Here is a 144179-nt window from a genome sequence, read left to right on the forward strand (position 1 = left end):
TCATTCCAGTCAGGGGCCTGTCATTCCAGTCGCCGAGCCCTTCTGGCACACCGAGGGCCCATCATTCCAGTCAGGGGCCTGTCATTCCAGTGCCCGAGCCCTTATGGCACACCAAGGGGCCGTCAATCCTGTCATGGGCCTGTCATTCCAGTCCCCGAGCCCTTCTCTCACACGCAGGGCCCTTCATCGCAGTCAGGTGCCTGTCATTCCAGTCCCAGAGCCCTTCTGGCACACCCAGGGCCCTTCATTCCAGTCAGCGGCCTGTCATTCCAGTCCCAGAGCCCTTCTGTCACACCCAGGGGCCGTCATTCCAGCATGGGGCATGTCAATCCAGTCCCCAAGCCCTTCTGGCACACCCAGTTGTCGTCATTCCAGTCTGGGGCCTGTCATTCCAGTCCCCGAGCCCTTCTGGCACACCCAGGGCCCGTCATTACAGTCAGGGGCCTGTCATTCCAGTCCCAGAGCCCTTCTGGCACACCCAGGGCCCGTCATTCCAGTCAGGGGCCTGTCATTCCAGTCCCCGAGCCTTTCTGGCACACCCAGGGGCCATCATTCCAGCATGGAGCCTGTCAATCCAGTCCCCGAGTCCTATTGGCACACCCAGGGGCCGTCATTCCAGGCAGTGGCCTTTCATTCAAGTCCCCGAGCCTTTCTGTCACACCCAGGGGCCATCATTCCAGCCAGGGGCCTGTCATTCCAGTCTCAGCGCCCTTCTGGCACACCCAGTGGCCTTTATTCCAGTCAGGGGCCTGTCATTCCCTTCTGGCACACCCAGGGCCTGTCATTCCAGTCAGGGTCCTGTCATTCCACACCCCGAGCCCTTCTGGTGAACCCAGGTGCCGTCATTCCAGTCAGGGGCCTGTCATTCCAGTCCCCGAGCCCTTCTGGCACACCCAGGGCCTGTTATTCCAGTCAGGGGCCTGTCATTCCAGTCCCCGAGCACTTCTGGCACACCCAGGGGCCTTTATTCCAGTCAGGGGCCTGTCATTCCAGTCCCAGAGCCCTTCTGGCACACCCAGAGGCCGTCATTCCACCATGGGGCCTGTCAATCCAGTCCCAAAGCCCTTCTGTCACACCCAGGGACCATCATTCCAGTCAGGGGCCTGTCATTCCAGTCCCAGAGCCCTTCTGGCACGCCCAGAAGCCGTCATTCCAGCATGGGGCCTCTCATTCCAGTCCCCGAGCCCTTCTGTCACACCCAGGGGCTGTCATTCCTGTCATGGGCCTGTCATTCAGTCCCCGAGGCCTTCTCTCACACCCAGGGCCCTTCATTCCAGTCAGGGTCCTGTCATTCCAGTCCCAGAGCCCTTCTGGCACACCCAGGGCCCTTTATTCCAGTCAGGGGCCTGTCATTCCAGTCCCCGAGCCCTTCTGGCACCCCCAGAGGCCGTCATTCCAGCATGGGGCCTGTCATTCCATTCCCCGAGCCCTACTGTCACACCCAGGGCCCGTCATTCCAGTCAGGGGCCTGTCATTCCAGTCCCCGAGCCCTTCTGGCACACCTAGGGGCCGTCATTACAGCATGGGGCCTGTCAATCCAGTCCCCGTGCCCTTCTGGCACACCCAGGCACCGTCATTCCAGTCAGGGGCCTGTCATTCCAGTCGCCGAGCCCTTCTGGCACACCGAGGGCCCATCATTCCAGTCAGGGGCCTGTCATTCCAGTCCCCGAGCCCTTATGGCACACCCAGGGGCCATCAATCCTGTCATGGGCCTGTCATTCCAGTCCCCGAGCCCTTCTCTCACACCCAGGGCCCTTCATTCCAGTCAGGCGCCTGTCATTCCAGTCCCAGAGCCCTTCTGGCACACCCAGGGCCCTTCATTCCAGTCAGGGTCCTGTCATTCCAGTCCCAGAACCCTTCTGGCACACCCAGGGGCCGTCATTCCAGCATGGGGCCTGTCAATCCAGTCCCCAAACCCTTCTGTCACACCCAGGGCCCGTCATTCCAGCATAGAGCCTGTCATTCCAGTCGCAGAGCCCATCTGTCACACCCAGGGGGTCGTCATTCCAGTCAGGGGCCTGTCATTCCAGTCCCAGAGCCCTTCCGGCACCCCCAGAGGCCGTCATTCCAGCATGGGACCTGTCATTCCAGTCCCAGAGCCCTTCTGTCACACCCAGGCGCCTTCATTCCAGCATAGAGCCTGTCATTCCAGTCTCAGAGCCCATCTGTCACACCCAGGGGTCGTCATTCCAGTCAGGGGCCTGTCATTCCAGTCCCAGAGCCCTTCTGGCACACCCAGGGGCCGTCATTCAGCACAGAGCCTGTCGTTCCAGTTCCAGAGCCCTTCTGGCACTGGCATTCCAGCATGGGGCCGGTTCGGATTCGGTTTCGTTTTCTCAGCCATGCCGGACGCTCCTCTCGGCTGGTCCGGGAGGAAACGACCGGGCACCCTGACCGGCGGCTGATCCGCAAGGATTAGCCCCCAGGACTCCCAGGGAGGGAGCCAGGGTCCGGGACGCGGCGGGAAGAACTCCCCGAAATCAATGCGGGGGGGGAATTGCCCGTTTGTCCCTATGGAGGCCGGCAGATGTGCGCGGCGCCTCGAGTGCCGCCGGGCAACGAGAAACGGCAAGTAAAAGAAACAGGCGGAAGCCTGTAAACAAGCGAATCCCTTCTGTTTTACAAGCGTTTGTGAAGGAGAGGTTGATCTGAAGAAGACTCGCTCTTCCCCTTCGTTGAGTTCCAGAATTTTGTTGGCGCCCCCCCCCCCCAAAATGGCAGCAAGAAAGCAAAGTCCCGCTCTCGGTAAGTCAATCTCGGCTACTTTGAAGGGGGAGTCGCTCGAAGAGTTGGTGCGCAGGGCGTTGGTGGAAGCCATAAAACCCTTTGTTGACAAGCTGAACGAAACTGATCAAAGGGTGGGCTTAATTGAAAGCGAGGTGAAAACCATTAAGGCAGCAGCGGGGGGGGGCAGAAAAGTCTGCTCTGGAAAGTGCGTCACTTGTGAAGGCTACAAAAAAGGAGCTGAAGTTGGTGGAGAACCAGCTGATCGGGCTACAGGTGGAACGAACGCAGACAATTTTGCGTCTCCAAAACATGAAAGAGGAGGAAAATGAGGATCTGTGGGATTTGGTCTCGGAACTACTGGCGACACCCGCGAGGACGACTAAAGAAGAGGTTAAAAGCGCCATTTTGGAGGTCCGTCGGGCTTCTTCAAAATATGCAACAAAGCGACAGTTGCCTCGTGAGATCATTATTGACTTTTCATCTAAAAAGATTCGGGACACCATCCTATATAACTCATACAATGCGGATTTGGACTTTATGGGTTTGAAAGTCAAGATCTTGAAGGACGTTCCATTTCTAGTCCGGAAACGGCGTTTTAAATATAAAAAGTTTGCAGCTCTTCTGAGGGACGATGGAATAAAGTACAAATGGTTATTCCCGGAAGGAATATGGTTCAGATATAAAGATCAGGCCTATAAGATATTATCAGAAGATCAACTAAAGGATTTTGAGAATAAAAACCCAGAACTCTGCTGCACCGAGAACGTTATTCCCGTCCCCGAGCCCTTCTGTCACACCCAGGGCCCGTCATTCCAGCATAGAGCCTGTCATTCCAGTCCCAGAGCCCATCTGTCACACCCAGGGGTCGTCATTCCTGTCAGGGGCCTGTCATTCCAGTCCCAGAGCCCTTCCGGCACCCCCAGAGGCCGTCATTCCAGCATGGGGCCTGTCATTCCAGTCCCAGAGCCCTTCAGTCACACCCAGGTGCCGTTATTCCAGCATAGAGCCTGTCATTCCAGTCTCAGAGCCCATCTGTCACACCCAAGGGTCGTCATTCCAGTCAGGGGCCTGTCATTCCAGTCCCAGAGCCCTTCTGGCCCACCCAGGGGCCGTCATTCCAGTCAGGGGCCTGTCATTCCAGTCCCCGAGCCCTTCTGGCACACCCAGGGGCCGTCATTCCTGTCAGGGGCCTGTCATTCCAGTCCCTGAGCCCTTCTGTCACACCCAGGGGCCGTCATTCCAGCACAGAGCCTGTCATTCCAGTCCCAGAGCCCATCTGTCACACCCAGGGGTCGTCATTCCAGTCAGGGGCCTGTCATTCCAGTCCCAGAGCCCTTCCGGCACCCCCAGAGGCCGTCATTCCAGCATGGGACCTGTCATTCCAGTCCCAGAGCCCTTCCGTCACACCCAGGCGCCGTCATTCCAGCATAGAGCCTGTCATTCCAGTCTCAGAGCCCATCTGTCACACCCAGGGGTCGTCATTCCAGTCAGGGGCCTGTCATTCCAGTCCCAGAGCCCTTCTGGCACACCCAGGGGCCATCATTCCAGCACAGAGCCTGTCGTTCCAGTCCCAGAGCCCTTCTGGCACACCCAGGGGTCGTCATTCCAGCATGGGGCCTGTCATTCCAGTCCCAGAGACCTTCTGGCACACCCAGGGGCCGTCATTCCAGTCAGGGGCCTGTCATTCCAGTCCCCGAGCCCTTCTGGCACACCCAGGGCCCGTCATTCCAGCACAGAGCCTGTCGTTCCAGTCCCAGAGCCCTTCTGGCACACCCAGGGGTCATCATTCCAGCATGGGGCCTGTCATTCCAGTCCCCGAGTCTTTCTGGCACACCCAGGGGTCGTCATTCCAGCATGGGGCCTGTCATTCCAGTCCCTGAGCCCTTCTGGCACACCCAGGGGTCGTCATTCCAGCATGGGGCCTGTCCTTCCAGTCCCAGAGACCTTCTGGCACACCCAGGGGCCGTCATTCCAGTCAGGGGCCTGTCATTCCAGTCCCCGAGCCCTTCTGGCACACCCAGGGCCCGTCATTCCAGCACAGAGCCTGTCGTTCCAGTCCCAGAGCCCTTCTGGCACACCCAGGGGTCATCATTCCAGCATGGGGCCTGTCATTCCAGTCCCAGAGCCCTTCCGGCACCCCCAGAGGCCGTCATTCCAGCATGGGGCCTGTCATTCCAGTCCCAGAGCCCTTCAGTCACACCCAGATGCCGTTATTCCAGCATAGAGCCTGTCATTCCAGTCTCAGAGCCCATCTGTCACACCCAAGGGTCGTCATTCCAGTCAGGGGCCTGTCATTCCAGTCCCAGAGCCCTTCTGGCCCACCCAGGGGCCGTCATTCAAGTCAGGGGCCTGTCATTCCAGTCCCCGAGCCCTTCTGGCACACCCAGGGGCCGTCATTCCTGTCAGGGGCCTGTCATTCCAGTCCCTGAGCCCTTCTGTCACACCCAGGGGCCGTCATTCCAGCACAGAGCCTGTCATTCCAGTCCCAGAGCCCATCTGTCACACCCAGGGGTCGTCATTCCAGTCAGGGGCCTGTCATTCCAGTCCCAGAGCCCTTCCGGCACCCCCAGAGGCCGTCATTCCAGCATGGGACCTGTCATTCCAGTCCCAGAGCCCTTCTGTCACACCCAGGCGCCGTCATTCCAGCATAGAGTCTGTCATTCCAGTCTCAGAGCCCATCTGTCACACCCAGGGGTCATCATTCCAGTCAGGGGCCTGTCATTCCAGTCCCAGAGCCCTTCTGGCACACCCAGGGGCCGTCATTCCAGCACAGAGCCTGTCGTTCCAGTCCCAGAGCCCTTCTGGCACACCCAGGGGTCGTCATTCCAGCATGGGGCCTGTCATTCCAGTCCCAGAGACCTTCTGGCACACCCAGGGGCCGTCATTCCAGTCAGGGGCCTGTCATTCCAGTCCCCGAGCCCTTCTGGCACACCCAGGGCCCGTCATTCCAGCACAGAGCCTGTCGTTCCAGTCCCAGAGCCCTTCTGGCACACCCAGGGGTCATCATTCCAGCATGGGGCCTGTCATTCCAGTCCCCGAGTCCTTCTGGCACACCCAGGGGTCGTCATTCCAGCATGGGGCCTGTCATTCCAGTCCCAGAGACCTTCTGGCACACCCCAGGGGCCGTCATTCCAGTCAGGGGCCTGTCATTCCAGTCCCCGAGCCCTTCTGGCACACCCAGGGCCCGTCATTCCAGCACAGAGCCTGTCGTTCCAGTCCCAGAGCCCTTCTGGAACACCCAGGGGTCATCATTCCAGCATGGGGCCTGTCATTCCAGTCCCCGAGTCCTTCTGGCACACCCAGGGGTCGTCATTCCAGCGTGGGGCCTGTCATTCCAGTCCCCGAGCCCTTCTGGCACACCCAGGGGCCGTCATTCCAGCATGGGGCCTGTCATTCCAGTCCCCGAGCCCTTCTGTCACACCCAGGGGCCGTCATTCCAGCATGGGGCCTGTCATTCCAGTCCCTGAGCCCTTCTGTCACACCCAGGGGCCGTCATTCCAGCACGGAGCCTGTCGTTCCAGTCCCAGATCCCTCCTGGCACACCCAGGGGTCGTCATTCCAGCATGGGGACTGTCATTCCAGTCCCCGAGCCCTTCTGGCACACCCAGGGGCCGTCATTCCAGGCAGGGGCCTGTCATTCCAGTCCCCGAGCCCTTCTGGCACACCCAGGGGCCGTCATTCCAGTCAGGGGCCTGTCATTCCACTCCCCGAGCCCTTCTGTCACACCCAGGGCCTGTCATTCCAGTCAGGGGCCTGTCATTCCAGTCCCCGAGCCCTTCTGTCACACCCAGGGGCCGTCACTCCAGTCAGGGGCCTGTGATTCCAGTCAGAGAGCCCTTCTGGCACACCCAGAGGCCGTCATTCCAGTCAGGGGCCTGTCATTCCAGTCCCCGAGCCCTTCTGGCACACCCAGGGACCATCATTCCAGTCAGGGGCCTGTCATTCCAGTCCCAGAGCCCTTCTGGCACCCCCAGAGGCCGTCATTCCAGCATGGGGCCTGTCATTCCATTCCCCGAGCCCTTCTGTCACACCCAGGGCCCGTCATTCCAGTCAGGGTCCTGTCATTCCAGTCCCCGAGCCCTTCTGTCACACCCAGGCCCCGTCATTCCAGTCAGGGGCCTGTCATTCCAGTCCCAGAGCCCTTCCGGCACCCCCAGAGGCCGTCATTCCAGCATGGGGCCTGTTATTCCCGTCCCCGAGCCCTTCTGTCACACCCAGGGCCCGTCATTCCAGCATAGAGCCTGTCATTCCAGTCCCAGAGCCCATCTGTCACACCCAGGGGTCGTCATTCCTTTCAGGGGACTGTCATTCCAGTCCCAGAGCCCTTCCGGCACCCCCAGAGGCCGTCATTCCAGCATGGGGCCTGTCATTCCAGTCCCAGAGCCCTTCTGTCACACCCAGGTGCCGTCATTCCAGCATAGAGCCTGTCATTCCAGTCTCAGAGCCCATCTGTCACACCCAAGGGTCGTCATTCCAGTCAGGGGCCTGTCATTCCAGTCCCAGAGCCCTTCTGGCCCACCCAGGGGCCGTCATTCCAGTCAGGGGCCTGTCATTCCAGTCCCCGAGCCCTTCTGGCACACCCAGGGGCCGTCATTCCTGTCAGGGGCCTGTCATTCCAGTCCCTGAGCCCTTCTGTCACACCCAGGGGCCGTCATTCCAGCACAGAGCCTGTCGTTCCAGTCCCAGATCCCTTCTGGCACACCCAGGGGTCGTCATTCCAGCATGGGGCCTGTCATTCCAGTCCCCGAGCCCTTCTGGCACACCCAGGGGCCGTCATTCCAGGCAGGGGCCTGTCATTCCAGTCCCCGAGCCCTTCTGGCACACCCAGGGGCTGTCATTCCAGCATGGGGCCTGTCATTCCACTCCCCGAGCCCTTCTTTCACACCCAGGGGCCGTCATTCCAGTCAGGGGCCTGTCATTCCAGTCTCAGCGCCCTTCTGGCACACCCAGGGGCCTTTATTCCAGTCAGGGGCCTGTCATTCCAGTCCCCGAGCCCTTCTGGCACACCCAGGGCCTGTCATTCCAGTCAGGGGCCTGTCATTCCTGTCCCCAAGCCCTTCTGGCACACCCAGGGGCCTTTATTCCAGTCAGGGGCCTGTCATTCCAGTCAGAGAGCCCTTCTGGCACACCCAGAGGCCGTCATTCCACCATGGGGCCTGTCAATCCAGTCCCCAAGCCCTTCTGTCACACCCAGGGACCATCATTCCAGTCAGGGGCCTGTCATTCCAGTCCCAGACCCCTTCTGGCACCCTCAGAGTCCGTCATTCCAGCATGGGGCCTGTCATTCCAGTCCCCGAGCCCTTCTGGCACACCCAGGGCCCGTCATTCCAGTCAGGGGCCTGTCATTCCAGTCCCTGAGCCCTTCTGTCACACCTAGGGCCCGTCATTCCACTCAGGGGTCTGTCATTCCAGTCCCAGAGGCCTTCCGGCACCCCCAGAGGCCGTCATTCCAGCATGGGGCCTGTTATTCCAGTCCCCGAGCCCTTCTGTCACACCCAGGGCCTGTCATTCCAGCATAGAGCCTGTCATTCCAGACCTAGAGCCCATCTGTCACACCCAGGGGTCGTCATTTCAGTCAGGGGCCTGTCATTCCAGCCCCAGAGCCCTTCCGGCACCCCCAGGGGCCGTCATTCCAGCATGGGGCCTGTCATTCCAGTCCCAGAGGCCTTCTGTCACACCCACGGGCCGTCATTCCAGCATGGGGCCTGTCATTCTAGTCCCAGAGCCCTTCTGTCACACCCAGGGTCCGTCATTCCAGCATAGAGCCTGTCATTCCAGTGTCAGAGCCCATCTGTCACACCCAGTGGTCGTCATTCCAGTCAGGGGCCTGTCATTCCTGTCCCAGAGCCCTTGTGGCCCACCCAGGGGGCGTCATTCCAGTCAGGGGCCTGTCATTCCAGTCCCCGAGCCCTTCTGTCACACCCAGGGGCCGTCATTCCAGGCAGGGGCCTGTCATTCCAGTCCCCGAGCCCTTCTGGCAAACCCAGGGGCCGTCATTCCAGCATGGGGCCTGTCATTCCAGTCCCCGAGCCCTTCTGTCACACCCAGGGGCCGTCACTCCAGTCAGGGGCCTGTCATTCCAGTCTCAGCGCCATTCTGGCACTCCCAGGGGCCTTTATTCCAGTCAGGGGCCTGTCATTCCAGTCCCCGAGCCCTTCTAGCACACCCAGGGCCTGTCATTCCAGTCAGGGGCCTGTCATTCCAGTCCCCGAGCCCTTCTGGCACACCCAGGGGCCGTCATTCCAGCCAGGGGCCTGTCATTCCAGTCTCAGCGCCCTTCTGGCACACCCAGGGGCCTTTATTCCTGTCAGGGGCCTGTCATTCCAGTCCCCGAGCCCTTCTGGCACACCCAGGGCCTGTCAGTCCAGTCAGGGGCCTGTCATTCCAGTCCCCGAGCTCTTCTGGCACACCCAGGGGCCGTCATTCCAGCATGGGGACTGTCATTCCAGTCCCCGAGCCCTTCTGGCACACCCAGGGCCTGTCATTCCACTCAGGGGTCTGTCATTCCAGTCCCAGAGGCCTTCCGGCACCCCCAGAGGCCGTTATTCCAGCATGGGGCCTGTTATTCCAGTCCCCGAGCCCTTCTGTCACACCCAGGGCCTGTCATTCCAGCATAGAGCCTGTCATTCCAGACCTAGAGCCCATCTGTCACACCCAGGGGTCGTCATTCCAGTCAGGGCCCTGTCATTCCAGCCCCAGAGCCCTTCCGGCACCCCCAGGGGCCGTCATTCCAGCTTGGGGCCTGTCATTCCAGTCCCAGAGCCCTTCTGTCACACCCAGGGGCCGTCATTCCAGCATGGGGCCTGTCATTCCAGCCCCAGAGCCCTTCTGTCACACCCAGGGTCCGTCATTCCAGCATGGGGCCTGTCATTCCAGTCCCAGAGCCCTTCTGTCACATCCAGGGGCCGTCATTCCAGCATGGGGCCTGTCATTCCAGTCCCAGAGCCCTTCTGTCACACCCAGGGTCCGTCATTCCAGCATAGAGCCTGTCATTCCAGTGTCAGAGCCCATCTGTCACACCCAGTGGTCGTCATTCCAGTCAGGGGCCTGTCATTCCAGTCCCAGAGCCCTTGTGGCCCACCCAGGGGGCGTCATTCCAGTCAGGGGCCTGTCATTCCAGTCCCCGAGCCCTTCTGTCACACCCAGGGGCCGTCATTCCAGGCAGGGGCCTGTCATTCCAGTCCCCGAGCCCTTCTGGCAAACCCAGGGGCCGTCATTCCAGCTTGGGGCCTGTCATTCCAGTCCCAGAGCCCTTCTGTCACACCCAGGGGCCGTCATTCCAGCATGGGGCCTGTCATTCCAGCCCCAGAGCCCTTCTGTCACACCCAGGGTCCGTCATTCCAGCATGGGGCCTGTCATTCCAGTCTCAGCGCCCTTCTGGCACTCCCAGGGGCCTTTATTCCAGTCAGGGGCCTGTCATTCCAGTCCCCGAGCCCTTCTAGCACACCCAGGGCCTGTCATTCCAGTCAGGGGCCTGTCATTCCAGTCCCCGAGCCCTTCTGGCACACCCAGGGGCCGTCATTCCAGCCAGGGGCCTGTCATTCCAGTCTCAGCGCCCTTCTGGCACACCCAGGGGCCTTCATTCCTGTCAGGGGCCTGTCATTCCAGTCCCCGAGCCCTTCTGGCACACCCAGGGCCTGTCAGTCCAGTCAGGGGCCTGTCATTCCAGTCCCCGAGCTCTTCTGGCACACCCAGGGGCCGTCATACCTGTCAGGGGCCTGTCATTCCAGTCCCCGAGCCCTTCTGGCACACCCAGGGCCTGTCATTCCACTCAGGGGTCTGTCATTCCAGTCCCAGAGGCCTTCCGGCACCCCCAGAGGCCGTCATTCCAGCATGGGGCCTGTTATTCCAGTCCCCGAGCCCTTCTGTCACACCCAGGGCCTGTCATTCCAGCATAGAGCCTGTCATTCCAGACCTAGAGCCCATCTGTCACACCCAGGGGTCGTCATTCCAGTCAGGGGCCTGTCATTCCAGCCCCAGAGCCCTTCCGGCACCCCCAGGGGCCGTCATTCCAGCATGGGGCCTGTCATTCCAGTCCCAGAGCCCTTCTGTCACACCCAGGGGCCGTCATTCCAGCATGGGGCCTGTCATTCCAGTCCCAGAGCCCTTCTGTCACACCCAGGGTCCGTCATTCCAGCATAGAGCCTGTCATTCCAGTGTCAGAGCCCATCTGTCACACCCAGTGGTCGTCATTCCAGTCAGGGGCCTGTCATTCCAGTCCCAGAGCCCTTGTGGCCCACCCAGGGGGCGTCATTCCAGTCAGGGGCCTGTCATTCCAGTCCCCGAGCCCTTCTGTCACACCCAGGGGCCGTCATTCCAGGCAGGGGCCTGTCATTCCAGTCCCCGAGCCCTTCTGGCAAACCCAGGGCCTGTCATTCCAGTCAGGGGCCTGTCATTCCAGTCCCCGAGCCCTTCTGGCACACCCAGGGGCCGTCATTCCAGCCAGGGGCCTGTCATTCCAGTCTCAGCGCCCTTCTGGCACACCCAGGGGCCTTCATTCCTGTCAGGGGCCTGTCATTCCAGTCCCCGAGCCCTTCTGGCACACCCAGGGCCTGTCAGTCCAGTCAGGGGCCTTTCATTCCAGTCCCCGAGCTCTTCTGGCACACCCAGGGGCCGTCATTCCTGTCAGGGGCCTGTCATTCCAGTCCCCGAGCCCTTCTGGCACACCCAGGGCCTGTCATTCCAGTCAGGGGCCTGTCATTCCAGTCCCCGAGCCCTTCTGGCACACCCAGGGGCCTATATTCCAGTCAGGGGCCTGTCATTCCAGTCCCAGAGCCCTTCTGGCACACCCAGAGGCCGTCATTCCCCCATGTGGCCTGTCAAACCAGTCCCCAAGCCCTTCTGTCACACCCAGGGACAATCATTCCAGTCAGGGGCCTGTCATTCCAGTCCCAGAGCCCTTCTGGCACCCCCAGAGGCCGTCATTCCAGCATGGGGCCTGTCATTCCAGTCCCCGAATCCTTCTGTCACACCCAGGGCCCGTCATTCCAGTCAGGGGCCTGTCATTCCAGTCCCTGAGCCCTTCTGTCACACCCAGGGCCCGTCATTCCAGTCGGGGGCCTGTCATTTCAGTCCCCGAGCCCTTCTGGCATACCCAGGGCCCGTCATTCCTGTCAGGGGCCTGTCATTCCAGTCCCTGAGCCCTTCTGTCACACCCAGGGACCGTCATTCCAGTCTGGGGCCTGTCATTCCAGTCCCAGAGCCCTTCTGGCACACCCAGGGGTCGTCATTCCAGCATGGGGCCTGTCATTCCAGTCCCAGAGCCCTTCTGGCACACCCAGGGCCCGTCATTCCAGTCAGGGGCCTGTCATTCCAGTCCCCGAGCCCTTCTGGCACACCCAGGGGCCGTCATTCCAGTCAGGGGCCTGTCATTCCAGTCCCAGAGCCCTTCTGGCACCCCCAGAGGCTGTCATTCCAGCATGGGGCCTGTTATTCCCGTCCCCGAGCCCTTCTGTCACACCCAGGGCCCGTCATTCCAGCATAGAGCCTTTATTTCCAGTCCCAGAGCCCATCTGTCACACCCAGGGGCCGTCATTCCAGTCAGGGGCCTGTCATACCAGTCCCAGAGCCCTTCCGGCACACCCAGGGGCCGTTATTCCAGTCAGGGGCCTGTCATTCCAGTCCCAGAGCCCTTCTGGCACACCCAGGGGCCGTCATTCCAGCATGGGGCCTGTCATTCCAGTCCCAGAGCCCTTCTTTCACACCCAGGGACCGTCATTCCAGTCTGGGGCCTGTCATTCCAGTCCCAGAGCCCATCTGTCACACCCAGGGGTCGTCATTCCAGTCAGGGGCCTGTCATTCCAGTCCCAGAGCCCTTCTGGCACACCCAGGGGCCGTCATTCCAGTCTGGGGCCTGTCATTCCAGTCCCAGAGCCCTTCTGGCACACCCAGGGGCCGTCATTCCCCCATGTGGCCTGTCAAACCAGTCCCCAAGCCCTTCTGTCACACCCAGGGACAATCATTCCAGTCAGGGGCCTGTCATTCCAGTCCCAGAGCCCTTCTGGCACCCCCAGAGGCCGTCATTCCAGCATGGGGCCTGTCATTCCAGTCCCCGAATCCTTCTGTCACACCCAGGGCCCGTCATTCCAGTCAGGGGCCTGTCATTCCAGTCCCTGAGCCCTTCTGTCACACCCAGGGCCCGTCATTCCAGTCGGGGGCCTGTCATTTCAGTCCCCGAGCCCTTCTGGCATACCCAGGGCCCGTCATTCCTGTCAGGGGCCTGTCATTCCAGTCCCTGAGCCCTTCTGTCACACCCAGGGACCGTCATTCCAGTCTGGGGCCTGTCATTCCAGTCCCAGAGCCCTTCTGGCACACCCAGGGGTCGTCATTCCAGCATGGGGCCTGTCATTCCAGTCCCAGAGCCCTTCTGGCACACCCAGGGCCCGTCATTCCAGTCAGGGGCCTGTCATTCCAGTCCCCGAGCCCTTCTGGCACACCCAGGGGCCGTCATTCCAGTCAGGGGCCTGTCATTCCAGTCCCAGAGCCCTTCTGGCACCCCCAGAGGCTGTCATTCCAGCATGGGGCCTGTTATTCCCGTCCCCGAGCCCTTCTGTCACACCCAGGGCCCGTCATTCCAGCATAGAGCCTTTATTTCCAGTCCCAGAGCCCATCTGTCACACCCAGGGGCCGTCATTCCAGTCAGGGGCCTGTCATACCAGTCCCAGAGCCCTTCCGGCACACCCAGGGGCCGTTATTCCAGTCAGGGGCCTGTCATTCCAGTCCCAGAGCCCTTCTGGCACACCCAGGGGCCGTCATTCCAGCATGGGGCCTGTCATTCCAGTCCCAGAGCCCTTCTTTCACACCCAGGGACCGTCATTCCAGTCTGGGGCCTGTCATTCCAGTCCCAGAGCCCATCTGTCACACCCAGGGGTCGTCATTCCAGTCAGGGGCCTGTCATTCCAGTCCCAGAGCCCTTCTGGCACACCCAGGGGCCGTCATTCCAGTCTGGGGCCTGTCATTCCAGTCCCAGAGCCCTTCTGGCACACCCAGGGGCCGTCATTCCAGCATGGGGCCTGTCAATCCAGTCCCAGAACAGGTTATCTGAGCCCAGACACTTTCCTTCAAAATCCATTCCACGTTTTCTTTGCACCCCTTTTTTTGCTCTAATGTGTTTCAATGGAGCCCATGCAAGTCCTTGGGCATTCCAGTTTTCCATTATTTCCTATGGGCATTCAAGCCTCTCCCATTATTTCCTTTTTTTTTTTTTTTTTTTTTTTGAAAATTTTTATTGGGTTAGAATCCATTATTTCCACATTTACATTCAATTTTCCCCAATTTTTTCATCTCTAACCCCCTCCCTTTCCCCCCCCTTTTTGTTGACTTCCAACAGCTTTCCAACCCTTTGTCCCCTTTCCCTTACTTTTATTAGCTTCCTCTATCTAAAACAAATATATATTCTCCATTATTCTAAGCAGTACATCCTTAACTATTTTTAACATTATATGCCCAAACTGTAAGCCTTTGTTTCCATCTTAGATAAACAATTTATCCCAATTTTTCAATTTCAGGTATTTCTATATATCATAAACCATATAGATCATACATTCGTTTATATCAAACAATTTGACTTATTCTCTATATATATTACTCATTCTATCTTTTTATAATAGTTCTATATATCTCTCCTCACGTAGTCAATCAATTTGACCCATCTATATCTTCAGACATTCAGTTTGGTACAAAACTTGTCAGAAAAAAAAGAAAATATTGTTAGTTAATCGCTCCTTATATTTAGTCCTTATAATTAATTATTTTCTCTATGTTCTGTTTGTTAACCTATATATATCTATATATATGTCAATCTATTAATCTGACTGCTTATTAATTCACATTTATCTCTTCTCCCCCCGGTAAAGTCTCCCCCCTCTACTTCAATACTTCAGTAGTTCTCAAACTGCCACAGTTTTCCTCCCACCTCCCATTTCTTCTCCAGGTATTGTTTCAGCTTCTCCCAGTCTGTGTTGAACTGCCCTGAGTCCAGATCTCTCAATTTTCTTGTCATCTTGTCCATTTCAGCCATATACAGCAATTTGTAAGTCCAATCTTCAATAGTTGGCACTTCTTGTACTTTCCATTTTTGCGCATACAAAAGTCTAGCTGCTGCTGTCATATAAAATATCAACGTCCTGTGTTGGGCTGGAATTCCCTCCATTCCCAAGTTCAGTAGCAGGAGTTCTGGGTTCTTATTAATTTGAAATTGTAAAATTTCACTCATTTCTCTTATTATTTCCCCCCAGTACTGCCTGGCTACCTCACACGACCACCACATATGATAGAGGGAGCCCTCATGCTTCTTACATTTCCAGCCTTTATTAGAAGTATTCAAATTCCCTAGCGCAATCTTCTTTGGTGTCATGTACCAACGATAGATCATTTTATAAATGTTCTCTTTGATATTAATACATGTCGTTGTCTTCATTGTAGTTTTCCACAAGTGTTCCCATGCCTCCATTGTTATTTCTTTATTAAAGTTTATAGCCCATTTCACCATTTGTGTTTTAACTATCTCATCCTCGGTATACCACTTCAACAGTACTTGGTATACCTTGGATATTCTTTTCTTATCTTCTTTAAGAAGGGTCTGCTCTAGTTCCGAATTCTCTATTCGTATACCTCCCTTTACAGAGTCCGAATTATATAAGTCTCTGATCTGTCTATACTGGAACCAATCGTAATTAGGTGATAGTTCCTCTTGTGTCTTTATTCTAAGTTTGGATGCTTCAGTTTTAGTTATTTCTTTATACGTTAAACATTGTTGTTCATTATCAACAGCTCTCGGGTCTATCACCTCATATGGAACCACCCACAAAGGGGTTCCTTCTTGTAGATAAATTCTGTACTTCTTCCAGATTATGTATAGACTTCTCCGAACAAAGTGATGCAGGAACATCGAGTTGACCTTTACTTTGTCATGCCATAAATATGCGTGCCATCCAAATATTTTTTTATATCCCTCTAGGGCTAATAGTTTCTTGTTCTTTAATGTCATCCATTCTTTCAACCAAACTAGGCAGATTGCATCATGATAAAGTCTCAGATTGGGCAGTTGCATTCCGCCTCTTTCCTTTGCATCTTGTAAAACTTTCACTTTCACTCGTGGCTTCTTGCCTGCCCAAACAAAATCTGATATTTTCCTCTGCCATTTTTCAAATTGTTTGGAGTCTCTGATGATTGGTATTGTCTGTAGCAAAAACATTACTCTTGGTAACACATTCATCTTAACTGCTGCAATCCTGCCCAACCATGACAAATTCAATCTATTCCATTTAATCAAGTCTCTCTCTATCTGAGTCCATAGTTTTTCATAATTGTTTTTGAATAGATCTATGTTCTTTGCAGTTAATTCGACTCCCAAATATTTCACTTTACTTGTTACTTCACAATCCGTTGTTTCCATTAACAATTGTTGTTTCTGCTTAGTCATATTTTTGCATAATATCTTTGACTTCTTTTTGTTAATGAAGAAACCTGCCAAGTCTCCAAACTCCTTGATCTTATCTATCACTCTTGGCATGTTCTCCAATGGGTCCTCTACAATTAACATTATGTCATCCGCAAATGCTCTGATCTTGTATGAATAGTCCTTTATTTTTATTCCACGAATTTCATCATCTTGACGTATTTGTATCATCAGAATCTCCAATACTAAAATGAACAACAATGGAGATAACGGGCAACCTTGTCTTGTTCCTTTACTTATCGTCAATTTCTTGGTCAATTCATCATTCACCACAATTGCTGCAATCTGGTCTCTATAAATTTCCTTAATTGCTCTGATGAATCTTTCTCCCAATTGTAGCTTTTCCATAGTGGCAAACATAAAGTCCCAGTTTAAATTGTCAAACGCTTTTTCAGCGTCAACAAAGAAGAAACCAACCTCTTTGTCACAACGCTTGTCATAATATTCAATAGCATTGATCACTGTCCTTAAGTTGTCTCTTATTTGTCTGTCTGGCAAAAAGCCTGCTTGTTCCTCCTCTATGACTTCCGAGAGCCACCCCTTCAATCTCTCCGCCAATATCTTCGCAAAAATTTTGTAGTCATTGTTGAGTAGCGATATAGGTCTATAATTTTTCACATTAGTCAGGTCTTGGCCCTCTTTTGGGATCAATGATATATTCGCTTCACTCCAAGTTTCTGGAATCCTTTGATCCCTTAAAACCCCATTCATCACCTCTTTTAGGAATGGTGCCAGTTCATTAGCCATTGTCTTATAGAATTTAGCCGTAAGTCCATCTGGCCCTGGCGCCTTTCCTAGATTTGCAGATTGTATTGCCTTACTTATTTCCTCGTCAGTTACTTCACTATTCAACTTATTTCTCCAAGCTTCCGAGATTTCTGGAAGTTTGGTTTTCTCCAAATATGACGCTATTGATTCTTTGTTTACTTCTTTTTTATTATACAGCTTAGCGTAAAATTTATAAAAGGCTCTACTAATGGTAGCCTGCTCCAAATACGTTTTGTTATCTTCGCAAATTTTATTTATTATCTTCTTTTCCCTTTTCTTCTTCAATTGCCATGCCAGGTACTTCCCAGGTTTATTAGCACCCTCAAACGCTTTTTGATTCAGTCTTTTGAGATTCCACTCCAATTCTTTATTGCTCATTGCTGTTAGCTGTTCTTGAAGTATTTTAATTTCCTGGTATACCTTCTTTTTCCCTGGTCTCTTTTTTAGCTGTATTTCTTTGGCTTTTATTTTCTCCTCAATCTCTTGTCTTTTCTCCTCTTTCTTCTTTCTTGCTCTACCATTTAAGTCCATTAGTATGCCCCTTACAACCGCCTTGTAAGCATCCCAAACTTTATTGGTTGGTACTTCTTTATTCACGTTGTATTGTATAAAAAACTTTGTCTCTCTTCTCAGTATTTCCATATTCTCTCTTTCCTGTAACAAGTCCTCATTTATTCTCCATGCTTTCCTTTTTCTCTTTTTTCCAAATTTCCACATAATTGGGTTGTGATCTGAGCCTACCATAGGCATTATTTCTACCTCCTTAGTCCATAATGCTAAGTCTTTTGAGGCCCAGATCATATCAATTCTTGATAATGTAGAATGCCTTGCAGAATAAAAAGTAAACTGTCTGCTTTTAGGATATTCTCTCCTCCATACATCTTCAAGAGTCTCTTGTTGAATCAACTCAAAAAAAAGCTTTGGTAATAGTCCTCTTTTCTTTTGTGCCGTTGTAGTCTTTTTGTCTAGTTCCAAGTCTGTCACTCCATTGAAGTCTCCAGCAAGAATTATCTGGTCGTATGCAAGATCGTCTAAATGCTTCCTTAAATCCTCAAAGAAGCTTTCTTTTGCACCGTTAGGTGCATAAAGTCCGACTACCAACACTCTCTTTAAATTCCAAATACATTCCACTGCTACAAATCTAGCTTCCACATCTCTCATAACAAATTTTGGCTGTAGCTCCTCTTTTATGTACAACACCACTCCTCTTTTTTTCTTGTTGGAGGCCGCTACATATTCTTTGCCCAATTTTCCAGATTTTAAATATTTTACATCCTGCTTTCTAATATGGGTCTCTTGCAAACAAACAATGTCACATTTTTGTTTTAGTAGCCAGTGAAAAGTATTTTTCCTCTTATTCGGTGAGTTTAGTCCATTTACATTCCAAGATAATACTTTACACTCCATACTCATGATCTTGTTGGTAAGTCTTTTTCATTGTCCTTAATAAATCGCTCCATCTCTCGCTCAGATCTGATGCGTTTTTTGGCCCCTCCAAACTCAAAGGACACTCCTTCCGGTAACTCCCATCTGTACCTGATTTTCATGTCCTTCAAAATCTGAATTAGCACTTTATATTTTTTCCGGTCCAGTAACACTGATCTGGGCAGTTCCTTCATTATAATAATCGTCTTGCCATCAATCTCCAATGGATCTTGAAACTGTTTTGTCACAATCCTCTCTTTCATATTTCGTGTTGTAAACTGCACAATCACATCTCTTGGTAGTTTCCTCTGGGTTGCTATTCTCGAATTCACATGGTATGCCACATCTAGGATAGGAGGAGGATAGCCACAACTTCCTCCTCCTCCTTCCCCAGGTACTCAGCCAACACCTCAGTCATCTGTTCTTGCGCTGACTTTCCTTCCACTTCTGGCAAGCCACGAAAACGTAGCTGCTTCTCCATATGTTTAGTTTCTGCAACTGACATTCTCCCCTTCACCAATCTCATCTCTGTTTGTTGCGTGTCTGCTAAATTCTCCATCGCGTCTTCTACTGTTTTAACTCTCTGCTGCGTTCCTTGTAATTCACTTCGTATTGTTTCCATACCTTTTTTCACTTCTGACAGCTCCGATTTTACTGTCTGTGTAACCTCTTTAACCTCTTTTATCAGCTCCAATTTCGTGTCCTTAAGTTCTTTAATCATATCTAAAAGTTTTTTGTCCAGGTTTTTATCCAGGTTTTCTATTGCCGATTGCCACTCTTTTTTTGACATCGTGGGGCTTGCTTTAGCTCGCTCCCACGAATCCGCTCTCTTCCTTAACTCCGTGGCGTAAAATTTAACGTTTTTCTATTTTAAATGTCCCGGTCTTCTTATAGAAATTAAGTTTTAAAGAGTCCAAAATGTCGGGCGTCTTTTCTCTATGGTTTCTCTATGATTTTGTAATCCAAGATGGCCTACTTCCTCTTCCGCTGAAGCCGCGACCCTTCCCCTTTCAAAAATGGCGATTCCCTACTTCCTGCCCTCCAGCAAGGGCCGCTTCTCTCCAGCCACTCTATTGTTATTACGCACTTCCTGTCTCCCGTCTTCCCACAGCAGATCTCGCGATGGTGTCTTTTTCTCACAGCTCCAAAGCCACAGGTATTCAAAACAATAGTCCCATTTCTTTAATAACTTCTTTAAACTTAGTCTCTTTTTAAATTCGATTCCTGCCGAGTCTTCCCCTCCTTTTCACTAGTCTGTTGCAGTTTAAAAATCTACTTTTTTTTCTCTCTGTTTTTATCAATCTGTCCCGTCTCAGAAGATAATGATCTTTACCTTCTCTTCACTTTTCTCGGGTTGTAATCGCTGTTTCGATTTTAAGTTCTCCTCTCAGCTTCTTCCCCCAATCGATGCTTGGGTATGTAGGTCTTATGCCAGCCGAATTGGCCCCAAAACTGCCGCAGAGATTATAGCCGACCCGTCGCAAGGTGGGACCTCAAGGATCGGGGGGAGACTCGTTGTGTAGAGCCCCCCCTCGTCCGAGATCTAGCTCACCCTAGGGTCTTGAGCGTTCTTTGCCTGCTCCCCGCCTGAGAGCAGTCGGCCGCGGGCTATTTTCACCCCGCCGGCCGGTTAAAACGGCAGTCCGGTCAGCTCCGCAAGTGGAGCTGCGTTAGACCTCCATGGATCCCAAACAGGAAGTCCAAAATGACAGGAAGGCCTGTCATTCCAGTCCCCGAGCCCTTCTGGCACACCCAGGGGCCGTCATTCCAGCCAGGGGCCTGTCATTCCAGTCTCAGCGCCCTTCTGGCACACCCAGGGGCCTTCATTCCTGTCAGGGGCCTGTCATTCCAGTCCCCGAGCCCTTCTGGCACACCCAGGGCCTGTCAGTCCAGTCAGGGGCCTTTCATTCCAGTCCCCGAGCTCTTCTGGCACACCCAGGGGCTGTCATTCCTGTCAGGGGCCTGTCATTCCAGTCCCCGAGCCCTTCTGGCACACCCAGGGCCTGTCATTCCAGTCAGGGGCCTGTCATTCCAGTCCCCGAGCCCTTCTGGCACACCCAGGGGCCTATATTCCAGTCAGGGGCCTGTCATTCCAGTCCCAGAGCCCTTCTGGCACACCCAGAGGCCGTCATTCCACCATGTGGCCTGTCAAACCAGTCCCCAAGCCCTTCTGTCACACCCAGGGACAATCATTCCAGTCAGGGGCCTGTCATTCCAGTCCCAGAGCCCTTCTGGCACCCCCAGAGGCCGTCATTCCAGCATGGGGCCTGTCATTCCAGTCCCCGAATCCTTCTGTCACACCCAGGGCCCGTCATTCCAGTCAGGGGCCTGTCATTCCAGTCCCTGAGCCCTTCTGTCACACCCAGGGCCCGTCATTCCAGTCGGGGGCCTGTCATTTCAGTCCCCGAGCCCTTCTGGCATACCCAGGGCCCATCATTCCTGTCAGGGGCCTGTCATTCCAGTCCCTGAGCCCTTCTGTCACACCCAGGGACCGTCATTCCAGTCTGGGGCCTGTCATTCCAGTCCCAGAGCCCTTCTGGCACACCCAGGGGTCGTCATTCCAGCATGGGGCCTGTCATTCCAGTCCCAGAGCCCTTCTGGCACACCCAGGGCCCGTCATTCCAGTCAGGGGCCTGTCATTCCAGTCCCCGAGCCCTTCTGGCACACCCAGGGGCCGTCATTCCAGTCAGGGGCCTGTCATTCCAGTCCCAGAGCCCTTCTGGCACCCCCAGAGGCTGTCATTCCAGCATGGGGCCTGTTATTCCCGTCCCCGAGCCCTTCTGTCACACCCAGGGCCCGTCATTCCAGCATAGAGCCTTTATTTCCAGTCCCAGAGCCCATCTGTCACACCCAGGGGCCGTCATTCCAGTCAGGGGCCTGTCATACCAGTCCCAGAGCCCTTCCGGCACCCCCAGAGGCCGTCATTCCAGCATGGGGCCTGTCATTCCAGTCCCAGAGCCCTTCTTTCACACCCAGGGACCGTCATTCCAGTCTGGGGCCTGTCATTCCAGTCCCAGAGCCCATCTGTCACACCCAGGGGTCGTCATTCCAGTCAGGGGCCTGTCATTCCAGTCCCAGAGCCCTTCTGGCACACCCAGGGGCCGTCATTCCAGTCTGGGGCCTGTCATTCCAGTCCCAGAGCCCTTCTGGCACACCCAGGGGCCGTCATTCCAGCATGGGGCCTGTCAATCCAGTCCCAGAACAGGTTATCTGAGCCCAGACACTTTCCTTCAAAATCCATTCCACGTTTTCTTTGCACCCCTTTTTTTGCTCTAATGTGTTTCAATGGAGCCCATGCAAGTCCTTGGGCATTCCAGTTTTCCATTATTTCCTATGGGCATTCAAGCCTCTCCCATTATTTCCAATGGGCAATCCTGTCATTCGTTTTAGTGCATCCCCCTGGGAGGGAGGGGAAAGCAGCCATTTAATCCTTTCCTGGCTTTTAAAGCCTGGAAGAAAGTGCAGGAACATTACAACGTTGCAACCCATTCTTGTCTTAAAAAAAAAAAAGAATGTGTGTGCATACCCTAAGGGAGGAAGGAGAAAGCAGCTATTTAACGCTTTCCTTGATTTTAAAGCTAGCAGGGAATTAGCAGCAAGCTTAGGAATCATTCCTGGCTTTTGAAAAAAAATAAAACAGCAGGCATACCGGGAGGAAGGAAACCAATGAAGAAGCAGCCTTATGACCCTCAGCTCGCTTTACTTAAAAAAATGGTGTACAAGGAGTTCAGAGAGCTGAGGAGGGTGGGAGTGGTTAATTCTGCACAAACCAATCAGCTCCCAGGGAAAAGGAGAGGGGGGGGGGGAGAAGCAAAAAGGGGGCAAAAGTGTTCACATTAGCAAAATGCGGGCCAGCTGCCAGTCGGCAGCGAACTTAAAAAAACATCGGGGTATGTCCGCAGGGGGAAAAATCGGGGATACAGCGGACAAAAAGCGGGACTGCATCCCATGACTGCTTTTAAGTGTGAAAACCTTGCAAACATGGGATGTGGAACAGGTACAAACGTGCTCTAAAAACCGAGTGCGAAATGTACCAATGTATCATCAGGAGTAACAAGAAAATCCTTTACAGAAGGAGTGAGGCTGTGAATAACAAGAATATACATAAGTAGCTGTTATTATCAGTATCCAGTTTTTTCAGTCTGATCAGCATCATCTGCTGAAAATGCATACTTTTAGCAGAACAGCCAAACTGTTCCTGCAAAGCAGGAAAATACATGAGAAATATATGGGAATAAATATGAAGTACTGCCACTATGTTCCCTAGCAGGATTAAAAATCCTTTCCCCCAAACATACCATTGATAAATAATAAGGATTTTAGCTCTAGCACAGATAGCCTACTCTCCATTTACATGTTTGCTTACTGCTATCTTTAGAGACACTTAATGGAAACTAGAAGATGCTTGTACCTCCAGTGTAAATAGGTCTGAACATTCTTGCAAGCCTTTGGTACATTGAAGCATTGAGGCTGGCTCCCCAAATTATCTCAGTCTGCACTTTCAAGTTATATTCAATGAGTGATCATGAAGCCACTGTGAAGCCAGAATTAGAAGATGAGGTGGGTTTTACATTTGATAGAAGAGCTAAGATCCCTCTTGCTTATTATTTATTCATTTATATACTTTATTTATACCCCACTTTTCCTCCCAATGGAGAAGTGACTCACAACATCCTTCTTTCTCCATTTTATTTATCTTCTTGGGGCCAAAATATATGTGACATATTACTCAAGCCAGATCACAGATGCCCAACCCAACTCTCAGCCACAGATTCATGTGGGGAGTCGCTTTTTAAAATGTCTCTGTTGGTTCACACAGCTCTAAAAGCTGTGAGGAGTGTGATATCAGAGAGTCAAGATTGTGAATGCTACATCACTGTTTTTAATACAGCTACCCGGAATGTGTATTGGTCACAGGAAAGCTTGTTCCCCAAGAACAGCCCCATTCTTCAACAACACGGTGGATATTATTTTTTTTTTTAAAAACTTGATTACTGTGTATGGTCCAGATCAATGAACAGGATATCAAGATTTGGGGAAGCAGTGCTCTGAAGGCCTGACCTCATTTGCCCTCACATGGAAAATGGAGTCGTTTGGAGCAACTGGACTTTTCTGGACTTATTCTTCCCCCCACCCCCCACCCCCACCCACAAACCTCCACCACTATTGTTTTGGCAGTAACACCTGCCTTTGGTCCTGGTTAGCTGAATTGCTTTTTGAGACACTTCAAGAAAAGTGGATTCCCACGCTCTGTTCAAATATAGCATTTGCTCCCTAAATTCTGTAAAGGTTCTACAACCCCACAACTCAGGGCCAAGCTACACATGACGAATGACACTTGAACGGCAAGTGTATTTCTCCCTGTTCACTTGCCTTCCACTCAATCCACTTGCCGTTCAAGTGTCATTCGTCATGTGTAGCTTGGCCCTCATATGCTTAATTCTGTATTGCCCTGACATAATTTGTATAACAAACCCACATTTCTGAATCTGTACGTCACAAGTGAATATTTCCCTGTTTTGTTACATACATATCTGTTAGTCTGTGCTTTTGTAGTGATCTCATCGTTTGTATATTTGTTAGTAATAAAAGTCCCATTATCATAACTGAGTGTTTATTTTACTATTCTCCAAAACTTCAAGGGAATAAGTCTTTCCTCCCCTTCCTCATCATAGCACTGGTTAGCTCAACCCACAGGACCCTGGTATATCTAGAAGGAGATTCCAATGCCAGTTAACTGTAGGGGTGCCAGTCTGCCATTTGGACATGCTTAGAGGGATGCTCCTGGGGCCAGAGACCCGACATGTTGCCATTCAGGTTTCCCTCCTGTGCCATTTTTGCCAGTAGAAATGGCCATGGAAGGGGCAGTTTATCACTCCCATGGGCTCTGCATGTCCATTCCGAGGTATGTGAAGGTGCAAAAAGACCCTCCTAGCAAAAACAGCATGGGGCCCCTGTGAGCAATGTGACTGTGGTTCAGGAGCACCATTGCCTGTTTATCATGTGGTGTAATAAAGGAACAACAATAGGTGTTCTTAAAATGCGCTTCTTTGCAATTTCATTTAAAATATTTCAAGAACAGACCATTTGGGGCATCTTGTACTCTCACTGAACAATCTAAACAGACACTAAAATGGCACTCCTTGAGGGGGGATAGGCTTGGACTCTTTCCAGGGTTTTGAGGAGCAAAATGTGTCCATGTCTGCAGCAGATACTCCCATAGCAGAAGCTACTTGCTAACCAATGCAATAGGATAAGCAGCTGCCAGATGGCTTACAGGAATGAATGTGTGTCTCAGGTAGACAAGAAAAGTGGGCAAGAAGCAGACAGTCACTATGTAAACAAAAGAAAACAAAATGCCACATCTCAGTGGGAAGTAACTCTCCAGCAACTGCAAGCAGAAGCAAAATGGTCTTTTGAGATCATATGACAGCCTCAGAGGAGAATGTTTGGTAGTATGAATCTGAAGCAAGCCCAAGTGATATTTTGGGTACAGGAAAGAGAAGGTGAAGTGTACCAGAAACCAATAAAAATATTGGCCAACAAAAGGTCAGATGCTTTGGGGGAAAGACAAATCAAAAGGGCGACAGCCTGTGTTCTTACTTCAAGATCACAGCTCTGTGGGGGGGGAAAGTATGGGAAGTTTGCAGTAACTCACAAATACGCGCTCTGGCCGTGCAGAGAGAAAGGCAGCCACCTCCTTTTCCTCGTGTTCTGCAGGCTGTGCTGCCCAAGCACAGACCAGTCTTTTAATGCAGTCTCTTGGCAGAGCATTTTACGTTTTAAAAAGGATTATTTTGCTGCATTTGACCTTGTTGTTTGTGGCACAGATATCTGCTGAGCACCTGTTGTTTATGTCTGTTCTCTCTCAGCATATTGAAAGAGGCAGCACAGCAAACACTTCTAAACAAATGCCACCTACTGTACATTAGGAGATGCCCTTTTTTCCTTTGGGGAAAAATAATATCCCTGTGGCTGCACGTCACGGCTCTAGACTCTTTATCGCTGTGAGAACATACAGGCCGATTCCAGACGACTAACCTTAAGTCGCCTCATGCCGCCCTCTTCCGGATCGCGACGGGGAAAATGCGAAATATCGCGTTTCCTCGCGTGAGTTTTGCGCGACGACGCGCAAAACTCGCGCGAGGAAACGCGATATTTCGCATTTTCCCCGTCGCGATCCGGAAGAGGGCGGCATGAGGCGACTTAAGGTTAGTCGTCTGGAATCGGCCACAGTGCTAAAAGCAGCCAGCCATCTTACAATAAACCCACAGAAGTTTCAGACCATACTAGTTATTATTACCCTTCAACAATCATGTACTTTTTTATTAATTGGTTGGGGTGGTGGTAACTTAAATTTTAATCACCTGTCTCACATGTAATAAATTGTGAGGAAACAGTATAATATTTAACATATGTTTTTCACACAAACATTTACATTGGCAAAGATGCAAGATACCCTACCACATTCACCTATTTAAAATCTGACAGATAAGTGATGTCAGTAATCCTTATAACAACCTTGTAAGGTAGGCTAATATTATCCTTATATTGCAGATTGCGATTCAGACTGAGAAATACTAGCTTGCCCAAGGTCACCTTGAATGTTCATGTCTGATGTGATATTGAACCACGGACGTGCCAATGTACAAAGGGTTAGCATTGACTTGAAAGGAAGCCAAGCTAGAAAACATGCTGTTGGGTTAGGCATAGGAATAATTTAGTCTGGATTCTAAGAAACTTCTGCCAGTAATAGAAAATCAAAAGACTTTGGCTTGCCAACAAAAGTATGCATGAATTTTACAAGGATCCTGAGAAAGTAGAAGGCTGGTGGGGTCTGCAAGTTGGAAATGGGTGTACGTGGGTGGTCGAGAGGATAACAGCAGCACCCCCAAAATATCATAAGAAAGAACATCATTTTCAGTCCATACAGTTCTAGAAGGTTATATAGACCAATATGGCTATCCATCTGAAACTATCTTAGAATTCCTGAGTCCTACTACTTAAGAGTATCCTGAGCTGGATAGCCCAGGTGAGCCTGATCTCAGAAGCTAAACAGGGTTGGCCTTGGTTACTAATTGGATGGGAGACCTCCACTGAAGACCAGGGATGCAGAGCCAGGCAATGGCAAACCACCTCTGTTAGTCTCTTGCCATGAAAACTCCATCAGGGGTCACTATAGGTCAGCTCCACCACCACACTACTTAAGAGTACATAATAGAAGGGGAAAGACTCTCAATTTGAAATTGGCTCCAGTGTAAATGTCTAAGTGTTGGACAGAAAAGATTATTCTTGTCAGCCAGTGTGAAGGGAACAAAGATGTAGTGCAGAATTGTCTGCAGATAGTAGGCAAGATCTTAGATGTGGAGCAAGTTACAACTAGAGTGTCCAGAACCCAGTTCAGCGATTGTAGAAGGGGAAAAGAGAAAGACAACTTTAGACTTAGCTGGGTACCTGAAAATGTTCATGGTGCTGGCAAAGATGCTGCAAAGATATGTAGGGTAGCCTGGTAAATGATCAGTTTACAGAGACTATTGAATTTGGACTTCAGCATGAAAGGTGACAAAGGATCAAGAAGCTGGGGTTTTTTTTTTACACATTCTATGGGAATGAGGTGGAAATAGCCCATCATAAGAAAATTGGCTGATCGTTAGTGAACACAAGCCTTCAGGTGCCAACAGAAGATAACATCCTATTCAGGAAACAAGCTACCAACAAGTTAAGGGGGAATGCTTTGGAAGTGCAATGCCACAGTGCTGCTTTAGATCTGGGCAAAAAAGCCTAGCAATTCCTTTGCTGATGCTTGATAGCCAGGGAGAGAATAATTTTGCTGCTCAAGACTGAAACAATTGTTATAACTAAATTCAATGTATTCAGGGATGTGGGGCTTAACTGAGATGTACAGTGAAATCCTAAAGGTAGTTTGTAAAAGGTTAAAAATGGCAACTGAAACCCAGCATAAAATGAAGATTCAGAGATATATTGGTATATTTAAAGATACGTTAGCAGAATGCACAGCTGATACCACACTGTTGTAAACCCAGTGCCGATTAGACATGGGCACGAACAGCATTACAAACAGAAAAACCCCACAAATAGCCCAATCTGCTGTTCATGAACAAGCTGTTCGTGAGGCCCCATCCTAAATGAACAGGTGGACGTTAAAAGCCTTGTTCGTTGCCTTTGGCAGCCATTAGGCAAGCCAGACAGTCTGGCGCCTGCTGCAATCAATCCCCTTGGCAACCGGAGGGAGAGAGGGACTGAACTCTATCTGAACTCCTTCTGGCTTTCCTTCTGGCTTTAACCCTTCAAAGTAATTCCAGCAGAGAGTCCCATTTTTGCCACTGTGAAGAGAAAATGACAGCCAATGGGGAGACCCGTAGATCTTGCCTTTTCCAGGGTGCAATCTCTCTGAAACTTAGGGGGTCTTCAGAGGACAATGAGGACCATGTCCCCTGCAAATTTGGTGGGTATTGGACATTGGGAAGGACAGTTTGTGGGATGTTTAAAGGGCCCTGCTCCTTGCACGTGGCAGAAAAGGGCCCTTTAAACTATCAGGTGGCAGGTGGCAGGGGGGAATCCCCCCTGCCGCCTGCCAGCTGACAGTTTAAAGGGATCTTTAAAGGGCCAGGTAAGTGGGTTTGAGGGGAGGGGGGCTAAGTGGGGTGGTGGTTCTGGCCCCCACAAACAACAAACAACAAACATGTCCTGGAACAGTCCATGTTCATCTATGTTTGTTGTTCATTGTTCGTGGATGGCACCAAAAGATGAACAGGGTGTTCGGGGTTTTTTCCCGTTCATGCCCATGTCTAGTGCCGATGCAGCTGAGTTGGTATAGCAGCAATGACCACGTACTAGCCTTGCTAACAGTCACAATGTATTTACTAATACAATACATAAACTCAATACACAGTAAAATGCATGTACAATGAACAATTATCAATACAATTAACAATACAATTAATTCTACACTTCAAATGTGAAAAACAATTCATACAATTGCTAAAATACAGGTACCTCAAGATAATAAAGTGCTGGTGCTACCAAGTGCTACATAAATTCATTGCACATATAACTATTAAAGTGCAAGAGCATAGTAACAACCCAGCATATTTCTATTCCACAGGTCCTGGATAGCAAAAGTCCAATTAGTGAGTGAGAATGTCCAATAAAACAACTTCAATCCTTGTTGTATATACTTGCTGTGTGGAATCCAAAAACAAAGGTCTGGTCCTCCGACGGGTTATCTAGATCCTCATGTGACCCGTTTCATATAATCTTCGTCAAACAGCACCCGTTTCATATAATCTTCGTCAAACACTGCTTGGTGGGGCTTTAGAGGACAGTTAGGGGTGGGTCTCTTGCAAATTTGGTCAAAAATGACCCACCCCCACGCCACTAGCGGAAAAAATGAATTGAGTTTCCCATAGGAAACAATGGTCGACTTTTACCAAATGTGCTCTGTCATATCCAACCGAACTAGAGAATCAGTTGGGTACTTGGGGAATACTGATTTTTTCTACAGTTTAGTATCACAGAACCAAATTTACCAGTTTCTTTTTCCAACGCACACCCCTAGTAGAATGTGTTTTTGAGGCTTAGCTGAGCAAGGCTAGGAAGAGAGGAAGGGGGGAAGTGGCAGAAAGGCCAGGAGCAAAAGGAGAAAGGGATGAAAAATAGGCAGGGAGAGAGGGGGGATAGCTGGAGACAGGGCTCCAAGAAACAGAACAGAACAAGTAAGAAAGCCAGGGTTGGATATATATGTGAACTGGGCTGAGAGCCAGAATGGCTGGAAGATAGAACAAGAGTTTAAAAGAGAAAGATGGAGAAAGATCCCCACATCCCTACAGCCAGGGTGAGCATAGTTGAGAACTGCAGAAGGACAGTCTTGGAATGCCAGTGAAGGAGGAACAGTCTGGGATGGACCTGAACCAACTGAATCTAAAACGCCAGTACCCTTTTCTACTAGCGGCAGGAATCCAGTTTTCAGGATACTCTGAGGGGGGTGCTAATGAGATTAGAAGATGCTACTTTGTTGATTGATCCAGAGGAATTAGCCATGTTAGTCTGTAGTAGCAAAATAGTAAAGAGTCCAGTAGCAGTTTTATGCTTTATTGTAGCATAAGCTTTCGAGAACCACAGTTCTCTTCACCAGATGCATGCATGCATGGTTCTCAAAAGCTTATGCTACTGTAAAGTTGGTTACTGGACTTTTTACTACTTTGTTGATTGAGGACTTGATTAATTAACCAGGCAGGCCTAATTGTAAGGCATGCTCTTGAGAGGAAAGTAATGTGAGGCTATTGTCTCACAAGCAATGGTAATTTAATTTAGTCTGGGTGTGAGGAAATCCCTTGAAGTTACACAACCCCTGACAGTTTCTCACATAGTCTCAACATGAAATGGCATTTTATTTTATTTCATTCCTACCATGATCCCTCCAAGATACATTCTGCCTGCATAAGCCCTAGGAAGTAAGGCCCATGGGGAAACAGGGCTCTGAGGGTAATAAGGGGCATGCTTTGCCTCAAACATGGACTGCTGCAAATGTATTCTGCACCACCACCCCCATTCCCACACCATGCAGTGACTCAACAATCCTTCCTCTCTCAACAGTTGTTTGGTGTGTTATGCCAACCCACCCCTGTTCGTGGATTCCAGCTCCTCACTCCTGTTTCCTACATGAGTGCTTTTCCCCAATGAGTACTGGGAAGTGGAATGCCTTCTTGAACAAATAAGCTGTGTGTTCTCTTATTACTGTCCTAGCATTTGTTCCTCTTTTACCCTTTAAAAAACCCTGCTCCTCAGCTTTTTCTTTAACTTGTATCATGAAGTGGGTGGAGTGGAGACAAAGCCAACTCAGGAAAGCATCCTAGAGTTTGTGTATGACTCTGGTGTTGGTCGCTTCCATATATGATTGGTTTGGGGGTGTCTTTTGCATGCCACTTCATGATTGGCAAGTGTCCCATGTGAACCATCTAAATCATGTCCTACAACACTGACTAGGATACCACATGGTAGGGGTTTTTTTTACCTCTTTCTTCCCTTTCAGCGCTTGACTTTCTCTCAAACATTGTCCTTGATACAAATTCACACTGCTGAGAAACCATGATAGTAGTATGATGTTTTCATTCAACAAAGATATATAAAAAGACTGGCATTGTGATATGGACTATGGACGTTGTGCTATCTGAAGGCAGAAGAGCACTATGGCCTAAGCAGAGGCTTGGCCTTAGTGGTGGCAGATTAGGAGTTGGGAAAATTGAGCAGGCCGGTGACCACCCTTGGCATATCCCCATTGGTGGGGATCAGGGTCTGTCAGAAGTGGCTGGCTACTGTACGGCCCAGTCACGGGGTCAGATGCCCTAGTGGGGAACCCCTGGACAAGCCGGTCCCCCCCTGCAGCTCTAAGGCCATGTGGGGGAGCTTGAAGGGGGTGAACCACTTAGCCAGGCCAGCCAGGCCCCAGATATACCATGGATGGCTCGCACCCAGGGCTGTCAGGGGTCGCCCATACAAGTCAGGGCAGAGGTCCAGGAGTGACCCCAGGGCCTGACCTTTACCACTAGTTAGGCTCTTGTTGTGTTGACAAATATGTTGTTATAAATTAATAAAGCTGCCCTTTAATCCCAACACTTTTGTCTGCCTCTTCATTCTGACTGGGGGAGGGGGCAAAAGATCAATTTTGCTGCACTAGGAAATAGTGAAAAATCAATACAGTGTTGTTATTAAATTATCTTTATGCCATACAGGTAATTTACTTAAAACAGAGACAATCTGAAAGACTGCAAGGAAAAATGGCTGCTTTTCAAGAATATCTCTTGGCAATACTTGAATGTGTGCGGGTGAACAGTTGAAAAAGTTAATTTGAATCTACTCCAAGAGGTATGGAAATTCTCACTGGCTACTGTGCCCTTAATTAATCCTATTGAAATTGATGGGCTAGGCAAATATATCCAGGGTTGTGGGAAGACATCCAAAAACTATTTTCTTAATGAACATCATTGACAAGAGAGTAGATTCAAACGATCATTACTCACGGCATAGCACAAGCCATAGCTTTGCTGTTTTATGAGCAATCATAAAGAAATCATCCTGCAAGTGCTACATTTTCCCTAGGCCCACAGGTGAGTTCCCTTGCTCAAGTCACCTGGATTTCTTTAATCTGCAGGAATGTTTCTGCTCTGGGTTGAGGAACACTGTGGTCTGGGTTGTGTAGGTGATTCTGGAAGAGGCTGATGAGTCAATGATACTGTCATTGGTTCAGAAGATGGACAAAGTGTGCTTTACTCTTTTCTAACACAGTGAATGGATCCATTACATTTGTTATGCTGCTGTACTCTAGCACCTTGAATTAATTGGTTACATTACATTATTTCCGTAAGCAAGATACACACATCCCCTTCTGCCAGCTGGGTCCAGTTGTTGTTGGGGCTTGGCTTAGACTCAGCCAACTGTAGCAAGGGAGAAGAAATGGAAGAAATCATTGTGCTATCCCAAACAGAAAATTGGTGTAACTTGACTGGAGAACCAACCTTAAAGCATAAAAACAAGCCAGATCTCTGCCAGTCATGAACAATCAAAGGGATAATGTAAGGATTAATTACATAATTAGGCTATTTATTACATGTGGATAAAAGCTTCTGAACTAAAACATCCTACAGCTAATTATATCCTAATATAATGTTTCTAAAGCTAACTTCAGACATTTGGACATTATGATAGGACTATAGTTTACACTGGATATGAACATGTCACAGATTTTCCACTCTTTAAACTCCTATTTGAAAATTCAGCAGCCCCACCAAAGAAAAAGAATAGGTGTGTTAACATAAGTAAGAAACTTGTTCTTAATTACAAGTCTGAAATGTCAAGAAGATATGGAATTACTAGGAAGGGGAAAGAATATCTACTCTATTCATTTGGCAAAGTTCATTGGAAATTTGGGCCCCAATAAGATTATCTTCCATCTATACCCATTTCATTGGGTTTTATTATACAAATGTTTTTTTTTCTTTTATTATTATACAAGTCCAAAAAAAAAAAAACTTGGTTTTTCATACATATTATCATTTACTATTGGAATTATTTCCCCCAGTATAATATCCGTTTTTTATTTTAAAAAACAAAGTTATTATCAATTTAGGTGTGATTTTTCACATCCATTAAGATAATATTTTTGTACATTAGAGTCACCTTGAAGATTTCAGTTAATAGCCCTAAGCAAAACAAACAATCTCCAACTCTGCCCATTCCTGTCAGAATCAGCATTTACAATGTCCAGTATAATATAAGTGTGGCATTCTCAAACAGTAATTCTAACTATAACTCAATGTGAGCAGAATCTGAGATTTTCAGGAAACAGTGCCCAGTTGAGTAGGAGTAGGATCCCATCATGCCCTTGGTACCTTTGATGCTCTCCTTACAAATATACAGGAAAGCTGCTTTTAGATAGCTATGGAGAAATCAATATCTTAGTCAATTACAAAAATTATCACTGTAATTGAGATTATAGGGTAGGATGGCATATGCCTGTTGACCTTGCACTAAAGTGATGAGTATCTAAAAATAAAAAGTAGGACAGCAAACAGATGCAAATTTTTCAATATTTGATTAATAAAAATAACAGCAATAGATAAATGAGTGCTGTCATAAACACGGATTCTCATTTGCTGCTCAGCTGTTATTCATTCCTAGGAAATGTCAGATATAGGCAGCAACACTGACAAATCCCTGGGTCTCTTGACCTATGCAGATGTTGTGTAAGAACAACATTAACAAATATGCAGAGATGGCTGATCAAGCACGCATCATGGCCCTGAGATTCCAAAGCCTTTTGACAAACTTAGCTGTGATATGATAGGAGATATCTCCTCTTCTGGTAACTAAGGAACAGTAATCAGAAGGTGGGAGTAAATGGAGAATAAGCAAGCAGTGGAGTCCCCACAGCTGGTTCCAATTCTATTTAACTCAATCATAAATGATTTGGAGTTGGGGTAAGTAGTGAGAGAGTCAGGTTTGGTGAAAATTTGTTGAAGGTAACCAATTATTAGGTGAAAAATAGCTGAGCTCCAAAAGGATGTTGTGAAACTGAATGAATAATCAACTAAATAGCACAAAAGGAAAATCTGAACAGCTGGAGACTGATTGGGAGAGTTTGTGAACAGAGATGGGCACGAACCTTTAAAAAAATGAACCGTGCAGTTCATGGTTCATTGCATTTCACGAACCACGAACTTTCATGAACCTGACCTGGTTTGTGAATAGACATGGGTATGAACAGCATTACGAACAGAAAATGCCAACAAACAGCCTAATCTGCTGTTCTCGAACAAGCTGTTCGTGAGGCCCCGTCCTAAACAAACAGGTGGTCGTTGCAAGCCTCGTTCATTGCCTTCAGCAGCCATTCAGCAAGCCAGACAGTCTGGCACCTGCTGCAATCAATCCCCTTGGCAACCGGAGGGAGAGAGGGACTGAACTCTATCTGAACTCCTTCTGGCTTTCCTTCTGGCTTTAACCCTTCAAAGTACTTCCAGCAGAGAGTCCCATTTTTGCCACCCTGAAGAGAAAATGACAGCCAATGGGGAGAACCATGGATCATGCCTTTCCCAGGGTGCAATCTCTCTGAAACTTGGGGGGTCTTCAGAGGACAGTGAGGACTATGTCCCCGGCAAATTTGGTGGGTATTGGATATTGGGAAGGTCAGTTTGTGGGATGTTTAAAGGGCCCTGTCCCTTGCACATGACAGGAAAGGGCCCTTTAAACCAGCTGGCAGGCGGCGGGGGGAATCCCCCCTGCCGCCTGCCAGCTAATAGTTTAAAGGGATCTTTCAAGGGCCAGGGGGTTTGAGGGGAGGGGGGCTAAGTGGAGGGATGGGGTGGGAGTTCTGGTCCCCACAAACAATGAACAACGAACATGTCCAGGAACATGTTCATCCATGTTCGTTGTCCGTGGATGGCACCAAACGAGGAACAGGGTGTCCAGTTTTTTTTCTGTTCGTGCCCATGTCTATTTTTGAACCAGTTCATTTTGTTCATCAAAACATCACATCCGGTTCAGCAAATCGTCACTTCTGGGTCAGCAGAAGGCCACTTCTGGGTCAGCAGAAGGTCTGCAGAAAGTCAGTTCCCTGTTGCGTAGGAAACTGATTGATCGGCCCCAGGCTGTCTGCAATGACGAACCAAAAAATGAACCAAATGAACGAGCCTAAAGTTTGTGGCAGTTCATCAGAAATGGGCTCTGATAAACCACCGGTTCACAAACCATGGACCAGCCTGGTTCGTGCCAAATTTTGGTTCGTTTTTCGTTCCCATCTCTATTTGTGAAGTCATTAATTAAAACACTAATACAGTGTGCTGTGTTGATATGACAACCCAAATCCCAAGCTATAAAATACAAATAAAATAATTTTAAGTAAAATTTCCAGTACTAAGTAAAATCCTAAGCAGAGTTACACTGTTAGTGATATGAAGCTGAAGTCCAAAGATTGTTTTGGGGCACAGAGGACTTTTTTCTTTCCCAGTTCCTTATTCACAGCAATTCCCATACAAGGTTCTGGGAGGTAGGTCAAATAGGAGGTCTTAGCTCCAAAACCAGTGTTTGGATCAGCATCAGCTCACGTCCTCTTGTAGGGGACAGTCTCTGGAATTCAGGGCTGTGTGATTTGGGTTAATCCAAAGTTTTTTTCCTGCTGCATCTGCCCCCCTTTCTGCTTATTGATTTGTTCTGGGGGCAGCCTATTTTGAAGCTGTTAACTCAAGAACTGGGCTTTGTAAGGTGGCCCAGTATAGGTCTACTTAGAGGGCAGAGTCTTCTGGATATGGAGGTATATGATATGTGCCCCTACAAACTTTACTTTGGGGTGCAGTGCTTTTCAATTTCCCCTAATATTTGTGTTTGGTTTTGTGAATAAGGAACTAGGAACCGCAAATAGGGAACTGGGAACCAACTTCAGCTTTGTGTTAGTGATCATGTTTCCAAATGGTATCAAGTTATTTTGCAGACAAAAATCATAGGTAGCTGTGATTGCTTACTCTAAAACAATCAAATGGCAACAGTAGCACAATACTTTGGGGTGGGGTGGGGAACTAATTCTAAAATACCCCAAATTTGGACCAGATGTTATAAAAATGCAAAAGCTTGTTTACCAATTTGTGATTTTTTTTAAGTTGATCATAAAATGGTTGTCAAGAAACTCACTCTGTTTGTTTCTTGTTCCGATCAATTATTTTTGAATTAGGGCTTTTGGCCTGGCTATAATACATAAGGGCTACAACCCTTATGGCCCACTCTAATTTTGGACAAAGACAGTTCCCCTTTGAAGACTAGCTGCCAGGCATTGGAGGTTCCCAGCCTGATAATGCCAGAGCCTGTCTCTGGAGATGTGAGAGTCTCAGGGACAGAACTTTAGTTCTGGTGTTCCAGCTAATTACTCATAGCCTCCTGGGAGTGGAAAGCCAAGTCCTTGTCCTAGACCTGTGAGGCCTGGTAACTGCAGTATCGCCCCACAGGCCTAGTCTATTAATTTGCTCTGGCTTGCTGCAGGCAGCATGCCTTTAAAATGAGTCTTTTTAATCTGTTCTTTGTTTCTCTCTGGGTTCCTTCTGTCCTGTTTTGCCTTGGGCACACTTTTTGCTTGAAGACCTGCATTTGGAGACCGTGATGTGGGTGGGACCCCATAGCTGATTAATTTTTGTCTTTCTGCCTAAAGATAACATCAGGGATTTCTAATATATGCTAGTTAAGTTAATTAGTCTTTGTTGTATTGCTTCTCCTACTGCACTCTTCTAAACACTTTGACAATTGGCTTTTGCACTTCTTTAATAAATTCTATTAGCTGTATCTTGTGTGAGATCATGTTACTGCTTCAGTCCGAATCAGTAGTATCTTGGCCAATTTGCCATATGCTACCCGGTTAACTTGTTTTTGGACTCAGCCTGCCAGGTCCCTACCTTGCAAGGTTGGCAAGAAATGTAACTCAATGTGCTTCTCTCTTCCCCTCCCCCATCAAATTCTGACAAAATGTGACCAGAAAACTGGTGATTGAATGGAAATCTGCCCCTCCCATTTGTAATAAAGATTTTTTATCTTACAAAAATTGTCCAGTGGGTTTCTTATCTCTGTCCATAACCAGCATGAACATAACCAACATATTAACTGAGAAATAGAGCAATCAACTTTAGAGTTTGATTTGGAATGTATAAGCTTGAAGCAATCATTTCCATTCAGATATAGGATAATAAGGGAACACATTTTCTACAGAGCAGTAACAAATGATGAATCAGTTTCTAGATCATAAAACCTACAATTCACTAGTTTTGAATGACAACTCTTTGTACCCATTGTTAAAGATCTACTATCTTGACTGCTAAAGCAAAGACAACAACTGGCTCATATCACCACTGCCAAAGTCATTTTAATTATCTTCCTATTTTTGTTCATGGCTAGGTGAACATCTTGTTAGAGAAGCTGGCCTCTACTTATTAGGCTGTGGGTTGGGAAATGATAGCTAATTATTTGGCTCACCATGGTGTCATTATTAAGGAATTGTGAAAAGAACCATTGAAGCATTCTTTACTAACATAATCATGCACACTTTAAATAGAAAATCATCAAAAGTATTTCAACATTGATATCACAGTTACATTTCTGAAAACAGTACTATTCTGAAATTAAGTTACAGCCATTTGGGTGATACATGTGGAGAGGCAGGCTCCCCATACGCTCAGAGGGGGACTGATTGCACTAACACTGCAGAAACTGGCACAGATTCTGCAGCTCTGATGTTCCATTGAGAAAGAAATGGGGCCTTGTCTCACAAGGGAGCATGGGAGGAATATTGGCCAAGAATGATAGAGAATGAAGGACATGAAGCCAGTCCAGGTAGCCTGATCTAATCGTATCTTGGAAGCTAAGCAGGGTGGGTCCTGGTCAAAATTTGGATGGGAGATGATCAAGGAAGGCAGGGTTCCTATGCAGAAGCAGGCAATGGCAAACCACCTCTGAATGTCTGTTGCTTTGAAAACCTCATCAGGGGTCACCATGTCGGCTATGTATGGGATTAATATCAGTGTTATATTAATACCAGTGTTATATGTCACTGCTGCTTGGACTGACATTGAGCTTGCCCACCGTTGCTGGGGGAAACGAGAAGTGAACTGGATGATGGTGGACATAGGGAGGGGAGCCAGTATGGAGTCAGGGATCCCAGTCCTCTGGAGACGTGGGAGGTATGGTGGAGGGAGCTGAGAAGGGCACAGAGATACAGCTTGGCTCAGTGCCCTTCTAACCTGCGTCCCATCCTGAAATATGCTGGGGATGGAGCTACAAGAAGGAACCTCCCTTTGACACTGATGTTGTGCAGTGCCAGGTCCATAAATAATAAGACTGCAACATTGCAAGTCTTCTTTGCAATGAATACTATGGACCTCGTATGTGTGACTGAGACCTGGGTGAGGGAAGGTGAAATGGCCACCCTGGGAGAATTGACCCCCTTCCCCAGGGTATTCAGTCCTTCATCAGTCCTGAATAGGAGACCGGGGGAGGGGGTGGCAATCCTCACTCAAGAGTCTTTCTCCTTCAAACCGCTCCCTGCCCCTGAGATCTCTGGCATTGAATGTGTAGGCCTGGTGTTGGGTGCCGAGGAGAGTTTGACCATCTGCTTGATGTACCGACTGCCTAGCGCACCAGCAGATAACCTGTCACGCCTGCTAGAGGTGGTGGTGGGGTGGGCCTTGGAGTACTCCAGAGTGATAGTGTTGGGGAACTCAACATTCATGCCGAAGATACCTCCTCTGTGCAGGTTGTGCACCTGGTAGCTTCCATGGCAGCGCTGGGACTCTCCCTATTTGTATCAACCTCCACACACAAAGCAGGCCACACGCTAGACTTGATCTTCGGGATGGGGCTCGATGTGGATCTAGAAGCAATAGAACTGGTGCGATGGTCAGACCACTTGGTTTTGAGGTCTCAACTGGGGATACCACGCCCCCTCACAAGGGCGGTGAGCTGATTTATGCTCACCAGCAGAGACTCATGGTTCCAATTGGATTCCAGAATGCTCTGCGGGATCCTATGCTCCACGGCGGTTCATTAGATGAGCTGGTGGAGGACTGGCAATGCCAGTTCTCTGAAGCTATTGACAAAATCACTCCCCATCACCCTCTTTGCCCCCGTGTAAAACAGGCTCCCTGGTATACAGAGGAACTTCGAGAGAAGAAGCAGGAGCTAAGACAGCTTGAGCGAGTTTGGCAGCAATCTCGCAATGAAGAGGCAAGATCATCTTAGAGGATGTTTATGAAAGCCTATGAGATGGCAGTGAAGGCTGTGAAAAAAGAGTTTTATACAGACTCCATCACATCAGCTAGCTCACACCCAGCAAAATTGTTCAATGTGGTTCAATCACTGGTCTCCCTCCCAGGAGGAGGCCATCGAATTCAGAATTCGGACATTAGCTGTGAGGCTTTTGGGAGCTTTTTTCCTGATAAAATTTGTCTCTCCGCCATGACTTACCAGCCACAGTTGATACAGTAAAGGAACTAGAGACACCTTGGCCATCATTAGGGTCAATATTTGATCAGTTCAGTCCACTCTCTGGTGAGGAGATTGACAGGATCCTGCAATCAGTTAGGCCCACCACGTGCCCCCTGGACCCATGCCCATCGTGGCTGGTAACGGCCAGTGCCGATGGTCTATGGTCCTCATTTGAGGCCATTGTTAACATGTCCTTGGGCACCGGGGTTTTTCCCAGGCCATTAAAGGAAGCCTTGGTGAGACCTCTCTTGAAGAAACCATCACTGGACCCTACCAACCTGGTCAATTATCACCCAGTTTCGAACCTCCCGTTTCTGAGAAAGGTGATTGAGCAGGCAGCGGTGGAACAGATACAGGGTTTCCTGAAGGATGTCTCGGCCCTAGATCCCTCTCAGTCTGGGTTCCAGCCCAAGACATGGAACGGAGATGCTGCTGGTCGCCTTCATGGACAACCTTTGCAGACATCTAGATCAAGGAGGTTCAGCGCGTCTGATATTATTGGATTTGTCAGCAGCATTTGACACAGTCGATTATGATCTTCTGACCCGTGGCCTCGCCAATGTGGGGATACGAGGGACTGCCTTACAGTGGATTATCTCTTTTCTCCATGGTCGGGGACAGAGGATGGTGCTTGGGGAGAAATTGTCACCCCATCACCCATTGGTGTGTGGGGTCCTGCAGGGGGCAATACTCTCCCCTTTATTGTTTAACATGCACCCCCTTGCCCAGTTGGTGCGAAGTTTTCGGCTTAGGTGTGATCAATATGCAGATGACACCCAGTTGTATCTGATGATGGATGGTCGGCCCGACTCAGTCCCAGATGTCCTGGAACATACATTTGCAGCTGTGACTGATTGGTTGAAACAGAGTCGACTGAAACTGAATCCAACAAAGACAGAGGTCCTGTACTTGATCCTCAGGGGACTGGGTTCGGGACTCTGGCTCCTGGCCCTTAATGGGGCACAGCTTGTGCCAGTTCTGAGGGCCAGGAGTCTGGGGGTGATCCTAGATGCCTCTCTTAAAATGGAGGCACAGGTTGCAGCATTTGTCAAGCCCTCTTTTTTCCACCTGCGGCAGACCAGGCAACTTGTCCCCTACCTGTGTATCTGTGACTTAACTACAGTGATCCTGGCAACGATCATCCCTAGGTTAGACTACTGTAACTTGCTCTACATGGGCCTACCCTTGAGCCTGACCCAGAGATTGCAGCTGGTGCAAAATGCAGCAGCGCGCATCATTATGAAAGCACCAAATAGGGCGCATATTACAGCAATACTGCACGAGCTGCATTGGTTGACAGTGGAGTACCGGATCAGGTTCAAGGTTCTGGTATTGACCTATAAGGCCTTGTGAGGACTGGGGCCAGCATACTTGAGGGACTGTGTCTCCCCGTATATTCCCCGGAGTACCCTCTGATCAGGAGAAAAACAACTGTTATCGGTCCCCACTGGCTGGAAGATGTAACATCTACATCCCTCCCTGTGAAAGTTGCCCACCACTGTTTTTCCGCTGCTGTTACTGTGCTGCTATATCCAGTTGTACTGCTGTAGCGTTGGTTATTAGTTGTATCACTGCCGCCAGGCAAAAGAGTGCTGCTATTTTTGTATGATATTTTATTGTTTTAATATGGAACGTTTTTAAATGATTTTAAGGTTGTTATCCAATCTGAGCCCGCTTGCGGGGAGGGCAGAATACAAATATGATATAAATAAAATAAATAAATAAACGGCTTGACAGCACACACACACATCCTGCACAGTGGAATACCTGTAGAAGGAAGAGAGCAACTGAATGTCAGAGTGTCAGTATTCATGTCAGAGCTCTAGCCAGAGTCATGCCATTTTAACCTACTATAATCTGTAGTTGTTTAGCTTTCCTCCCTCTAGGCCCAGGTGGTGCCCAGGCCGCATATATCCATGGGAACAATGAATCCTTATCAGCCCGTTCCGGCCAATGACCTTGCTGTCTCCAGATTCTCATGCCTTCGCAGACAGGACTAAGGGGGGAGGCTGGGAATGGGTGTTTGAAGTCTTGTGACTTTCATTTTATGTATCATTCTCAACAAAGCTTTTGTTCAGCCAAGGGCCTCAAGTTCTTGGATTGTGGACACCTGTATCCTGATCATATTCTACCAATAAACCTTTGAAACCAAGAAACCATGTGCTTCTTGCAGAGGGGGGGAGACGAACTTTGGATAACTGGGATTCCATAGTCTGACGCTGAGGAGGAATCTTTACAAGCTCTAACAAGGAGGGAGGAAGAAGAAGAGGTGGTGTTACAACCCTTCCTAGCTACATGTCAAGCTACATGTTTTGTCAAGCTATATGTCTAAAATTCCCTAAAGTCCACCTCCAAAGCAGCTATTTTCGCCAGGGGAACTAATTTCTATGGCCTGGAGATCTGATGTAATTTTGGGAGATCTCTAGCCACCTGGAGGTGGGTAACCTAAGAGTATCAAACAGTTAAAACAATATATTAAATCACCAGCTGTCTGGTGTAATTTTCAGCATTACAAAGCACCCATGGATTGCCCCATTTGGAAAGTGGCCAAAGCATCAGGGCAAGGGAGTTTTCTCATTCCCACTGCACTGCTTCCTTGGTAGAAATAACCTCCTTTCTTAATTTTGGTTAGCAAAAGAAAAGAGGGAAAAGGCAGGTACAAGGTGAGTGCCCATCTTTTTTCCAACCAGGGCCCAAGACAGAGGTCAGGAAATTGAGAAAGAGGGAAGAAACTCAAATCTTCTGCGCCAGCACTGCAGCCTGATACAAATCCCTCCTTCACAACGGCTTTTTCACATTAAAAACATTAGTGTTCAAATTATGAACACTACTGCCTAACATGTAGTTTGACTCTGAGGTTTAGTTTTTCTTGAGAAGGCTTGCCCTTATCCCCAGTAATATGATCATCATTACTAACAAACATTACTAACAAACTGGCTGGACATAAGGAAAAACGACTTCATGTTAAGAGTAATCCAGCAGTGGTTATCGGCTGCTGGGGATGTGGTGGGTTCCCCCTCAGTGGCAGTCTTCAAGGAGTGACTGGACGAATACATGTTGGGGATGTTTTAGGCTATTCCTGCACTGGGCAGGGGGTTGGACTAGATGGTCTATAAGGCCCCTTCCAACTGTATGATTCTATGATTTCAGTATATCTATTTGCTGGCTAAGGTTTCTCTCCCCTCCCCCCAGCACTCCCTCAAATGTCTGGAATGTTCTGTGCCTGTTAAGCCTGCTAAATTTTAGCCATTGCACTTGAGACTTACCTGTTAAAAGATAATTGACTCCATGAAGAACATCCATGGCAACTCCAACAGGGAAAGAGGCTAGCCACTGTGGCTTTTTCTGTAGATATTATGTTATTGTATATGTTGCCTTTCCAGAGACCTGTTTGAAGTGCTAAGGCTGCCAGCTCCAGGTTGGGAAATTCCTTGAGATTTAGGGGGAGGGGGGGTGGAGCCTGGAGATGGCACAGTTTGTGGAGGGTCAGCAGGATATAATACCATAGAGTCCACCCTCCAAAGCAGCCATTTTCCCTAGGAGAACTGATTTCTATGGCTTCGAGATCAGTTGTAATTTCAGGACATCTCCAGCCATCACCTCGAAGTTGGCAACCGAGGTGGATCACACAGTTAAAACAATATATTAAATTATCAAGCAGCATAATCATTATGAATAATAAGAAAGCCAAAAAACAAGCCGGGGACATAAAATAAGCATAAAACAATATTTGGCAATGGAGGACGGTTGCTGATGGCGTTTAAATGAATTGTTACCTATGTCTGCATTTGTATATGTTGAAAATCTCAATATAATAACTGCCAGGATGAAGAGATGAAACAGGTGGATTTGCTGGCTTCCCGTCGCAGTTATTATTGAAATACCATTGTTGTTGTCTAATATTGTGATATGAGATTGATATGCAGAGGACCATATTTACCTGCACTGTCAAGAATATGATTTTGGATTTATCTTTGGTTACTCCTTAGACAATTTGTTGTCAATTACAGGCACAAGCACTTTATACTTATATAGGAAATTTGTGATATTATTGCTGCTACTGGAATATGCTTTGCCTTATGTATATGTAACCAATTCATATGTATGTATTCACTTTCTTACCACTAAGTATTGTTGAATAATACTTAGTAAACCTTAATTGTATTACAAATTTCTTTCTAGTTAGTTTATCACGGCCTTTTGGGCAAATTCCTTACCTCTGCAGATAGGGACACAGAAAGCCGGGCTTGGAAAGATCCCAGTTGGCAACTAGACAGTATAGGAAGAAGCCACAGCAGCTTGCAGAGAAAAATCTAAAAAGAAAGCTCCTGCTGCACATGTGGCCATGTGCTACAGTCATACAGTTTGGGGGGGAGGGGTTCACAGAGAGTAAACCTCTGCTTTATCAGCTTTGTATTAAGTTTATCACGCATATATCACAACAAGTCCTAAAACAAAATCATATTCAATTTCTTGGTATCCAACTGGATATTTTGAAATTCCCTTTGAGAAGAGGCTGGAAACTAAAGTGTTCCCTGCAGTAAAAAAACTTCCCTTATCTGCATATTAAAAAGATGGAATTAATGTTACATGGAACACAAACCATTGGGGTTCAGTATTACCCAGCTTGCACTGTTTTGCTGCTAGATTAATCACCTTCAGACAAGCTCTGAAGCTTATTGAGTGCTAATTAACAATGGTTGTGAGCAGTAGCTCTTATTTGGAGTTCCAGTATTTGTACTGAGAGTCAGAACTGGGGCAGCATGTCTTTGGAAATAGATTCTGTAACACTGTGTCACATATTATTGCACACCATCATGCAATAACTGTAGATGAGCAGCTGGCGGAGATGACTAATACATCTTGTCCCCCCCCCCTAATTGTTGGATAATTTGCCTTGATAAAATAGATTGTTACTATTCTTTCCTGCCCAGGACCTTTTTGCCTTTCACTTCAATCAGGATCGTAAGCCCCAAGGTTTGCTCATTTTTTAAACGAGTGAAAATCATTCAAGATCACAATATAAGGTGCTTTTACACATTGGATACTGTGCTACAGTTGTGCTATAGCCATTCACAACTGAATTTCCTGCCTGGACAAGACAATTCCAAAGGTGAATGATTGCCATAGCACAACAATAGTGCCATGTATGTATGTATGTATGTATGTATGTATGTATGTATGTATGTATGTATGTATGTATGTATTCGATTTTTAGCCCTCCCTCCCAGCGAATAGGCTCAGGAATGTCCAATGAAGTGTGAATGCAGCCAGATAGATCTTTAAGCACACTATTTGAATTTTAGAACCCACTCTGTTAAGATGCAAGTTACTGAGTAGGTGCTGTAGCCCAAGTTAATTGTATATGCCATCAATTTGTAATTTTGAGACTTTGTTCTAACAATGAAAGTAAAGTCAATATTCTGTCCTAAGGGACCAAGGAAGACAATCAGTCATGGAGTTGCTGCCGATTCATACGGAACATAGAGCCTTTATGTGATGGACTATCCTTCAATGCAAAACACATTTTCGAGATAGTATTTGCAACTGATTTCACTTTGACTTCTATTCAAGAATGTGTGCTCAGGATCAGGGTGCTCATCAACTGTCATCCAACTAGGATGCCTGGCAGTGGCCCAGTTTTACTTGCTTTATCTGTTGAAAGTCTCTGTCCAAAGTTTTGACTCACTGTGACTTTGAAGGTGGCCAGTTTTTTTTTTTAGTTAGTCAATGGAAAGCTCATGCTATATAAGTATTGTCACAGTCATATGAAAAAAAAACAAAGAAGGGACCTATTTCAATGACGATGGGCTCACACAAAAATGGGTTCATAAACACACATGTACTACAGAATGGTTCAGGAAGGCACTTATAAGGGGAAGGTGAGTGTGGACTATACCGGTGTGTATAAGACATATTATCTGTTTGCTGCACGTTTTACCCTGTTGTCACTGTGTTGTGTTCTATTGACATAATACAATTTGTTCTTCATTATAACTGCACTTCAAAGCAGAAAATATGAGTAATGAAGTCTAAAGGCCACAAAGTCTGGAGCATTTTTATGCAAAGCTCAAAATTATACAAGATCAGCACAGAGGCTACTTACAACAGCTGTAAATGGTGGTGGCTCATTCTTCTGTGCTTATTAATTTAAAATTTATTTAGATATGTTTAGGCATGCTTGATCACCTTCTGTTCAGCTTGTCATTGGTTCATCAATTGTGATCAGCATGGTTGAACCATTTGTGTATGTTATAATAGCCTGCATATTTCAACCATGCAAAAAAGCTTCACCTTGTGTGTCAATGAGAAAAGCAGATGATTGATGAAGTAAATAAAAATTCATGAACTATTAATTTTCAGTTAACGAGTTACCATTTTGAGGTATCTTCTGTGTCCCTCATAGAGATGGGCATGAACCGAAATACGAACCAAAATTCATGACGAACAAGGCCAGTTCGTGAACCAGCGGTTCATCAGATCCCATTTCTGATGAACCGCCATGAACTTTAGGCTGGTTCGTTTGGTTCATTTTTCAGTTCATCAATGCAGACAGCCTGGCGCCAATCAATCAGTTGTCTAGGCAACGGGATGGACATCCTACAGACCTTCTGCTAACCTGGAAGTGACCTTCTGCTGGCCCGGAAGTGGTTATTTGCTGACCTGGAAGTGACATTTCCATGAACCAAAATGAACCAATTCGTGAACTGGGGCAGGTTCATGAAACTTCATGGATTGTGAAACGTGACGAACCATGAACCACATGGTTTGGTTTTTTTCTGGTTCGTTATTGCTGTCTGACTCAAGAAAGGCAAGTGAACTGTTCAAGTAAGGAATTAGGGTTATTAAGAAAAATTCTCTTAATTCCTCTTTACCCAGTTTCTCCCTGAAATCCAGTAATCCCTTTCTTTTCTCTTTTTAAGAATTTGGGGTCATTTTCTAATCTACTCTTGAGCAAAGAGAAATTTGAAGAGAAGAGGGGCAAGAAGGGAGGTTCTGCAAAATTTCAGAATTTTATTCTGTAGATGCACAGAAGCTAGCCTTTCCAAGCCTTACCGTCTTCTTGCTAGAGTACCACCCTGGGGTATATAGCATAAAAGAACCGCAAGGACTAAAGTTACAAAAGGGCATCTTGAGGTCTTTTCAAAGAGAAATAAAAGAGAAATCCTATTCTTAAAATAGAAAAAAAGAGAATAAGAGGAATCAATGGCTACATCTAAAAAAGTGAATTTTGGAAAAAGAAATTCCCACCCCATAACAACCCTGTAGAGAATAAGTCACAAATGTGTTCTCACATTGTCTCAGAACAGTTGTTATTTTGGGGGAGGAAACCTATTGTTCCTTAGGTTACTACATGACTTTCATCCTGCATCAGTATGAAGAGCTGCTTTTCAAATGTTCATGACACCTTGCATACAAAGATAGCTGCAGTGTGGGACAACTGTTTCGTCTCTCTTAGGTAAAGTAACAACCTGGTTCTGAGTCGTGACCCTACAGATGAAGACTAACTGCCAGATTTTCATGAGCGGCCAAAATTTAAAGCTGTGTCTCTGTTGTTAACTGCTCAATAACTCTGCTAGAAGGTGTGGGATGCCTGCACACAGCCACCTCCTTCAGTTCTGAGCAACAATTTTTATTGTTCAATATTGGTGTTCAGATAATCCAGTTTATGTAACTCCTGATATGAAATGGAGAGGGATTGATGAAAAGGAATAATGAAAAATTGGATGATTAAGGCAATGACCAGAATGTATGATGGCACTCTTTAAAGATAAATAGCCCAGTCTTGTTTTGCCTTACTTTGAAGAGCTCTGACTCAGTTCCTTTCTATATGGGTTGGTCAAGGACAATGTGATACATTTTAAAGGCAATGGCTTTAAACCTGTTTTCCTTTCTCCTTTTTTTTTTTGTTGAAATGATGCATTTGGGAAAAGCACTTCCTTTTACTCTAGATGAAATTGTTCTACTGTCACTTTGCCAGCTGCTGTCAAGTCAGGTCCATGTTCTGCTTGCAGGCATTTCAGTAGCAAGTAGAAAAACACTGGTGTGGGGGTGTGTGGGGGGGTGTTGAGTATTCTTCTTCTGCCCGGGCATAAAGAAGCTGTGGCAGTGTGAGATATTATCGGGCTCTCTGCCATTTTAATCTGCTTACTCTGTTGGGAAACAATATTTTAAATACAAGAAAACACTCTGACAAGAATTTCTTATTAGGAAAAACCCAAAGGAAAGAGGGAAAATCCACTATGAGCTCTGTACAAAGAAGCTGATCACTGATTCTCTGGTCTCAGCCTATTCCTATTATTTATATTTCATTAATGTAAAATCATAATCTCTCCTGAATGTCATATTAGATTCTTAGGGTGCAAAGATGCCATTCTGCTGAAGACAGTAGTAACATTCCGGTAGTTAAGCAGTTTGGGTATAAACCGTAAAGATAAAGTATTATGTCAGTCCTTGACAATTAGACTACTAATAAGTGAGGTTGGAATCCACGAGGACTTGTAGGGGCATCTCGTTTCCCCTTCCCCTACCATGTCCTCTTCCTTGCCCCCAAAGCTCTCCCACTTTCCTGCTTCTTTCTCTCCTTCCCACCCACCTTCGTCTGCCCCCCGTTTTCACCTTTACTACCCCCTCAGCAACCTCTCCTAGGGCTGCCAGTCCCCCCAGTGGGTATGGGGGATCCCCCACTTCCAGCCTTTGCTCCCCATCACCAATCAGCTGGTGGGCAGGAGTAAGAAGCCCCAGGTTCAATGATGTCACTTCCAGAAGTTGAGTCATTGTGCCTGGTGGTGGGCACGCTCCCACCCTTCACAGGGGCCAAAATTCTGGAAGTGATGTCATTGTGTCCTGTTGGGAGCATGCACACATTTAGCATGTATGCAAAAGATCACAGAGGTAAGTGCCAGGGCCCCCTCCCTCTAACTGGGATGTTATAGGGACCCAGCAACCCTAACCTCTCCCCTATGACTTAGTTGCATATTGTTGGGTGAGCAGGGCCCAGTTGCATGGTGGGGGACCTACAATGATTTGCATGGGGGTACTTCACTTTTCCCTGTATCTCCTTCCCCACACTGTTTTCTCTTTCCCTCTTCCTGGCAGCTTCAATAGGCTCATCTTTCTCTATATCCTTCTCTTACAAACCCAATAAACAATTTACCTTTTATCTGCCCCCCTGTCTTCACCTATTTTCTAATTTACTTCCTTTATGTACTGCTTTTCTCTACAGAGGAGATCCAAAGCAGTTCACATCATTCTCCTTGCCTTCATATTATCCTCACAACAACCCTGAGAGGTAGGTTAGTCTGAAAGTGACTGGATCAAAGTCACCCAGTGAGTTTCTACAGCAGTATGGTGATCGAAACCTTTCTTATATCACTCCAACGTGGAAAACTGAATTGAACGGTAGGCATGAGTATGGGGTTTGATAGGTTGTCCTGTTTAGCATTAAGTATTACAAGCAAAAAAGGCAAGATGGTATTGCTTTTTCAGCCAGACTCCATTTCATGTTAGAAGTGGACCAAGGAGACATAATCCTTGCATTAAACAATAATTTAATTTTTTTGTCTGTCAAGAGGAAAACTCATTCAACAGTCATATTGCAATCTGTATTTTGTGGAACACATTTTGTACAACTCTAAAAAGCAACAACAGGGCACCTCTGTGCGAAAATTAACATAAGCTGCATGAATGTGCTGCCTCCTCCCTGCTTTGGGCATCAGGGCACCCTTACTGCTCTGCATCGAGTAAAAGCAACTCTGGTTCTCTCTGGTGCTGCAAAGCACAAGTATTGCCTCTGCCATCTGCCTCATGTACACGGTATGCTTGACCTCTTGAAAAAACAACTGTGTTTTGAGAATGAAATGCTTGCCTGTGTTACCTCAATGCTGCTCTGTCAAACTCTTGGCAAACCAAAGGCCTTACAAGGGCTCAGATGTCTGTTCAGACCCACACAAGAAAATGAAAGCTGGAAACTGTTCCTGCTGGAGTGCCAGAGTCATTGCCCAAATTAGCACACGTTAAGCTAGGCAGGATGCTGTTTTGCCCTAAGTTTCTAAGTTCCCAATGTCGACCCAGTTCCCTTTCAACTGCATGCAGGAGCACCAGTTACTGTACAGCAACGTTGTGAATGCATGGCTCCTTTAGTCAAACCATTCTTTGCTCATTCCTGGCTTTAGTTGCAGAGGAAGGGCACAGCAATCCTGCCCACCGTGATACCTCTTCCCTCATCCCATATCCAATAGATGGACGTGCTGCAGAAGGATCAAGTCCTGTTCCTCACAGCTAGTCCCATTCTGTCTTCTTGTCTGTAACATGTCCACATTCAGTATTTTCATAAAATTCAGAACCAACATGCATGACAATCCAAATTACGGCAGTGTGCAGGGACATAAAGGCACAGACACCCAAGGAGCAAGCTGGAAGCAGGCAGCTTCTAACCAACACTTGACAGAGGCCAGGACATAAGCACATGAAAATAGATCACTTTAGCCCTCTTCCCATGTTAGAGTGAACATACATATATTCCGTATGTAGTGAATATGCGTTCACTTTACACGCGAAACCAGGGACCAGTAACTGGATGCACTGGTCATTGACCACATTCAGTTATACTCACATTGAATGCAACATGGGGATTACTCAACGCACATATAAAGGAAACTCAGGCACATGTTTTACATGGATTTTATGTGCATTCTCTGTAACTTCTGAACAGTGCTTTTATCTTTAGTCTTATGAAGCCAGAGGTCCACATTTATATAGTGCACTGGTAATTTATATGCATTTTAAATTCATCTATACTAAAATATTATAAAAAGTAAAGGGTTAACCAAAAGCAGATTATTCTTTCCTTGGTTTCATCCTGATGTACTTTATTAGGTTTTCCTCTCATCATTGTTTTCTGAGCTATGAAAACATCTGGACTAGCTGTCTAAAAAGCCAGTACCGTGAAATGGGTAGAGTTGTGTGCAAACATCTGTTAAATGTTATAAGGATAAGAAGATCCCGTAAAATTATTTATTTCTTTAAATCATTTATATCCCACCTTTCTTACCCAAGGTGGTAAACAACAAGACACTAATATAGTTAAAACATTAAAATGGCATTGAAATGTATATATATATATATATAAATACTCAACAATAAGCTAAAATATATACACATACAAACAAACAAGCACAACCAGTGAGGAGGGCCAGTGTGGGTTTACTGGGCATATGCCAAATGAAACAAAAAGTCTTTAGTACCCGCCGGCAGAAGACAGTGACAGAGGGAGACAGGCATAACTCCCTGGGGAGAGAATTCCAAATGTTTTAAAGGGGAAAAGTTTGAGTGCAAAATGAGACAATCAGATTAACTTGTTCTTGGGAAAACAGGCAAGAAGAAAGTAAAGGCCTGAAATGTTTAAAAAAATGGAAGTGGTATGGAAAGTCTGGAGGAGATACATCTTATTTGGTTAGACAGCTGCAACTCTGGAAGAGCAGCTTTGTGTTTGGCATTGGGGAGGCTGAAAGACAACGCTTGGGATTTCCAGTGTGGCATTTTCCCCTTAGGAAATCCCTCTAAAATTCAGAATACGCTGAGAATGGGCTGCACCACCTAAATATGGACTGCTCTTGGCTTCAGCAGCAAGAAATCCCCGGAGCAGGTGCCACAGTAAGCCGGCTCTCCTAACATCTGTCCCCAGTTCAAGGTCACTGAGTGTTAACATGGGCACGAGTTCGGATAGCATAGCTCACAGCTCAGGGATGCAAGGAAATTAGTATGGCCCAGCACCATAAACAGCACCTGACCTCAAAAGCCCTTCTAGGCATCAGCCTGTTGCAGAGCAATTGAATTTTGCTTTAACATGAAGTCAGTTAATTCTTCTATAGAAAACATACTTGTCTTTTCATTGTAGTGTTAATTTATGCCACATTTCCTTTCTGTTAATAACTACCACCTACCTAAACTGGCAACTGCTGCATGCAGATATATTATAACCAAATGGATGGCCAAATATTCAGTAAATTGGAAGTAATTAAAAAGCAAGAATTATTCTGTGCAACACTGACTAACAAGCCTACAATTGCAACTTCCAGATGAATGTTTTCTGAAGAAGTTGTTTAAAAATTTAGAAGAAACTGCAATATTTTAATATTTAGATATAATTTAATCCCACACTATTAAATCGGGGTACTGATTTGTGGCAGTCCCACTTCTAAATTAGGTGCAAAAATGCTATTGGCTCTTGAGGATCCATTTGCTGCCTTGTTAGAGCAGCTGGTCAAAAGGCGCTGGAGAAATTATTGGACTATGCATTTGCATGGAGAACTATACTATATGGAGTAGTGGCACATGGATTCAGTCATCAGCAATTCCTTGTGGCCATAGGGCCTTGCAGAACTGCTGCTGCAAAAATAGGAATCAGGGCCGGATCGAGGGGGGCAGGGGGGTAGTCTGCCCCTGGCACCCCCAGGGAGGGGGCGCCAGGAGCAGCTGCCAGCTGCCAGAGGGCGCAGGCAGCCTCGCAGCCCCCCCCGCGCTGCCTTTCGCTTGACACGCACCCCCTGTCCTGCAGAGCAGGCAAAAGGCAGCGCGGGGAGCTGCAGGGCCACCCACACCATGCTGCCTTTTGCCTGCCCTGCAGGGAAGGGGGTGCGTGGCAAGCTGGCCGCCCCGTCCCGCGGGGCAGGCGAATGGCACGGGCGGCCTCGCAGCCCCCCGCGCTGCTTTTGCCTGCCCTGCAGGGCAGGGGGTGCGCGTCAAACCGGCCGCCCCCTGTCCTGTGGGGCAGGTGAAAGCAGCGCAGAGGGCTGGGAAGCCACCCACGCCATTTGCCGGGAGGCGAATGGCGCGGGCGGCTTCCCAGCCCTGCACGCTGCCTCTGTTATGCCCTGCATGATGACGTCACCTGAGTGACATCATCATGCAGCGCGGGGAGCGCACACGCACTGCGCGCGTGTGCGAGGTCACCAGCCTAGGGTTGCCCCGGGCGCAGGCAACCCTAGATCCGGCGCTGATAGGAATTACTACTAACTGTATTCATGGTGCTTCAGTACATACATTTCCGTTGAGGCAGAATTTAGCGATGTACATATGAAGGGAAATGCGCTGTGGGAACAGGTCTCAAGATTATACACATGCATCTGATGAAGAGAACTGTGATTCTCGAAAGCTTATGCTTCAATAAAATTGGTTAGTCTTAAAGGTGCTACTGGACTCTTTTTGATTTTGCTACTACAGACTAACACGGCTAACTCCTCTGGATCTAAGATTATACACGTTATTTATATATTTAGTTATTTAATGTATACACTACCATTCACAGGATCATTTTCTTCATTCTTCCAAACTACAGCCAATCATTTCTAAGGATTAAAGGAATGGCAAGGTGTTGTTAGCTAGGCAAAGTTAAGTATTTCTAAACTCCATGGATTTCAATGAGCTTAATTTATACTACATCCATAAATTATGATGCAGCCCAAATTAAGCACATTGAACCATAGTAGTTCATGCCTTAGGAAAATTTTAATTTTTCATGATGTGTCTCACATAAACCTGGTCTGCATTGTTATTGACTTCTGGGATTCTGCACAATTTTATGGCCCTGTTAGGAATAAAAAGAATAAAATGCCCTATCCTGAATATTTCTGCTGATCTGTAATGATTTCTGCAAGCAAATTCTCTTTTGTAGTTTCTTCAACACTGAATTTCCTCACAAAATCTGGCAGCTAGTTCAAATTTTGGCAGGTTCTACTTATACATCAGTTTAGTTAATATCACTATTTTCTCATTTTAAGTAAGGACTCCAGATGTTTTCTAATTCTTATTGTGCATTTTAAAGTGTTGCTGCATAAACATTTATGCAGTACTGTATAAAAGCTTCATAAATACTTTCTTATGTGCATTTTTGGTATGTGACCATGAAGACAATTTGGATGAAAATCTTGCCACATTGCAAGAATACATATATTGCAAGAATGTATAATGCTTTTTTAAGAATCATGGTGGCTTGTTAAGTGAATAAAGCAACAATGTGGCATATTTTGCTGTGACTACTAGAATTTGTGGGCCTAGAAGTAACTGATAGTGAAAGAACTTTAGTGATCAGTTCAAATTCCATCCCTTCACCCAATTTTATATATGAATAGCCAAGTGGCCCTGATCTATGGATACTTAAATTCGAAGACTGGAGCCATGAACTGACCATACGGATCTTCCTACGGATCTTCCTGAAAAATGCCCCAGGTTTGCATAAAAATATGAAATCTTTAAAAAATGCATTGGGGGTTTGGAAAACCCAAAATGATACAAGGAGCACTTGTAGCTTTAACCAGATGCCTGCAGTAGCTGTTGCTAGCTAAAGGTGCTCCTTTTATCATTTTGAGATTCTTTAAACCCTCAATGTATATTTTTTTTTTAGATTTCAGATTTTTCTATAAAACTGGGGCATTTTTCAGGTGTGTAGAAAGATCTGTCTTGTCTGTTCATGGTTTCAATATTTGAATGTAAGTATCCTCAGATCTTTTTCACTTGGCTGTTAGTATATAAGATAAATGAAGGTGGTGGGGGACAGATAAAAGGTACATTATTTAGTAGGTTTGCTGGAGAGAAGGATGGAGGGAAAGAGGAGTCTATGGAGGCTGCCAGGAAGAGTGGAAAATAAAATGGTGTGGGGATACATGGAAAAGTGAAGTACCCCCCCATGGGTCCTTGCAGGCTCCCCTCCATGCAACTGGAAGAAGCTGCTGGGGAGGGAGAGGAGAAGACAGGGCAGACAAAGGTGGGTGAGAAGGAGAGAAGGAATCAGAAAAGGGGGAAGAGGCTATGGGGAGGCAGGGAAGGGAAAGAGGGCATGGTGAGGGAGGGGAAATGAGATGCCTCCCGCAAGTCCTTGCGGGTTCCCACTTGTATTTATAAATAGTGAACTTATGGGATATTTACAAAAGTTTGGGAGCTCACATCTCAGTTGAACTATTGTAACGATAAAGTCAAAGATTAATCTTAAGTAGGCCAGTAGAGCACCCATGAACTCATCATTGTTTATCTTATACCACATCACGTATTCAAGTGGCATCAAGAGGAAACAAAACTGTACATTCTGATTGTTACCTTTAGCCTTCATAGCCATTATCTTAACATATAATAAATCATTATAACTAAGAGTTTTGTTCCCCAAATAGAGGTGCATATATGGGGCCAAAAACACCCAGAGCATCCTCTTGCATGTTGGGCTGAACACATATCTCCAGGCAATTAACGAAACTGGGACCAAACTGCTTGGTGTATACCAGTGTCCCAACTTGGAACAACACTCAGAAGAAAAACAACTCACTGAAGAAAAAGAAAAGACTTTTAAATTTGCAGCACACTTGATCCTGAAGAAAAAAGTCCCCAATCCAGAGGGAAGGGAGTCTGACAGGTAAAGTCCAGCCCATAGTGGCAAAGATTTCAGAGGGGAAGGAAAGAAAAAATCCAAGAGCCCAGAAAGAGAGCCAACTGTTCAGCAAGAGCAAGGAGTAGACCAACTGTGGGATTAGTGTAACTGGTAGGATCCAAAAGCCAGCTACAAAACTGGAGCGGCTGGATTGCCCTTTTTATAGGTAGGAACCATAGTGGGGTAGGTTTTGACATGTAGGGTTTCAGTTCTTATTGGCAGCTTTTGAATTTTGGGGAGGGAATTTGGCCAAGTTGCTTATTGTTCTACATGCCTGGGTCTTTTCTTATAGTTAAAAGAGCATGGGGCAGCTCTGGAGACTGAATAGAGCTTTGATTAAATTTTTTGGGAAGTTTCAGGCAGGTAGGCTACTCCCAGCAGGACAAGAGTGCCCTGAGGTAACCTTTACCTAGTCTGTATAATAAGCCATGTCAAAGAGGCTTTTGGGAAGGGCAAATAGCTTTGAATCAGTTTCTGTCAAGTTACCTTCCATTAGCTTACATAGGATGGTGGACACATGGCAGAACTGAAGGCTCTGTCAAGTATTAACCTGGTGACTCGCGGAACAGCAGGTAGGGATTCTACATGTATGCTTCCACCCAGCTCTGGCCAAAAAAGCAACAGCAAGTATACCAGCCACATCAGCCAAGTTGTTCAACTCAGTAGCTGAAAAACTGCTTTGCATGTGGAATGTCCTGACTCCTGAGATCAATTCCTGGCATCTCCAGTGAAAGGGTAATAGGAAAGATCTCTCCCTGAGACCTCAGAGAGTCACTGCTGGTCAGAGCAGAAAATAGTGCTGGTCTGATTCAATTAAGGGCAGCTTCACTACACCAGTAGGCCAGGGCATATCAGGTAATACACTGGAATCATTCAGGGCAGCTTTGGCCTGATAATTAATTAGGAGGCTGCCCCTGCTAAGCTGCGGGTCAGCCTTGCTCCTTTGCCTTACTCTGCTCTTGTCTGCATAGAGACTGAATCTGGCAGAACTCATTTTTAAATATTACAGACCCAACACTATGAACTTCTGGGCTGACTTCAGAACTATATCACGTTTCAATCCATGCAGAATTTGTACAAGTGCATTTAAAGGAACAATGTCAGCATACAAGGATCAAAACAGACAAATATTGTTTTCTTCACTTTTTGCCTGCAGTCAAATGTGCCTATAAAAGGAACATGGTAAGCAGTGTCAGTATTCAGCACAGAAACAAAATACTCATTTGGAAATATTTGCTCTCTACTTGTGGCTTAACACACCTCCTCTTCTGTTCATCAATTTACAGACTTCCATTATATTCTGTATTACTAATTATTTACACAGTTCCTTTTTAATGGGAAACTTCTTTCTTATCTTTTCCTTACGTGTCTGTAAACAAGAATATAGGATTTTGTTATATCCATTTGAAGTAAGGCTGAACAATACTGTCTTTCTTGGGGATGCTAGAAAGTGCTGCCCAGTCTTAGCTGACTTATGGCGAACCCTGTACGGGTTTCAGGGCAAGAGACTAATAGAGGTAGTTTGCCATTGCCTGCCTCTGTCTTTGTTGGAGGTCTCCCATCCAATTACTAACCAAGGCTGGCCCTGGTTAGCTTCTGAAATCAGACAAGATCAGGCTTGCCTGAGTTATCCAAGTCAGGGCACTGTCTTGCTTAAGGATATTCCATAAGGCTGACCACAGATTTGAATGCAAAGGTCTTTATCTCACACTTTGTCCGCTGCAGATACTATTTTGCAAAAGCAAATGCTGTGAGTATTTAGTTAACATGCCAAGCCTCAACCACCAGGGTCCCAGAGCGACCAGCAACAAATATAAATTTATTGATTTATGTTATTTATAGTCTACCTTTCTCATTGAGATTCAGGATGGATTACGCAATGCAAGTCAATGCAGTCAATAGGATGCAACATCTAATAAGAAATGTAATAGAACTGGGATTGCAGAAATCTGAAACAAAGCCTAAGTATTAAACATGACACATAAAAAGAAATAAATGGTATTGCAGAGATAGAAAAGATAATGAGAACAAGATAATGCTAGATATTATATGCCATACACAGTAATAACGTCTACATACCTGTTCCCTTCCTTGAGACATCTGCTGAACCCAGGGCTTTTTTTCTGGGAAAAGAGGTGGTGGAATTCAGTGGGTTGCCCTCGGAGAAAATGGTCACATGGTTGGTGGCCCCGCCCCCTGATCTCCAGACAGAGGGGAGTTTAGATTGCCCTCCGCGCCGCTCGGCAGCGCGGAGGGCAATCTAAACTCCCCTCTGTCTGGAGATCAGGGGGCGGGGCCACCAACCATGTGACCATTTTCAAGAGGTTCCGGAACTCCGTTCCACCACGTTCCTGCTGAAAAAAAGCCCTGGCTGAACCATTCTGTTACAATACAAGCCTATCACCTTTATATATAAAAAAGCCTGCTGAACACTTACATTTTAGTTTACTACGGCTGCCAATTCCATGTTAGGAAATTCCTGGAGATTTGAGGGTGGAGCCTGAAGAGGATATGGTTTGGGGAAGGGAAGGACCTCAGTGGAGTATAATACCATAGAGTACACCCTTCAAAGGAGCCATTTTCTCCAGAAGGACTGATCTCTGTAGTCTGGAGCTCTGGGAGGTTGGCTATGCAATAGTTTGTGGAATGCCAGAACTATGGGAACCTTCCCAGCCTCCTCAGACATGACATTCCACAATGTATGGGCCTCTATTTTCTGTAATTCACACATCATACAATAGAATCAAGAGCAGCATTTCCCAAACAAATAACATTAAACTTACTAAAAGCAGGACTGAGATAAAATTATAAGCTAATTTTCAAGTTAGAGGAGGGAAGACAGAAAACAAATTAGATTTGTAATGTTTGATTCTTTCCCCCACCCCCAGAAAACCCAGATCCAGGCTGCAAGCTATGTCAATGTGAGGGCACGTGCTCAAATCTTAAATCAGTGCATTCATTCTTATCATGGTGACACTACATAGGCTTAAGTGTAAGTATGCCAGCTTAAGTGTTTTGTGGCTCACACTGCAATGCTCCATTTCCTTTTTACTGGTTTTGTTAACAAAGCTGCTTCACTTCAGTCACAGAGCTTAGCAGCTGATCACTATAGCCTGGTGCGGCTGTGAAACATGTGAGCGTTTTTGCTAAATAGGTTACATGCACGCTCTCTGTTGGATACTAATAGCTGGCACATCAGGCTGCTTGCCAAAGTGTGGCAGACAAATAGGAATATTTTTAGAAGGCTCTGACTTCACAAAAGAAATAGAATTTACCCCATTTCCCTCACAAACAATATATTTGAAGTTTAGCCCTTCTGGTTTTCTTTTGTCCCATGTTGGATTCCAGATGTGGTAGGACCAAATGAACCCCAGTTTGGGGGAAACAAGGGCTTTGGGTAGCAAATCCAGCTGGATCAGGTGTGGTTGTGGGGCATTAGGGTGGCCACTGGCCAGGGGCTTCTTTTAGGTTCATGATGGTCCTTTCAAGAGGGACAACTGGGCTGGCCTATTCTATTTCACCTGGTTTTAGTTGATTGTATAATTTTTTACATGTTACATGCTACAGTTACTATCCAAAATTTCAAAAGTGTCAGTATATGAATTCCCAAATGAGTTTCATGAGTGTCTGCATTAGATATACATTTCCCACTTTGGGGACATATGCCAGTGGTGGCAAAAAATCTCATTTGGGTGAGAACGGTTCTACTCCTTACAATGCATGTTATATCCTGCTTCTCTGATACATGACATCACAATTAATATGTTTCCTATGGAAAGCTCTGTGGCAATAACTGTTCCAGTATGGCCTTCCAGACTGTCAGCATTCAAAAATGTCTCTCTGGAACATTTACCTGGGAGTGTCAATATCCACTATAATGTATACAATGAGAACAGTGGAGGCTTATGCTGTTTTGTAGATTTTACTTTATTTACAAATATACCGGTACAGCATAATGGGATGGCAAAGAAAGCAACAGATCTGCTGCTCTACATATGAACCTGAGAGAGAGAGGCGGGGGGAGGGGCACTCTCAAAGTGTTACTTTCAGCCAACACACAGCCTACTGTGTCTATCAGCTTCCCTCTCAGTCTTTTCCAGGATCTACAATTGCAAGCAGGGATGTATATTAAGAAACATTCCTCCAGGCATGTCAGTATAACCAAGGCCATAGGATAGAAGCATTTACTGTAACCACTCAAAAATACACAACAATAAACTTGGTTAAAATTGGGAATGTGGGTTAAAGGGGATAAAAGGCTTGCAGGGAGAAGTGTACAAAGGATGGAAGAGGTGTCATCATGCACATTGCATGGAAAGAGTTTGATACAGAACAGGCAGTAAAGGGGAATGAGCATGTTATTTAAAGGAGCAGCAACTCTTAAATTGACAAACAATGCTAGAGCTGTAGTCACAGACCTATTACCATAGGGGAGGCGCTGTGGCTCCTAGGCTTAGTCCTTGGCATATCCAGTTGAAAATGATCAAGTCATAGGTGACAGATCTCTACCGGAGACCCCAGAGAGCCAATTAATCAGAGTAGATAGCACTTACTGTGATACTAACTGACTCAGAGCAGAACCACAAGTGACAAAAGGCACAGATTGGACACTTGTCAGCTTCCTTCAAGTTTTGATGGGAAATGTAGGCAGCTTGGCGGAATGTTGGACAAGTGACAGTTGACAGAGAGCGAAGCTGCGAGACCAAGATGCCTACATTTCCCATCAAAACTTGAGGGAAGCTGACAAGTGTCCAATCTGTGCCTTTTGTCACTTGTGGTTCTGCTCTCAGTAGACATGTTCACTTCTTCCATGTAAGAAAGAGCCAAAGAACATTCATTTTGTAGTGAAAACAAGGGACCAGCACCAAAATTAATCATAGAATCATAGGGCTGGAAGGGACCTCTAGGGTCATCTATTCCAACCCCCTGCACAATACAAGAAACTCACAACTACCCCTCCCCCTGATTGCCCCAGTGACTCTTGCTCCATGATCAGATGATGGCAAAACACCTCCAGAATCCCTAGCCAAACTGGCCTGTGGAAAATGCTACCTGACCCCCAAGGGGGCGATTGGCATTACCATGGGCATATAAGAAGGCCATGAGAACTAAGCACTGATGGAACCCATTCTGCCCTCCCCCATGTGATCTGCCCAGGTTCTCAAAATCAGCATTGCTGACAGATGGCCATCTAGACTCTGCTTTAAAACTTCCAAAGAAGGAGAGCCCACCACCTCCCGAGGAAGCCTGTTCCACTGAGGGACCACTCTTAACTGTCAGGAAGTTCTTCCTAATGTTTAGCCAAAAACTCTTTTGATTTAATTTCAACCCATTGGTTCTGATCCAAGCTTCTGGGGCAGCAGAAAACAACTCTGCACCATCCTCTATATGACAGCTCTTCAAGTACTTGACGATGGTTATCATATCACCTCTCAGTCATCTCCTCTCCATTCCGAGCTTCTTCAACCTTTCCTCATAGGACTTGTGTGGTTTATATCACATGTTCAACTATACATGAGGTTACTCAATGCACATATTTTAAAAATATCAAGTATACACTGTGCACAAATTGCATGTGCATTCATTATAACTTGTGAACAGGGGTAGCATAAGGCACCTTCATGTGTACCATTAAGAGTCGCATGCATGAGAGCCTTGGGATATGTAGTTTCAAGACTACCTGTTTTCAAACTAAGAACACTGGAACCCAAGTCATGGCCACCATAGCATACAAAGTACCAGGGAGAAGGGCTGTCAATTCTGGTTAGGAAAATTTAGGGGTAGTGCCTAGAGAATGTGGCGTTTGGGAGGAGAAGACATTCCATGGGGATATGATGCCACAGAGTCCACCTTCCAAAGCTGCCATTTCTTCCAAGGGAATTGTCTGATCTTTGTAGTCTGGAGATGTTGTAATTCCAGGAGAACTCTGGGCCCCAACTGGAAGTTGTCCGTCCTACTAAGGAAGGAGGGAGAAATGAATGTTTCCCTCCCTGTTGCTGGGGGTTTGGGAGTATGAGAAGGAGGCAACAGTATAAGGTTCAGGGGCTTATGAGGATGGTTTGATCTTCACAGAGAACATTGGATGGGTGTTTGGACTCTCACTGAAGTCAGGATTTCAAAAATGGACTCCATAAAAAAAGAGTTATTTTATAAGATTTGGGAGGGAGGGACTTGTTTTATCCCAGCCTTTTCCAAGTCAAGCCAGTTTGGCCATCCAATTAAAAAAAATAAAAGAATAACTATCCAAAGAACACAGGACAAGAAACCTATGATATAATGTGGGGCAGTAGAATTTTACATAAGCTACCCCTTTGTCTTGTGTCACTTTGTCATACTTGAATGTCGCAAATAAATAGAAGCTACATTAGGCGTGTAATCTTGACAAATACTTCACCCAGATGGGAGAATTCAGTTTGTGTATGAGTCATATAGGCATAACAAAAAAATACACCCACTGCTGGGATATTGGCTCTTGTTCACAGAGGTGGTAGTAAGGGTTGCAATCTGTATATTCTATAAATTTGGAGTTCCCAAACTTCTGACCAATTCATAAAAAAGCATAGATATAACAGTGATCCGTGACAAACTGAAGAATAAGATTTCTGTGCGTCCACTTCCCAATTCTCTCTGCTGTTTTGTTTGTGATCTGTTTGGGCCCATGGTGTGTGTGTGTGTGTACACACACACACACACACACATATGTGTTTGTGAGTGTGTATGTGTGTATGTGTATGTGTATGTGTGTATGTATGCATGTGTGTGTGTGTGTGTGTATGTATATATAAATATATATATATGTATATATTCAAAAACTAACTGATGGGTTCATGGTGCTTTAAGGATGATGACAGAACATTTTAAAGTGGTTTATGTACACAATCACCATCCTACAACCAAAAAGTCTGAGAATGCAATGAACAAGCTTCTTCAACCACACTTAAAATGTTATTTCTGTCTGTCCTTAGCCCAACTGAAAGTTATGAGGGCCAAACTATGCTTTGCACATAGCCGCATGTAACCTTTTCTCTGACATTGTTCTTTTTTGAAACAAAAACAACCTCTGAGAGTCAAGCTACAAGTGACGCAGTTCACATGAAGTGCACTTGATTGGCCCCGCAAGTTTAGCTGAGCAGTGTAGTTGAAGACTCCCTCCTTCCTGTAGCAGCTGCTGCGGCCGCAAAGCTTCAGCCGTACTTTATATGCCCGGTGGCTGCGCATAGCGGTTTGCACGTGTGGCCTGGCTGGGGGGGGCAGCTGTGGCAGCGACAGGAGCACAGTAGCACCTTCTGGGTGGGCAGTGGTGAGGGAGAAGCAGTGGAAACCAGCACGTGCCCCTTCTCCCGCAGCCTGCTGAAGCTGCACAGGGTCAGAGTGTGGTTGCTGGGCACCTCCTTACACGGGAGCACAGTACAGTGCTGCGCCCGCCCAGCTCCATCCTTGCCCTGCTGAGCTACCACTCTGCCCACCTTGTGGCAGGCACGTCTGTCCACTTAAGCACATGGGAGCCCCGGCTCCTGCAAACAAGGAGGGAAGGCAGGCAGGAAGGAAGAAGCAGCCCTGCCGCCACCGCAGCCCCGCCACCAGCCAGCCAGGCCTCCGTGTCACGGCTCAGCCTCCTCACGGAGCCCCCCAGCACCCAGGAACAGGCAGGGGAGGGGAGAGGAGCTGAGTGGCTGGAGTTTCACTGCCACCACTGTTGCTATGGGACGGAGTCTCTGACTACACTTCCCAAGTAAACTTGCGCAGATCCACCACACGAACTGCGTCACTTGTAGCTTGACCATAAGTTTCTTACCATAGAAAAACAGCTTGGGGGAAGATGGGGATTGCCAACAGAAAAATACTCAGAAGGGAAAAGGTTAAGTAGCCCTTCCCTATACTGATTTCTGATGGTTATATATGACTTTTTCCTTATTATGAAGGAAAATATCTCTCCATATGGGCTGAGTGTGGGTAATGGTGTCACTGTCTGGCTGAAAGTGACATAGATATAATCAACTAACCACTGTAATATGCTGAAAGCATTTGGAAAGCACTTGTGAAATATTTTAATTGGTAAATTGATTGTCTTAAGGAATAATTGGAAGTGGCACTTGCCAGGTTGTTTTGGGCAGAAAGCCATCAGCACTTAGCAGCTCCTGCTGTGAGCTTAAAAGAAAGGGGGGGAAGAGTCCTGTCATGTATTTTGGCTAGGAAATCACCCAAATGAGAGTGTCTCTGCTTCATTGTTTTTTTTCTAAATCAGATTATACCAAATGATGCGTTTTTAAAAAATTTTCTTGCTTTATAACCATGACATTGGATATTGTGGTTTACAGTTTTAAAATGTATGGAAATCAAGGAAAACAAACAGGAATAAAGATCATAAATACCATAGTTTCCAATTATTCCTAGAGCTACCTTTTGTCACTTCTGGGTAGACATGGGCACGAATTGAAATACAAATCAAATTTCGTGATGAATCGGGCTGCTTTGTGTTTCATGAAACGTGTTTTGTTGGGCCACGGTTTTCACGAAATTCATGACTTTTTGGCCTGATTTGTTCGATTTGTGAATGATTCATGATACTAGACAGACTGGCACTGATCCATGGATTCCCTAGGCAACATAGGCCCAGAATATCTGCAGGCCTTTTGTTGCTATTGGAAATCCCAATCGTAACCTTGATAGGCAACTCTCCTTGCCAACTGGAGAGCTTCCATTCTGCTCTATACAGAGAGGAGCAAGGGGGTTACTCCCCTAGGCAACTGAGGAGATGGACCTTTTGCAGCCATGGGAACACCAATCTCATCCCTCCAACCTCTGTTAGTCAGGTCTGTCTGCCCACCACAGATCTCTTGTTCTGTTTTATGTGAGCATTTGTTATATAAGGCAGAACTCTCTGTCTCGCAGACAGAAGCAGAGGGAGGACCTGTTGCTGGGATTGGAATGAGAGAGAGAGTGGAATTGAGCTTTTGGCTGCTGCAGCTTTAAAGGAGACTGAAAAGCCTCTTATTTTCAGCTCTTGGCCTTGCTGGGAAGGTGTTTGAGTGAGGGTGCCTTTTTCCCTTCACCCCAACCCACCCTAGTCTCAGGTCTTTGCCTAGCTCTGGGGCCTAGCTTGACTGAAGCCTCTCTTATTTTTTCTTTTCTTTTCTTTTTTTCTTCTTAATTCTTTCTCTGCTCTTTTGAGGCCTCATACTCTTGTTTCCTTTGGATTTATTTTGTGCACCTCTCCCACCTTGGCAGGTGTCTATGTGTTGGTTTTGGAGCCCTCCCCCCAAGTCCAGTCTCTCTGGGTATGAAAGGAGCTGTTGAAGTGCCCTAGGTTCTGATGAGTCATGCAATTATTGAATCGTATCGTGAAACAGGACAATTCCATGGAAGTTCCTGTTTCATGATTTGTGGAACGTGATGAAACACGAAACTCTCATCCCCCCCCCCCGTTTCATGCCCATCTTTACTTCTGAGTTGTACCAGGAAGTGGCACGGCAATGTCAACAACATCAGACGAATGCCCCCTTGTTCCTGCCCCTACTCTCCTGTTGGTTGCCTGGCAACTCTTAACTAGGAAGGAGGAGCACGGTGAAACTTCTCCCTTTTTCTTCCATGAGTGGGGCTCTGTTGACATTAGAAGCAGAAAGGGTGTGCTTGTTTGTTTCCCTCTCCCCAACCAGCATGCGAATCCCAGGCAATAAACTTTCCCAGGATCTGAAAGGGCTCCAGTGGGGAGGGGAAGCTGAGGAAGATCCCTGATCACGAGCTCTTTCCTATGATCATCAACAAGATCAAAGACATTATTTAGTTTGGGGGCTATTTTCCTTTTTATGAATGTTAGCATCAGGTTTTTTTAAATGATACATGGTTTGTGATATAACACATCTGCCAGTACCTCTGAGAGACACCCATTCGACCTCTGCTTACATCTTCATTTGAGCTAAAAAATTTCTATTGCTTTTTGCAAACAAGTCTTCAGTTTTATTTACTATCTGTTTATTTAATTTATACCCCACCACTTCCCCCAGTGGGGGCGCAAGTTATCTTATATCACTATCCTCTTCATTTTATGCTTACAACAATCCTGTGAGGTAGACTAGGCTGAGAGTGTGTGACTAGACCAAGGTCACCTAGCAACTCTCATACCAAAGAGGGATTTGAACCTGGATCTCCCAGATCCTAAGCTGACTATCCCCTTGGCATCCTGTCCCTGGTAAGGAAGATTCAGGGAAAGGTGAGGATATGGGGGTTGCTAGGAAAAGGGAAAGAAGAAATGACATGGGGAAGGGACACAAGTGAAAATACCTCACACACGTCCTTAAAGGTTCTCTACAATGCAACTAGACTCAGTGGCCAGCACCACACAAATGGGCCACTGTTTTCCAGGTAGAGAGTGCCAGGGGTAGGAAAGGAGGGAAAACTGAAGACATGGGAGCAGATAAAAGTAGGATGGCTAGTGGGTGGGAAGGAGAGAAGAAAGCAGGAAAAGGGGAGAGGCTATGGAGCTTTCAGGTATGGGGAAGAGGAAATAGTAGGGAAACTGCAAGGAATTGCTAAGGGCAATTTCCCCAGCAATTCCTTGCAGTTTCCTGCTTTACTGTTATTAATCCTGCTTCTTTGTCCTTAAATGAATCATTCTCTGTTGCAAATAAGGTTTAGCTCATTGTAAACAGGGATGGTCCTGCTGGTTTGGTTCCCTAGCTGTTTTCCAGCTGTGAACAAGTAGCAGATTGTTTGACAATCAGTTCACTGTTCATGATCAGTTCAAGCCTGTTTGTCACTTTACTTTTCAGCTCTTTAGATTAGGCACTAACCAATGCAATTGGCTGTGTTTCATACACACATATTCTCACATAGCCTGACAGCAGCCTCCCTCCCCCACAGACTTCTTGTCACTCCATGCTGCTTAACAACCAATAGTATAAATTGTGAGTAAATCAATCGGTCTGCCAGTAACTAAAAACGAATATTCAATTATTTAAAGTTTTACCGTTCAGTCATTACATCTGTATGATCAAAGTTATTTGCTCCTGTGCATTTTCTCACAGCCTTATGGGAAGCATAGTTCCCTAATAACAGCATTTAATGACCTGAACTAACTACTTGTGACCCACGTAGAATCAATCTTGTCTACTGCACAGATGCAAAAGCACCTGCAAGGCATGGTATAAAACTCTACCACTGCAAGGAAATGAAATCTGTAAAGTTGCTTGATAGCTATTCAAGGTGGTCAATGGAAAGGCAAACAGATTGGTCATTCAGCACACAGGTGATCATGGCAGGTGAACAAGATATCGACTACCAAACAGATTTGCTGCAAAATTTGTAGATTCTCAAGTTTAAAATAATTATGCAAGCTAGGGTTTTAAAAGGTGCTACAGAGATGGGAGAAACAATTGAGAAGTTGACACACACTCATACACATACAGCATAATAATGTAAGACTACTAAACCCCAGAATAGCTGAGGAGCTTTCTACATTCCATTGGTTTAGCCCAGCTGTCCTATAACACTTTAGTTGAGGGAAGCAACTCATCTAACCCTGAACCTAGCAGTTTTGTGCCTGAAGAAGGTTATTCTTAACTCTCTGTGCTGCATGGGACAGTTGTAAGGTGTGTGGATTACATTGCCCATCCCCTGACATTTACACATGCATTCCAGATACTAAGCTGTTAGGAGTTCTTTCCCCTTTGCAGCTTAAAGAGTCAAGAATTAGAAAAAGCACTTTTCTCTAATCCTAAACTCCACCAGACTCTTTTAGCTTCAAAGCTGTGTAAGCTCCTAACCGCTTGAATTATACTAGAATGAGGAAGCAGACATTAGGAGTCATATGCCTCTCCACCATCAATCTCCCCTTCAGGATACTTTTGGCCATTTAGAGGATGGATCAGGCCAACCCTCCTTCTCCAGGCCATTACCCTTTTTCTTTTAATTGACAGTGAACTGCTCTGTATGCTCCATGGCTCCCAGAGGACAAAGCCCTTGCAAGTCATTGGAGAGACAAGTTAGTTATTCAGAATTTACCAATGAATATTTTTCTGCATACTGGAGAATCCTCTGGGAATACAGAAAGCTCAGGCTTGCCTCTAAGTGGACCATTTTCTGCTATACTGAAAAGCTTGCTATTAAAAGAATTGGTGTCTTCTCCATCTTGCCATTTGGGGCTCCCCACAAAACAGCTCTTTGTTCCCTTTCAACCCCTTTGCTTGCAAGAAAAACTCTGTCAGTGAAAGTCACACTGATGAAAGTAGCTTGTGTTTGATCCAGAATTTGCCTTGACAATACATGTGGTCAGGCCACACATTTTTTCTTACATCAGAACAACTACTGACCTTTCATGCATCTTCCTATTGTATCAAATTTATCAGATGCCGCTGAACTAGACAGAGGTTAGTTCTTACATCTGTCACTCATTGCTCCACTGCAAATCACTTCCTCCTCCCAGGCAGGGCAACATTGTAGTGGCGAGAGTTCCAAGAGCTGCTACTGCCACTAAAACAACTACTCGCTCATAGGATACCAGGGGTCTTTATTTGCCAATTTAATTGATATTTACCACATAGAACTTCCACACGATCTGTTTGTGGGTCAGGACAACCAGTTCTGAGATCACATGGGGTCAGAAATAATCCTCCGCAGACTGTATGAACCCACATCTCATGTAACTGGACCACTATACAGCCTTTCTAGGAATTCTTCTTGAAGGAGGAGGGAAAGGCTGTGGCTCAGCGGGAGAGCATCTGCTTGGCATGCAGAATGTCCCACTTTCAGTCTGGGCATTTCCAGTTAAAAGGGATCAGGTAGCAGGTGATGAGAAAGACCTCAGCCTGAAATCCTGGAGAGCAGCTGCCACTGGGACCAACATACCTGCAGGATCGCCTCTCGTCATGTTTCCCAGAGGGCACTCCATTCTGCCAACAAACTGGCCCTGAGGATGTTAGCATATCCAGTTCTAAGATGTCAGCCTAGCCTCGACCAGGGCCAGGACCTTTTGGGCCCTGGCTCCAGCCTGGGGGAACTCTCTCTCTGCTGAGACTAGGGCCCTGCAGGACTTGTTATAATTCCGCTGGGCCTGTAAGATGGAGATGTTCCACCAGGCTTATGGTGGTGGTTGAGGCAGGGGTGAACTGTCCAGTGGCAGGGGTGAACTGTCCAGTCTGCTGCGGCCTTTTGGTCTGCTTGTTTTAGATTCTGCTGACCTGCCTGTCCTACCTCCCTGATACTGGTGGGTGGGATGTATTATGGTGAACCATCACATGCTGCATTTTAGATTGTGGTTTTAACTTTTGTATGAATTATGAAATTGTGTATTTTTTCTTGTGTATTGTTTTAATTTATTTTATCATTATATAATGATGTAACCCACCTTGCTCTCAGGGAGGGCAGGTAAGAAATCTAATAAATAAAATTAAGTAGATGATACCAACCTTAATGGACCAAGGGTCTGATTCAGTATAAGATAGCTTCATGTATGTTCATATGTGACTCTCCTGCTCTTTGTCTACTGTTTAGCTAGCTACTTTCTGGGCCGACAGCAGCCATGTTTTGATATAATTTTGTTTTAAGACAAAGCTAAGCTGTGTTTTTGGAAATGGATTTCTAGATATTTTAGGAATTGTATTTAATAAACCTGAATACTCTGTTTTTGGAGAGATTGGAGGAATATCTGGGCAACATTTTTCTCCAACAGCTGATACGTGGAAGGTACAGCACAAGCCATATCTTCCCTTCAGCAGACCTAAACAGAAAAATAGCTTTTGGTTTCTGTTTACAATGGGGTAAAAAATCAGTGTTGGCTTTGGACTGTCCACATCTAGGTCTCCAGTTCTATTTTCCTGGCTCCCACAATGAATCTCTGAGCACTCTCTCTATTATTCCTGTTTTCCAGAGAAGGGAATCAAATCTGAAAGTAACTTTTTCAACACTACAAAATGGCTCCAAGGCAGACACAGTTTCAAATCTAATTCTTCATCTACAGACCTCACTGGATGAGAAAGGAAAAATAGTGTAGGATCTCACAAGACTACTGTCTAGGCCAGGTGTTTTTTGTTCATTTCTTTGTTGTGATAAAAGAATGGATTACAGTGACCATGGTGATGGCACAGCAATCTGGCAAGAGGGCCATTTGGGTGACATAATCATTTGCTGAGCATCAGGGTGCATGGAATCATTGTTTTCATGCTTCTTCCTACTAGTGGCTGTACCAGAGTAAACACAGTGCAGGCTGTTGCAACAATATGCCATCTTTATACCAAAAAAAAGCAACTTCAAAGATAGAATAGTTCAGCTGTGTAAACTAAATGTTTTATATTTGTTGTTTTAAAGCTATGCCAAGTATTGGTTTAGAAGCCATACGCTGTGGCTTATATTTTAGCAATATCGATCAATATATCCAGTTCTCAAAATGGCCTCATCTGTAGATACTTAAATCCAGAGACTGAAACCATGGACAGACAAGACAAATCTTTCTATAAACCTGAGAAAAGTCCCAAGTTTGCAAAAAAATCTGAAATCTAAATAGAAAACATGCTTTGGGGGGTTAAAACATCACAATATGATAGAAACAGAGCCTATAGTTTTAAGAAATGAATGCCATCAGTGGACATTTCTAGGCAACCACAACAGTATTGCCAGCCTTCAAGCCCTGGTTTATGTCAGTAAAAGGTGGGGAGAGGGGGCAGGGCTTTTTCCAGGGCTGTTCTGCATTTGAAGGAAGACTCAAGAAGCCAGACTCAGCAGCAACCACCAGGTGACTTGCTACCCCGTACCTTGCATGCCTCACTCAGGTCCAGTTGCTTGCTACTGTTCGACAGCAGGCACCTCACAAAAGGCAGTGTAGTGTAGTGTAGTGGTCAGAGGATCTGTGTAGTGGATTGGGATCTGAGAAACCTGAGTTTGAATCCCCATTCTGCCATGGAAGCTTACTGAATTACCTTGGGAAGTCACATATTCTTAGCCTAACCTACCTCACAGGGTTGTTGTCAGGAGGAGAGACTGCTGTAAGCTACTTTGGGTCCATATTGTAGAGAAAGGTGGGATATAAATGAAGTTTGTGTGTGTGTGCGTGCGTGTGTGTATCTGAGGGGGGTGGTTGCTGAGTGGCTGGGAAGCAGAAAAGAAAGCATGGAAAGGTGAGGATATGGGGATTGCTTGGTGGAAGAAAACAGGAATAATGTGGGGAAGGGGATATAGGGGAAAGTGAGGTGCTCCCACATCTCCTGGTGTTCCCCTGCTTGTCTTTTTTATTTTTAGGGCAGGAGGATTTGTATTCACATTGAATCTGGAATTTATTTGCTCTCCACCACCCTTCCCTCAAAGGTATCACAACTTCACAAAAGAACACTTCAACATAAAGATCAAATGGATTCACTGCATGTCTTGTGGGTACAGATTGCTGCTTCCCACACTAAGTTTTCTTGAATTAATAATGAATGTGAAAAGCAGTGCAGGATTGCACCTGCTCATCCAACTTTTGACCTCCAGCTCTAATCTTCATTCTGAAATGTTTGACTCAAACAACCCCGAAGTGGGCTGAGAAATGGGTTTGGAATATGTGGGTTGTAGCTGGCATGTAGTAAAATACTTCTTCTCCAGACATTCTCAAGTTTCTGATTTATTTCAACATAGGTAAGCAACTATATGTGACATTCCATAGGCTTCCAAGATGGATCAACAAATGTTGATGTCTGTATAACTACTACAGATTTATTAATTATGTAAGTTCTGCTTCCATGTCCACTCCTAAGTAGCCAACAGTTCAAACTAACCCCAGGGTTGAATGAACTGATTCTACTGCGGGGAGGGGAGTCATGGATACAATATATTCAAGGCTATCTTGGAAGCCAACAGCAGAAAGGAACTCAACTTGTATTTCTCATATTTGGCAGGCTTGAACAATGAGCCCCATTCCAGCTGCAAACTGATTCTGAGCTAAAGGAAAGCAGGTAACGTTCAAAATAGTTCATGAAGATGGACTACTATCATCTACCAAATCTGCAATTCTACGATTAAGACAGAAATCAGTATCAAGATCCAAAGGATCATAAGTGAAAGATGAACAGCAGTTCTACATGTGACTGCATGCACATGCATATGCAATCACACACACATTTCCCAATAAATAACTGCTGATCTTAATCAGGAATGTGCATTGGGAGAAAAATGTCCAAATCAGCATCATTTATATACTAGTAAAGTGGCTTGAGCTTACTATGATCATAAAAGCTGCAAAATCCATGGGCATAAACATGGAAGGTCTCCACATCCTGGAGGGATATGCAGGGAAGATAATTTTATCCTTTAACCAAGGCCAAAAATGGTCTGATGGGGATTGAAGATGCTCTAGGGGGCACTGGATCTTGAGCGCAGCCAGGAGGACTCCTGAAAACTCCTGCTAAAACTCCTGAGAGTTTACAGATTCCTGGAGGGGGAGATTTGGAAGGCCATTTCCAAATTGTCCTCCCCTGCAATTCCTTACAGGCTCCAGATTGTTCCCTTGATAGTAAATTTGGCCCTCAGCAGCTGTGGCCGAACATCAGTGAAAGAATGAAAAGCAGGATGGACAGAAGAATTGGCACATTCAAGCCTCTGAGAGCTCACGGTATCGGTATCCTGGAGTGGGAAACGGCACGCTTCCTCTATCCCCTAATCCCCCTCCCACCAGTTCAGGATGCTGTATGCTCTAAAGAGCTCTGATCACTTCGAGCAGAAATCCTGGCAGAGGAGTTAATTATGATTGCCAGAAAAGCTCTTCTTCTGATCTGTATTAATTACATACAGCCCTCCCCTAAAAACTCTTTAACTGAAAATTGATCACAGCCTGTAACAATTCATAGTATCTTGGAACCAGAGGTAGAAAATTAGACGCCAAGGATGCATGCCATGAAATTTTCATTCTCCAGTCCAAATTTTCTGCCACTACAAGAACTCCCTGTCCCAGGATAGCTTAGTAACACGTAAGGGGGAAACTTCTTTAAAGCTTATCACTCCCATTAAGGTCTTCAGCTTGTAATGCTCTATTCTTTGCTCAAGTTTCTTGTGTTTGCCTCAGCACCCCAAATATGACACAAGGTAATAAAGACAGACACTGATTATATGAGTCCAACTAGTTTCTTTATTAACCTTCAACTTTAACTGCTGAGCTCCATCAATGTTCGTACCATAAGCTTACTCTTTTGAGGGCAGACTGCACTCAGAATCCTCCTTGGATGCCCGTTTGGCAAGTCCACCATGGCTCCAAACTTGGCTGGCAACTGTTGGCTGCCTTGTTTATCAAAACCTGCAGTCTCCTGTGCCGAGAAGTGCCCAGCTTCATCTACCTCCCCTGATGGGCCACGAGGCAACTACCAAGCTCAGGAGATGCCGCTCAGTGCCCGGGGTGCTCCTTCACAGCACCACCCAAATAGAGATGGGCATGGACCACAAAAACACCAAACCATGAGGTTCATGGGTTTTCATGAACCAGGAACCACGAACTGGGGCACGTTCATGAACCAGTTCGTGGTTCGTGGGGTTTAAATGCCCCTTTCCAGCTGCTTAGTAGTGGCAGGAAAGGGGGCATTTAACAGTTTAAAGGGTCCTTTCCTGCCTTGCAAGTGGCAGGGCCCTTTAAATGGCCCAAACCCCAGCTCCCAGCCCCACACTTACCTTGCCCAGCCACCCTGGGGCCCGCGGCATCTTCCCTCTCCTCCCGCAAGGGGTAGGAAGGCCGTTTTTGGCCTCTTCCACCACCCTGAGGGCCCGCGTGGCAGCAGAGGCACAAAATGGCAGGGTGGCAGAGGAGGCCAAAAAGGGCCTCCCCTGCCCTCAAATGGTCACCACTGTGGCCATTTGAGGGGCAGGAAGCTTGTTTTCAGCCTCCACCACCACCCTGCGGACCCACGCAGTGGCAGAAGAGGCCAAAAATGGCCTTCCCACCCCTCGCGGGAGGAGGGCGAGGAGGCCACGGGCCCGCAGGGTGACTGGGCAAGGTAAGTGTGGGGCTGGGGCTGGGGCTGGGGCTGGGGCTGGGGCTGGGGCTGGGGCTGAGGTTTGGGCCCCACTCCCCTGCCGCCTGCCAGCTGATAGTTTAAAGGGACCTGCCACTTGCAAGCAGCAGGAAAAGTTTATATGGCCATTTCCCCAGGGGCATTTAAACTGCCCCTTTAATACAAACCAAACGAACCAGTAGACCAGGGCCGTTTTCACATTGTCTATAAATAGCGCGAGACTCATGAAAGGCTGCCTGCTTCCTCGCGGAATTTTTAACACCGTCTGATTACAAAATGCCATAAATCACTGTTTGTGGCATTTTGTAAACAGATGGCGTCAAAAATCGTGCGAGAAAGCCAGCAGCCTTCCGTGAGTCTCGTGCTATTTATAGACAGTGTGAAAACAGCCCAGTTCATGGAAGTTCGTGGAAACGAGCTTCCACGAACCACTGGTTCACAAACCACAAACCAGGCTGGTTCATGGGGTTTTTTGGTTCATTTTTGGGTTCGTGCCCATCTCTACACCCAACCACCCGGCATGGAATGGCATGGTATGGACACATACCCCCCCCCCCATCACCAAGATGCCTCAGGGTGTTTACTGATTAACCCTACTTATCCTGAGCAACCCAACTGATTCCTGTAAACTAGTTGTGGCCTAACCAGTTTTTACCAGGCCTATTTAAACTCCTACGACCACATATAACATGGAGCAGGTGAAAAACAGGACCCCTCTCTCGCCAATATGAGAGAAACCCCCCAAATTCCTACTAGTCCCCAATTGGCAACCAGCTGTTCCCATAAGGTATTCAGGGAGGAAGGGAGGGTCAATCTCCATGGTGAATGAAGGCTGAGGGAGAGGGCAGCTTGCTACATCCCCTGTTGCCCCATCTGGATTGGCTGAGTCACCTACCTCAGCTCCTACCCATCACACCTTGTGCAATATTTAAATTATGTGGGATGGGGCAAAACCGGTCCATCGCTGAATGCAATGAACGTCACATGGTGGAAAAAGCCCGTCTCTGTTCGTGGTAAATAGCAACCATAAGACTAGCAGCTCTTCTGCTGTCAGTTAGCAGGGGAGAAAAGGGAAATGATTATTGATGTTCCAGCAGACGAAGTGACCTGGCTCACTCTTTATCTTCATCTTAAACCTACACTTGAAGCTTTTTAAAACTCCAGAGGAAAAAAAATCCACAAATCTCAGTGGTATCATTTATCTAGTCAGAGGCCTTTAAACTAAAAAAAAAAAAGTACAAAATCAAGCACACACATTTAGAGGGAGTCCTCCCACCCCTTTCTGAGCTGCATTTCTGGAAATGAAACCAACAAGGACATTCTACTGGAAAGCAGATTTGGCTGCCTCCCAGGCTTCCAATTCTGAATGAAATGTCAGAAGTAATTTACTCAGGAGGTGGTGTGATCCCTATAGGGCACTTCAGCCCTTCATAAGAATGTTAGCAATACAAATGACCACAACAGGCTGGACGTTTTTTATATGTCAAGCAACTACGAAATATTACTTTGGAGATGGCTTTGTCAAAAATAAATGCATCCTCATCTGTTTTTTTATTATAAATTGAAGCAGATAACATGGTAATTATGTGTGTCAAGAATCATATAACTCGGAGTCCCTCAATAAGATCCTAAAAGAGCTTAAGTTACTGGGAGAGTTTCTTGAAAGAAATGCTACGTAACTCTGACAGGCTATGAATGGCAAGTAAGCTCCATGCTGGCATAATGAAGACAGTTTATCTGGAAATATTTTGGTGTGGGTTCCATTGCCATCTTTCCAGTGTGAATCCAGAGCCACTGGGTTTGCACTGGTCCAAGGGCTTAGTCAGTAACTCAAATCCCCTCAGCATGTGTCCTCTATCCTGCACCAGCATAACATTACAGTACTGTTTACAACTTACAACCCATGTCCAGTATACACTTGACTTTTTCTTTATACATGCATTGAGTAATTCTCATATTGCATTCAAAGAGTCCAGTAGCACCTTTAAGACTAACCAACTTTATTGTAGCATAAGCTTTCAAGAGCCACAGCTCTCTTCATCAGATGCAAGAGACCTGTGGCTCTCAAAAGCTTATGCTACAATAAAGTTGGTTAGTCTTAAACGTGCTACTGGACTCTTTGCTATTTTGCTACTGCAGACTAACACGGCTAACTCCTTTGGACCTCTGAACTCAATGTGACTGAAAAGCAAATTCTTCTCACCTCCGTCCTGCCAGGACTGGTTGCTGGAATGAATATGAACAGGAGGTAGTAACTTGCCTCATTAAATGGCTGCATGGTAATGCACCAAGTGTAAGTACTGGAGCTCAATCAGCATGGGTGGGCCACCCCCATGAGTGAGCATGGGCTGTGCACAGCCTCAGCTGTGCCTGGGACACCTAAAATTGTACTGAAGCTCGAACCAGGAGAGCTAGAACCAGATACTTTGGCATGCTAAGCCTGTTCCTGTCCTGCTTTGACACCAGGGCCAACAGTGTCCAGGGGTTCCAAATCCCTCCTGATAGTCCTTTTACTGTATGCCCAATGGGTATGGGGTTCCAGGAATGTTCTGCAGTATATGAGGTTTGGGTTCTAGACCTGCCTCTTTGTTCTGTTTTGCTGATGATCACTTTTTCTCTGACTAAATATGAGTTTTGCTTTATTATCAGCTTTCCTTCAATTGGCATTCAAACCCCTTACTTGTATTTCCCATAAAAGTACTGTACCTCAATATTAGGAGATGACAATAATGCCTTCTGCGAATGTGCAGTTATGTCCTATTGTCTGTCTCAACCTTCACCTCCCCCCCCCCCAAGGATTCCCTTGTTCTTCAACTTGTTCTGTTCTGTGGGTGGATGAGAACTGGGTGACATCAAGGAGGCATGCCAATAGAGCTGTGCATTGGTTGGCTGTCACAGCTGGTCAGAATCAGTGGTGTTCCCATGGACCCGAATACAGTTGCACTTGGCCCTTTTTTAAAAAATCTCTTGTCTTTGGCTACACCAAACTAGCAACATTGGTATTCCATCAGCATCTGGACTAGCTGCCACTGTCAATGAATTTCACCAATCCAGTCTGGGGAAAAAATGCTTCACGTTCTTCTACTATAAAGCAGCCAGTCAGTACTGAAGAGGACCAACTATTCTCATTCTCTGAATGAATTAACAAGCACATCATTCGTATCCAAGGCTTATTACTACTATGGTTGACACCTACTAAAGAATTGCAGTTGATTATATCTGTAAAGATGTGCCTAGAAAAATTATATAGAGACATACAAACATAGATAATGCATGCAGCAGGCACCATATAGCATTGCTCTATAACTTCTTGTGTAAGAGAAGAGAAGGAATGCCATTTCTAGGGTGATACTTGCTACCCAAGGTAGGCATACTTTTTAATTAATCAAGAGGTTTAAAAAATTAATACAATCCAATTGATGGAACACTACAGCCTTATTTTTAATTGATCACTCCTTATGTAAGGTGCTAAGCATTCAAATGAAGCCTGGTTTATAAAATGGCTTAGGGTGCTTATTTCTATTAGCTCTATGTTTCTTATCAGCCTCTACTGAATGTGGATTGGGTTGAGGGTCTGTAAAAGGGCCGAACTAGATGAAATACTGCTAGATCTGAGACTGAGGTGGCATTCCTAAGGACACCTGCCTAACAGTAAGCCCCATAATATAAAATTGGACTTCTGAGTAAGCATATATAGCACAATAGATCTTCTGAATGTTTGTAGCTGATAGAAAGCAGCCATGGAGGATCTTGGATCAGGGCCACGGCCCAGGGAAAGAGGCTTAAACTCAAACCTTGCCATGGAAAAGCAGGAGAGTGCTTTCATTCCACCGTGCAGGGACATGCGCTGTTAAGATAAATTCTCTTTGTCTAGATTATCCCTGAAATCCAACAATCTGTTCCTTTTCTTCTTTTTAGAAATTAGGAGTCTGTTTCAAATTAGTTTGTTTTTGATTAAAGAGAAATTTGAAGAAAGGTGGGTCAGTTCTGCAAAATTCCAGAATTTCACCTTGCAGATCCTCAGAGGCAGGCAATGTCTCCTCAAACTTCCCATACACCTTACAGTATGAGATCCAGTTTGGTGTAGTGGTTAAGAAGAACAGCCGGACTCTAATCTGGAGAGCCAGGTTTGATTCCCCACTCCTCCGCTTGAAGCCAGCTGGGTGACTTTGGGTCAATCCCAGCTTCTTGAAGCTCTCTCAGCCCCACTCACCTCACAGGGTGATTGTCATGAGAATAATAATAACACACTTTGCAAACTCCTCTGAGTGGGCATTAAGTTGTCCTGAAGGGTGGTATATAAATCGAATGTTATTATTATTATTCTAGAGTACCACCCTGGGATTTGTAACATAAAACAACTGGAAAGGCCAAAGTTCCAAAAAGGTCATTGATTTCTCTTCAAAGGAAAAAAAGACAGAAAGCACTTTTTAAAAAGAGAAATAAAGAAGAGGAATAAATGGCCATACCTTTTAAAAAAGTGAATTTCAAAAAGAAATAAGGAAATTATCTCCATTACAACTCTAGCAGGAACTTAGTGCCAAAATTTCAATTCTGACTACCCACTGTAGATTGAGAGCAGAAACTGCATGCTCATGGAATTTTGCTGTTCTCTCAGATATCATGCAGGCTGGTTAAAACCCAGTTTTCCTGATCACAGAGAAGGACCCTGATCCTTGACACAACCTTTCTGAAAATCACCAGAGATACGTTAACCAGAGTCTCCATTCCGATTAAATAAATATGCAGGCAGCCTCCTCCTAGTGTGCAACACTCATAGTATGCTGGCTCTGGAATCTCTTCTCACGTTCCACATGGAAGACTGAGGCAAAATGCAAGGACAAAATGCTAATTCATTAGTTATCTTTTTGCTGTCCAGAAATAAAGATGAGCTCTATGTAGCAGATAGCTCAGATTCTATTTGAATATCAACTATCATCTTAAAATAGCAGAGAGGAAGTTGTTGAAGGAGCAAAAGATATAAAGATAGATCAGTAACCTTAGACGACCATGTAAATAGATAGGGAGGAAGATACTGAGATGAATATTTATCTTATTCGTCCCTAAGGCTGCTTGTTATTAAACTTGTCCTGAGTTACCTGCAAATGAATAGCTGATGATGAGATATAGCAACTAGTTAAACACCCTGTTTTGTAACATGGTGGGCTCGCAGATTTCTATATATGGGATATAAAAACATACAGAGAAAGACAGAAAGTAGTTACTATTTCCCATTTCACAAGCATACCCAAAGGAGAGGGGGGGGCACAGATTGTGTGGGAAAACCTAAGCAAATGGCCCCACCAACATGTTTGTGTTATTCACACCATGCTGCAGCAGCTTCTATATTGTCGGGGTGGGGCACTGGGCATTTTACATCCATTTTATGCCCTTGTTGTGTTTGAGGAGTTTTTTCCATCTCTCTTTCTTTATCTCTTTCTCACACAGTCTAGGTATGCAGAAACCTAACACACATGGTAATGTTTTATGCAAAATTTAAAAGGAACTGGGTCAGGGAGAAGTGTGCAAGCTTTCAAGGATCAGAGCACAGAAGAAAGGAAATTCCCTGCACCTCCTTTCCTCTCCTTGTAAAATGTAGCACTGCTGTAGAAGATTGCAGCAAGAGGAGGAAAAGAAGACACGAGGAAACCACAGCCAGGAGGGACAGAACATAGTTAATCATATGAGGAGGCTTGAAGGGTCAGGAATAGACATGGGCACGATCTGAATTACGATTTCAAACCTCCCCCCCCCCCAATTTTGGCGTTTGCGTCATCATGACTCAGCTAATTGGTTCCATCCATGGCAACCGATCCAGCAGTCGGGGGTTTGCTTGTTCGGGACTTGATCGGATATATCGGTTTCTGTTCAGAATTGCAGACACTCTGGCGCCAGTAATTTATTCCCAGGGAAACAGAGCCAGGGGAATGAGCTGTGTTTGCCCTCCTTCTGTCGCCCTCGAAACACGAATGAAAGCCCAGCTTTCCTTGATTAGCAGGCTTCCTTCCAACCACGGAGCAGCATCCCAGGGGAGGGAGGGGGAAGGGGGTGTTCTGAAGCCATGGGCACAAAGGAAAAACAAAAGGCAGTGCGGGAGGCTGAGAGGTCGCCCGTGCCGTTCGTCTTTCCCCAGGACAAGGGGCACGTAGGCAAGCCGGCTGCCCCTTGTCCTGGGGAAAGGCAAAAGGCAGTGCGGGAGGCTGGGAGGCCACCCACGCCGTTCGTCTTTCCCCAGGACAAGGGGCGCGTGGGCAAGCCGGCAGCCCCTTGTCCTGGGGAAAAGCAAAAGGCAGCGCGGGAGGCTGGGAGGCCACCCACACCGTTCGTCTTTCCCCAGGACAAGGGGCGTGCGGGCAAGCCACCCGCCTCTTGTCCTGGGGAAAGGCAAAAGGCAGCGCGGGAGGCTGGGAGGCCACCTGCACCATTTGCCTTTCCCCAGGACAAGGGGTCCGCGGGCAAGCCAGCCGCCCCTTGTCTTGTGGGGCAGGTGAACGGTGCAGGCAGCTGCCGAGCCACTCGCTCTGCCGCCAGCTTTGCAGCATACCGGGACAGCTGGCTTGCTGTGTGGGCGGGGGGGGGGCGACCCAGGAGCACGTGTGCACACACAAGAGCCTGACTACGGTTGCCCTGGGCACTGACAACCGTAGATCCGGCCCTGGGAATGTCCCCTCCCTGAGGGAAGGTGGCTCGTTGCTGGGTTAAAAACTCCCCCCTACTCTAAGTGTGTGTGTGTGAATGTCCCCTCCCTCCCTGAAGGGAGGCGGCTCATCGCCGCCTCCCCCTGCCTGCCGGGCCTGGCGGCCACTACCACCAACCACCATTCCTATATCGCTGGAAACAGCGGGGTGCCCTCCCGCTTGGCCTTCCCGATTCCGTATTGGAAATGGGACTTAATCGGTTAGAATCGGTGGCCTGGGTTCGGCAGCGGCCCAGATCCACGAACGGCTTAATCGGTATTTTTTTTTGGATCGTGCCCATCTCTAGTCAGGAATGCACTGTGACTTTTGGCAAAGCCAAATGGGATGCTTTTCACTTGTTCTCTAGGGGGGCTGTCTGATGGGGTAAATAATGCCCCCACTTCATGCAGCAAAGCAGATCAATGCACTGCCACCGTCCAACAAGCAATCAGATTATTGGGAATTAATTACTAGAAAGTGCAGACGGCAATTGGCTCTTTTGCAAAATTTGACTTCTAAGTCATTTCAGATGATGATCCTTTACAAACTAAAAAGCGTGATTTGTAGTCTTTATGAGTGCAGTTACAAACAGTATGTATCTCCAAGGATTAGAAATCAAAAACAAATAAAATTATTGCCATCTGTATTCTGTTCTGAAATGTTGTTACCAAGCTCACCTCATTATTTTGAGAAGATGAGTCATGGCTGGAACATTTAGGGTTATTTCAGTTGGCTAGTATGCCCAAACTGGTGGGAAGAGCTGTGGCACTCTAACAAACATCTTGGAATTTTTCTTTTCTCAAAATGAACCATTAAATCAACATACAGTAAAAATAAAAAATAGAAAATGAACTGAACCCAATAACATTTACCTGCAAATTCCTAGTTTTTTGTAGAAGGAAGCAAATGTGCCACTGGTCTCGAAGGCAAAGCCTTCACCCCCCCCCCCCCCCCCACATTTCAAGTAAGCCTCACCAATATTGTGTGGATGGATTTATATTATCTCCGGAGAAGGAGGGGACAACACTCCCTGTGTCTTCTGCCATCAAATCTTTGGCTGTCTCTGGTTACATTTATATAATTTTCATCTCAGTTACGATTATGCCCAGAAAACTATGCCAATCAGGTAAGGCAATATAATGCCAGACCTGACCACTTGGTTTGTTTGTGCTATTTCTTATTTTGCAGTCTGCTTTTTGAAATGCTGAAAGTGGTTCACACTATTTTTTTTAAAAAGGGTAAAAAGTTAAGTCAACAAATATAAAGTGAAAACTTGAATACAGAATAGCCAAGACAACCTCGTTGTTGAGAAAGCTGTTAAGTCCTTTATGTAACCCTAAGCATGGCATGAATTCCCAACCACCTCAGCCTCAGATATGAAATAGTAGCTCTGTAACGCCCTGCTCCTAGTTGCTACAGAGCAAGAATTGGAAAATGTTAATGGAACAAATGAATCATTTGACAAATTAACATCTACCATTCGTATGGCGTATTTCATATTAAATATATTTTCTATATTTACAGAATGATTTACATTCATAAAATTATACATTTAAAGGATAACACTAGAAGGCTTAGATAAATATTCACATTCAAGTTTAGCTGCAGATGGCAGAAAGATTTCTCCATTTTGACATATATCAAATTAATCCTCTTTGTGTCTTCGGCAGTACTGTGGTGTTGAGTCTGAATAAGTATCTCTGGAATTCTTCATACCAACTAGCACAGCTGATTCTTTGACTAACTCATTAGCATACTTTGTGGCACATGTTCAATCACTATACTGTATTGCAAAATAGAACAAAGCTGTAGATCCCAATCTTTGTCTGGTACAGACTGTAAGGTACATTGAGTGACACAATGATCTAACATTTAAAATACACACCCGGTTGTTCTAGATTCTCATTAAAAATAAATCTCTTATCTTTGCGAAAGATGAACCAATTGAACTGCCTTTTGCAAATTTATACTTGCCAAATTTAATTAGCCATCAGAAGAAAGCAGCACATGGTGGGACATTTTCAAACATGCCTTGGCAACGAGCAGGGCCATGCTCAGAGTCCTGTGCCAGCATCAGCCCCACTAAGATGGATCACATTGGTACATACCGAGTAGTCTGAGAACTGCAATGTCATAACTACACAATGTTCAGATAAGGAATAATTGGGGGATTGTGGGTTGTTTGATTTTTTAAAAAATTATGCCACTGAACCAGAACATCTTTGATGATTTATTTTAAAATAAATTTCTTTAAAGTTCCTATTATAATAATTTTGTCTGGCCATCGGTATGTAATTAAACCATGTTCTGCAGACAACAGAACACCACAAGCATTAAAGCATGAGATCATATACGAAAGTATGGTTATTTTGGAAATGAAAATTCACTGTTAAATCTGTTTCATATAGTCCATTATTGGTTGGCATTAAAGTATGAAGTTATCATTTTAAGAAAAGCCAGTTCATATACCCTAAAGGTGTCTACTGTTGTAAATGCAACATGCATCTCATGCATTTAGGAGGTTAATAATATAATGATGAAAATAGCAGCATTGTTGCCATATGATCTGTCGCCCCATAGCAACAGTTGCCGTCAGCAGCTATGGGTGGCTGTGGAACCTGTCAGAAAGGAGAGCTGCTCTATTTCCCAACAGGCTTTCATTCACATGAAGGCTCATTCACAGTCTCTTGTATAAAACAGCCCACCAGTATAAAAACTGCCAATAATACTGGACAATTCTAGGAAAGTATATTTGAAAAACAACAATAATACAGTAGTAATATACTATTCCAAAACATTTACTTAAACACACCAGTTATGTTCTTTGGAGTTACAGCTGTTACATTTTCCAGTTTCTCTGCATCTCCTGGGAAAGCATGTTGGAGACTTTGCACAAGCACCCTAACCTCTTGGACCCCAAAATATCCCTTCAGTAAATGCAGACACCACCTAGGGGGGTTATTAGATTAATTGGAGCCTCTAGGCCAGGCAACAATTCTTCTCTTGACCATAGTATGTATACGCATGTGAAATAAGGGAAAGAATCCCATCTCCCACTTTTTCTCCTGAATGTCAGCAAATAACTGAAAGTCTCAGAAACCCAAGTATAAATGGGGAGGGAGGAGATTCTGTTCCAACACACATAAGCTAATGGGAGAAAATAAGATGTCCAATCACAAAAAGCAAAACAGGCATGTGCCCCTTTAAAAAAATGGTATTCGTCAGATGTGGATTTCAGGAAGGGCACACATACCAATATTCAATGAGATTTGGGACCCCTGGTCAGGATTCAGATTCTGGATTTTCTGGGGTTCCATAATTATTATGGTTTTATTATTCCCTGTGGGGAAATTTGGTAGAGTGGCTATTTTTCATCCAAATGAGACCAAAATTTAAGAGGATCTAGTGCTGCTTATTCACTAAAGGACCCCCACGTTTCAATCAAATTGGACCAAGGGGTCCAGTTCTACAACCAGACCTGCAGCTCTGCCATTATTGCTTTGGGGATACTGGAGGGGGTGGGGCTGGAGTGACAGTTTTTCAACCAAATGACACCAAAATGGCAATGGGGGTAGTGCTACCTGTCCACTAAAGATCAACCATATGTCAAGTGAATTGGAGCAAGAGGCCTAATTCTACCAGCTTCTGAACAAGGTGCCCCCAGCCATCCTATGTGCATAGCTGTGGCCTGGGAGGAAAAATGGCCTCACCTCTATAAAAGAGGGAATGAAAGAGAAGGAGCCTGATAGATTTGCAGCTCTGCTGGGCCCTGTACTTGGCTTGTGCCAACTGGGAGCCTCCTTCGCTGAGTGACACTTACCCGGTTGGATTTTATTGGAAGGGAGAAATGACAGTGCCCAGGAAATTTGAAGAGTTAAAGAAAAATAAGATATCGGCTGATGATCATGGTAAGCTGATTATTATTTTCCCCAAAACAGGCATCCAATTTGGGTTTCCAACATCCAGGAATGAAGTAGAATAGTTTTCCTCTTTCTCTCTGAAACAAGACAGAAAATGACACCTGGCTTAAGGCCAGTATCCAGTAGAAGGCAGAGCTTTTTTTCAGCGGGAACGCGGTGGAACGGAGTTCCGGAACCTCTTGAAAATGTGACCATTTCCTCCAAGGGCAACCCACTGAGTTCCACCACCTCTTTTCCCAGAAAAGAAGCCCTGGTAGAAGGCATGTACCACCCTCTATATGAACATCAGAGAGTTAGATTATTTGAGTGAGCACAGTATATCTTGGTATTATTCCTTGCTACCACCTCCAGTAACACCCTTCCTCCTTCCCAAATTTGTACTTTGAAAAACAGATTGAAAATATTCTGCTAGCAGACAGTTTGAAATACAGTGTTAGAAAGTTATTCTGCTTGAGGAAGTGACAGAAAGCTCTGTCACTAGATATGATTATTCATAGCCTGTGGCATTTCTTTAAAAAAGAGAGAGAGAAGAAGAAAACAGAGAACTGGAAGATATTGTAGAGATGATGTAAGAACAATCTGGAAAATTTGAGGAAGAACCAGTCACATTTTGGGAAGTGAAATTGACTTTTTATGATCTTTGTTGCACCTGGTGTTGCTATTTGTGCGCAGGATGTGAATTCCCCGAACAGGTTTGCTCCTTTGGGGCTTCTGTCTCAAAAGCACACGAACACTAATATGCAGGTATTCAACAATGTCTCATGATCTGTTAGGGGCCTACAGCTAAATATGCAAAGGAGCACCTGAAAAGTCTTTCCTTTGAGGAGATGAAAGGTGTTCTGAAAGCTGTTACTAGGATGGCTACTACACACATGCAAATCATTATTTCATGTCTGCAGTGTGATAGTCACTAGAAAGTGTGTGCACAGCAAGAGCTCCATACGGCAAGACACTGGAGTAGAACAACCCCATCCCTTTATAGTTTGTGTCATTTACACTGCTTAAGCACAACTACTTTTATTGTGATATGGAAACTGACCGAATCCATATCTGCCAATTCTACCACTTTTCTATGACTGACCTACAGTAAGCATTTTGTAGATTTTATTGATCAAGGCTTAACACTGCGACCAAAAAAATATGTTTGGCTTTTTATCTAATATTGATCTATTATTAGCTCTAGACCATGTCCATCTGCTACCAAACAGAATCACCACATTACCTAGTTGGCTGGATTAACCTGAAATTTAGGACTCCCATTTCAGTAGCTGGCTCAGATTCCTAGCTTTCATTTTTTAAAAAAGCAAATATCTACACCTTCCAGTTCCAAAGAAAAAAGGCAAAATGTACACAGGCAGTTGATGCAACAAAAACTTAGTTTTTCCGCCTTCTTGTGATCGTAGTCATTAATGGAAACTATGGCTGCAATTGACAGATATAGGAAGCAATAGTTAATGCTCCACTTCTCTATTAACATAAACTGCTTCAGCAGCAATCAGAAGCTCTGGCTATTCTATACAAGACCTCTTACATGAGGATGCTCAAGCGAAGGGAGACACAATGTTAACCTGGAAGTGTAGTTTCACCTCTCTAGAGCAGAGATTGCTCCTCAGGGTTGTTGTTTTTTAATTTCATCCTCGCCTCCCCAAAGGGGAGGTGAAATTGACAGAGCCTTCTGGAAGGCACAGATAAAATAAACAAACCCTCTGAGGAGCAATCTCTTAAAATAATTTTACTACACTCAAATTCTAATTTGTTTGAATGTTTTCCCCATATGCCTCTTGAGCCATTGCAGGGCTTACTGACTAGGGACATCAATGGTAGAAAACATTTACAGAGACAGACATAAGCAAATTGACAGAGAGGTTGCAACGGGGACCAAAACAGCCCTATGTGTCAACTGTTTTATCTAGTAAATCTAAACATCTATCACTCTCAAAAACCTAACACTCTCAAAAAGGCCGAGCATTTGTTGTCTTTGCACTGACCTACAAAATCACAGGGCAGAAATCAATTCACTTCATCCAGCTTTCTGCTTAAGGTGTTTTCACATGTGATACTTCAATAGTCTTTGATGCTCTTACTAGGTAAATTTCTGAAAGGCTGATTGTTTCTTCATGCAGAATAAAAAGTGGAGAGGCACTAACAATGTGGATAAATGTTCTGTAGGTTTTCCATTCACATTTCAAGATCTTTAAAACAAAGGTCATTTTAAGTCTTGTGTGTGAAAGTGCCCAAAGTGGGGATTTCATGATTTAAAGCATCCTGTCCTGCTTGCAGACTCACACTGGAAGCAGGCAAGGGACAACTCCCAAGTTGTCTGAGCAGAACAAAGCACAGTTCCAAAGTTCAGGCACCAACTGGGCACACTCACAGCTTCATGCCCAAAGGGGTATTCCAGAAACAAGTCCACATGAACAGGCCAAGGTCAGAGACAAGAGAATCAGTTCCAAACACAGCAACAAGGTCAGTAGTAAGCAGACACTTTGCTTCCACCCAGCCACTCCCTTTTCAGCAGCTTTTAACCCTCACAGTGCTCAGCTGCTTGTGCTATAGCATGCACCTGCCGGCTGTCTCAGTCCTGCTCCTGAAAGCGCTCATCATCACTAATGAAGCTGGGCCAGTGCTGTGCTGCTAGCCTGGCACTGTGCCTTCTGGCCTAGCCCTCCTCTGACAGTGCTCCTGAGGCTCTGGTGATGAAGGGGAAGAGCTGGCCTGCACCTGGCTTTCTGTTGCCAGCCCAGGGCTGGGAAGCTGAGGGGGAGAGCTGGCTGATGCCTGGCTCTCTGCTGCTGGCCCAGGGCTGGGAAGCTGAGGAACCTGGCTGTGGATCTATATCTGAGCCTTCAGAGACTGCCTCCTCCTGCAGTGCCTCTGCCACTGGCTGTGGATCTGGGTCAGGTTCGCCAGCTGCCTCTCCCTCAGAAGAGTCCTCTGAGTCTCTCTGCTCTGCTGGGCCAGGTTGGTCCATGACACATCCCCAAAGGATACCTAGTAGGGATGTGTAGCTACATTTGGACACATAGTAGATGTTTTCAGTCTACACAAAATTATTTCCAATTCCTGGGAATGGGAGGAAACCTTCTAATTCGATCATTATTATGGCAGCTTGTTGTCAGGGCAGTAGGAGGCACGTGGGACAACAAAGGGAGAGAATTATTCCTCCCCATGTACCTTGAAGTGACATCAGTGCATTGCCGATGGCACTCTAGCATTTGTACAAAACTCTGTGGTTAAACCATAGAGTTTTGCTTAAATGCTAGAGCTTCCCAGGTGACATGCTGACCTCAATTGATGGCAATGTCATTATGGCATTGGCAAGCCTCCTCCCCAGGTAAGTCTCCTGCCAGTCGCCAGCCTTGTGACGGCAACCTACTGCAGAATAATTGGTGATGGGGATGTCATCCACTCAGATCAGTTAGCCCACCTTGCTGAGAAACAGGATTCGTCATTTCAGTTACCATTTCTATAAAAATATTTCTGTTGTCTGCCAATCTGCCTCATGTCACTGATTTTAGAAGGCTTTTCGACTGAGCCTTGTTAATCTGAGCTGTTCTGTTATCTGGAGCTCTGCATGTGTTAGGCTCATATCTTGCTTTTCTTTTTTTCCTCTTTTACCCTTTTGCTCATCTTTGCTGCAAACAAATCTGTTTTGAGTTATAGGTGCGCACATAAGACGTGTGCCAAGCCAGCATTCATTTTTACATCAGGTTTAGACCAGTGGGAAATATAAAACCGGTTTAATGTCATTTAATGTTGGAAGCAAGGAAGACAACCATGGGTGCTGATGGAGGCATAAACCATAGATCCTCCTCACAATAAACAGCTGGCCTTTGCAGACATGCTGGTGGGCTATCAGCAGAGGGTCTCCTCTCCTATCCCTCATCTGAATTGTTTATAGAGTACTGTGCCTCAAACAGTTGTTTACATTGTTTTCTAATTCTATAATCCTAGTCTTATTACATTGTTCATCGGATATCTTAAGATTTCTGACTGCATTGTTTTATATTCTGTAACCTGCTTTGAGTCTTAGTGAGAAAAACAAACTATAATTTTTTACTCCCACATTTCTTCCCAATGGGGATTCTCCTCTCCTTCGTTTTATCCTGTGGAATAGGTTAGGCTGAGTGTGTGTGATTGGCTCAAGGTCACCCAGTAGGTTTCAGTGGCAGAGCGAGAGTTCTCCCAGATCCTAGTCCAACGTTTGAACCACTCCACCATGCTAAATATATAAAGCCATCCCACCTGCCTTGCAGAGCACAGAGGCATAAGTTTTGCTTGCATGTGTAGGCAGGTACGAAAGATGGGGGGGGGGGGAAATGGAGTAAATCAAAAATAGAAACAATAAACAGGCATGGAAGCCCTTTGAGAAAAATGCTTCGTACTAGCCAGCCTATAGGCAAGGATTCAAAGAGGGAGAGAAGTAGAAGCAGACCCCCAAGTTTTGCCCTCCTCTTCCCCACACCAAGGATAGGCAGCTCATCTGCCATATAGATAGACACATGCTACACACAAAACGTAAGAGATAATGAAGGATCAGATCATCTCTCTCAGTGAAAGAAAACCACTGATGCCTGACCTGAGATCTCTCAACATCTTTAAAAAGAAGCCAAACTTCTTTTCTGATAGAAAATCAGGTGGGGGGGGGCACATTCACATGAAAAGAGCAAGAGGCCAGGAGCACCTATAAGACTAACAAAATTTGTGGTAGGGCATGAGCTTTCATGAGTCACAGCTCAGTTCTTCAGAAAAGAGAGTATAATTTTAGATAAAACCAGACTTACAGAACTAAACCCTGACCCATTTTCTGGGTCTTACTCTAGTGTTTTCATCATACCCCGCCCCCAGCTCTGCTAACTTCTGGTATCAGAGAGAGAAAATCTCAGCGCCCCTGCTCCTAGAATACAAATTGCATTTCTTCAACAACAAAAACATTTTGCTGTTTGAAATTTGGGAAATGTTATATCCAGGGCTTTTTTTCAGGAGGAACGCGGGGGAACGGAGTTCCGGAACCTCTTGAAAATGGTCAAGATTGCCCTCCGCTCAGCGGCGCAGAGGGCAATCTAAACTCCCCTCTGTCTGGAGATCAGGGGGCGGGGCCACCAGCCATGTGACCATTTTCTCTGAGGGTAACCCACTGAGTTCCACCACCTCTTTTCCCAGAAAAAAAGCCCTGGTTATATCCCCAAAACAGAAGTCTGGATTTCCTGCAACCAGTCATCAGTGACTGCAAATATACGGAACTGGGATCCAGCTATCTGAAAAGATCCTCCCACCTGCTTTAGCAACACACTGTCTGTTGAACTTGAGTGGCACAAACATCTTTACAGTGCTGCCTCAGTGCAAGTACATGTGGACTCAGCAATGTGGAAGGCTTTTGTGCAGGCAGCCAGCCAGCAGCTGAGGTTCATTCTCTACTGTATAACTGCCAGTGGCCAGAGTGGATTTTCCAGCATAGTCGCTCTGTTACATAAAAAGCTTGCTAGGAGCTCAATGGCATTGCCACACATGCAGCAGAAGGAATAAAGAGTCATTATCTAATGGGTGATCAAGTAGATTATAAATGTCAGTGCTGTCTTCCCATGTGTGCATACTAAATATTTGGATAGAGACTTTATAATTTCTGGTCTTATTTTTTATTGTGGTAGACAAGAATGTCAAAAAGATGTGGCCTTGCCATTGAAGACAGATGATGTCAAGATGCGTGGACTGACACTATGGAAGACTTTAAAGCTTAAATCAAAAATAGAAGCAATAAATGGCAATATAAAAAACTGATGTGCCCCACTGTCCTAAAGGAAGACTATTATAAGATGAGAAAAACCTCCATATTGCCAGAACCCATCTACTAAATGGGAGAAATAGTAAATAGTAAATAGTTCCCATAGAACTTCCTACATGTATAATGAAAGTGTGTAGTACCCATTCCAGGGGTGGGCAATTGTTTTGGCTCGGGGGCCACTTTGTGGGAGCGGAGGTTAGCAGAGGGCCGCACCTTTTAAAATGATTGCATTCATTAGTTAATTTTGCATTTCAGAAAAGGTATAAATTGTATCATAAAAATCAATAAATATAAATTAAATAAAATAGTGGTCGTTTTATTCAATTTATATATTGTGCTAATTTCATATCATCTATAGCTGCAAGCACATTTAATTTTAGAATCAGTTTAATGAGACAAATGTACCCTATCACACTTTTCTACTGTCTTGGCGGGCCACAAAAAACGCTGTAGCGGGCCGCATGTGGCCCACGGGCCGCAATTTGCCCACCCCTGCATTATACGGATAGAGCTGTCCAGGAGAAACCTGGGTTCAAATCCCTGCTCAGCCATAGAGATGCCCTAAGCAAATCATTATGTTAGCCTAACTAACAGGGCATTGTATGGTTCTGAGCTTCTTGAAGAAAAGTTAGCATCTGTAACAAGTTAGATAGGAGACATTGGTCTTCTAGTATAAAATCTAAATTGTGTCAGCCTACCTGTCCAAATCACCTCATCATTAAATCATTATTCCATGCTTGTTGATCAATGTGCCCCTCTCCAACACGAGAGCTGAAAAGGAAAAGGTGGCTTTGAGAAATGGAGAGCAAGATAGTCTTGTTTTTTTTAACATTTTTCTATTTGGGTTTTTGAAAATGTGTGTTAAACCTTTTGAATGACTTCTTGGAGGTTAGTTGCTGAAAGGGGCCTAGAGCTAGAAGCTCTGCCCTATTTCTATATACCATGCCAGTCAGGAAAGCAAAATAATTTCTAAATAACTAGTCTTGGGATGAAAAGCCTGTCAGCAATTCTCACTGGATTGATTCATACAGTTTTTAGTGGGGAAGCCACCAAAGAGCAATTCTTCTCAAAATCCACAGGGTGAAATCAATTTCAGAAAATACTCATATATAGTAAAAATACAAGAACAATTTCCTCAAAATGCCCCCCCCACACACACACACACACCCTGTATTTTGAAGATGTAGTTTGCAATAATGTTAACAGACAAACTCTATGTAAGACCATTTCAATTATATGGACATGGGGGTGGGGTAATAAAGGTTTCAAAATAGCGATGTGAAGGAATTCATAGGCAATTTAGGAAGATGTGAGTGGTACGTTTCTACAGAGCCTGCTCTCATCCTGTTCATCTGCTGCCTCATCAGATACCCAGTGATTAAATTAATCTACAACACACACACACACACACACACACACACACACACACACCAGTTCTAGGCCTGCAGAGCTTCTATCTTCCCCCATCTCATCAACAGTTTCTTAGAACCAATTCAAATGTTCCATGTAGAGGCTGCTGAAAGAAAAATACTTTTCTGTGGTGGCTTCTTACCACAAGATCCATAATAGTTGAGATTACTGTTTGGTTATATCCAGTTCCTGACAGTTGCAGACAATAGCAAAGAAATTCTCCCTATGGACATGCAGGTGCAAATGGTAAGTAATTTAACTTGCAAACATTATAGGGCCCCCCCCTCCCCATAGAGTCACAACTATGGCATACTATTTTTAGTGGCCTACATGTAAGTGCCAGAGGATGTATGAATATGCAAACTTCTGCTTGTGTTTGCCTCTCCTGCTTATTCATAGGTTGCACCTAGAGTTGCCAGGGTCCGTTATCTTCCTAGTGGGAGGGGGGACCCAGCACTCACCTTTTCTTTGCTCATCGTGCATGCGCTTTGTGCACACATGGTCCCGAGCCTACGCAATAACTTCACTTCCAGGAAGTGACATCAATGCACAGGCCCAGGACCACATGCGTGCACCACAGCAGGCCAATTTGGACCCCAAATGGAGCATGCCTAGGAGGCCAATTCCCCCACCTTTCCTTCCAGCTGGCGAGGTGAGCTGTGCCAGGGGATGGAAGGTGTGAGCGGGGGATCCCCCACTGGGTACCTGGGATTCCTAGTTGTACCAAACCCACAATTCTGATGGTTATCCGTGGATATTCCTATTATTATGGGTATGTTGTTTCTGCACTGCCTTTAAGGGTTGGAACTAGAAGGTACTATTTTGGGTAGTTTTGGTCCAACCTTGAAGGTAGGTTTCAGAGTGTGTTGCTGGGAGACTGCTGCTCTACTCTTGCCCAGTGGCCTACCGAGTCCTGCAAGGTTCTATTTTGTTCCCCATGCTTTTCAACATCTATGTAAAGGTGCTGGGAGAAGAAGAAGAAGAAGAACATACAATTTATATACCCCTTCTCAGCCTTTTGGCTAAGATCAAGTGCAATTTCAGGACAACTTAACACCCACTCAGAGAGGTTAACAAAGCATGTTATTATTATCCCCACAACAATCACCCTGGGAGGTGGGTGGGGCTGACAGAGCTCTGAGAGAGCTGTGACTGACACAGGGTCACCCAGCTGGCTTCAAGCGGAGAAGTGGGGAATCAAACCCGGTTCTCCAGATTAGAGTCCTGGTGCTCTTAACCACTACACCAAATTGGCTCATCCAGAGATTTGGTTTGAGTTGCAACCAATATGCAGATGACACTCAGCTCCCAGGAGGGCATTGGAAACTGTGAAGCTGTGAACAGGCGCCTGGAGGATGAGGATTAATAAACTGAAACTTAATCCTGACAAAATGGAGGTGCTACTGGTGAGGAGAAGGGAGATTTGACCCAGAAAACAGGATATTTCTTGTTCTGGATGAGGTTGCACTCCCCCTAAAGGAGCAGGTTCATAGCTTGAGAGTGCTGCTAAACAAGCAGCAGGGGTGACCAGGAGTGCCTTTTACCAGCTTTGGCTGATGAGCCATCGGTGGCCCTTCTGGACTGGAGGGAGATCTTGCCACTCTACTACATGCCTGGAAACATTTAGATTAGATTACATCAATGTGATGTATCAGGAGCTGCCTTTGAAGACTGTCAAGAAGCTACAGTTGGTACAGAATGCTGCAGATAGAAAGATGACTTGAGAGGGTCATGGGCACCATATCATTCCAATCTTGTTCCATCTACACTAGTTTCCAAATTGCTTTCTGGCTCAATTCAAGATGCTGGTATTGATCTTTAAAGCCCTGTATGGCTTGGGGTCAGTATACCTTAAGGTTTACTTTCTCCCATACGAACCTACCCATCCCCTCTAGTCATCTTCAAAGGATTTGCTTCAGGAGCCCCTACCATCTGAGGCTAAATGGGTGGGAATCCAGAAAGGGCCTTCTCAGTTGTGGGAGACAATGCCATCCTATGCAGAGTTACTCTTGTCTAAATCCATTGAAGTCAATGGCCTTAGAATGGTGTAACTCTGCATAGGATAGCACATTTTGGAACTCCCTCCTGAGGGAGAGTCATCTGTCTCCCTCTATTGTTGTCTTCTTCCAGCATGTAAAGATTTTTTGTTGTTTCATTTTACATACCCAATATCTGTTATTGGCCCTCCTCCCTGGTTTTGGTGTTGTATGTTTTTGTGTTTATGTTTATTATTGAATTGTTTTACATATTATTTTAAAACTTGTTTTAATGTTAAAATGTAGTAATGTTTTATGGTCATTGCCTTGGGGACCCTCTTTGGGTGGAAAGGTAAGAAAAATGTTTCAAATAAATAAAGATTATAACATGCAACTTACAGTCAGGGTAAAATATCAAAATGAAACCTCAAAATGAACCTGAACATAGATTTACCTAATCCATGCCAATTTATAAACCAAGCTTTAATTAGTTTAAACATAAACAACTGCAAACCCAATGAATCCAAGATAGGCATTTCCCGCAGGATTCATTTTGCTCCTTTAAAAATGCAGTCCCTTTCTCAATCATCCAAAAAGTACAGATGATTAACTTCTGTTCTGTTTTGAGTGGGAGAACATCTGAGCCTGGAACATTTCAAAGGCTAAGTCATAACGTGCAGTGGTGGGTGCCTGAGAGCCCTAAGACAAGAAAGATTATTTCCTTCGGGTGATTTGTCTATCATTTGCCAAAGTGCCACAGGAGTTTCAGTGCACAGAGAAAGGATGTCCTTCAACAGTTAATTGTACAAATAAGAACAGCACTATCTGTAATTCATCTTTTTGATTAGACAGGTCCTTTTATTTCTTCCCTTCAATCCCTTCCCTTCAGACAAAGACCTCTACCTGAATGCTGTTGTTTCATGCAGAGAAATTTCTATACATACTGTTGGCTGAGGTTGAATAGTAACCAAGTACTAAATAACCCAACATATTCTATAATGTGGGAGATGGGAGAGACCTAATATGAGAGCGCAGGTGACATGGTTATTATTGGATACAAATGATTGTTACTCTTTCTGTGGCAAAATATATAGGAGCAATAATTAAACATCAGCAAAATGACATTAAGTAAGGTTCTTCCCATTTTAATTTCTGCTTAAGGCAACAGCCATATGAGCAATACTAGAGAGAGAAAGAGAGAGGAGATGCTCACAAAAATATTGTTTAATTTGAATTTACTTACCATTTGCATATGAAAAGATCATGGGATATGATTTAGCTAACAAATAGAATAGTTATACCTGCAACCTGTAATAGACAAAAATACATATTTATCTACCTATTAGCACACAAAGATTGTGCTACTATGTTTTACTTTTTATTAGTTACTTTCTTTTTTCTCTTTTTTTCCCCTAAGGTTATTTGGAAAACCTTAAAAATATGCAACAACTGAGTTAAAACTTAAGAAGCCCAACTTTGTGGGGATACCAATACTTACAGTGCAATCCTTATCAGAGATGCACCTCTTAACATCCATTGAAATCAATGAACTTAGAAGGATGTAATTCCATTTAGGATTGCACTGTGTAATCCTATGCAGAGTTACTCCGGTTTAAACCCATTGAAATCAATTGAAATCAATTGTCTTAGCTGGGAGGAACAGTATAGGATTGCCTTATTAGAGTGGGGAGCTCTTATCAATTTACCATGTTATCCAGTATTTTGGATTATCCAAAAGATACTTTCTGTATGTTTTTTTTTCCAGCTGCAGTTGAAACAGCAACATTATCACTGGATCAATCCATACCTTCAAAGTTCTTTGTTGCTTTACTCACACACAGCTCTTCTGGGGTTGCTTAGTTCTGTGTTGTCAGTTCCCCAGAGGCAGGCAATGTAATTACCATTACCAGGCACAGACATTTAAGTAATTTTGTCCTATGGGATTGCTGATATTATTGACCTGAACTAATGTATTCTGACTTCAGAGAAATGCTGATTGAAGTTGTGTGACATACTATGGCTTGCTAGTATCAATTCCAAAAAAGGCCACAGTGGCTTTTGAAAGCAGGCACAAGCTTTTACATTCAGCACCCGTATGTGGGAGACATCCACATGGCCATCACTAATGGCACTAGGTCAAAGGATTCCAGGTCACCTCTGGGAGAACTAGCAGCTGCTGCAGTCACTTCCTGCAGCAGCCCTGCAGCTTCTACGGTTCTATTGACCATCATCTCCACCTCCCTTGTGGTGCTGCTAACAGGACTCGTGTTGCTCTTTGAGGCCCTATGGTCAATTCTGAGTTAGTGCTTAACAAATGTCTGTGACCATCAATGGCATGATTTCGGACAATACTGAGCTAGATGGACCAATGGTCTAATTTTGCATCAAACTACGTGATACACCATTCCTGGATCCAGCCCAGGTCCTGTCAAGCAGATATGCAATCAGATGCATGGAGGCTGATTCAGACTGAGACCATAGCACTTGGAGGGAGGGGGCATAAAGGTGCAATTTCTCCTTACCTGGAGAGTTAGTTCCCCATTAGGGAAACTGATGTGTGCTGATGAGCTACACACAGGTTTCCCCAATGGGGCCATTTCATACCAGGAACTCCCAGCACACATCTGCTTGACAGATACCAGGACAGTCCTGAGGATGGACCGAGAAACAAAGTATGTTGTCAGGTAGTCGTCATCTTTGTCCCTCCTGATTGTAAACCTGATGTTATATTACAATATTTGGGCTCAAATGCTTCATGAAAGTGAAATGTAGAAGTTGGATATGCCCCAATTTGATTGGGGTTTGTGGAGTAGCATGTAAGTTCACTTCCTTTCCAAAAATGAATGAAACTATTAATGCATAAAATAAGCCTCTTTATTCCATAATGAAAAGCTTCAGCCCAATATTCTTGGGACTTTCATACTAATATGGAGGAATGGTTTGAAGAGCAGCAACTTGACAACAAAATGAAAAGAGATTCAACATCTTTTTCAATTGCAGGTATTGTGTATTTGACACTGCAGAGGGAGTACATTTGCCTTCAGAACAAATCTTAAGTGGAAATTATATCATCTTCAGAAATATTCTAGTAACGTGTCCTATAGTGAAAAAAAAATTAATTGAAAGGATTAAGTGATCAAGCTGCAGTGCCTTTCAATTTGTAGTGCATATAGATTTTGGCAGTTGTTCTAATAGAGGAGAAGCTGGCTTGTTTTAGAGACCCCGGATTTGTTCCAGAAAATAGCGCCTATGGCATGATGTCCCCCCTCTTAACTCTCTTCCCCCTCTGATTAAAATTACTGTGGCTTATTCCTATTATGTACTGCTTCACTCCAATGAGGTCTGTGTAACTGGGTTTTGTGTTTAAATTTTAGAGCTCCCCATCCTGAAGGCTTGAAGGGTTTGTCAACCAAAATATATACACTCCCATCCAGAGAAATATAGTTCAGCTAAATCATAAAAGGTTTGTGAACCAGCAATTCAGCATAAGCATGACCACTTTTATGGCTCCGCTTTCCCTTTGTGACTGCTTAATTTTCTCCTATGCATTTATTGACAGTGACTCCTGAGCAGCTGCATCTGAATAAAGTGACAAATAGGACTTTGGGGATTGTGTGATCAACTGCCGGGCAGATGGTGATGGCCAGAGCACTGCTGGAGGGGAGGCAACCACACATTCATTCTAGCAGCTTTGTGCACACCAGAGGATTTTTTAAAAAAATGTCTTAGTGATGGTTTCTAATCCTTTTCTTTGTGCTGCCAAAGCAACTAATATTTTACTTCCCTGATTTGCTTTCTGCATGCAATGTTCTATGCACATGGGTACTTTCAGAAATTAAAATGTTGAAATATCTGCAGCATTTTGAAACAACAGAGCTCAAGCATAACTGGCTGTCCATCTGTTTGGGAGCACGATTCAAAGTGCTGGCCCTTACGTTTAAGGCCCTAAACAGCATGGGCTAGGGGTCCTGAAAGACCGTCTCCTTCTGTATTATCTAGCACATCAGTTAAGTTCTGCCTCTCAAGCCCCACCTCCTAAACCTACTGCCACTTGGTAGACTGATGGGGAGGGTGGGAAATGACGGCGCTGACAGCATGATGACATTTCTGGGGGGAACCCGGAAGTGACATCACATCTAGGATTCAATGGAAACTCTATGGTGAAACCTAAAGCAGTGTGGTGATGATAACATGATAAAGACCCTCCCAGGTTCCCACCCTCCAGTCTCCCACTGGGTGCCAGCCAGGGGTTGGCAACTCTATTCTCATGCCTTGATCTCTGTGTGCCCGCTTTGCTCTCTCTGATGGCACCTTGCCTTTGAACCATCCTCCCATTTGAGGCTCACCAGCTGCCTAATTTACAGTCTTTTAGACACTGTAAACTGTATTTTTTTACCTAGTTCATGGTTTTCTTCCTTTCCAGCTTTTTTAGTAGCCTACTTCTGGTCTGAGCCTGTTTTATGAATAGTTTTATGCTGTTTATATCCCTGGGCCTGTTTTAATGTTGTTTTGATATTAACTTATTACTTTTGCTGTAACCCACTTCAAGCAGGATATTTTTTCTCCAGGAATTTGGAAAGGGAAACAAAGCCCAACAACAGAAGCCTCAAGTAACAGGGAAGAGCCTAAAAACTGAAGTCTGTGCATGTTCTGAATGTTACCTCAGTGATCTAGATGTATATATGTTGAATTTTTCTTCAAAAAGCTTCAACTCCAGACTTCACCTAACCTATCCCTTCTAATGTAAATTAACTATTTATTTTTTGAAGTTTTATAAATGCCTCTGATGATATTTCAGTTGTTTAAGGACAAGGGAACATGATAGTAAGCTTTCAGCTTCTCCAGGACGCTTCATCAGACTGGATATTTTGAAGTGTGGGGGTGAGAGGAGACAGAAACATATATTTCAGGCCGCAGGGATGAGGCCTCCATGTGCATCCTATAGACTATAGGATGCTTAACTGATTTCAGTGGGACCAGGGAGTGGCTAACTACGATCTGATTGCATCCCTAGCATGCTGGGGGAAATAAACAAACTACAGGGGCATCTCACTTAAAATGAAAAAGCCGGAAGTTATCAGGTGTTTCCCTACCACTAGACAGATCCCATAAAAGGCTGAAAGCAGACGTGTTTTTCAGATTCTGCTCCACTTCTGAAAAATGTGAATAGTTGTGGGTGCTGCCACAACTACACAAAGAAAATCCTTTGAGTTCTCAGAATGTTCTGTCTTTACAGACCTGTGGCAAATTTGCACAGAATGTGGCAAGTTGAAATGTCATCTTTAAAAATCACAGGTTCTTTCATCAGTGTGCTTAATTAGCCACATTGCTGTGTGGTAAGGGATGAGCTTTCAGTTCTCAGTTCTTAACAGCACGTCCCAGGATTGGCCTGAAGGCAGCAGTAATAACGAACGAACGGCAGGAGTCGGGGGAGGGAGGAGACAGGCTGTGTTCACAAACAGAGGGACTATTCCCAGTGATTTTAGGGAAGTTGCATCACCACAAACAGCCTGATTTGCTCTCATAAATGTACTCTCGTTTCCAGCATAAAACTGCCGTTCTGTTTCCTCTTTGTCTACAGTTTACCAGACAACAAAAAGTTTCTGAGACCTGGCTCTGAAAAGCTCCAAATGATCTGAGTATGATCATTCCATTTAGTCTTGAACGGATGCGTTTTCTTCTTATAAGAAAAGTGGTAAATTGGAAAGTGTCATAAATTATCAGTTTTCTCCTGCATTCCCTATGGCAAGTATATTGCTTTGTCATACAACTGCCTCCAGGCCTAATCCCTCCACACTTGCAAAATCTTCTTATTCCAACCACCAGTGCACTGCTGAAGCCTAGGTTTTAAATCCCTAAAAATAGTAGCAGGATTTACTTGGCTTGCAGACTGCTGAAGCATGTTTTAAGTTATTTTTCCAAGGGAAATTTGCCATTCAATAAAAGACTGTTGATGGGGAAAATTAGCATGGTTAGCTTTTTAATTACTTAGCTGGTAGCCTTGATGATTTTCTTACACAACTGTAATAATAATCTTAGTGGATTAATGTGTATCTCTTTTTTAAGAAATACACCATACCTATTCCTCAGCCACAAACGGTTCATGCCTCTTCCTCTCTTTTGTCCATTTCAGAATGTAACAGCCATAGATCACTGACTTCACCTTTTGACTGCAGATTAGAGAGAGGAGCTGGCCGTTTGAAAAGAGGCCCACGATTAAGACTCAACTTGCAGTGTCTGTTTGTTGTGTTTCTGAAGTGGGTGGGTTAGGAGATGGAGCATTTGCACAGTAGCCCTGCTGGGAAACCCTGCCAGACAATCAGTGACATGAGGATTTCTGCATCTAATCCTAGCAATTTTTATAAAGACTCACTTCATGGAGGTGCCCCCAGCTGCGAAGTAATCAGACACAACTGAGCCTAATTACTCAGTAAGAACATTTACAAAATGCTGTGCTTCTTGGCTGGCTGACTTCTGTTGCCAATTCCTGGTTGAGAGATTTCTGGATATTGGGGGTGGAGCCTGGGAAGGGCAAGGTTTAGGAAGGGATCTCATAGATGTCATAGAGTCTACACTCCAAAGGAGCCATTTTCTCCAAGGGAACTGATCTCTGTAGTGTGGAGATCAGTTGTAATTCTGGGAAATCTTCAGGCTGCACCTGGAGGTTGGCAATCCTATATCTCTCCTATGGAAGGGAATAAACTGATTTTTAAAAACCACATATTGGCTCCTACCCAAAGTTTATGTCAGAGTTTCCTATTGCGCTCCAAATGTAACATCATATATCATCTATTCATCATCTCTGCACTCCTTGATTTGGGATTTATAGCCCACACACAGCTCCAAAGGAGCCACTAAGGCAGTGCATAATATCTAAAATGGTCAATAAGATAGCCAATCAATACAATCCAATTCATTAAGATGCAAAAAAGATTAAGGCAACTACAATATCTATCATCATAATCACACAATTTTTAAGTTCTGCTCAGTGCCTCAATTTGAAATTGTCGTCTTCAATTGAACAAGGTCTACTGAGGGTTTGACAAGAGTCATATAGAAATGTATATAACCAGACTGTCTGCTCAGCTCATTTGCCCACTCCTCTTCTACATTTTCACTTTGTGGTTTATTTAGTTATTTATGCACTGCCTTTCTCCCTCATGGGGACTCAAAGCAGCTTCCATCCTTCTCCTCTCCTCCATTTTATCCTCACAACAACCATCCTGTGAAGTAGACTGTGCTGAGAGTGTGTGATTGGCCCAAGGTCCCCCAGGAAATTTCCATGGCAGAGTGAGGATTCAAACATGGGCCTTCCAGATTCTAGTCAGACACTCTAACTACTTGGTATTTATGCAGTGTTTGTATAATTTGGAATACTTATTGTGTTTACTCCTCCCACCAAAACTAGAATGTATGTTCTTTCATATCTGTGGTAGAAAAAGAGCGGTTTTTATGGTGGTACTTACTAGTACTGAGTACTGGCACCTTTTGTGGGGGGCTCTCCCAAATCCCAATAAGGAATTGGTGGAAATCAGTGCAACCTTTTCACAAATGAGTACCAGCCCCAACCTACCCCAAATGTATTAGGTTGAAGTGTCACCTTAATCCAACTCTCCAAAAACTCTCCAGTAGATTTGAGCTTAATTTACTGTTCATTTATTTATGATATATTGAGCGTGTTACGTCATCAAACTGAAGTCCAGAACAGTTTTTAAAAATATACAAAGCAAAGAATAAAAAACAAAGTAAAGTCCAATACAACCATGCATTTTTTTAAAAAAGCACTAAACAACACTCACAAAATAAAATGTTTTATTCAGTAAGTTTTCACCTAAAACTTCTTAATTTTTTTTAAATGTAGATTTTAATATAAATATCTGTACATGTTACACAATAGAGTATGTTTTTATATATTAATTTCATATCCTGTTTGTGAAAATCCCTCAGGATGTCTTTAGTAGGCAGAAGTTCCAGGTAGCTGTACTGGTCCCCATAAAATCCAAAATCCATGTGATATTTTTTTAATGATGGAATCACTCAGCGTGCCTTGGACATTGAGGGGTGCTGCATGTCTGTGTGTATATGTTACTCTCGTGATAAATAAGCTGCATCTTTTTGTCTTAAGAATGCTTCCTGACTCCTTCTCTCTATGGGCCAAGCTACACATGACGAATGACACTTGAACAGCAAGTGTATTTCTCCCTGTTCACTTGCTCTCCACTCAATCCACTTGCCGTTCAAGTGTCATTTGTCATGTGTAGCTTGGCCCTCTGTTTCCTTTGGGAGCATTAGGGGAAATGCTTCTGACTGAGTAACTCTGCTACCAAATGAATTATAAACTATTTCTAATAATTAATACCAAATAAAATGCCCCCCCCCAAAAAACTGTGCAAGCTTGTGAGTTCTCCAGAATATTTCACTAGGATGGATGTTTAAAAACCCTTAAAAGGGGGGGGGGGGTTAAGCCATTCTCTTAAAGCTATTTGTCTGCTCCTTTTGGAGAGTCTAAACAGATTTGGGAGATGCTAGGATCAGGGCAGAATTGGTAATAGGTACTGGTGTCTTTGTGGGAGGAAAAATGGTGCATGGCTTAACCACTGACAGACCTGTATATTGATTAACTGATGTTATGAGCTTATTTTATCCCTTTCACCTCACCAATTTTTTTCAATATAGCAGTTTGAAAGAGGAACTGTGTTTTGTAGTGAGTTTATACATCTCAGTTTTGCACTAGTTTTACAGGTTTTGTAATCCATGTCCTTTTTTCTGTTTTCCATATTTTCAAACATTTCCAGACATTATACATTTCTACTAGGAAGATCAGGATTTTTTCCAGCTGGAACACAGTGAAACTGCATTCAGGCAACTCTTCTGTGTCTGGTGGCCCCACTCACCTGATTCTCTTTCCTCCCCTGCAGTCCAGGACTTCCCCGACAGCCAGCTGAAGCCATGGTGTTTAAAAGTTAAAGAGCTCCTTCCCCCTTGGCTAGCAAGCCATGGGGAAAGGAGCCCTTTGCAACCCCCTGGTGGCTTGCTTTAACTGGCCTGAGGGGAAGTCCTCGCAGGCCAGCTGAAGCTGGGGAAGCCCCAAATGGGCTTTAAACTTTGGCTGAGGGGAGAGGGATTCCTCCCTCCAAGCTGAAGCCAGGGGAGCCCCAACAGGCTTCACACTTCAGCTGAGAGGAGGGGGATTCCCCCCTCCCAGCTGAAGGCTGGGAAAGCTCCAGTCACTTATTTCACCAGATGTGAGGGGGGAGGAGGGGATTCCCTCCCCCCTCCTATCAGGAGAGGGAGGAGGAGGGAACCCCTTCTTTTCCCCTCCCATGTAAGAGGGGGGAGAGGGAAGCTCTGAAAGCTCAAAGCTGTACTTTTCAATTTTTTCACCCCTTCAGCATTCCAGGCTGCCCGGAGAGACAGCTGACCATGCCCACAGTGGAAGGCCCAGCTCCCAGGTAAGGGGAAGAGCACACGTGGGCCCAAATTGCAGGAGCACTCCTGGGGGGTGTACTGTGCACTGTGACATCACTTCCCAGAAGTGACATCATCACATGGTTCTGGGAGTGCATGCACGCAATGTGTGCACATGCACTCCTCCTGCCAGGAGCTGTCCTGGGTGAGAATTCCCCCACCTCTTTCCACAGAACAAAAGCCCCGCCTTGATTTTATTATTTGGCAAAGTTCAAAATGAGATACTTCATTGTTTGAAGTTTTCTGGGTGTTAACAGTATTGTTTTGGATCATGACATTCTTAGAGGGTAGATTTGTGCCTGTTGGCCATTGGGTGGGAGACCAGTTCAGTTGTTTCGTCCCAGAGAGTTCTGAAGCCAGTTGCATTTTCTCACTCTTGAGGGGATATTAATGACTGAGCTATCTCCATTCTACCTGATTTGTAGAATAGGGCATTGACCAAAAACATTACATGGTAGATCCCAGATCTGGTGTCATAGAGGCAGTGAGGCAAATTATATGTGGTACTAAATTCATGTCAAATAAGACAAAAGGCACACGTGAAACCTTATGCCAAGTCAGTAACAAACAATGATAAAATCTTGCTTTTCTGCAGTCATTTGCAAAGTGCTGTCCAGAATTGCTGTTATTGGCAATGAAGGATCTGGCAGTAGTAGGCTAGAAGTAAAGCTACCATAGCTACCACACTTTATTTGCTAAAAATAACAATTTCCTGTTGCAGTATTTCAAAAACAACCCACAACAGAGGAAAAAGCACTCTTTAAGAATTCTTGTAGTGGAACCTGTAATTATGCATGAAAAGTTAAATAAAGTGTGGTATCATTTGAAAAAAATACACCCTATGCAGAACTAGGGTTGCCAGCCCCTCTTGGAAATCTCCTAGAATTTCAATGGATCTTCCCTGGAGAAAATGGATGCTTTGGAGGATGAAGTCTAAGGCATTAGGCCCTGCTGACATCCCTACTCTCCCCAGGCTCCACCCCTCCACCCCCCACTCCCAATCTCCAGGAATATCCTGACCTGGATTTCACAACCCTATGCAGGACCTTAGTCATGGGTAGAGGTAGGCATGGACCAGAAAACAGACCTAAATTTCACACAGACTTGTCCCATTCAGCGTTTGTGATCCGGCACCCCATGGGAGAGGCGTTTTTCACGGAAGCCATGACTTTGGGGTGGGTCCATGCGTTTGTTGCTCTGTGAACGCAGACATCCCAGTGCCAAGCAATCAATTCCCTGGGCAATGTAGGAGTCGCCTGCAGACCTTTTGGAACCCACCTATCTAAACCCCGAAAAACCTTGATATGCAGCTCTGGCTGCCCATCAGAGAGCTCCCATTATTCTCTATGTCAGCATTTTGTATATAAGACACAGTGTGGAGCAGTGCTTTCACTTTTCCTGCCACCAGTTATGAGTGAGGAACTGCTTGCTGCTGCAGTTTTTTTTTTTTTTTTTTGCATTGCACATTGTGAGAGAGAGGCTTGGGCTTGTGGTATAGCAGTGCTGTGGGAGCAAGCTTATATTGGGTTTCCTCAACTGAGAGCTCACTGTTCTCTTTCCCATTTTTCTTTCTATCCTTATTGGATTGTGGGCTGGTGCGCTAACCTAGGACTCTGCCCCAACCCAGTCTGAGAGCTGCAGTAAGGCTCTGGGTGCAAGCTTACTGGGCTTCTTGAGGGTTCACTCTTCTGTCTCATTTTTTTTTCCTTTTCAATTCTTATTTGTAGTGTTGGGCTAGTGCTCTGTCCCAACCCAGTCTCAGGGCTGCAGTAAGATTCTGGGACCAAGCTCAGGGGGTTCCTTGGCTAAAGGCTTTTCTTATAGCATCATGAGGTTTGGAACAAGGAGGAAGGTGGTCATGGGGGGAAGAAGTGACAAGGCTGTCCTAGTTGCCCATCAGTGCCCAGCACCAGCAGTACTTCTCTCCCTCCCCATTCCAGCCCCAGAGCAGGTTTTCTGCTTCCAGGAATCATCATTCCACTCTGGGGGCAGTCCTCAATTCTCAGAAGAAGATTCTCCAAGTCCATCCCACATTCTCATTGCAACTTTTGGGTGCTGCAACATATTTCAATGGAGCCAATCCTTGCTCCCGTTCTATCTAATAGAAGTTTCCTGGGGGCAGCTGCTTTGGGAGGGGGGGTCTGTAACGGCGACCTCTGACATGTAATCTTGGCCACACCTGGAGGGTGGATGGAGGAGAGCCTGCTGAAGACTTGCTGTGAGTTTGGCATCTCTGCATGCAAAGGAGGCAGTCCCAGGGCTCCCGGAAGTTACAGACCACAGACTGAGGAACTGATACGCGAACTAGGGCAGGTCCATGAGTGGTCCATGAAAATCAACAGACCACAGGCCGATGGTCTGTGGCTGTTTCCTGATCTGTGCCCACCTTTAGTCACAGGAGAACTTCCAGAACCCTGGTTGTCTCAGAGATGCTTCCCTGTCACCCATTCCATGCATATTCAGCTTTCATCTTGAAAATGTTATGCTTCTGCCTCTTTCACATATAGAGATATAAGAGGAAAATATCACAGCCCATAGTCTGTCTAATTATTCTGTAAACCTGCTCTCCATTTCCAATATTCTGGCCAAGAAGAGGAAAGACACTGAAGATGAATGACAAGCACTTGGGCACTTACATTTCATGGTATTTTTTTAAAAAAATTATTAAAACATTTAAATTAAAATAATTTTATTTGTCTACCTGTTTAAAGATCTATGCTGTTTTCTGCCCTCCTCACCATATTATACAACAATTGAAATTAAATATAAAACTTTATGGTACAATGTTTATCTCCAATGTAGTTCAAATCATCACATGCCTTGTGGGTGAGGATTGGAAAATAACTGTGGCACCTTACAAAAACATCTTTTTCATGTATTCTATATATAGAAGACAAATTTAGTAACAAAAATGAAAATGTGATTATATTCATCCACTGACATTATGCTGTGTGAAGAGATACTGAAATTGAGGGGGGGACCTTTGTTTTTACATTGTTATGAAAAGGATCCCTTAAACAGAAAGCTTCTTAACATATTGAACCACAGGAGATAATTTTACAGAAGAATCTGCAACAGAATAAACAACATAGATGTCCCAAGAAGATATTTATTTATTTATTTATTTATTTATTTATTTATTTATTTATTTATTTATTTATATGTCATTTATAGTCTGCCTTTCTCACTGAAACTCATGGCAGGTTACATAGATTGAGATTAGCACAATCAATATCAAGGATACTCTACTTGACAATTGCAAGTATACATAGACTATATAGACAATTATGAGGTGTTGTATGAGACACATTATCTGGCAAATATATTCTGCATGATACAATAGGAAGTTATTGACACAATATAAATGGCAACTGAATTGTTTATTTAACATGCATGTAACTTTTAAGCATTGTGAAATATGTGGACCTTCTATGAGAAACATCCAGACCTTTTTATACAACTATTTTTCAGCAGAACCACAAAGTTATTAAGGATAAACTACCTACGTAGACAATAAGGAAAATGGAGAATCAAAAAATAGCATTATTCAAAAATTCCTTCCTTCACAGTTTTTTGAGATGTACATTTCCTGTTTGTTATGATCTGGACATTGTACATAAAGTCCAGTTTATGAAAACACATTCGTATGCTTAGCCATTTAGGTTTGTTACACTTGATTATTGTTTTTTAGAGACTTCTTGAGCTTAAGATACATTGTATACCTCAGAAATCTTGACATCAGGCTTTATTAATGGTTCCCTGGCTCCTTTAAGCTCCTTTGTCTCAACAAGAATTCAAATGTGAATGAATGCACCTGAGGGAGTGCACTGTACATGCTCCTGTAAATTCCATTGGTGCCAGCAAGGCTAAAAAAAGTGGGGGAAAGTTGAATTCCATTCCAGCCAGATGCCTCTTCAAGCATTAAGTGGGAGATTGCCTCAGAAGGCCCTATGACATCATAGCAGCCTCTGGGCTATTTATTTATTTATAGCAGATCATTATTTATAGCAGCATAAGACATCCAATTAACAATGCAACAGGCCTAGCTAGAAAAACAATTGAAAAGAAAAGGTATCAGACATATGTCATCATTCAACAGTACAGAAAACTGAATTTTAAAAAAGAGAAAGAAAATATTTCCCTTTATAAAAATGCCTTCCTAAACAATTCTGTTTTACGTGATCAGCAGCATGACAGGGTGTGGGAGCCCTTCCAGCTCCCTCGGGCAGGCCATTCTGTAAGATGTGAGAGTCACAACAGGGAATGCACATGCATGAGGCAGCAATTGATTGCACCCATTTGTATAGTGGCACCTTCAGAAGGCTTTGCCCAGATGAGGGGCACTGACACACTGATGCATAGCAGAAGAGGTAGTCTTGCAAATATGTGGGTCTAAGACCATGAAAGGTTTTGTTAGTGATGATAACCTTGAACTGAACCCAGTAATTGATAGGTAGCCAATGGTCTGCAGAATAGCTGTGATAGGCATATTCCACCTAGCTTCCAATAGTAACCAAGCTGAAGCATTCTGTACCAACTAGAGTGTTTGAGTTGATCTCAAAGGCAGACGCGTGTTGAGTGCATTACTATAGTCTAGTATCTAGATAACTCTGGCATGGATCTCTAGTTGCTAGCAGACTTTTTGCCAGGCTGTGGGCCTCAGCAAATTACCATCATGCTGTTACTGGCCCTGCCTGAATACTATGGAACAATCGTAAGTCACATGCAACGAATGCCTGGAGAGATGATGTTTGTGAAGAGGTGGCACTTTACCAAGTGGAAAAAGACAGAGCTAAAAAAGCAGCAACAAACCCTCTTGCATTTCACATAGGAACTATAGGAAACATAGAATTGCTGACTTTCATGGAATCTGGCACAAAATTATGTGCACATTGTTGAATACTGTATGGAAAATCCAAACGGACTCAGTAAGCCCATACCAAATTGCAATGCAACAAAACTTCCCACAGAATGAAGACAAAATTTGGCAACAAAGAAAACTTCAGGGGATTTGGTGCATATTAGACTTGGCTGCCTTCTCTTTCTTGCAGCATCTCAGGATTCAAACCTGCATGCAGAAAGTCCTTTCTTACTGTGTGCAGGCCAACACATATTGCTTCATGCCCTGTAGATTCTATAAAACCTGCTACATAATCAGTCCTCATCCAAATGCACATCCTAATTTGTATCCTAATAAAAACAACATACTCTGAAGAATAAGCACTTGCCTAGATTTGTGAATTTCTTTTTATTAATTATAATAATTACAAAAATTGAGTGTTTCATAACAAATTCCCCATCTAAATAGTCCATCGTGGGAAAAAACACATGATTTTCTTTCCTTTTGTTCTGGTTCCTTTTGTTATTTCAGTAAGCGTGTTATTTTTGTTATTTGTTATTTACTTTTACAATACAGATGTTTTCCAAATAAGAGCATAAAGAGAGGCCAATGCTCCTTGGGTGAAGGGTAGGGTTGCCGTTCCGCTGGTGGGGGACAAGGGAACAGTTCTCCAGGACACACTCCCAGGGCAGTGCAACAATGTCACTCTTGGGATTGACATCACTGGGCTGCATTGGGAGCACTCCTGTGCTTTGCACGAGGCTGATTTGGGCATGTGCACGCTCCCAGGCCTGCTCTCAGGCCTGTGCAATGAAATCACTTCCTGGATGTGACGCCATCATGCAAGTCTAGGAGCACACGCATTTTGCATGTTCATGAAGAGTGAAAAGAAGGTGAGTACCGGATCCCTCCCTCCTTCCACTGGGACGGTAAGAACCTGGCAATCCTGAAGAAGGGGGAGATAGGTTCTGGGCTTTCTTGATAAACTACAAGCAATAGCTACAAGATTACGTTAGGGTTATTAACCGCCAGGTGGGGAATGGAGATCTCTTGGAATTATAACTGACTAGGGTTGCCAACTTTGGGGTGGCAGCTGGAGATCTCCAGAACTCCACAAATTGGATTCCCTCTGAGGTATTCCGGTACTGAAGGATGGGATGGGAATTTGCCTTCTTGTCTCCTTCCAATGCCTTCCCTGAAGTGCCAAATTTCCCCTTGCAGTCTGCACTCCATTGCTTGTCTGCTTCTCTCCAAACCTTATCCCCTGTCCAAGCAAATCTCCTTCAAGATCTTCTGCTGCCACCTGCCCCAATGCCTTAATCTCTTTGTGCCACAAATGTCCATGCCTTGGCAGTCTGCCTCTCCCTCAGGCTACTGTCCTTCAAGCGAAGTGGTTGCAGTGTTTTTTATGTTACTGTTTGGAATCTATCCTAATGTGTCTCCCATAGACTTTAATGTTAAATGTTAAACATGGTGCCTTTCATTGCCTCAAAAGGTGACCCCTTTATCGGTCTGAAATTTGGTTATATCCCAATGGAATACTACAATACCCCTGTTCAATTTTGATGGAAACCCATAAAGATATAGGCCCAAGAAAGGGGGGAGAGGTCCTTCAATTTAAGCCAATGGGAAATTTAAAAAAAAAAGAATTATGAAAATGAAACAATAATGAAACACAACCATGCAAAATGGCCCTAATAATGAAACAGTCCCTTTTGGAATTAATAACAAAAATAAAAGAAACAAACACTCCCATGCACAAGTTTTCACTATTCAAACGGCATGTCAGTGCTAGGGCCGCCAGTCCCCTTCCAGAAGTGACATCATTGACCCTGCAAGGAGCGCATATGCACTTTGCACGTGTAGGAGAAGATCACCAAGGTAAGTGCCAGGTCCCTCCACCTCCCACCAGGAGGTTAAGGGGACCTGGCAACCCTAGTCAGTAGTACACATTCAACATCGCACATGCTCTGCCATGTGCAAAAAGCTGCTTCTTCACAGGATCTCCATAGCTGAATCAGGAAGAGGAGTGGAGATGACAGATCAAATGAAGAAGACGCTTTTCTTGCCTTGCCCCCATATCTTCCCCTAAAGAATATTCTGTTTAATTTAATAATAATAATAATGTTTAATGTAGAAAACTGATGAGACATAACATTAAAAGAGAGCAGCAAAACAGATGATTTTTATGGCTCTGTATTTATATTTATGAGTTGTGACTGAGCAACCTGATAATTTAACAGGTGTTCCAGTATTGGAAGTATAAATTCTAGTGAAAATGGGTGGAACAGCAAGAATTAAGTTAGGTATACTAATTAATAGTTTGCACTTCATTTGGGGAAGTAGGTTTATGGAACAGTGATAGATCTGAGGAACAGTCAGGGTTTTGGAACTTTGATGCGGTGGCGTGGCATGGGGGCACAGAGGGGTAGCCACCCCAGGCACAAAATTATTAGGGGGCACTGGCCACTGAGGAGAGCCTGTTCCACATCCATGGAAGCCTGGAAGCTACCTGCTTCACCTGCAGCACCAATGGGGCAGCCAGCTTACTGGGTGCCAAGCTGGCCCTCTGCAGCTGCTGGCCGATGAGCGTGCTAAGCAGGTGGTGGTGGCATGGGCAGCTGCAGCAAGCAGCTGCTGCAAAGGGGTAAGGAGCAGGGAAGTGAGCAGCCCCAAATTGTGGGTGTGCCCCCGGGGGGAGCAGCTGCAGCAGAGGGGTAAGGGGTGGGAAGGCAAGCAGCCTCAAATCAGGAGAATGCTTGTGGAGGGGGGGAGCGGCTGCAGTGGAAGGGTAAGAAGTAGAGAGACAAGTGGCCCCAAATTGCAGGAGCACTCCTGGGGGTGGTGAGCGGCTGCAGCAGAGGGGTAAGGGGTGGGGAGACAAGTAGTCCGGAATCAGGGAAGTGCTCACAGTGGTGGCCACACCCTGCACGATGCTGTCACTTCCCGGGAGTGATGGTATCACACAGAGGCCTGGGAGTGCTCCCCTGATTTTCCTGGAAAACTATTGTTTGTCTTCAGCATTAACTGCTGATATACATTTTCCTGCTATTGAGGACCACAACCCTGGCATGGCAGGCTCCAGCCCTGTGCCAGCTCCAGATGACATTAGGCCAACTTGCATGGAGCTGCCTGGTGGTGCCTTCAGCTCCAGCTCCTGCAAGTGCTCAGTGGTATTCATCCAAGCTCTTGAAGCTGGGCTGCCTCATAGAGGCCCCCTGCTGTGCCACTTCCTGGTGCCTTTTGATGAGTGACGTGGAGGCTAACAGACTGTCACTTAAGAAGCCACTGGCACCATGCAACATGAGGGTGGGGGCAGAGAAGGCTAGGAGACAGCATTGGGAGCTTCCTCCCCCCTTTGTTTGCTTTTAACAATGTGCATTTTAACAATGGGACATACCATTAGCAAGGATCCAATACAGAGTAGAAGAAATGGTGAAACAGAACATAATCAATTCTAGGACTGACATTAGACAACATGAAGCACGGTAGTGCACAGGAGTACCTATTTAAAGCAGCAGATGGTACATGAGGCAACATGGTGAAGTCTATCATCTCTAACTCATTAGTGAAGCATCTGAGACTTCATCCCTACAATACAGCCCTCCTATCTTAGTAAAAAGCCTTTTTGAATAATTCTGATTTGCATCATTTGAGGAAAGCCAGGCGAGTGGGGGTTCTCCTGACTTCCTCAGGCTTTTCCACAGGGTAGGGGCCACCACACAGAAAGCCCCTGTATGGCCTGCTGTTGATTTTGCCCATGTGCAGCCTGGCACCTGTAGGAGACACTGATCAGATGAGCAAAGCTGCCATGGAGGAACATACGGAGGGAGGCATGGTAACTGAAAGGTAGCCAATGGAGTGACTGTAGGATGGGAGTGATGTTCAAGCTCCTGCTCGCTCCTGATAATAGTCTAGCTGCAGCATTTTGCACCAATTGTCCTAGTTAACTTAGATGGGAGGCTTATGTATAATGCATTGTAATAGTCAAGGCTTGATGTTACCATAGCATGGTAATTAAAAAGCTAACATGTTTGGACTATAGAGACACTGTCAAACAGTACAAATGGAGGAGAGAGAAATGACATAAGATGCTTTGGATGCACAGTGGGGAGAAAGATGGGGTATAAACGAAGTTAAATAAATAAATAAATACATTGAACATTCAACACTGATCATTGGTTTGCCAACAGGCTGTATACCAAAACAGAAGGTGGTGGATTATCTGTACTCTAATAATAATAATAATAATAATAACAACAACAACAACAGCAGCAGCAGCAGCAGCATTCAATTTATATACCGCCCTTCAGGATGATTTAATACACACTCAGAGCAGTTTACAAAGTATGACATTATTATCCCCACAACAAAACAGCCTGTGAGGTGGGTGAGGCTGAGAGAGATAGAAGCTGTGACTGACCCAAGGTCACCCAGCTGGCTTCAAGTGGAGGAATGAGGAATCAAACCTGGTTCTCCAGATTAGAGTCCTGCGCTCTTAACCTCTATACCAAACTTGTTCTCTGGCTGTATCAAAGTCCAAAAGAGAGCCAATGTGGTGTAGGGTTAAAGTGTCTGACAAAGACTGGGAAGTTCAAATCCCTGCTCAGCCATTATCTTTTGGCCAGTCACTCTTTGAAAACCTAACCTTCCTCACATAGTTGTTTTGTGGAAAAAATGGGGGCAGGGACCACGTGAGCTGTGAAGAGTTTAGGCTTGCCAAGTGCCCACTTTGGGCAGGTAATCTCTGGGGAAGCCCCTCCCCTGGACTCCCTACCCACCCTTGCATCTCAGGCCAGCAGGAGAAACAGCAGAGGACAGAAATCACATCGGCCTATATGCTGACATCATGTCTGGGCAAAAACCCAGACATGACATCAGACAACACATCAGACAACACTCTGGAAACTCTATGGTATGGTATGGTCATCAGACTTTCTATCGTGTTATTTGACATGCTAATGTCATGTCCAGGTTTTTGCCAGACATGATGTTGGCCAATAGCCAGATGTCTTTTTCACCCCTTGCCACACCCTTGAAGTTCTCAGGGATTCCAGGCCACCACTTAGCATCTCTACCTGAGCTCCTTGGAGAATCAGCAGAAATCAAATGTGTAAAATTTTGTTTCCCTAACTTAAATATTTTGTTGCTTGCCCCATCACATCTGGTTGCATATAGGAGTAGGGATTATGTTTACTCTTCAAATATTGTTTTCTTCCTCAACAGAGTAAGAAAATTGGGCTACCATCAGGAAACATGTGGAGGAAGAGGACTGTTTCCTCAGTGTGTCAGATGCTTTTGTCCAAAGGACAGGATTTGTGTGCTTGCTCCAAAGGATTTTCCATATAAGCCTGGAACCCCTCGAATATCACTTTCCCATAAAAGTACTATCTACTGGGTTGGACCACAGATGTTATTACAACATAATCCTGTCCTCAATATTTTAAAGGCCAGAGCAGACATTACAGCATCCACAAAGAAAAAAAAATCCCCTAACATTTGGCTGTAATGCCTAGAGTTTCTTATTGCATTGATCAGCCTTTTGGGGATTCCATTGCCGCAATCAGTGATCCTCACACTATCTGGTCTGATGGAGGCACAGAAACTCACAAAGTGACTGCAGAGATCCACATGACAAGCTGAGATATTGAACCAGGGTTTGGACTCAGTCAGAGACTGGGAGAGGGCAAACACGCTGAAACTACAGAATCCTACAAAAAAAGAAATAGAGTTAGATTAAGAATCCATCCTTAATTGCACACCTTATCGGTGCTGTATGGAGCTGCAATCCCCCAAATGTTCACAGCTCAGATATTCTCATAGATCAAGAACTACTCCTATATCCAGACAGTGATTGTGGCCTGGACCACTTTTCACCAGTTAAGACTGGTTTCAGTGTATGGAAACATTTTATTTAGACTTATATCCCATGGGCTCAATGCTCTGTTATCATTTAACACCACTGAGAGTAGGTTTGCATTTAAGGCTGTAATTTAGTGGACATGTATTTGAAAGTAAACCCTTTCAACTCAATTGGACTGACTTGAGAGCATATATGCATAGGCTCAGGGTGCATGTTATAGAATCCCTATTACCTTTCTCAATCATTTCCCTGCCTCCCTTTTGCCAACAGTGGAGCTTGAGGGGGATAATCACACTTCAGATATTACTAGTCAGGCTGGTGGTGCTTCAGGGATTCCTCAACTCATTGCTGTTTACTTTCACCATCATTCCCCATTCCCAGTAAGACTGCAGTATTAGGCATGTTCAACATCTTATTGACAGAGAAATAAGTTCTTAGGGGTAATACCTTGAGTTTGTCGTACTAAGTCTTCAGGTGCAATCTTTTGAAAGCCTTTATGAGTCCCCAGCCTGCCTTAATGACGGCTTAGCATTTTATCACTCCAGTTCACGCCTTGAAAATGCTAAGAAGAGCAAACGGCCTGATGAAGAAGCCAAGGAAGCTTTTGAAGCTGCCGTTTGATAGCACTTTATTACTGGCAATTCTGCAAGTCCTTATATAGTAAGATTATATGGACAGGCAGGTATCTCTAATTCACAAGGCTTTAAGAAGCATTCACAAACAGCAAAAATGGCAAGGCACAACGTAGGTAAGGAGCCATATCTGCATGAACTGATGAAGTCTTTTTGTCTTCCTTTCTTCCTATATTTAACTGTCATAGTGCTTTCAGATGTCATGTTTCTGAAAGTTAATCAATGGATATAACCTTTTCATCCCTACTTTATTTTGTAATTTAACCGTTAAAATTTTTATCCTGCCTTTCCTACAAGGAACTTAGGGTGGCATACACTCATCTCCCCTCACAACAGCCCTGGGAGGAAGGTTAGACCAAACAGAACTGACTAGCTCAAAATCACTCGGGGAGCTTTGTGCCTGAGTGGGGAGTCAAACCAAGGTTTCACTGGTCCTAGTCCAGGCACTAACTATTAGCTTAAGCTAGCTGCGTGCAAGTGGAGAGGAGGTTGTCTTAAGATACAGTCCACATGAGGCTTGTTACTTTAAGAAAGAAAGGATATCCTTTATTGATAAAGAACTCCATACTGTGACAGGAGAGGTAAGATACACATTTTCTAACTATCTAACTAGGGCAGACAGAGAGTACATGTTGCCCTCTTGGAGGCTGGGGAGAGAGAAAAGAAGAAGAGCTGCTGGAAAGAAGGAAATCCCTAAGGGCTTTCGGGTTCCTCTCAGCCACACAGCAGCTACAGGAAATGGCCTTTAAAAAATAAAGCCTAAACGGGCTAGGGGTTCTGTGGTGGGGGAAGGTAGGGCTCCTGCCTTCTCCCCAAGCCATTTTCCCATGCTGAAACAATGCTGGGGATTGCTTTTATTTTAGTTTGGGGTCTCTTCTATTTTAAAAAACCATTCCACACAGTGCTATGTCTTTAAAAACCCAAATGTGTAGTTTGGTCCTAAGATTAGCAATCTAGGTAACAAATAGCAACAGAACAGACCCGAGAAAAGGAACTGAAACATCCAATGTTGGATGCTTGCTACCAAGATGTTTCTTCCACTTCTAACACTAAACATGATGCCACTCTGACTCTCTGCTATTGCGTGTGTGGAGCTGCCCTCTGGCAGAATGACAAGAGGATCATGGGGCCACCTACTCCAGCATGACTCTTGGCTTCTTAGTGGCTTACAGAGAAAACTTTGGTGCTCAAAAGTGGATAAGGAGGAGCTCCCTAGCCCCAAACACCAAGGTAGTCTTGCCGGAAGCTTGGCTTCTTATCAGAGCATAATCCTGGCTTTGATCCAACCAACTTTTCTGCTGGTGAAAAAGGAAGGAGATGACTACCAAAAAAGTAATGCTGAGACCCATGGAACCTTCACAGGCAAAGGGCTTATGAGGTGGGAGCTGTAATATGGAAAGCAGTTGGATAGAATTGAGTGAGAAATCGGGCTGGATCTGACCCATCCCATTTCCCAATTCATCCTGTTCATCGTGAACTTCATACCCTGCTTCCCGCCCCCCCTCCTTTCTACCATCTTAGTGTGTTACTATTACTAATCGTACATTGTTGAGGCCATGGCAATGTCATAGCAGATTGCCATTGGTTCTCTCTCCTACTAGAAATGTAGAGCTAGTACAGTACAATATAAAACTTCAATGGGGGAAGCGCAAGTTCAAATCCCTGGTCGGCTGCTAAGTCCCAAACAGATCTCTCTCTCTCAGCCTATTCTATTTCACGAGGTTACTACAAGGCTGAAATGCTGCAAGATGTTAGGTTCATGTCTACCAAGCTGCATTTTTTTGGTTTATTCTCAGCTTTGCTCATTCAGATCAGTTGCTGTGTCAAAAGCAATTGTACAACAAAGCCAGATGTTGCATGGTTTTTCTTTTGAAAATCCTTCTGACATTATACAATATATGTGAAGTCACCATGTGACTTCAATATAAAAGGAAATGATACCATATTCTACAGCTCCTCTCACTGATATACACAAAGTAATGCATAGTAACATTGCATGCAATGAAAACTGCCCCCCCAAAGTGCAATAGGGCATCTCTTGAGCCGACTGCAATTACTTTTGAAAGCAGGAAACATGTGGCAGACGGGGGGCCACCTAGTTCATACTAAGGTCTGGCGAATTCTGCTGCAGTGCTAAACTTTATGCACTCAAAGATCATTTCCACCCCTATAATTTTGTCACTGTGTGACTCAACTTCGCCTAGCATTTAGAAGTATTTTTTTTAAAGTTTGGAAAAACAAAATCTAAAAAATTAACCCCTGAAAAACTTTTGAATTTCAATTAGGAAGAGGGAAGTTTACAAACTCAGTTTTATTTTGCTTTGTTTGCAGTGTTTAAAAGTTCAGGGAAGTTTATCGTTCTCAAAAGCAGTATTAGCAGACTTTGCACAAAATAAGACCCCTTTGTTTAACATGCCTTGATAGATGGGTTACTTTGATTCAAAGCTCCAGAGGGTAATTGCTGGGAAACTTCTAACAAATTGCACATCTCAGCTGTGCTTTTCTCTCATTCTTGGGGCAAGCACCTACAAAGCTTGTCGGTGGCCAGATGTGTAAACCCTTGGGCACAAGCAGAGAGGCAAGAGCCAAACGGCTGCCAGTGGTTTTGAAGGAGCTAGCTACAGAATCCTGGAGCAGCCCAAGATATCATTGGTTTTGGAACACTGTGCTTGGTTTGCTGTTGTGAGCCACTTTGGTCCCCCACTGGGGAGAAAAGTACAATACAAATATTTTTTTAAAAATTAAATAATAGATCCTAATATTTTCTTTAAACCCTCAGAATTCGTATCTAGCACATCATTGGCATGCCAAGCACACAGTGCCATTGCAGGGCATTCAAGCTGCTCATTCCTCAGGTTTCTGTATCTGTTCCACCTCATTGATAGCTAAGGCATGGCAAGTCTTTCAGCAACAGCACCCATGGAAACTGAGTGTATTACATGAAGTGTGCTTGTATCTTGGGTATCCACTGTTCAGTGCCCATGATATCACTAAGTACCTAATTAGATGATACATTAAATGTGAGTTGTCTTGGGAGAAATCCAACTTGCATTTAATATGTAACCTGGCACTCACCTTAAAAATAGTGAGCGGCGGCAGGGAGAGGATCGACTCCCAAGCATGGCATAGAAGCATGCAAGGCTTCATCTTTCTCTCATTTCCACCCAGGCACTTTTGCTAGCAGAAAAGGGCTGTGGGAACGGGCTGTTTGTCTTATTTCCAGTTCCACATGTCTCTTGGGCAGACGTGTGGAACCGGAAGTAAGATAAACAACCCACTCCCACAGCCTTTTTCTGCTGGTGAAAGCATGCGGGGTGGGGGGATGGAAGAGAGGGAAGGGTGAAGGCTCTCCTGCTACCGTGACACACTCAGGAGCTAATTTCCTTCCACACATGAACTATCTTTAAGGTGAGTGCCGGATCACATGTTCAAGGGACAGGGTAAAAGCCGGAACGAGATGGAACAGGCCGGAACGGGCACTAAAGAAATGCCAGTGCCACAAAAAAGAGGGGGATGTGTTAGAGACACTCCGGAACAATATTTTAGAAATGAAAACTTTGGACTGCCCCGTTTTTATTAACCCGTTCCATGCCAAAAAGCTCCCGGAACAGCACAAAACAGCCCGGAACGGGCACTAAAGAAATGCCAGTGCTACAAAAAACAGTGGGATGTGTTAGAGACACTCGAGAACAATATTTTAGAAATGAAAACTCTGGACTGGCACCCTTCAATTAACCCTTTCTATGCCAATATGCTCACGGAACAGCACAAAACAGACTGCAGTTTTCTGCAGACTCGGGACTGAAAGCACACCCAGACCATGTTTTTCGCTTCCCTCCACCCCAACAATTATCTGTTGGTAGCCTGGGACTTAGCCTCAGGCGAAGAGGAGTTACCTGGCTGGATGCTCCAAGTAACAATCAAAAAATATGTCCTATTTTTTCAGTTATTTATTTGTTTATTTATTTGAAAAAAAAATTAAGAGATGTCCGATTAATATATATAATAAACCAAAAAAAGGAATCCACTTTAAGGATTGCTTCCCATAGACCAATTCAGTTAGAGGGTCAAAATGAAGGTGAGTGCAAAAATGATGCGAAGGGATAGGCAGCAGCTGCAGCACCAGGCTTTTCTGCACCACTAGACCACTGGCTGATTCTTGCCTAGCCAGCCTTATTGGCCCTCCTGGCTGCCTGGGCACTGACGTGTGTGTGTGTTGTGTGCAGACAAGTGGTACAGAATGTACACTGAGAATAAACGACATCAAACAAATTGGAAACTAAATAAATCACTTTTATTTAACAAATAAATTTCTTCTGAAGTCTCTTTAGAAATTAAACAATAGAAACGAACTATGTGGCATTCCTCAAATCCACGTGTAGGATGCTATGGAAGTGGTACTTAGAGGGAAATTAATCTCCGTTGCCTCCTGTCATGAAGAGCAAAAAGAAAACATTAGAAATGAAATGATATCTAGAATAAGAAAACTAGAAGATGAACACAAAAAAGGCCACCCAATCTATCAACTTGCTTGCATGAAAATTAGAGGAAAAAACCTCCTCACATTCTATACAAGCTATTAAAGGCACCCAGGAAAAACTCAAACTAATTCTGTAAAATTAGCCGATGCATTTGCTGAATACTACCAAACCATTTGTACATCAGACAATCCTGACACTAATCATATTTTAAATTATTTATCATCACAGGAAATTTGGAAAAAAACCTCACAAGAACATAAACAATATCTGGACCAACCAGTCACAACAGAAGATGTTACAGTCACTATCAAATCCTTGAAAAAAATAACAAAGCTTCAGACAGGGATGGATTCCCTGCCAAATTTTCTCCTAGAGGCCATAATGGCAAACCTGATCTTGCTTAGAAGCCCTTTATCTGTTACATTCTAGAGTATGATATTTGCTGCTTCACCATCCTCAGCCTCCCCAGTCTTACAGTTGCTGACTCCTGCTTGTGCCAGCAGATTTAGGGGTAATATCAGAGGATGGTGTGGTTTAGGAAGGAAAGGAACCTCGGTGGCATATAATGTCATAGAGTCCTCCCTCCAAAGCAGCTATTCCAGGGGAGTTGATCTCTCTTATCTGGAGATCAGCTGTAATTCCAGGAGAACTCCAGGCTCTATCTGGAGGTTGCAACCTTACCCAGTCTCCTTCTCTTCAAATCAGCTCTGCTGTTCCCTCCTGTATGCTTGAACCGTCTCTCCAAGCACCTGCTGACACTTTAGTCAAAACCCTCTTCAGATACCAATACTTCATGCAGCTTTCCAACCAAGCTGTCACGAATTTTTGCATCACTGATTTTGTTCACATTAATCCACTGTACAAACACACACACCCTTCGCATCATTTTTGCACTCACCTTCATTTTGACCCTCTAACTGAATTGGTCTATGGGAAGCAATCCTTAAAGTGGATTCCTTTTTTTGGTTTATTATATATATTAATCGGACATCTCTTAATTTTTTTTTCAAATAAATAAACAAATAAATAACTGAAAAAATAGGACATATTTTTTGATTGTTACTTGGAGCATCCAGCCAGGTAACTCCTCTTCGCCTGAGGCTAAGTCCCAGGCTACCAACAGATAATTGTTGGGGTGGAGGGAAGCGAAAAACATGGTCTGGGTGTGCTTTCAGTCCCAAGTCTGCAGAAAACTGCAGTCTGTTTTGTGCTGTTCCGTGAGCATATTGGTATAGAAAGGGTTAATTGAAGGGGGCCAGTCCAGAGTTTTCATTTCTAAAATATTGTTCTCGAGTGTCTCTAACACATCCCACTGTTTTTTGTGGCACTGGCGTTTCTTTAGTGCCCGTTCAGGGCTGTTTTGTGCTGTTCCGGGAGCTTTTTGGCATGGAACGGGTTAATAAAAGCAGGGCAGTCCAGAGTTTTCATTTCTAAAATATTCTTCTGGAGTGTCTCTAACACATCCCACTGTTTTTTGTGGCACTGGCGTTTCTTTAGTGCCCGTTCCGGGCTGTTTTGTGCCGTTCCGGGAGCTTTTTGGCATGGAACGGGTTAATAAAAGTGGGGCAGTCCAGAGATTTCATTTCTAAAATATTGTTCTGGAATGTCTCTAACACATCCCTCTGTTTTTTGTGGCACTGGCATTTCTTTAGTGCCCTTTCCGGGCTGTTTTGTGCTGTTCCAGGAGCTTTTTGGCATGGAACGGGTTAATAAAAGCGGGGCAGTCCAAAGTTTTCATTTCTAAAATATTGTTCTGGAGTGTCTCTAACACATCCCACTGTTTTTTGTGACACTGGCATTTCTTTAGTGCCCGTTCCGGGCTGTTTTGTGCTGTTCCGGGAGTTTTTTTGCATGGAACGGGTTAATAAGAGTGTGCCAGTCCAGAGATTTCATTTCTAAAATATTGTTCTGGAATATCTCTAACACATCCCACTGTTTTTTGTGGCACTGGCCTTTCTTTAGTGCCCGTTCTGGGCTGTTTTGTGCTTTTCCGGGAGCTTTTTGGCATGGAACGGGTTAATAAAAGCGGGGCAGTCCAGAGTTTTCATTTCTAAAATGTTGTTCTGGAGTGTCTCTAACACATCCCACTGTTTTTTGTGGCACTGGCATTTCTTTAGTGCCCGTTCCGGGCTTTTTGTGCTGTTCCGGGAGCTTTTGGGCATGGAATGGGTTAATTAAAGGGTGCCAGTCCAGAGTTTTCATTTCTAAAATATTGTTCCGGAGTGTCTCTAACACATCCCCCTCTTTTTTGTGGCACTGGCATTTCTTTAGTGCCCGTTCCGGCCTGTTCCGTCTCGTTCCGGCTTTTACCCTGTCCCCATGTTCAATGCAAGCTGGATTTCCCCCAATCGAACTTGTATTTAATGTATCATCTAATTCGACTCTGAGGAACACACTTGGTCCCTATGTCCACACTGTCTGGAAAACTTTTAAAAGTGCATTGTATTTTTAAAATCATTGTACTTGCTTCTTTGTAGATGGAATTCCCTTTATTGTAGCAATGCACTAGGAATGTTTGTTTCCATTTTTATAAGGCTTCCCAGTATAGAAATAAACAATTTGGGGCAACACTGGTCTTTTTTAATTTGCCTGTAATTTAAAACTGTGTCCTACTATTCTTCAGTGATGGAGTACACATGTAATCTGTGTGTGTGAGAGAGAGAGCAAGACAGAGAGTACACATATAATTGTGCTCCTGTTTTCTTCACCTTATTCATTATATGGACATTTTGCAATGCTGGAGCCCTGGATGAAGGCTAGAGCAACACATCCACTAAGAAAACCAAGAAGGTTTTAGGCTCTTACATGGAAGTAAGTTTTTTTGAAATCAGTGCATATACAGCTTTTATGTGTTTTGGATGGAGCTGCTAATAACAGATTAACAGATTTATTCTTTAGAAATATGGTTTGATGTTCTGTATGAGCGACCCAACATCCTCCTCCCCTCGCTTACTCAGTTAATAACTTTAGCTGTAGACCCATCTATAAATTGCTGATACAGCCAAACCAGCAAGCTATGGTTTGTAGTTGTCTTCCAGATCCCAATAGTAAATCATGGTTTGAAGCTGGCTATATTTGGAGAAGAAACTGGGATTTGCATTAAAGCAAGAGTTGCAAATCAACTATCAGTGTGTGAAGGGAGGCAAGAGGTAAAGGAGGGAATGCATAAAGACAAGATTCGTGTATGTAGCACCAGACTATTTAAATTCTTTTTAAAGGGTCACTGGTGCAATTAACATCCCCCAGAATATGAATACTAGTGGTTATTTACCTTTCTGAAATATAGAGGAAAATATCTCTTACTGTATATGTCAAGTATAGACTTGGACAAAGTTCTGTTGATTCTGAAGATTTAGATACACTGCATGGTACAGGTACATCAAGCAACTATACCCCAGAAACATTTGGAAAATGCCATTAAGTTGTTATCTAGTCTCATAAAACATTTCAGGGAGTAAATAGTCCAAAGATATTTTCCAGTGTCAAGCTCTCTATTTTAAGTATTTTAAGGTGCTTATCTCTATGGTATCTAAGCAACAAGCTTAACAAGCTTCAAGGGGAAAAATTAGGTATTTAAAAAATGCAGAACTGGGCAGAATGGCGATATATCTTACACAACTAGAAATATCTCATTATATCTTATCTAATGGCTGGCTTTCTGGTTAAAAGGCAAAAAATAAAACTAGAGTCTAGACTTCCAAGATTTACTTATTAAGCTATTGTGTGCAGATATGTTGGGGGAAATGAGCAGAGATATAAATCCCCCTACATGGCCCACATAGCTACTAAATAGTGGTTTGCATCACCAATTTGGCTGGTCATCATGACATTCTACATGGAACGTGTTGGTGTAGTACAGGCAGCAAAAGACTCACACAAAGGGAAAGAAAGTCAAAATTGCTTTTTGCCATTAATAATTTTATTCTTAGATGCAGTCAAAAACACTTAGTTTGCTAAAACAAGGGTGGAATTTATTTTTTATGTATAGGCCACTTTTCGCTCCAATACTCATAGGTGATTATATAATGAAATATTTATTCACTTCTTATTACTTTATTTATACCCCTCCATTCGCCCCAAAGTGGCTTACAATATTCTCAGTCATTATATAGTATATGAACTGGTGGGAACCTATGAAGCTGCCTTGTACTGAATCAGGCCATTGGTCCATCAAATTCTGAATTGTCTACTCAGACCGGCATTGCTTCTCCAGGGTCTCAGGCAGGATTATCTTTCACTACTACCAGATTCCTTAAGTGGAGATGTTGGGGATTGAATTTGGGAACTTCTGCATGCCAGCAGATGCTCTACCCCACTGATACCCCTCCCCAATTCTCCTTTCCTCCATTTTATCCTCACCTGTAAGGTAAGTTTGGCTAAAAAAGTATGACTGGCCCAAGATAATTCAGCAAACATCTATGACAGGGGGAGAGGCTTAACCTTGGTCTCCCACATTGTAGTCTGACACTAACCACTACCCCATGCTGACTTTCAATCTTTCATTCAGCAATCATTTTAAAGGTCTTTCTTTTGTTGTTCTTTTACAGACTGGAATGTATGAGAAAAGGATGAGATGCTGTAAGGGACTAGCAGTCTTGAATTAGAGATTCCAGCTGAAGTTCCAGGTGCCTTACTTCTTGCAACACAGGGGCAGCATGCAAGCAGAGGAAATTGCTGATCTGATCACTGTTGCTCTGCAGTGCCATAGCTACATATGGTCAAAGGGTGTGCTGCAGCTTTCAAGCACAGCAGAACCAGGAGATCCAGCCCAGAATAACTACTTACGGGACACGGATGACCTACCTACAGTCAGGTCAGTAATTAAGCTAAGAAATTCAATTAATTACATGGGATATCCAAATGAATCCAAATTGCCAGGCCTCTTCTTATTGGTGTTAGTGCCTCAGTGCATGCCTGATAATGTTGTTGGGTTCTTGAGCATCATGTGTCTCCTCTATCTCTCTTGGTGTGGGCTGGGCACCACCTGGTGCATCCCACCCACTGAACCCAAAATAGGTTCAGTCCAAAATCTCATTTGACCAGTGTTTGCTCAAGTGGAAAGTCTACTGCTAACAGTTTGGAACAGATTTTAAAAAAAACATTCTCATGCTCAGCTTCACCTCTCAGAACTTGGCTCCTGGTTCTTTTTTGTTAGTCGAGTGATGGATGTTGTTTAAGTTCAAATATCCCCAGGGTGAACACTGTTTACTGCGCTTCAGTCATTCCACAAACTGTCATACTGAACAGAACATTTTCTCCTTAGCTAAAGTCCATTTTCCTTAAAATATAGGTGTATTTGGTAATTACTGTCCTGACCCACCACCTACCTCCCTGGTCTCCTTACATGCAAGTACTCGAGAGGCAGTGGGAATCAATGTATGTGAGAGATAAGGGTCTTGAAGCCCCCTACCCCATTTCTATCATTTGAGTAAAGTTCTGCCAGCACTTACATTAATCTGGTCTTCAACTTTCCTGTCAGTGGTTTGAGCCACTGACAGGGGGTTGCTTGTGTGTGTGTGCATATGAGATTGTTCACATCTCTGGTCCCTTTCGCACTTATGGTTTAAACTGCCATTTATGAGCATTCGCCCCCTCACAACGGCTTTGACATGGCAATCCCATGTTCCACATTGTCCAAGGCAGTTTCAATTTGGGCTCTTGTTTTCCATTTTAGACTGGCTTTGAAGCCTTGGTGCAGTTTCAGGCTTTCAGGGCTTTGCAATTCACATCACTCTTTTTTTTTTAACTTTGAGCATGCGTATTAATGTTGCAATGTTGAACCCATCCTCCACCTATATTTGCTGACTAGGATGTCCCACGCCCACAGGAGTGGCAATTGGTGGTGAAGTTCTGAGGGAAAACACATACTTTTTCTTCTCGTTCCATTCTCATTTATTATTTTTAAAGCCAAGCCAGGAAAAGGTTAAAATGCTGCTGGTTCATTCCCTCCTGACAGCTTCCCTGCTACTTTGAGGGGGAAAGCAGCCATTTAACCCTTTCCTGGCTTTTAAGGCCAAGAGGAAAGGGTAGTAACATTACAACACAGTGACGTTACATTTTCCTAGCTTTGAAAAAAAATTAAAAAGTGAGCTCATACCAATGAGAGAGGAAGGGAAAAGCAGCCATTCAACAATGTTTCTACACAGCAACATTACAAACCATGCCTGGCTTCAAAGAGAGAGAGAGAGAGAGAGAGAGAGAGAGAGAGAGAGAGAGAGAGAGAGCGCATACCCTACAGGAAGGAAAGAAAAGGCAGCCATTTAACCCTTTCCAGTTTGCAGAATCTGAGCAGGTCTGTTAGAGAGAGAACGTTTTGGAGGTCTTTCATTCATAGGGTTGCCATAGGTCGGAGACGACTTGATGGCACATAACACAACAGCCCTTTCCTGACTTTTAAAGCCAGCAGCGAATAAGCAGCAAGATCAGGAATGGTTCTTGGCTTTGAAAAAAAAATAAGAGAGTGCATGCAAAGCCGCGAGGAAGAAAGCCAATGGAGAAACAGCCTTATGACTCTTACCTCGCTTAACTGATAAAAATAGTGGAAATGAGTGCTGAGGAGGGTGGGAGTGGTTAATTCTGCACAGACCAATCAGATCCCAAGGAAAAGGAGAGGGGAGGGAGAAGAGAAGCAAACGGGACAAAAGTGTTCTCACTGACATAGATCAGGCCAGCTGCAAATCGGCAGCAGCTTAAAAAATAACATCATGGTATGTCTGCAGGGGAAAATATCAGAACAAACAGTGGTACTGCGTCCCATGACTACCTTTCAATTGTGAGACCCCTGCAAATATGGGATGCAGAGCAGGTACTGAAAGTCCCAATGTAAAAAGCACCTCTCTCTCTCTGCCTGCTAACTCTCTAGCCTGGTCAGTTGTTTGGTCTATGCATAGATTAAAAAATTAGAAGCTATGGTCACAGTCTGAGATCTTTAAAAAAGGGGAAAGATCTTTATTCAACATCTCCTCAGCCAATAAAAAGAGGACTTTATCATCTGGTTTCTAGAAGGGTGTGTGATTTAACTGGGGCCAGGCCACTTGTATGTTAATCAGGACAGCCTGCATTTCTCTTACCACGTTATGATAAGTTTGTATCATAAACAACAGTTATGATAAGTTTGTAAGTTCAAAAATATCTAACAGTGATTCTGATTTTTTAAAAATGCACACACAACCCATATCCTTTGGCTCTCTTAGACAATTGAAATCAAGCTTGCACATAGATTTTAATTACAGAATTATACAAAATTATGTGTTGCTGTCATAAAGGTACCAGGATAAAGGTATAGTCTATACACGATTATATTTTAAATTTACTTAATCTCAGAATTGGAAAGAATCACCAGGATCATCTAGTCCAATCTGAAGCAAGAGCAATAATTATAATATCCTCAACAAATAAGTATACAATCAATGCTTAAAATCTTCCAATGATGAAGAACCTACCACCTCATGAGGGAGACTGTTCCAAACACCACACTCAAGAAATTCTTCCTCAAATTTAATTGAAACTTCCTTTTCTGTAATCTATATCCATTAGTCTGAGTCCTGAAAATGTATCTGCCCCATCTTCCACATGGCAATCAGAAGGCTGCAGTCCTATCACCTCTTCTCCAATGTAGAGATTCCCAACTCCTTCAGCCTCTCCTCATAGGGCATGATCTCCAAACCCCTCACTAGCTTTGTTGCCCTAGGCTGGACTCATTCCAGCTTATCAAAATCTTTTGTAAACTTTGGCACCCAAAACTGAGCACAATACATCAGGTGAGGCCTAACAAATGCACCAATTCTACACATGACCTCAACACTATATTTCTGCCAATGCAACATAACATTGCATTAGCCTTTTTAAACACTGCATTACGTTGCTGGCTCATATTAAGCTTATGGTCCATTAGAACCCCTGGATCCTTTTAACAGGTGGTACTACCCAGCCAGGTTTTGTCCATCCAATATTTATACAACAGATTTTTATTACCCAAGCGCAACACTTTACTCTTGTCCCTGTTATACTTCATTTTATTTGCCTGGGCCCAATCCTCCGTCCTATCCAAGTCCAGCTGCATCCTATTTCTGTTCCCCAAAGTATTAACTATACCACCCCGTTTAATATAATCTGAAAATATTATTAGAACATTCCATACCCTCTCAAGTAAGTCATCTATAAAGATGTTAAACAGCACTAGAGTTGCGTGCTTTGGGTTAGGACATTTCTGAAGATTTGGATGTGGAGCCACAGAAGGGCAGGGTTTGAGGCGAGAAGGGACCTAAATGGGGTATAATGCCAGAGACTCCACAGCCACTGGATGAGGTGTGCCCGACTGACACAGGAGATGGAGAGAGCTCAAGCGCCAGTTTCGATGCACGATGGCAAGGTCTATCGACCCCTGATGAAGCCATGTTTTTGGAAACAAGTGTCTTGATAACCAGTCCCTTGTTGGGTCTGTGGATCCTTGGCAACTTTGAATAAGCCGTTTCCACCTGCAAAGGAAGATTAACAACATTAAGATTCTTTCTTAAATTTATTGTGGATACTTACCTTGATTGATTCCCTTCAGGAATGCTCCATTTGGATCACACCTACAAGAGAACTAGATTCATTATATACGAAGTCATGGAGGATGCTCAAATAAGCTAAAAGATTTACAGTGTTAGTATGGATATGTTTGCTCCTTGGCCGTTTGTTGACTGAAAAATTTGTTGATTTATTGTGTATCTCTGCATCTATGATTGTAAATTGAATTTTGTATGAATTTTGTATGAGATTGTAAATTATATATTTATTGTTATTAGCTAGAAACTAAATGCACTGGGTCACTTTAAATATTTAAATATTAATATATTTATAAAATTATTAACAAGTAATCACATTTTAAATGTTCTTTAGGGTCCCTTGTGTGTGGTTATCCACTTTGAGTTTAGCATTAATTCTAAGGGAGCTTCTTTTGTTACCCATCTGGAGACTGGCAACCCTAGCACTGTGTACAAACCAGAACCCTGTTGTACAAATTAGTGTTTCTGCACTTTAAGAAGACATTGTACTGTATGTGGGGCAAAGCCTGTTTTTAGTTAACTGGCTATTTGGCTTTTACAGGAGTAACCTGATTTCAGGCCCCAGTCAAAGACATTTTGTCTTGTTCTAATAGTTTATTTGTTAGCACTTTGTTGCTCTAAAAAAAGGGAACTGATTCATTCTCTAACTCCAAATTAGTCTCTGAAATTTTCATGTTTTTACCCAAGTTGTAAGTACAAAGTGAGGAATGCAAGCATGCAGTTGTTGATTTGGCAGCACAGTGAACACTATGATAAAAGATACTTCTTTATAAAGCAACCAGAAAGATAATAAAGCAGTCATTGCTTTATCATATAAACTTAATTGTTTAGCAGCGCTGAGCTCTAGTGAACAGCTGAGAGTGACTCAGCGTTGGACAAGTGCGCTGCGCTCTCCACATTGCTGCATTTCAATATGAGACCAGATTGTAGATTTTCTTGTGTGATTGACAATGACTAAGCCCCTAAGACACTAGAGCTTGAGTCATTGCACTTGTTTGTCCAAAAGCGATAGGAAAATAAATTACTTAGTGTTGTTGGGGGGTGGGGAGGAAACAAAGGTCTGTACACCAGAAAAGATCAATTTAAAAAGAAACTCTGGCAGTGAAGAAAACTTCAGACCATATTGCTGGCTATATGGCTGGCTGTGTTCAAAGGATTTCTGCTCCCACTCCCTCATTTTAAACCATCAATCTGAATAATATCTGCTTTCAGAGAAATTTGAAATAGGGTTATTTGTAGGCTTCCTTTCAGTAGGGCACTGTCAATGGCATTCTTTACTTAACGATGTCTCCATCTCATTCATAGCAGTGTAAAAATGTTACAGTACCTTATTATTATCAACAACATCCTTATATTATACATAAGGAACTAAGGCTAAAAGATGATGGATTACCTATAGGGAGAAATACTTATCAGGTCCTAAGCAGGTCTAATCAGAACTAAGTTCCATGTTATTCTTTGGCACTTACTACCAGGAAAAACACTCTTGGGGTTGTATTGATAGCTTGCCAGAGAGCTCAAGACTAAACTGAGATTTGAGATTTCCAGGCTCATACCTCATGCTAATAATGCAAGAGTTCTACCTGAGTTATATAAAAGCTAATTTTTCCAGTAGCCAAGGGACGTGTGGTGGATCCTTGCGCTAAGGATCTAGCTATGTAATTTATATTGACCTTGGGTCAGTCACAGCTCTTCCAGAGCTCTCTCTGCTCCACCCACCTCACAGGGTGATTGTCGTGGGGATAATAACAACATACTTTGTAAACCAGTCTGAGTAGGTGTTATTCTGAAGGGTGGTATATAAATCAAATGTTGTTGTTGTTATACTGTAATCCTTAACAGAAGTGCACCTTTCTAAGCCCATTGACATGCCCTGACCTGGATGGCCCAGGTGATCTTGATCTCATCAGATCTCAGCTGCTGAGCAGGGTCAGCCTTGGTTAGTAATTAGATGGGAGTAGTAATTGGATGGGAGACCTCCAAAGAAGACCAGGGTTGCAAAGGCAGGCAATGGCAAACCACCTCTGTTAATCTCTTGCCTTGAAAATTCTGCAAGGGGTCGACATTACAGGTGGGCACAGTCTGGAAAATGGACCTAAATTTCACGTGGTCCAGCCCAGTTCATGGTTTGTGAACACACGGTTTGTGGGACTCACCTTTTTCACGAACCATGAAGTCCCACAGTTTGTGGGACTCATCTTTTTCTGTTTGGGCCAGTTCATCGGTCTGTGGTCCATGAATCCAGACATCCTGGCTTTGATCTATCAATTCCCTAGGCAATGGAGGGGATATCCACATACCTTCTGCAACCCTTAAAACCTTGATAGGCAGCTCTGCCTGCCAACCAGAGAGCTCCTATTCTGCTCTATGTGAGCAAGGAGGAAGAATTCCCTAGGCAATGGAGGGCTGGACCTTCTGCAGCCATGGGAACACCAATCTTAGCCCTCAAAATCTTGATAGGCAGCTCTGCCTGCCAAACAAAGAGACCTCCCATTCTACTCTAAGCGAGCAAGGAGGAAGAATTAATTCCCTAGGCAATGGAAGGGGGTGGAAGTTCTGCAACCATGGGAACACCAATCTTAGCCCTCATAACCTTGATAGGCAGCTTTGCCTGCAACCAGAGAGCTCCTATTCTGATCTATGTGAGCAAGGAGGAAGAATTAATTCCCTAGGCAATGGAGGGGTGGACATTCTGCAACCATGGGAACATCAATTTTAGCCCTCAAAATCTTGATAAGCTGCTCTGCCTGCCAACCAGAGAGCTCCCATTCTGTTCTATGCAAGCAAGGAGCAAGAATTAATTCCCTAGGCAATGGCTGGAAAGGTGTCTGTGTGGTAGTGAGGGGCTCTTCCCTCACCCATTTCTGTTTGATTTTGCTTCATTGAAACTTTTTGGTGCTGCAAGCTAATGAAAATCAATTGGTATTGGCAACTCCTAGTATCTACTGGAAGTTTCCTGGGGGGCGGTCACTTTGGGGGTCTGTAACTCAGACTTGGAGAGTGGCTGGAGGAGAGCCTGCTGAAGCCTTTCTGCAAGTTTGGCATCTCTGAGTGCAAAGGGGGTGGTCCTACGCCCCCCGGAAGTGACGGACCACAGACCAATGAACCGGTCCATGAACGAGCTGGTCTGTGAAATGTTTGTGATCCATGGCCCATGAAAATTGACAGACCACAGGCCAGTGCTCCATGGCATTTTCCTGGTCCATGCCCACCTCTAGTCGACATAAGTCAGCTATGACTTGAGGGTACTCTCCACCACTAAAGCTATTGACATAGGAGGGTACGACTCTGCTTATGATTGCTTTGGTGCCACCTAATTCTCCTACATGTTCTTGAGCTTGAACTGCACATTCCTGAATAAGTAGGGGAATGGAAGTGCAGGCATGGCTTAGCAACCCACTGGCAGTGTGAACTGCACCAGGCAATTATTTATCATGCAGCAACCTTTAGAATTCACAAGCCACCTTGCATAGGAAGAGCTAGTAATCCTACTCCATTAGAATAACTACTGATTTCTTAAGTTTTATAAGAATGGGAGGGGGGCAGGAATAGGGTGACCTGACCACATTTCCCTGACTTCTCATGATTCTCCAGTTAAGAAAGAAAACAGTGTTTGAACAGCTAATCGAGGAAGATTCAAAACACCTATTAGGAAAAGTATATAACAGGACCGGCAGGACCTGTTATAGTTCCACAAAGCTTGTAAAATGGAGATGTTCCACTGGGCCTTTGGCTGAGTGCCAGCAGGTGTCCCCTTCTTCCACCTAAGACCACCACTTTTTCTGGGACTGCCCTCGGCCATGTGCTATGCCCATTTATATGCCCACATGGACTCCCAACTATTTATTTAAATATCCTGTGCCTGGACTATTTTAATGATTGTCTTAAGAAAGATTATTATTGGTTTTATATAGTTTTCTGATTAATTCACTTTATTTTATGAAAGTTGTTAGCTGCCCTGAGCCCATTTGTGGGGAGGGGGGGGGGTATAAATTAAATAAATAAATAAAATGTTCTTCAGATGGTATATTACTCCTAAAGCCTTGGCAAAAGCAAATAAAGATTATTTTTCAAAATAAAAAATATTATATTGCAAAAAAAATTCTGCAGATCAGGAAGCACTCTTAATACAGACTAGTACTGAGATGTTGTGCCAGATGAATTAGATGACCCAGAAACTAGAATAATGGGAACTGAACTAAATTTAATAGCACAAAAATTGGGCATTTCTTCATGTATTTCTATCCAATATTTCTTTGCTTTCTTGCATGTCCACCACATGTAATAGAATGTTGCATCTGTATTTTGACATTTCTAGCACTTTCCACAGTAATCTGGCAAAAATGTTACGTCTCCAATGTATTCATCAACTGGAAACAGCAAGAGGAAAGAAGTCTGTGGGGGGAAAGGCTCTATCAAGATGATGTAGCTGCAAAGAAGGCAAACTCATTTCCTAGGACACTTTCACAAGTGATGTTAAGAATAGGATAGAAAATGTCTGGTGGGACACATATTGTCCTATATGTGTGAACAGATACAATCTGAGAGCAGAACCACAAGTGACAAAAGGCACAGATTGGACACTTGTCTGCTTCCCTCAAGTTTTGATGGGAAATGTAGGCATCCTGGTCTCGCAGCTTCGCTCTCTGACTGCTGTCCAATGGACTTTTCAACTGTCACTTGTCCAACATTCCGCCAAGCTGCCTACATTTCCCATCAAAACTTGAGGGAAGCTGACAAGTGTCCAATCTGTGCCTTTTGTCACTTGTGGTTCTGCTCTTAGTCATGCAGAGAACAGGCAAACTGCCAGTGGTATGTAAGTTCCAGAAATTTAAAACAAGCAATTTTGTGCAACTTCAAAGCTTGCAATTGGGAATTGATCAGGGCATAACTAGAGATATTGCTGATTACTAGAAAGAAACTTAAAAAGAAAATATCTTGCTGAATCCTAAACTGACCAAAATTTTACCTCAACATTCCCCCTTGGAAAAAGCGTTCAGAGGAATTAGAAACTGCTCACAGGGTTCAGGCAGTTTTTTCTCCTTGGTGCACATTGCCAACCTGACAGTTTTAACCCTTTGCCTCCAACTTGGGCAATCCCAATCATAACTCTTTGTATTTGGACAAACTCTTCCCACCCAGACTCAACTAATCAATGATTCCCCTCTTGTGATATGAAAGTTTTATGATGTCTGAGCTGGAAATTACCAACCATCATATATATAGTAGGAATGTGTATATATTCCTATTCCTTCACACTCTTGGACTGTGAAATCTTTTTGAAAGTGAGAGATTAAGCTACATAGGGTACAAATTTCATACACATAACTGATGCAGTGCTACACAGGAAGATGAGATGAGTAACTGTTTATCTAGGATATTGACAAAGGGCATGGCTGGGGTGACACCATCCTCTCTCTATACTAATCTTATTCATCACTAGTGTAGCACTATGAATGTGCAAACTGCTATACAGTCCTTATCATGATGTTCTCAAATCAACCTTGAGATGTGAGACAGGCCACTGTTGCTTTTGTTCTGCATATTGGGAGAGGTGAATTGAAGCTCTAGTGTGAAACCTGGGCCCCCTACTGAGCTCTCAGTTCAGCTAAAATTTTAATTAAAGTCTCCCATGTGCATGTTTGCCACGAGTTAGCTTTCCTTTGTGCTGCAATAGGTCAGCTGTGGCTGTGGGATTTTGGAAGCGTTGCTAGTTGGCTGTCTCCTAGTAGTATTACATTCCCATACTAATGAGTCATGGGAGGGAAGGCAGCATGGTATTGCCAGATCTTATCAGATCTCAGAAGCTAAGCAGAGTCAGTACTTGGATGGGTGACCACCAAGGAAGACTCTGCAGAGGATGGGACTAGCAAACCACCTCTGTTTGTCACTTGCCTTGACGTACGTACACACACACACACATGGAAATGAGTCACTTTACTGCAGATTTGTTTAGATTAAGTCCTCTTCCAATGAGTTCAGAATAAACTATGAATTCAGCATGAGAAGAAGCCATAGAGTGACTTATTTGGATTGCTAAGCATCATTGATTCTGGATCAAAAAAGACAAATGATTCTGATAAATTAGTTGCCATAGTAGCACAAACTACTGTTATTGCTTCCAAAGCTCTAGAGAATTGGGTTAAAACATTCTCTGTCTAATACAACAGCAACTAATTGTTCATATCAAACTATAGTCTGACTCCTGAGCAATAATAAAGAAATGAAGCACAATGGAAGGGACAGTAGAACCTAACATTCTCAGATGACTTTACTCCATTTGCTATTATTAACTATGAATAATATCTTAATAAAGCCCTCCTTTTTAATTAACTATTCTCTCTTTGTACCATTTGGAGGTTTTTCCCCTTTAATTTTTCAGTTGGTAATATTGTTTAGAAATGTGCCAGTATCATTGGTATGTGTAGGCAGCACGGAAGTACAAAATTAAAATTACAATTTGCATTTTGGCATTTTAGCTGAGGAAGAATTTCAAATGGCAAAAAGATGCCATCATCTTTATTTTCTTCTTCATGTTTTTAAGGAATTGGTACAGTACCATGAATCAGTATGTATACTTAAGCCCCTGGGATGTATTCACCTCAGCTCACCAGGTTTCTGAGAGAAATTCAAGCATTGGCATGCATTCTGAGAGTCCTTTCTTGGTGTACTATTAATTTTTAAAGCTTTTAATAATTCACAGTTATGGGCCATTCTCCTCATGCAGCTTGAATAATGTGTTTTCGTCCAGCATAAGAATCCTAAATTTTGTTCAGAATACCAGCTGAAGGTGCCTCCTGTTCTTGTGAATCATTCTGAGCTTATGATATTTACATCCCTCACACAGTGTGGTGTCACACTTTGCAGGACAGTGCCGAAGATTCATCCTCATGTGTTCCCTTCAGGGCCTGGTTTTCACCTGCAGGAGAACAAGGGGGTAGAATGCTGAAGGGGTCGGATGGACTGCATCACTGAAGACTGCAGGAGGAGGATTCCAGTTGCTCCTTCATAGTAACAAAAACACCATGCAAGAAGAAAACTGGGAGAGCAGGGGGGGAACTTTCTTACCTCCAAATATCAAGTTCAAGTTTATTCAAGTTTATTCAAGTTAAAACAAGTTTAGGAATTAAAAATCACAGTAAAACAAAAGTTTGCCACATCCACAATGCAGCTTTTGCAAAGGTTACCTGGAAGTAATCTTAATCTTGAAGAATCAGAGATGGCAGAGTACTTCAGTTCAATAGCCATTTCCTAAGAAATCTCTCTTTAGCTGTTGCATGTTTTAGACAGTAGAAAAAAGTATGGGACAATGCATCAACCACTGCCAAAGGACAGTCACAAAAGTGCTGATCTGGAGGTATCTTGAGGAAATGGCCCTTTGTCTGGGCTGCTGGCAGCGTGTTGTATTGTGCAATCGTGTATGACCACCTCAGTTTTGGAGCTGCCAGCATATTAAGATGGTGAGGAAGATCCAGCAGGGTAGACTACTTAATTCCCAGATGGAATGGGAAACATTTTCATGCAGCATCTTTTTGGAAGGAGCCCCAATCCTGTTTAAGCAGCAGTAATGCTCATCTTCTTTCAGTTAGATTCCTTGATTTCCACAAACCTAATTGGTTTATTTCCATATCCACAGTTCCGTTTCACTTTGACCAACAGCGCTCATGGGCTGCTGATCTGTTGGAAACTGGGAGATCTTCAGAATTTTGCAGTCTGTACTTAAAGGTGACTATGGCTTTCCAGATCAATGTTGAAATATTGAGCCCCAAATGTACTGTTATGCCCAAGGGCAGATATAGGAAGAGCACAGCTCTAGCTCCATATTGGTAGCTCTCCTCTTCCCTTTCTTTCTCTCAGAAGTTTCCCAGCTCTGCCAACTCTTTCACTTCTTCCTTCCAACCAGTTCTGTTTCATTAAAGAAACCCTTCCCTACTCAAAATTTTACCTCAGTGGATCCCCTTGTAGCCTTTCTTCTATCAAGTACTCAAAATGCTCCTGCTTCCAGAGCTGAATGTGGCAGCCTCCCTTTTGGTTCCTCTCTTTCTTCTGTTAAAGGTCTCCGTTTTAGTGGCCCTCAGGTCCACCTTAATCTACCTCCTACCCTATATTTGGGCTACATTTCACATACAGTCATAAACAGGGAAGACGTTTTCAAGTTCTTTTCAGAAAGTATCTGTTGGGCTGGGTCTAGTTGGGTGGTGGTAGAAACTGTACAAGTGTACACCTAAACCTAGTATGGGAGTTTTTAGCTCATGCATACACAAGTGCGTTTAGATGTGATATCACGTAAAAGAATAAGAGACTGTTCTAAAAGCAAAGGAATAGATGAAGAGCAGAAGAATGAAAATTTAAAAAGCAATTCAAGTGATAATACAGTTAACTAAATTAGCAGCAAAAATACCTAAATACTCACCACCTGTTGCTGTTCCTCTGTAATTTTAGGTAGCTTCTGTTTTGTTAAATAATAATTTGATTTCTTTTTTAAAAATCCTGTCTTCTGTACAAGTTTGAATAATACTTAAACAGGGACTTTTGGATGGCTCCGTTTTCTGTTAGTATAGTATTCCCATCTTGCAATTTTAAAATATTTTTTTCTCTCTTTGTTTTCTCAGTCTGTAGGCCAACCACCTTCCCGGTTTATTAGCAAATTCAAATTTTCTCTGCTTAGCATAATTCAGTTTTTTCTCTAAATTCCTTGCTGTTAACATTGATAGCTGTTGTTGCAAGCATTTTATCTCTTGTTGCACCTTAACATTCCTCGGCAGTTTTTAATTCTTCCTTCTTTTTTTAAATTTCTTGCTGAATACCTTGCATTTTTTCCTGCTTTTTTTTTTCTTTAATTCCAAGTTATGATGTATGAAGTGGCCTCTTATAAATACTTTGCCTGCATCCCAAACTCTTCTCAAATCTGTACCGTTATTCAAATTTAATTCAAAAAATTCTTTCAGTCTGTTTTTTACAGTTCTCTGCAATTGCCTTTCTGTAGTAAAGATTCATTTAGTTGCCACCTAAATGCAGGGCTTTTTTTCAGGGGGAAAGCGGGGGAACAGAGTTCCGGAACCTCTTGAACCTCCATGCCACGGCGCAGAGGGCAATCTAAACTCCCCTCTGTCTGGAGATCAGGGGGCGGAGCCACCAGCCATGTGACCATTTTCTCTGAGGGCAACCCACTGAGTTCCACCACCTCTTTTCCCAGAAAAAAAGCCCTGCCTAAATGTATTGGATTTGTTTCTCTTATAGGATTATGATCTGAAAAGAACTTTGGCAATATCTCCACTTTAACAATTTTGGTCACTAAATTTTTCGATACCCAGACCATATCTATATGTGACAAAGATTTATATCTCTCAGAACAGAATATATATTCTCTTGAATCCCCATTTTTTGTCTCCAAACATCCACCAAACCCATATTATCAATCATGTCAAAACAAACCTTTGGTAATTTGCCTTGAGTATCTTTTACGTTTTTTTCAGAGTCCCTGTCTATTTGTGGAGAAACTACACCATTCCAATCACCCACCAGCCGTCAATTTTCATTGGATAAATCCACAAATTTTTCCCGAAAATATTTGTAGAACCTACCCTTTTCCTCATTTGTTGCATAGATTCTCACCATCAAAATTTTGCTCCCATTTAATGTCACCTCCCCTCCTACAAATCTACCATGATTGTCAGATATTACAACTTCTAGTTTCAGTGCTGGTTTAGATACAGTACTACCCCATTTTTCTTTTTATTACCTGAAGAGACAACTTCCCCCCCAAAAAATGTTGTAATCCAAATACTTGATCTCTTTTTTTCTGATATGAGTTTCTTGTAAGCAAATGACATCAGCTCTCAATTTTTTCAAATAATGAAATATTTTTCATTGTTTTTGAAGTGCTTTCGTCCCATTTATATTCCATGTTATGCATTTGTAATCCATACTTGGGTATTAATTATTATCAGAGTCCACATCTTGTTTGTCCTCATCTTTCTGTCCCAATGAGGGCTGTTGTGAATCTTCTGAAAACTCTTCTAGCAGCCCAATCCTAAGAAAGGGGGGGGGGAGTGCATAGGGTGAGAACCAAGGCTTACGTGGGCATAAGTGGCTCCTACATGGGCGCAAATGCCCTTCCGCCAGTGGTGGCAAGAGGCGTGCTAATGCTGGCAGGCCACTGCCAGAGGGAGCGACAGGCGGGCAGACGGAGGAGGAGAAGCGGCACAGGGCCCTGCGCCAGTGTAGGAAGAGGCGGGGTGGAGGGCGGGACCGGAGTTAGGTTGCTTCCTAAGCCCTTCCAGCCGAGGGAACGCCCACAGCGGCACAAAAAAGCTACACCACAGAAAAAGGTGGCATAGCCCATAGAGGCCCATTGCAGGGGAAAACTCAGGCCCCTCTCCAAGCACCCAGCCCCGCCCCCACTGCCTGAAGGAGCATAAGATGGGGACTACCATGAGGGCCAATCCGCATGCGCTTCCAGGGCAGATGAGCCCCCCTTCCTGCACCCAATCACCTGCTCACGCATCCTACAAAACATCCAGCTGCGGTGCTCATGATGACCTCAGGTAAGTAAGCACATGGCTGAAGGCTCTGCCCCTCGGACTTCTGCCATGGGTACTTTGAGCACAAGGCAGGAGAGAGGGGACCCATGGTGGTGGGTGGCAGGCACTGAGTGCACTTTGGAGACTTTGCGAGAAAAGTGGGAGAACTTTGCACTCCCTCAAGGGAAGAAGGGCAAAGTGCAGAATGTCTGGCTAACTAACAATAACCACTCAAATTTCCTTGCAGGTTATCTGACTCTGAAGTTCCATCTCAGTAAGGAGCGAAGTAGGACTTACAGGTAAGAAGGTGATGGGGTGGTGTGGCTCGCTGATTTGTGCTGGCTGCCCCATCACTGAACTTGCCTGACTGCTAGCCTTTTCAGGTGAGGCTTGGCGGGGGAGAGGATGGTGGTGGTAGCCCCTGCCTGCCCCAGAGGCAGTTGCCCAGAAAACTACTCTTGACCAGGAGTTTGTAACTACCTGTTAACTTCCTCCCTTAAAGGTAAAATCACCCCAAGGCAAAGCGCTTCCTCGCCAGAGGGTCTTGCATCAGCTGGTCGCTAGCTGCACCTGTGGAGCTGCCGCTGCTGCTCTCTACTATGTGCATCTGCTCAGATGTTGGAGTGTGGACTTTGCCTCGGCCATGGACCGAGGCAAAGCCCACATGTGTGTCTTTCTCTTGCAGGCACGTTGTGACTCATCTGGGATGAGCAATATCCCAAGGCAGTCCGCATCTCAGCCTCGCCCCAGGAGCGCAGGAGGGCTGCGCAAAATGCCTTGGCTCCCTTTCCAGCCTAGAAACAATGGCACTTTTTCCAGTTTAATAAAACGAGTTGAAAAACAACACACGTCTGTGGTTGCATGCATGCCTGACATTGTCATTAGCCCCTCTCTCAACACCGTCACACATGTCCACTCACACATCCCCACAAATGTATCAAGCAGCACCCCGTCCAGCCTCCCTGTCTCCTCCCCCTCAATGTAATTTCAGGCAGAGGGGTGGGAATTGAAATGTGGCCCATGAATGTCTGTGGGGGGGGGGGAGTGCTGAGGACTTTCATTCTCTGACAGACTGAGCTGCTGGCATCTGATAAGCCAGGAAGATGGTTGCTGCAGGTGGAAAGCTGCTGCCAGGGGGTGGGGGATGTGTTTGCAGAAGCAGGGATGGACTTGGCGTGGTGAGAGTCTGTCAGTTCACTCTGGGGGGGCATCTACCCAGTACTGGGACATGGCAGGCAAGGTCCAGCCCCCATTCTCGCTTTGTAGAGATGCAGTGATGTGTTGTGCAGCAGCAAGTCAGCGTGCTTTTCATTCCCCTCATTTCCAAACAGCATCCCGGCCTCCTACATGGTTCTCAGTGGGCATTCCTGTCACTCATTGATGGCCCTGCCTCCCCCACACCTGCTTCTCTGGAACCTGGGGACTACTTAGGGTTGCCAGTTTCCAAGTGGTAGCTAGAAATCTCCAAGAATTACAACCGATCTCCAGTCAACAGAGATCAGCTCCCTACTATCTGGCCCTACATTTCAGGGAGGGGGAACCTTTTTCTTTTGGTGGTGGCAGTGGGCAGTGAGTATTTGCAGGCGCACTAAGCTGCAGCCACCAGCCTGACCCTCCCCATTGGCTGTGCCACTGCTTGCCCCTCGCCTGAATGTCGGGAGGGGTGTGGCCATTGGCTGGTGTGAGTGGGGTTGTCAGGGGAAAGAAAAAAAAAGAGAGAACGTCCAGGAAATCAGAGTATTATCTTAGCACACAGCAAATAATTGTGTCATAGAATTGGTTAATTCTTGGAAGTCCTTAGATTTAAGACTTAAGGGTAGGCTTGCCTTTGAACTCCAATTGTAGCTGCGAGTAGAGATGGGCACGAACAGCAATAAGAACAAAAAAATCCATGAACAACTCAATCTGCTGTTCACAAACAAGCTATTCGTGAGGCCCCATTTTAAATGAACAGGTGGTCGTTGCAAGCCCTGTTCATTGCTGTTCATTGCTGTTCATCAAGCCAGACAGTCTGGCACCTGCAATCAATTCCCTTGGCAACTTAGGCAGGGACTGTCTGAACTCTGTCTGAACTCCTGCTGTTGCACTGGAAACCCCAATCTAAGCCCAATTTAGCTTGATAAGCAGGTCTTCCTTTCAAGTGTGGAGCTCCAAATTTGTTACAACAAGGGAGCAAAGAGCAGGGGGGAGGGGGGCTCCCAGCTCTGATTTTGCAGACAGTGGAGAGACAGCTGCTGTTGGCATTTTGATAGAGAGAATGCATTGGAGCTTGAATTTTCGTTGTGTGTGGTGGGATAGGGATCTACCCCTTCAAGTTCCAGGGCTGCTGCCCGGCTCTGGGCCAAGCTATTATTTATTATTGGTACCTTTCCTGGTGCCTGCTCAGGTCAGGTTTCTGGGAGTGATGCAGTAGGGACCTTGACTTAGATGATGGCTGGAGGAGAACCAGCTGGCCCCCACGAACAGCCAACCACGAACATGTTAGTGAACAGGGCCATGTTCGTGGTTGTTTGTGAGTCTCTGTTCGTGAATGGCAATGAACAAAGAACATCATGTTCATTTTTCTTTCTGTTTGTGCCCATCTCTAGCTGCAAGTAGATGTTTTCTCCCCATATCCAGAAGACCCAAATTTCCAGCTTGCACCCAGAACAGACCTGGGCAGTAAGACCTTCAGCAGAGCTGTCAAACTGAGCACAAGTGGGTAAACTCATGATCCCTCCTTATCCAGAGTGATTTGTCATCTGGAGTTGCATCTCCAGATGTTAGTCAAAGCTACATTGTCTCTCCCAGCATGGAAAGCTTCAGGCAGCCATGCCTTCCCTGAACATTTGCACAGATTTTGGAATGATCCTGTTTCATTGAAATACTTGAGGTGTTTTTATTAAAACAGAATATTGTTATAGTAAAGCAGAACATTATTTACAGATTTTATTTTATTTTGAATTAAAACAACCATGTTCTAGAAGAAAAGCCAAGTTTTCAGGGTATGGTTTCTATACCATATGATTGACAGGACATGTTACATGCCTTGTGCCATGTAAACTGTGAATTCTCATTTGAGCATTTGAAGCTGCCTTACTCTAGTCAGACTATTAGTCCATCAAAGTCAGTGTAGTCTACTTTGATGGGTAACATCTCCAGGGTATCAGGTTCTTTCACATTACCTAATACCTGATCCTTTTAGTAGGAGATACCAGGGATTGAACCTGTGATCTTCTGTACGCCTAGTAGATGCTCTACAATTGTGCCACAGCCCCTCACTGTATTTAAGGTTGCCACCTTTTCCATGAATGAGCCTCAGCTAGGCTAAAAAACAACTCATTAGATGTAGCATTTCCCATCTTCTAACTTCTTATTTATTATAGGCATTCTGTCTGAAGGTCACACTAGAGAATAATTGCCTTTGCCGGAACTGAAACCTATACTAGCCACTCTTTTACAGGAGCACGCAAACAGAGATTTACCATCTTCTTAGAGATACATGGCACAGCTAGTTTTCTTCAAGAATCTCTTCTTATCTGATGATTCAGCCACCCAGAAGCAAAAAAGCATTAACGAATCACTTTCACAAAGTCATGAGTGCAAGAAAACCACCCAGAATCACAAATCCAATTCAAGAGGGTATTCATAGAGAATGGCATCACCAAACTTAAACGAATATAATAAATTGGTCAAATACCACGTCATATTATGCCAGTACTATGTTAACATCAGTGTGCATGAATTAAGAACTACACAATTCAAATAACAGAAAACAAACAAAAGATATGGAAGTATACTGAAAAATTGCTGCCCAGCAGAAGTTGCCCGAAGGAGGAGGGAAGAGTATAAGAAACAAAGTTGCTAAGTGTAAGGGCCAAAATAGACTATATATGGGGAAGATACATGACTGGAGCAGTGTTTCTAAAGTAAAATTTAATTGGAGGAGGCTCAGTTTGGATAGGGGCCAAAGTAATGGATGAGAAGGGGTTTCTTTCTTTCTTGCCCACATGTTTCCATAGGGCGAAAACAGGAAAAGAGAAAGGGTTGGTTTCAATCTGTAAAAACGTGCAGGGGGAAAAGGTTGGTTTCAATCTGTAAAAACATGCAGAGGGGTATTTAAACCCTTCTTTCCCTGCAATGTGGGCACAATCCAAATGGATATCTTGCATGGCTGCTATTTAACTTTAAAATTTAAGATCTGGAGCCTCCAGTGTTGCATCTAATTTGGCCCTAAATTACTTAATTTGGATTCTAATTAACAAAACTGAATTACACACAGAACCTGAATTTCATGGAACAGACAGTCCATCCAGGCCTCTTAGTAAACCACATGTCCTATGGTTTTATGCTTTCAGGATTGATTTGATGAAATTTATCATAAACAAATAGTTTGAAAGCGTGGAATAAGAACTCTGAGCAATATTTGGCACAGGAATAAGCACCATAAGGGATAAGCCTATGATGCAAAGATTATCAATGCCATGCTGAGCGCATACACATATGCGCTTAAAAGACCATGTGTGAAACTACTTCTTCCAATGAAGTAGATATTGTCACAGTATCTCCTTGCAGACACTATGGCTCACATGGGGCTCAAGGCAAGTGCATACAGGGCACTGAATTATTGTAGCCTCACTATTTTGGTCCAGGAAAATGCAGATGTTTTTGACAGAGGCGTTTAAGTCAAATACAAGAAAATTAGTAGCATGAAAATCCAATTTCGCATCCTGCTCAGTAAATCAGATTGGACAAAGCAAAACATATATATTCCCCACATTGTTCATGTACTTGGTTTCTTTCACGTTTGCTGCCATTATATATGATTGTTATTTTTACTGCTGATTCAGATTGCTAGTGGGGAAATATGCTATTGAAATACAGGACTTGTTTCATTTAAAAGATGGCTCATATTTTATGTTAAATTCTCATTATAATTATAATATAAAGGCAATAATTTTGGAGAATGTTTTATATAACTGGCCGCCTGAGATAAGGAGCCTTTTAATTCATTCAACTTGATAACAGCAGCTGATAGAAACTAGAGTCACACCAATTAAGTATGTAGCTAAGGAAAACATATTTTCTTGTGACTCCAGACTTTTGATTAAAAATTCAGCTCCATTTATGTACCACATTTTTATTCTGCCCTTCCTCCAGTGAGCTCAGGAAAGCATACATACATCTTCCTTCCTTCATTATATCCTCCCAACAACCCTGAGAGAAAGTGATTGGCCCAATGTCACCCAGTGAGTTTTACAGCTGACTAGGGAACCTACCAGTGCCATCCTCAACAGAGTTACACACTTTTCACTTCATTGATGTCAGGGTATTAACTCTGCTTATAATGGTCCCGCACTTCTCCCAAGTCCCAGTCCAGTTCTAACAGCTATACTGTACGGGCTGTCTTGTCACACATCTCTTCTTCATGGTCAGCCTCACACACCAGCACAGGCATGGATGTTCCACAAATGACATTTAGGGCTTCTCAGCAAACAAACTTATGGGGGAAGGAATTGCTGAGGGTATAAGAAAAGCAGTAGACATTTTCATGGCTATGTCACCTTCACATTTCTCTGCTTCCAGCTCCTGATTTCTGCCAAGGACACTTTCCTTTCCTTTTTCTGTCCTTCCTCCTCTATAGGAGAAAAGGAGAGGGCACAGATTACTTTCTCATTCCTTAACCCATCTGTTGTGACAGACGGAAAGAACACTTCTCAGCTCCCCAGGCCAATAAACTGCATAAGTATTCTGCACAAGTAGTCAAGAGCAAAACCAATCCCAACATTGATTATAAGTCACTCCACAACATAATTCAACAAAGGCTTTATAGATTAAATCATAACTATCTAATTTGTTGTTATATACTGTGGGGATTCTTCTCTTTGACCTGCTCTACAGCAGGTCAGTAATCCAAACATGAGATCTGACTTCATATTAGATGCTTCCTTGTTTAAAAGTATTCTTTTCCTTTGCAAAATAACACCTTCTCAGAGGCTATTTCTCACCAAGTTGGAAGACCTTCCTGCAGAAAGGCGATTAACAGAATCACAGCATCTTATTTTAAGCAGTTCTCAGGATCCTTTGCTAAGGAAAAGGTTTCCTCACAGGAACCCAAGGAATAAATGTATCAAACAGGAGTTTGCAATATCACTGGTACATTCAGACACTCTTTTCTTTCTTTAGCATGCCTGGTAGTGTAATGGACTGTCAATCAATTCTTTGCGGCCTTCTCAAGGCAGGGCAAGAACCCCTGTTTACAAGAGATATCTGATATAAATGCATGGCCAAGTGTGAGCAAGAACATGTCCACTGGGTCTGCTCCTCCTAAACCTGGAGCCCTGACAGAGCTTATATTTGTATCTATATTGGCTTTGTTTAGATGAACATGTGAATGCTGAAGATGGGGCCAGTCAGAGTGATCCTGCTCTCCCTCACACACACCTCATCTTCATGCTCATGGGCGTGTTATGGTGGCAGGGCTAACATAACCTTAGAGTTCAACCTGAATAGGCTCTGGACTGTTCTTGGGGAAGCAGCCTTGATGTAAAAGATTTCAGAAGATGATGCAGTTAATTAACAAAACAGAGAACAGAGAGGAAGTTTTGCTGGATACCAGTTGCAGAACCTTGGAAAACTCCAAAGCTCACAACTTGCTACAGCAAAGGTAAGAGCCAGATTAAGGGTCACTCTACATCTTACTCCTTTCTTCAAGTTCTCTACGGAGCCAACCTGTGCTCTGTGCAAACACACATCAGCTCGGGGATTGGTTTCTTTTTAAAAACAACAGTGCAAATGGGCGTGGAAAGCTGCTGCCAGGGGAGGGAGAGCTCCTGCCTTTCTCCTAAGCTTTTTTTCCTCCATGTAAAAACAGTGTGTGTGGGGGGGTCCCCTTTCTACTGCAGCACATGCACACAATACCTCCATATGGAGCAGCAGAAATGTACTGGAGCAGGCCTTGGTGATCTAGCCAGGCCTCTGAAATAAGAATTCATGGTTTTGAGCCCTGAAGTCCTCAAATATTCTGTGACCTTAGTGAGCCTTGTAGGCTCACTGGAGCTGGGTGATTGTGACCTCTCCAGCAGATGGTGGAGCAGGTTGACCAAGGAAGACTGGGCTGTTGACTCTAGGGCTTGGATTCAGAGGTGAAGTTCCCTAACACACACACACACTGTTCTTTCCTGAATGTGGAAAACTCCACAGCTGTGTCTTTAAGAGAGCCTGTTCTGGGGTTTGAACAATGCATCTATTCTTCATTACAGTCCGTGTTTGAGTTGCTGGATAAATCCCTACCAATTCAAAGGAGTAATATTGTTCACCTATTAGAGCTATCTGATGAAGAGAGCTTGACTCTTGGAAGCGTATGCCTGGAAATTTTGTTGGTCTTTAAGGTGCTACTGGACTCAAAGCTTGCTCTTATACTGCACACCAACACAGCTACCCAGCTGAAACTATTAGAACTACAATAACACAACCACCCCCACAACAGGCTGATGCAATATTTTTGTTAATTTACTGTATCTTTGCCTTTTATTTGCGGAAACAGGTTTTCTGTTGCTGAGAGATAAGACTCTTTACTGCCTCCCTTAATATTAATGCTGCTCTATATTCCGAAGTCTTCTGTTATTAATTAAGAGAAGTCAAAGGCAAAATGTATGGCATGTGATTAAGCTATAAGAGTGATTTTAAAGCAAAAACCCTAAATAGCAATTAATTGCTCAAACTCTGTTAGATACAAGGTGTGCATTTTCAAGTTAAGGTGAGAAAGTCCACTTCTTTCCACACTA

The sequence above is a fragment of the Eublepharis macularius genome, chromosome 9, assembly GCF_028583425.1.
Source record: "Eublepharis macularius isolate TG4126 chromosome 9, MPM_Emac_v1.0, whole genome shotgun sequence".
NCBI classification, from domain to species: domain Eukaryota; kingdom Metazoa; phylum Chordata; class Lepidosauria; order Squamata; family Eublepharidae; genus Eublepharis; species Eublepharis macularius.